General features: G+C 33.1%; 14 protein-coding genes across 26 annotated transcripts; 10 read left to right on the top strand and 4 right to left on the bottom strand.

The window, feature by feature from the left end:
• Positions 1–9,796: 9,796 nt before the first annotated feature.
• On the bottom strand, positions 9,797–15,511 carry LOC131661243 (uncharacterized). Of its 5 annotated transcripts, none has more exons than XM_058930703.1 (12): positions 14,106–15,511; positions 13,535–13,597; positions 13,034–13,130; positions 12,895–12,938; positions 12,460–12,510; positions 12,214–12,330; positions 11,918–12,134; positions 11,361–11,429; positions 11,047–11,138; positions 10,817–10,893; positions 10,634–10,702; positions 9,797–10,373 (listed from the first exon to the last, which is right to left on the bottom strand). In XM_058930703.1, exons 1-7 carry the CDS (start codon positions 14,154–14,156, stop codon positions 12,015–12,017), a joined length of 543 nt encoding a protein of 180 aa, XP_058786686.1. In that variant the 5' UTR covers positions 14,157–15,511; the 3' UTR covers positions 9,797–10,373; positions 10,634–10,702; positions 10,817–10,893; positions 11,047–11,138; positions 11,361–11,429; positions 11,918–12,014. The 5 variants fall into 5 exon arrangements, 2 of the variants coding, with proteins under 2 accessions (XP_058786686.1, XP_058786687.1); XM_058930704.1 differs by having other exon boundaries at positions 11,047–11,126; XR_009301158.1 differs by lacking the exons at positions 12,214–12,330; positions 12,460–12,510; positions 12,895–12,938; ... (1 more) ...; positions 13,535–13,597; positions 14,106–15,511 and adding exons at positions 11,239–11,262; positions 11,544–11,591 and having other exon boundaries at positions 11,918–12,007.
• A 25,088-nt stretch (positions 15,512–40,599) lies between these two features.
• Positions 40,600–43,683, top strand: LOC131661241 (transcription termination factor MTERF8, chloroplastic-like). Of its 2 annotated transcripts, XR_009301155.1 has the most exons (4): positions 40,600–40,928; positions 41,008–42,286; positions 43,005–43,084; positions 43,334–43,683. XR_009301155.1 is itself a non-coding variant. In XM_058930702.1 (3 exons), the coding sequence occupies exons 1-2, from the start codon at positions 40,706–40,708 to the stop codon at positions 42,282–42,284; spliced, it is 1,500 nt and encodes a 499-aa protein (XP_058786685.1). In that variant the 5' UTR covers positions 40,600–40,705; the 3' UTR covers positions 42,285–42,286; positions 43,005–43,201. The 2 variants fall into 2 exon arrangements, 1 of the variants encoding a protein (XP_058786685.1); XM_058930702.1 differs by lacking the exon at positions 43,334–43,683 and having other exon boundaries at positions 43,005–43,201.
• Positions 43,684–47,214: 3,531 nt separating this feature from the next.
• LOC131657980 (glutathione S-transferase T3-like) lies at positions 47,215–48,342 on the top strand. The gene is made up of 2 exons (XM_058927321.1): positions 47,215–47,536; positions 47,654–48,342. Exons 1-2 carry the CDS (start codon positions 47,215–47,217, stop codon positions 48,340–48,342), a joined length of 1,011 nt encoding a protein of 336 aa, XP_058783304.1.
• A 1,061-nt stretch (positions 48,343–49,403) lies between these two features.
• LOC131655592 (uncharacterized) lies at positions 49,404–50,495 on the top strand. Its single transcript, XM_058925433.1, has one exon. The coding sequence runs from the start codon at positions 49,478–49,480 to the stop codon at positions 50,408–50,410; it is 933 nt and encodes a 310-aa protein (XP_058781416.1). The 5' UTR covers positions 49,404–49,477; the 3' UTR covers positions 50,411–50,495.
• Positions 50,496–54,566: 4,071 nt separating this feature from the next.
• LOC131661239 (transcription termination factor MTERF8, chloroplastic-like) lies at positions 54,567–56,412 on the top strand. The gene is made up of 2 exons (XM_058930700.1): positions 54,567–54,921; positions 55,001–56,412. The coding sequence occupies exons 1-2, from the start codon at positions 54,699–54,701 to the stop codon at positions 56,194–56,196; spliced, it is 1,419 nt and encodes a 472-aa protein (XP_058786683.1). The 5' UTR covers positions 54,567–54,698; the 3' UTR covers positions 56,197–56,412.
• A 634-nt stretch (positions 56,413–57,046) lies between these two features.
• On the bottom strand, positions 57,047–57,737 carry LOC131657979 (secreted RxLR effector protein 161-like). Its single transcript, XM_058927320.1, has 2 exons — positions 57,693–57,737; positions 57,047–57,604 (listed from the first exon to the last, which is right to left on the bottom strand). Exons 1-2 carry the CDS (start codon positions 57,735–57,737, stop codon positions 57,047–57,049), a joined length of 603 nt encoding a protein of 200 aa, XP_058783303.1.
• Positions 57,738–61,859: 4,122 nt separating this feature from the next.
• Positions 61,860–68,319, top strand: LOC131661238 (transcription termination factor MTERF8, chloroplastic-like). 7 transcript variants are annotated; one of them, XR_009301152.1, is made up of 6 exons: positions 61,860–62,229; positions 62,309–63,464; positions 64,894–65,026; positions 65,494–65,612; positions 65,779–67,584; positions 67,680–68,318. XR_009301152.1 is itself a non-coding variant. In XM_058930699.1 (3 exons), exons 1-3 carry the CDS (start codon positions 62,013–62,015, stop codon positions 64,913–64,915), a joined length of 1,395 nt encoding a protein of 464 aa, XP_058786682.1. In that variant the 5' UTR covers positions 61,860–62,012; the 3' UTR covers positions 64,916–65,474. The 7 variants fall into 7 exon arrangements, 2 of the variants coding, with proteins under 2 accessions (XP_058786682.1, XP_058786681.1); XR_009301151.1 differs by having other exon boundaries at positions 64,894–65,000; positions 65,494–67,584; positions 67,680–68,319; XR_009301150.1 differs by having other exon boundaries at positions 65,494–67,584; positions 67,680–68,319.
• A 75-nt stretch (positions 68,320–68,394) lies between these two features.
• Positions 68,395–69,425, top strand: LOC131661240 (transcription termination factor MTERF8, chloroplastic-like). Its single transcript, XM_058930701.1, has one exon. It carries the CDS (start codon positions 68,790–68,792, stop codon positions 69,222–69,224), a length of 435 nt encoding a protein of 144 aa, XP_058786684.1. The 5' UTR covers positions 68,395–68,789; the 3' UTR covers positions 69,225–69,425.
• Positions 69,426–75,981: 6,556 nt separating this feature from the next.
• Positions 75,982–78,135, bottom strand: LOC131661237 (ribosome-binding factor PSRP1, chloroplastic). Its single transcript, XM_058930696.1, has 5 exons — positions 77,695–78,135; positions 77,257–77,403; positions 76,913–77,176; positions 76,526–76,634; positions 75,982–76,415 (listed from the first exon to the last, which is right to left on the bottom strand). Exons 1-5 carry the CDS (start codon positions 77,968–77,970, stop codon positions 76,285–76,287), a joined length of 927 nt encoding a protein of 308 aa, XP_058786679.1. The 5' UTR covers positions 77,971–78,135; the 3' UTR covers positions 75,982–76,284.
• Positions 78,136–92,138: 14,003 nt separating this feature from the next.
• Positions 92,139–92,720, top strand: LOC131657978 (uncharacterized). The gene has a single exon (XM_058927319.1). The coding sequence runs from the start codon at positions 92,139–92,141 to the stop codon at positions 92,718–92,720; it is 582 nt and encodes a 193-aa protein (XP_058783302.1).
• A 2,064-nt stretch (positions 92,721–94,784) lies between these two features.
• LOC131657977 (uncharacterized) lies at positions 94,785–97,045 on the top strand. The gene is made up of 2 exons (XM_058927316.1): positions 94,785–95,601; positions 97,020–97,045. Exons 1-2 carry the CDS (start codon positions 94,785–94,787, stop codon positions 97,043–97,045), a joined length of 843 nt encoding a protein of 280 aa, XP_058783299.1.
• Positions 96,657–101,314, top strand: LOC131661236 (transcription elongation factor SPT4 homolog 1-like). The gene is made up of 6 exons (XM_058930695.1): positions 96,657–96,885; positions 97,140–97,245; positions 97,352–97,443; positions 97,532–97,587; positions 99,887–99,948; positions 101,082–101,314. Exons 2-6 carry the CDS (start codon positions 97,156–97,158, stop codon positions 101,130–101,132), a joined length of 351 nt encoding a protein of 116 aa, XP_058786678.1. The 5' UTR covers positions 96,657–96,885; positions 97,140–97,155; the 3' UTR covers positions 101,133–101,314.
• A 4,313-nt stretch (positions 101,315–105,627) lies between these two features.
• On the bottom strand, positions 105,628–106,439 carry LOC131657976 (uncharacterized). The gene is made up of 2 exons (XM_058927315.1): positions 106,377–106,439; positions 105,628–106,335 (listed from the first exon to the last, which is right to left on the bottom strand). Exons 1-2 carry the CDS (start codon positions 106,437–106,439, stop codon positions 105,628–105,630), a joined length of 771 nt encoding a protein of 256 aa, XP_058783298.1.
• Positions 106,440–116,760: 10,321 nt separating this feature from the next.
• LOC131661235 (two-component response regulator-like APRR9) lies at positions 116,761–120,299 on the top strand. Of its 2 annotated transcripts, none has more exons than XM_058930694.1 (8): positions 116,761–117,087; positions 117,534–117,695; positions 117,794–117,924; positions 118,037–118,198; positions 118,351–118,516; positions 118,603–118,942; positions 119,093–119,837; positions 119,951–120,299. In XM_058930694.1, exons 1-8 carry the CDS (start codon positions 116,880–116,882, stop codon positions 120,056–120,058), a joined length of 2,022 nt encoding a protein of 673 aa, XP_058786677.1. In that variant the 5' UTR covers positions 116,761–116,879; the 3' UTR covers positions 120,059–120,299. The 2 variants fall into 2 exon arrangements, with proteins under 2 accessions (XP_058786677.1, XP_058786676.1); XM_058930693.1 differs by having other exon boundaries at positions 116,762–117,087; positions 118,034–118,198.
• The last annotated feature ends 23,880 nt before the right edge of the window (positions 120,300–144,179 follow it).

Here is a 144,179-nt window from a genome sequence, read left to right as displayed (position 1 = left end):
TTTCAGCTTTGGTGGATAAAACTGATTCATCTTGTGTGCTTCAACGGTTTGCAATGGATCTAGGTTTTTTTGTTCAGACACTTTATGGTTTGAGGAGAGGGAAGAGAGAAGAGGCAGTGATAATTTGAATCGTGAAGAGAAAGCATTCTTAGATTGGAGGAAAAAATTATAAATTAATTTGGTCCAATCAAATTGAAACAGATGTCTATGAAATAGCTAGTTTGTAAGGGTTAATTTGTTAATTACCTTGTCGTCCATTTGTAGTGTAAAAGTTTTTTGAAGGGAAGGGTTTTTTGGGTAGTTTGGCCAATTGATTAGTAAAGGGTAGATAGTTGATAGTTGAAGTTGATAGTTGATAGTTGATTTGTAAGGGTTAATTTGTTAATTACCTTGTTGTCCATTTGTAGTGTAAAAGTTTTTTGAAGGGAAGGGTTTTTTGGGTAGTTTGGCCAATTGATTAGTAAAGGGTAGATAGTTGATAGTTGATTGATTGAATATATATATATATATATATATATATATATATATATATATATATATATATATATATATATATATATATATATATATATATATATATATATATATATATATATATATATATATATATATATATATAGAGAGAGAGAGAGAGAGAGGAGGGTTATATTTACTCCAGGAGTAAGTTATTATAACTTACTCCAAATCTAGACCATTGATTTTTCTGAATCTAATGGTTAAAAATAATAAGTAATAGTTTTCTCATATATATATATATATATATATATATATATATATATATATATATATATATATATATATATATATATATATATATATATATATATATATATATATATAGGGGACGACTCAAGTGAGAACACTTGGTTATTATGAGAAATGAGAACAATGAATCACGACCATTAAATTTCGATTTTGTTGATTTTAATGGACTGGATTGGTTTCTCTTTCTATAATCCTTGATATTTAATTTAATTAAAACATAGAAAGAGAAACCAATCCAGTCCATTAAAATCAACAAAATCGAAATTTAATGGTCGTGATTCATTGTTCTCATTTCTCATAATAACCAAGTGTTCTCACTTGAGTCGTCCCCTATATATATATATATATATATACTAGTACTTAGACCCGTGCGAGGCACGGGTTAAATATTTTCTAAGTAAAAAATTTCATTTTAAAAACACTTATAATTTACAAATTTTACTTATAGTTAGATTACTATTGTATAGATAAAATGTCATTGTTATTAATAATATACATAAAAAATTGACTTAACTAATTTTTTTTTGTAAATTATAAAATAATTTGGCCATCTATAATTTATTAATAATTTGTGTAAGTTTAAAAAAAAATTAACTCGTTAAATAATTGAATTAAAAGTTGACTTTTTTCCATTTATAAAAATATTTACAACTTAGTTCCGTTTATAAAAATAATTGTATCATCAGTTGACTTTTTCCCGTTTATAAAAATATTTATAACTAAAAATACAATTTATAATAATAATTGTATCATCAGTAACCTTTTTATGTTTATAACAATATTTGTAACTTATTCCCGTTTATATAATTGAATTAATTAATTAATATTTTAAATGTCTCCCATAAAATTAAATATGAGTATTATCAATTAAATAATAATTAAAACTATATTATAAATCTTTAAATTACATAATAGAGTTTAATAAATATGTATTGATATTGGGAAAACTTGCAGAAAAAAGAAATCAAAAAATAAAAAAACATCAAATCTATTTGGAGAATGGCGGGTCGCACAATGTTATTATAAATAGTAAATAATTATGTTAAAGTAATGATTAAAAAATATACTATTAAAAATAATAAATAAAAAATATGTCAATTCTTGCTTGTGATCCAAATACGAATTGATTGTATATTGCAGAATTATTTTATAAATATTTTAAGGTAGATTGTGTTAATCATTAAAATTAGATATACAAATTAAATAGTCTCGGCCATATATATTGTCTATTTTAGTAGGAAAAATAAATTAAATAATAAAAAATTAAGTAGTCTCGGTCCTTAGGGCATGTCTATTTTAAATATTCTTAACCCGTATAAAATGTATAAAGTAGATACTTTATTTAATATATAATAAAATAAATTAAATAAAAAGAATGAAAAATTTGTATTTTTCATAAGAAAGTTGTGTTTTTCTTACATCATAATTGTTTCATATCTAAAATAAATATTTATAGCAATTTCAATGTACATATTTCTAATATTAAATTTAAATATATCATAAATATTAAGTTGTATTTTAGTTATAAACTAAAACCCGTTTTAATATGAATCTATTCAATAATAATAATATATAATAATATATGTTTTATGTAATAAAATTATATCATCTCATTCACTAAAACAAAAACAAAAATGTCAAACTACATTAGCCTTTAAAATAATTTACTAACACAAACTAAATAATGACTCTTATGATATTTGAAGATAAAAATTTGAATATAATGAAATATATATTAAATATAGTAAGAGAATATAAATTGTCCAAATATTAATGTATCAAATTTTATAGTAATAAATTTGTGTATTAATCTAATACTTTTAAAAAATTTAGAATAAATATTAACATCTTATTTTTAAAAATAAAAACTTTTTTAATAAACTAATATTTTAATATAATTTATTACACTTTAATAGTGTTTGTAATTATAGTTAATATATTACATATATTTTTTATAAAAAAATATCACAAATAAATAAAGTTTATAGATACAAAATATTATATATTATTTTAGTAAGATAAAATTTACTTTTGATGCAAAGTAAACTTCATGTTAAACAAATTTCAAAATCTCAATATAATATTAAATTTAATTAATTATTTAATTATTGCTCTAAATGTATATCTTGGTTTTAGGTTTAATAGAATAAATATGTCAGTCAAACTAAGTTTTTATGTAATGCTCAATAGAAAAAAAAAAATAAAAAACTTTGAATATAAAGAAAAGGATAATGTTGTAATAAACAAAGTAAAAAGATATGACACAAAAGATCTATTTCGATTTAATACAAAGTAAATATTTTTTTACCATGGTTATGATACACAAAAAAATGATTATTGGAACATAATAAAACTAAAAATATATAATAATAATAATAATAAACATTAATAATTATTATAATTATTATTAATAATTATTATTATAATTGATAATAATAATAATTAATAATAATAATATGTAATGAGAAGGATGTATATCTACATGATAACGCCAATAAAGCTATGGATGGATTATTGTGGATTTTAAATATAAGAGTAATAATGAAATAAATTAATGGAATATGTATTAAAAAATAAAATAAAAATTTCGTTTTTATTTTTTAATTGGAATACATGTATTAAGAAAAAAAGAACAACCTTCATCTTCAAGTCTCAGAGGTAATGTTATGGCTCCTCTCAGCTTTTCACGGTTCACACACAAAATCAAACATTTTCAAATCTAGAAATTTTAACAGATAAAAAAGTATTCCTTCCGAAAAAATTAAACATTTTCAAATCTAAAAAAACAACCAAATGACGTGTAACCTGAGAAACATAAAATACTTATAACAACAATATCTACTAAAAATTGACCAACCAAACGTCCAACCAAAACCTTTTCAATTTCATCCCATTGCAAAACCACCTAACCACGGCAACACCGACACCACAAACTCGGGTAAACAAAGAAGACAGCACAACAAACTATGGTCAACAAAGAAGACACAATTAATCTATCAGTTCCACAAGAAAACAAACCGACAAATAGTGTTGTAGCGGCGGCGACGAATTCCACAACATAACCCTACAACAAATCTGAAACAAAGAGAAAAATGTTAAAAAACTTTAAAAGTTTATGAACTTCACAAAAAAACCAATCTGGATTATGGAAATGACTCTAAATGGGACAAGGACTCTCTAGAGTTTATATAGGAATACGTTGCAATCTAAAAAATTTGTATTTTAATATATATGAGGAAAATCCAAAAGGCCATAAATATTTGAATCATTAAATATGTGGAAAGGAAATATCAAAAGGCATGAAAATTGTTGGAAAATATAGGGAGCGTATCCGGTGAGAACTGATAACTATTGTGAGAAATGAGAACTAACGATATCAATCGTCTGATTTTATTAACGCTTAGGATTTATTTATTCTATATAGAGATCACTTTATTGAATTTTTTTCTTTTATGCTTAAGATTTACAAATTCTATAATAAGACAATCTTACCATAAATAATTATTCTAATTTTTAGAATAAATTAAAGACTATTTTTTTCTAATTTTTTTTATTTGACAAAATTAAACAAATAACAAGATTAAAAAATTTAATTTCCCAACATCCAATATGCATCTCAACCATAATTTTAAATCAATAATGTGTTTTTATTTTAAAATAGTCACAATAGTAGAACATTCAAAAATAAAAAATTGATTTTATTTATCATAAATTAAAGAACTATATTAATTTTAAAGTATAAAAAATATTATAAATAAAATCAACTTTTTTATTTTAAATATTTTAGTATTGTGATTATTTTCAATAAAAATAAATTAATTATTTAGTACTTGTATTTTAATTTTATTAAAACATTCGATAATGTGAAATTATTATTATTATCAATAGTTTAGTTTGATTTATTTATTTATTTATTTGAAAGTTAGGATATTATTCATTTTTGTAAATTCTATAATTCAGACAATTTAAAATAAATTCTACCATTTTAACAATATTATAATAGTTGAGGTGCATATTGGATGTTGGAAAATTAAAATTTTAAATCTTGTTATTTGTTTAATTTTGTCAAATAAAAAAATAGAAAAAAATAGTCTTTAATTTATTCTAAATGTTAGAATATAAGAAATAGAAAATTATTTATGGTAAGATTGCCTTACTATAGAATTTGTAAATCTTAAACATAAAAGAAAAAATTCAATAAGGTGATCTCTATATAAAATAAATAAATCCTAAGCGTTAATAAAATCAAACGATTGATATCGTTAGTTCTCATTTCTCACAATAGTTATCAGTTCTCACCGGATACGCTCCCTATATATATATATATATATATATATATATATATATATATATATATATATATATATATATATATATATATATATATATATATATATATATATATATATATATATATATATATATATATATATATGGGGACGACTCAGGTGAGAACACTTGGTTATTATGAGAAATAAGAACAATGAATCACGACCGTTAAATTTTGATTTTTTGATTTTAATGGACTAGATTCATTTCTCTTTCTAAAATCTTTAATATTTATTTTAAATCAATATAGAAAGAGAAACCAATCCAGTTCATTAAAATCAAAAAATCAAAATTTAACGGTTATGATTCATTGTTCTCATTTCTCATAATAACCAAGTGTTCTCACCTGAGTCGTCCCCATATATATATATATATATATATATATATATATATATATATATATATATATATATATATTTATAATAATAATAATTATTAATATAAACAATAATAATAAGGCTAAATTACAGTTTTGGTCCCTCTATTTTGGTATTTTCACGATTTTGGTCCTCCTATTTTCTTTTTAAACAGTTTTGGTCCCATCCCAATTTTAAACCAATTGTTCATGTACTGTTCATGTACGGATCATGCACTGTCTCATGAATTAAAATATTTATTGTATTAAATTTAATAATTTATATTTTGTATTATTCTTATTCTAAACTGATAATTAACTATGAAACGTATTCATTTAGGTAATTTATACAAATTCTTGATTTTCATTCAATATGTAATTAATAAAAAATGAGTTAGGTGAATTTCTTATATATACCTTATTATATATATACTCTTCTCTTCACATTTCACACGGGCGTGAAATTCAAGCAATATTGCAACATTGTGTTAAAGGAATAATAGAATTTTTTTCAATTTTTCTAGAATCAAAATTGTATTATATGGTGTAATTATTATTTTATATATTGTATTTTTTGTATAGATTATTCAGTTTTCAATGTAATGTAAATAGAGTGGTTGATCGCAAAATACAAAGAATGTGAGGTGAAAATATATTGAATAGAAAAAAAAGAAGTTGCGAATGGAGGCAATCAAGTGCACATTTAAATTGGAGGTGACAAACATGAAAATAAGAATGACTTATTTAGTGAGATTTTTGATAAATTAATTGTAATTGTTTAATGTTACCATCAATTATATATATATATATATATATATATATATATATATATATATATATATATATATATATATATATATATATGATGAAATCTTGAAGATTAAGTATGTATATATGAATTTTGAATGATGATGGTTTTCATGTCTTAACTTCTTATGATTTGTAGAATTTCAGGAAAAACATTATATTGTTAACCTTATTGTGTTTATAATTGCAACACGTATCTATTAAGTTATGTTTACAACATCTTAAATTATAAGAATGATATAATGTTATTATTTTTTTCATTTAACCTTAAATAATTTTTAGATCTTTTAATTTCAACATACATTTTCATTTTTTAATTAATATTTTATTATTATACGAATAGTCAACCTTTTTCGAGAAAAATATATATTATGGGTATCTATTATATTTATTGAACATAACCACTTTAATTGTTTATTGTCGTAAATAAATTCATAATATTTACTATTTATATTATATTATTATTATTGTTGTTATTATATTATTATAATTTTTTTTACAAATTATTTTATGTTATATATTATAGAACTTTTATAATTGCAATTTATGTTTGTTTGATGCATTAAACAATATTGCAAATATGTTATTTTCTTCATTGTTATAATTATTCGTTATAACAATATCAATTTATGAATAATGATTAAATGTCGTACATCTGAATTATATATGACACTCTCTCAAGCTTATTTTTTCTTATATTATTGTTTTTTAATATGAAGATAATATGAATCAATTTTTTTTACAATAATTAAATATTACACATTTGAATTAAATGTTACATCATTTTTATTGCATACTTAATTTTTGTGCAATTTTTAAAATTCTATAAAATTAATGATCATATATTTTTATTAGTATAACGCCCGATTACATTAAATACGGATACAGATTTGGTTTATCGGTTGCGTTTTTTGTGTAATACTGTAAAGGCTTCTTTATGCTTTTATCTCTAATCTTTTTCTCTTTCTCATTCCCATCATTATATGTTTATTTAAAATATAAATTAATTGTCTACAAAGACTTATACCAAGATTTTCAACAACAAAAATTCTATGTGTAATAAGACTTATTACACATTTTTTTATTTAAAATTCAAATAAGGCAATATAATTCTACAAAATTTTAAATATTTGCAATATTTTTTTATGTTGTTAACATAGTCTCTTAAAAGCTCAATCTAATACATATCAAATTTATTATTTTGGCATTTAATTTTTTTTGGAAATAATTATTGAAAATAAATTTTATTTTTCAATTAAAAAATGTTTTAGAAAATTTAAAATCACATCACACTTGAACCATATATAATATTTAAAATATGTTTAATCAAACCCGTGCAACGCACGGGCCATAAATCTAGTTTCAATAAATTTACTCATGAACTAAAAAACTTTAAAATTTCAAAAAAATTATATTTTATTATAAATATCAAGAAAGAAGAGAAAAACTATGTAGTAAAAACTCAACGAGATAATAAATAATAATAAAAAACATTTCGTTTTTGCGTATTATTTTATTTTATAAAATAAAAAAATATTTTTAACTTTTATAATTATAGATAGATTAATTAGTATCATAATTATTTATTCTTTTTATAAGTATGCATTTAAATGATTTTTTGTAGTAAAATGATTTATTTTTTAATTGTATTCACAAATATAAAATTGTTATTTTAAAGTAATATTTATTGGCTAATATAACTAATGCCATAAATATTTTTATGCAATAATTTGTTTTTAATAATATAATCACCGCTATATTTATAGGTATTTATAGGATATAAAGATCTAGAGTTATATGAAACTAAATTATCAATAACAAATAAATAATGTTATTTACAACTAGTGTCTTACCCGTGCGTTCGCACGGGTACCCGTCGTTTTCGCACATTGTGATTGAGGAAAATAAAAGATGATAGAGAAAATGTTATTTTGTTCAATATAGATATTATTGTAGAAGTAAGTGTCCTAAAAACAAATGTGTAAAATATAGAAATTTCTTTTCAATAGGTTGGGCCAAAGTTTGAGATATATTGATTAATAAACATTATTTTCCCCTTAATATTCAATATTTCGATCAGTAACTTCATGTTCCCGTTAATATTGAATATTTTGATCAGTAACTCATGTTCTCGTTAATATTGAATATTTTATTCAGTAACTTCATGTTCCCGTTAATAGTCAATTTTTTGATTAGTAACTTCATGTTCCCGCTAATATTCATTATTTTGATCAGTAACTCTGTATTCCCGTTAATATTTCCAATTTGTTCCCGTTAATATTTAATATTTTGATTAGTAACTTCATGTTCCAGTTAATATTCATTATTTTAATCAGTAAGTTCGTGTTCCCGTTAATATTAATTATTTTGATCAATAACTTCGTGTTCCCGTTAATATTTCAAATTTGTTCCCGTTAATATTCAAAAAATTTATCAGTAACTTAATGTTTCTGTTAATATTCAAAAAAATTATCAGTACTTCATTTTATCGTTAATATTTAATATTTTGTCAATAACTTCGTGTTCCCGTTAATATTTATTATTTTGATATTCAATATTTTAATGAATAATTTTGTGCTTCCATTAATATTCAATATTTTGAATATTAACGGGATACCTGTGCATTTGCACGTGTACCAATGTCGTATGCTCATTTATTTTAAATGATTTATTTTTACATAAAAAAATAAATAAGATAGTTAAATAAAAATTATATGAAAAAATAAATATGAAGATACGAAAAAAAATTGATACGCTCATTTGTTCAAAAAATAGAATTAAAAATATATAAATCTATTAAAGAAACCATGTGTAGGAATTTTGATAATATATTTATCTATACAACTGAATTTATGGTTAATTTTGTTTGAAATTAAAAGGTATTTATCTACTAATAATTAAAATATATTTAATATTTTTTTAACATTTATGATAGTGATATAATCATTGTAAAAGGCAAACAGTACAACTCATGATTAATTTCTTCTAGTTATATTAAATATTTATAAAATTTAATATATTTAATATTTATTTATAATTCTTTATAGTTATACAATCATATTAAAATCAAAGAGTCAAACACTACAAACGATGAGAATATGATATGAAATGCCACCTTACATGTGAATGAGTATCTTGAGAGTATTGAAAATAGCTTATTAATTCAGCCCATAAGGATACCATTGGAAAAGCAAGTACAGTTAGTATCTCTAACTTAATGATTTTAGATAAAGCAGCCAACTAAACTAAATTCCAAACATTAAATATTCATAAGGTGATTCAAATGAATGAAAAAGCAAAAACAGCAAGGAAAATGGGAAAGTAACAAACTGAAGAAGATTATAATAATCTTTATACAAACCTGCCCCCAACCTCTTACATTTTTATTTTATTTATATATGACGTCTCCAAAACTCCAACCAACTGACAAAATATTTATAAAGCGTGGGTGGGTGGTTATAGATTTCTATTACATATTAGTCTCAAAATAAATCAACTGGAAAAAAACACCAAAATCAAACACATTTGAAAGATTTAAAGTTGTAATAAGGGAAGTTTTTATATATTTGTCATTGATTTTATTCAAAGGTGGTTGAATATTAAAATTTATTGAGGGTTCTTGCATATCCTTGACAAAAGGAGGCACTGTCTGCCGAGCACTCAAGACACGGTTGTAATCCCCTTCCATAAAGGATTGCTCCAACTCCACGGCATGCTTAATACAAGGATTCTCTAGAGTAGTGGCTGAAACTCGGTATGGAATTCAGCAATCCTATTCTGCACAAGTAGTCTCAACAGGTTAAGACCAAGTCTACTAAGAATGACGCCTAGCAAATGGTACTCCCATAGCACTCATTCCCATCATTAGTAGCAACAAAATCCGCTTCGGCTTCCTTCAAGTACCGAAGCGACCGGATCCCACATCCACAAAGAGCATCAAGAACACGCAAGCTTCCACTAACCTTCTTCTGCAATGAAGCAGCAAGCACGCCGAGGTCTCTTCCAGTAAAACTCTCTTGCCGATAAAATGCTCCCCGATATCAAAAACTTAACCACGTTCAGTTTGAAAACCATTTCCAGGAAGAGAATTACCGCATTGACACCGAAAGCGGTATTGCTGAATTTGAGGAGAAAAATGCAAATAAAAAGCAATAGTTAACAACATTGCGGCGGAAAACGATGACTCATAATTGAATACTCTTTGAATAAAATGTTAATTCCACTCCCAGATTACAATCATAACAAAATTCAAACCAAAATCAAATGTCAGAGTAGTATTACACATATCTATTACCTATTGAAAAAGGCAATATCTCTACCATTATATAATATTCAAAGGCCTTTTATAACCACTACTTAAGAGCTATCACTATTTACCTTCTTTCCTTGAAAGAGCTTTTTCAATTCCACACTTGTTAATACAGACAAATCCTTGTCTTCTTCAATCTGTTCATATACACAAATACACAACTCGTAAATATCGTTGCAACTCCGAGAGCTAATCTTAATGTCAATGCAAAGCACACATTTAAACTTCTAAATAAGAGTTAAAATAGAGACCTTGGATAGCTAAACCTGATGTGTATTCAAGGCCTAGAGCCATAGGAACAGCCACTGCATTTCCATCTTGCATGTACCTGTATTTAAGAAAGAATAGTTGAGTTGCCAAGTTATACTTTGGGAAAGAGGTTATGCAGTAAGAAATTACATTAAGCAGTCCTTCTAAACATAGTGTCCCGTTTGCCAATATGGTCAACAGTTGAGGAACAAAGTGCTTTTCCTCTCCCTACCTTCAGTGCAAATCCACAGTCCTATGTGACCAGTGTTGGCGAGTATCTTCTTACTTTATCCCAACAATTCGAGCCCCTTGCTGAGGGAATATCTAGCAGTGAAGCCAATGATGAAGCACGATTCTTTGTAGATTAAGTAAAACAATTTGTTACAAAATCTCAAAAAAAGATTAAGACAAACATTGTATTCACCTTCCTTGAGTCAGAAAAACACACCTCATATTGTTTTTCCAAAATCACACTTCAGTCAGAAAATGAGATGAACATCTCTTAAAAAAAGTTTCCATCATTTGGTGAAACCTATCATTGTTTACCTTATTTCCTTGAAAGAGCTTTTTCAATTCCACACTTGTTAATATAGACAAATCCATGTCTTCTTCAGTCTGTGCATAAACGCAAATACGCAACTCATCAATATTGTTGCAACTCCAAGAGCTAATCTTAATGTCAATGCAAATTACACATTTAAACTTCTAAATAAAAGTTAAAATAAAGACCTCAAATAAATGCACTAATCGAAGGAGAATTGTCCCGTGATCAAGTTCCTGCAACGTTATAATAGCATGGTGATTCTGGTAACATGTAAGAAGAATCAAATACTGAAAATGTTGTGGATGCTGTAATAGGAGCCAGATCAGATAGTAATCGATAAGTTCCTCATCGATAGGTCTGAATCTGCTAATGCCCAGAAACTTTTAAAATAAGACTTGCTCCAAAATCTGCTCAGCGGTTTAAAGCTCCCTAATACTTACCATGTGTAACAGATTATATGAACCACAATAATTTACAACTGACTTCAACCAAAAACACAAATCATTGTTGTCGCTAACAATTGTCCAGGGTAGAAAAAGTAATACACATAAATTCCTACCTCAACTGATACCGACTCAGCCAAATCCGCAAACACCGAATCAGGTTGTCCCCATTCACTCGTCACGACTTTCAACTCACATCTCTTAAACAAAACATCACCACGTCCTTCCATCATCAATAGTAGAATTTAGTTTCATAAGTGAAACCACAACACCTATCATTCTTGGACGTCCTTTTGGATCTCCAATTTTGAAATCCTTTGCAAGATGTCCCATCTGCCAGTGCCAAAACAGGTAAAGCTCATATGAAGCAGAAATTAGAAACAAAAAATTGTAAGTGATTCATAATAAGTACCTTGTAGATTGAGTAAATTGAGTAGTTATCTCCTAGCCTTTGATATAGTAGCCTTCTTAGAACCTCTATAGAATCTCCCTGTTGATCAAAAACTTGATATTCACGTGTTCTAATTTCCTACAAAATATGATAGAAAAACATTTGTTTTTAATAAATTATAAATTCAAGTAGCATAAATTTAACCGAAATGAAAGAAAGTTAAACAGTTAAATCAACAAAGAGCCAAAATTGGGATATCATTCATACCCGTAAAGGAAGATCAATGGGACTAAGAATTGGCCGTGCAGCAACATGGACCTGTGAATGGTATACTAAATTCATTAGTAGCCAGGATTGTTGCGACATGTTGTTCGTTAGGTGCAGCGGAGTCAGGAACAATGTAACAGCCGGCTTAGGTGCACATGAATCAGGAACCATGGTCACAGCCGGCTGAGGTGCGACTGAATCAGGAACCGCGATAACAGGTGCACCAGTTTCATAAGCCAAGCATGTGCCATACAAATCAAAACATAAAGCCTGTTGCCAACAACCACATACAGATCGAGCACAAAAAAACCCTAAGCTAACAAATCTACATAACTCTACACATGTACCTTCACACCTACACAAAATCAAACTAACAGTAAACAACAAAAACTTCACAATTGTTCATTGAGATCACCTAGATTTAGAATTCATTACCTCATTATTACTACTCCTTTTTGGTTTTGCAATTTTTGGTGTCCCTATTAAAACAAAAGAACATTTCAGACACTAACAACAAAAAGTATAGTAACAAAATTCATTCAACAATTCAATTGTCCATCTTTTTGTTATATACCTTCAAAGCTCTTTTCAAGGCTTCCAATTCTCTTGAATAGTTGATCAAAGTGTGGGTTGCAGTAAAGAACTCCCTCAAAATAATTATAGTTGCTCAACTGTATATACGTTAATTCATCAGCAAAAATATCTTATGAAATCCTATGAAAGAAAAGAATATTTTCTATGAAAGTAGACGACATTATCACTGTCAGTTTCAACCAATAGATAGACGAATTCGTAGAGTGCTTCCATATGTTAACCGAGGAGAGTGTGTACGCATGACCCTTTAATGGAAAGACAATATGAGATAAAAAGACAAATATGAAGTGTGGATGAGTAGGGAAATTATAGATTAAGACTTGCTCAAAAATCTGCTCAGCGGTTTAAAGCTCCCTAATACTTACCATGTGTAACAGATAAATCAACAAATAAGAAGAAAATAAAAGAGTGCACATACATAAGAAAGAGAACAATTCTCAGGAAGCTCAGCAAATAAGAAGAAAGATCCTTGAGGTATAACCTGTATTTTAAAACCCACCCCTGCAAGCAACTTGATGATATAATCTCTTTTCGATTCGTAATCCTGCATAGATGGAAACACCATGAAAAAATGAATGTCTATTTAGATTGACTTATCCGAGCTTATTCATTGACATAAGTACTTGTGAGATTATTTCAAATCAGTATAAGTTACAATAAAACCATAAAAAAGAGACTTTGTTGATGAAGCCGTCACCTATTTTATTTAAGTGCACTAAAACTCAATGCACAAAGAACAAATTCAGTATTAAAAAACAAATTCAAGTTAAAGTTCTTTTAAATGTTAGTATTAAAGATTATAACATAACAAAAGAATCAACTTGGTCACTCCACCGCAAAGCAAGTTGTTTGTTGAAACTGGAATGCATAAGCACATCCAATAGTCTTATCTTTAGAGAGCACACAAACCAAACTATTTCCTCAACAGGGAGTGATGGATTAAAAAGAAGACATCAGGTTTGTTAATCCCTGAAAAACGTCAATTTTAAATATATTTCATTCAAGGAATCACACCTCAAAATAGAGTATATAAGCATTTCAAGGAATCATACCTCAAAATAGATTGCTTTATCAGTAAGAGTGAGTTTTCCATGCCATGCCATACTATTCTCCCATTTCAAAACATGCTGTTTATTGTGGGCACCAATGCAGAAGATTTTCTCCTCTGCAAATTGAGGACACTCTGGATTCTGATACGACCTAAGAGCATTTGAATTTGAGATTCCAAAATGCAGTAGTTCTCCTTCTCAATTTCTTTTGTGATCCTTAACAGTTCCATGTCTGTTCTGAGTTGAGGATTATCCTCATGACAAATAACATTGTAAACAGCTTATAACGAATAACACTTGGATTAAACATAAAATTCAAATCATTAAGACCTTCAACCGCTGTAACACACAACTCCTATAGATCCATATCCAACAACAAATACAAAGAACAAAGAAATACAGAAACTCACCAGGAAGATTAACAGCGTAGCTTAAAACACTATAATGAAATCAACCCATGATTGAAAAGACTGTATAGTGAAATGATGAAACTACAACATTGCTTATCATAATAACTCAAGAATTTAACAGAGGAGTTAGAAAGCATTACATCATAGAAGTAAAAGGAAGTGAGAATCGGAAGCGAAAATCAAGATTGAACGCTTACCTGAGTTTTTGTTTCCGGAGTTCTCATCGTTTCGTCTTGGATTTGTATCATAGTGTGAAATTATGCAGAACCTTAGATAGCATCGGAGCCCCTTCCAAACGAATAATTTCACCAATGAGATTATCACGACCAACACGCACCAATTCATACATAGCGACCTCATTCATACTATCTGCCACCACGACAGGTCCAGATACCTGTTCATTCCGCAAAATTCAACCGATCAAAAACACATCAGTAAGAAGATTTATCACATTCAAATCATCAATTAAATCAGCATCAACAAATCACAACAATAGCAATCAAATAAACCAATTGAACAGCAAAATAACTGAACAAATAAACAGCAGAAAAGGAGGAATAATTGATGAACAATTGTTAGTCCTAAACCAAAACACAAATTAAACGATGTAATTGATGACTCGAAGGAAAAATAAGAAAAATTCAGAATACATAAAACAGTGTGTAACGATCTATCGATCGATAATACATAAAGAGGAATAAGAAAGCTTCAAAGGAGTGCAGAATCGAATCTTTGGAAATGAATCGGAACAGAAAAAGTGAGCGGTTTTCCGGAGAAGGAGAGTGGAGGCGCCGTCGTTTTGGTTGGAGAGGGAGAAAGGAGACTCGTTCGGAAAGATGGAGAGACCCGGGTGTGAAAGAAAAAAATTATGTGGAAACCGTTTCGGAAGAAGAGGAGAAATCCTTTTGGAAGAGAAAGAGAATAGTTAGTAATGCAATGTGAGAAGTGTAGCCGCCAAAGCTGATGTGGATTTTTTAGGGAATAGATGCTGATGTGGATAGCCTAAGAATTTCTCAAATGGTAGACTTTTCTTATATTGATAGATAATAAGTTTATATTAAGAAATCTTGTTTCCATAACAATGTTCTACTGCTATCATACAGAAGGGTCAATCAAGAGGAGTGACTGAGTGAGTGGTGGATGGATTTTTTCATAAGCTACACAATAAAACGAAACAATGTCAGTGTGAACTTGTTAGCATCCTAAGTAGTAAAAATCATGTCAACAACAAAACTTAATCACTAAAAAGGCATGCATTCCTCAAATTATCTCTCTCTATCAAATAGCCAAGTTAACGCAAAATCCCTATTTATATTTGAAAATGTTGCATATACTATGAATATATTCAATGGAGAATTTGTTTAACACAGAACAAAGATAATAGATGCAAAAAAGCTTCATCACTCTCTATCAAAGGTGGACTGAATATGTAATATCGAAGAATCAATATGCAGTCCATAGCTCCATTAGGTGTTGCCACATGAAGGAGGGCCTCTTGAGTTTGTTGCAGCAGGGGAATAGTAAATACAGTGGTGTCCACACACCAAATCCAAACAATGAAATGTCTGATTATAGAAAGCATAATGCTGAATCTGTAAATTGATGATACTATAATAGAATGCAAAGAGTTTAGATAAGGCTTTTCATCCACCATGGATCTCTCAAAATATACCATGAAATATATTGAAAACCACCTTGAGAAAATACTCAAGTCCCCCTTGATCTGAATACATGAAAGAAAAACTTGTACACTAACAAAAATGAATAAAGTGATTCAATAAGTAGCGCCGACATAAACCAAATCGTGTTGTAGCTTCAATCGAGTTATAAGAGATTTATTTCCTTGTTGGAATAAATACAGTCTTCACTTGAAATATGAACAAATTGCGAATAAGAGATTTCCCTGTTGCTTCTACTCAAACCACAAGCCTGCCACATTCCTCAAACTTAGTAATTATTATGGATACATTCATCTGGCAAAAAGATGTTATAGATAGGAGAGAGAGAAAAAATATGCCACCTTAACTAACTTATCATTCCCACAAGTTACACTGCAAATTTGTTTGTTCGAATACGAAAATGTCAAATCATTAACAACATCGACATGAGCATCAATCATGCAAGACATGATTCTACATGGTAGTGACATGCATGTACATTGTAGTCTCATGAGATTACTAATTATCTTGGAGGATGAAAACTATATTGCCATACCTGTTCTGGTTGCTTGATAGACGTTCCCATTTGTCACTATTAATAAACAAAAGCATAAAAAAGAAAAAGACCTACAACATTAGAGTATGAAGATCAAACTAACTTGTGATGAGTATTGATGCAATGAATAAAAATAATGATAGGTTACGAACACACCATTAATGTCTCAACATACCATTTAAAATAGAACAATCTCATCCAACCTTGTTTATCACAATGGACTCGAAGAGGGAGATACTGATAAAGATGTGATCATTCTTGTGTGATCTCTGAATAAGGGGATTACAAATGATGTTAGTCAAATAAATACTACAAAAGTATATATATATCAGGTGGGTATTTTACCTTGGACTCCTTGTTGCACGTGAAGCTGCAATAACTGACTTTGTTGCATAGTCTCCATCAAGTGATGTTAACTTCTTCGATTGGAATGAAACTTTAAAACATGATGCAAAATAGACAAATAATTAGAAAGTGCAAACCAGCTCAGCAATATTCAGTATCATGCTCAATATCATGTACTCCTACATCTTCAATCGACCTAACCTCAAGACAGCGGGAAAAAAGACAACCTAGTGCTATAAAGTTGCCGATGTGTCCTGACAAGTTATCGTCATACTTTATAATGATTATTTATAACCATGAGTTGAAAGCAGTCTTTTAAAAACCGGGCCGGACATCAAACTGGTGAAGGTACTGGGTCACTGATTTATTGGTCGAACCACTGGGTCACTGGTCGAACCGCATGACTAAACCGGGTTAAACCGGATAACTCGGTTGAATAGACCGGTCGTTATAACAAAATTATATAGGTATAAAATCTGTCGAACCGGATGATTCAGTCTCTACAAATATTACTAGCACTTAAATTTTTTCAAAAATATAATATCACAAGTTCATAATTTAAATTCAAATTTTAAACATAGGTATCACACATAATAAAATAGTACAAAATTACCATGTTTAATTGCAAACAAAGTTTAATCGCAATATAATATAATTGAATAATTTATAGCAAAATAATTTCATTGTCTACTAAATTTAATTTCAAGAAAGGAAAAATTATTTTAATGTTGGGATCTCCTTCTTCAATAGCAAAATCATCGATAACAAAACCAACCGTATATGTAATATTTTTTTAAAATTTTTATTTTATTTATTTTATTTTTTATTTTTATTTTATTTTAATTATTTTAATTTTTCATTAAAATAATTAAAATGACGTCGTTTTAATTTTTTAAAATAAAAAAAATAGAAAAATAAAAAAATGTATTTAAACCGCCGGTTTTTCCGGTTTACACCGGTTTTGACCGGTTCGCACCGGTTCAATAACATTTCCGATCCAGCTATTGAACCAGACCGATTACCTGACCGGTTCCTGGTCCGACCGGCAGGTCCGGCCCGGTTTTTAAAACTATGGTTGTAAGTATGTATGCAAGTTTTAAAAGAAAATAAATAACGTCAAACACTTTACTGCTGCTCGGCTTCCATCAAACATGTAAGAGGAAAAATCTCTGGTTGCAGCTCATGTTGCTGATTGATCTCTAATGAAGGGGTGCTCTAGTAAATTATGGGATGTTGGGCGAGCTAATGGGTCCCGCTGTAAACATAACATAATGAAATTCTTCGCATCATTTGACAGATGCTTTGAAATTTCAGGCATATCTTTGTTGTTTCCAATTTTAAATATGGTAGCTACCTGTCAATAGAATATACAAACATTTTTAGTCCTTCATACTCATTATTAAACACGATCATACATATAAGGAGATAGCTGTTAAATATTCAATATCTTAACCATTCATACTCACTCCACAGAGGCTTCGACGCTGCCATTTCATTAAGTGTGCATCCTAAGCTCCATATATCAACTGGAAGGCTATAGCCATTTGTGTTCATGACAACCTAAGAAAGACAACATTGGAATAAAATACATATGGTGAGATAGAAGAAGAAGGAAGAATGTGCTTACTTCAAAAGAAAATTCATGAATAAAAAAGAGAAAAAATCTAACATATACAGAAAATCTAACATAAACAAATTTGCCACCTATGAATTTGGAGTAACAATAACTAAACAAATTCCAAAATAACTTGGTTTAAAATCATACTCAGAATTATGAAACTAACCAATTTGGAAGTGCACCATCGTCATAATATTTATGGGGATCCTCCAAAATCTAACATATAAGAAATTGGGAAAATGAGCATATTATGACGATATTAGTATAAATTAGAAAATTAAGGAACTAACTCAAGCATAGTTCAATGTAGTATCAATCATCTCAGAAAGCAGGTATGAACCTTAAGAATAAAATCAGTTTAAGAATTCTTAATTTTACTCCGTCACAACTTTGAAACCCCAAACTCTCAACTTGGCCATCTTTGAGTTCGTATCCAAGCTGAAACAACAGATACAACTGTAATACGGTTAGATAACTGACTTTTAGAAATATTGCGGATAGCAAGAGTCGCCACCAACTTTTATTTTATCCAATTTATAGAAAGGTTAAAAGAACAGAAAAAAACCTTTTTAAAATACTTTGAGTTCGGGGGGTAAGTTATACAAATGAAAGGTGTAAGCACCCTTTGTATCCATGGTTATCCATGGGCTCTTAATTGCTTAGCTCACTTTTGTTTGTTTGAATTGTTTGAAAGTAAGTGTAGTGTGTGAATAGTAAACTTTGTTAAGGACTTTAGCTTGTAAATAAGCGTAGCCTTGTTTGAAAGTATTTGAAAATTAGTGGGAAAAAGATAGTTCTGAATTTTGAAAGGAGCAAGCATTTAAGAGCACCTACCCTAAGTTTGAAAGAAAGGTTCTTTTAGCTTTTCAAGGTGAAAGGGCTATCCATACCATAAGTGGGTGGGAAGTCCTTTCATTAGATGTGGAAGGGGCATCGAAGATTATCGTTCGCCATAAAACTGTCCCTACCATGTGGAAGTAGGTAGTCTTTAGGGAAGGATAGAATAGTTATTTAATCTTTTAGGCAACATGCAAGGATACCTTAGCAATTGGGACAATCATCATGTTTTTCCGAGGCAGCATCGAGGGACTAGATCTTATGACGATTTCAAAGAATTAAGGCAACCTTTGCTTTAGGTATCCTCGGAATCGAGAGACTTGACTATTTTGAAATTCAAAAGGCAACAGGCAACAAGGCAACAAGAAGGGTTACCCCAAAGGTGTGTGGGTGCACAATCAAGTGATTCAATTCAGTTATATTTATCTTATAATTTAGGCAAACTAAATTTATTAGCAAGCTTGCACTCCCTAGATTACTAACCATGCAGTTAAAAAAATAGTTATATTGTACGGATATTTAAAGGCAGAAAATAAACCTACAACTATTACAAGGCAGGAAGAATGGAGCGCGAAAATAAAAACCTAACTATTACAAAAAAAAACCTTGCAAGCCTATACATATTTTCTAGAATTTAAATGGCAGAATTTAAATAAATTAAAATAAAGGGAATAACTTAAATAAATAAGTAACTAAATAAATGAGTAAAATAAAAAGGCATGCGACAATCAAGGGAATATGAGATGAGAATATCGCTGAAATTACAGTTAATAAAACTAGAGGTAAAAATATAAGCCTAAAAATGCTAGCCTAAAAAATGGACGAGAACACCAACCCTAATTCATGGGCAACAACCTTGTGGCTAAAAACCTAAGCCTACAGTTAATAGACAACACCTACCTTGAGTTATCTATGGTTTTTGAAGTTTGAAGGCTAAACCTAAAATTAATTATAAACCTAATTAATTAAAATTAGTAAATCTAATTAATTATCTAATTGTTAAATAAAACCTAATTAAATTATTAAACCTAATTAATCATCTAATTATTAAATAAAACCTAATTAAATTATTAAACCTAACTAATCATCTAATTATTAAATAAAACCTAATTAAATTAGTAAGTCTAAATTAATTAAGTAAACTAATCCTAAAAATAAATAGATAAACAAAAAAGGTTTTGTTGTGTTTTATTATTTTTTTGAAAAAAGAAATCAAAGAAAAGAAACTAAATAAATAAAAGCTAATAACAATAATAAAGAAATAAAGAACTTGGCGCAGTTATCCAGTGTGGTACGATCCTGAAGGTGTATGGTAGGGAAGCGCGTCCTAGGCCTTCGGATTTGATTACTGCATCGATCCATTGGCCAGTATTGCTGGTGCGTCACACGTGCACATGAGATGAAAGTACCGGATCTGCCAACCAAAATACATAAAAGAAAAAAAAATTGTGTAAAGAGCCATGGTTCGAACCCAGGCTTGTTAAGACTCTTGATTGCTTCAAGCCACCAATTATGCTGCGTTAATACGTTGTAAATTAAATGATCAGAAAAAGTTAAATAAAAATAAAAGTGAATGGAATTTATAACTCAGTCAACGCCTGGGCCCTGTGGATGTGTGACATCCAATAGAAGTGGAGAGAGAATTCAGTCAGAGTTGATCAGCCACACACATAACTCCACGCGTGATGGGAATAGGAGAGAGAAGGAGATTCGCTGACCAACCACCCAAATCATCACACGTGCCACGGTCAACGGTCCAAGTTTCCAGTCTTCATCTTCAACCTCCGCACCTGCGGATTTTCTTGCGGGCATAGCTGTGAATTTACCTGCGGATTTTTCCGCAGGTTTTTTTCTTCATTCTTGCAATTTGAAACCTGCCATGAAAATGTTAACCAATCCCAACACTTACCCATATCCACTATTTGGGATGTTCTGAATCCATTAAGGGCGTCGTACAAGGCTAAAACGACCTGGAACAAGGAGAACGAAGGTTTGCACCATCGGAGCCCTAACAATGGTGTCTTTGTATCCTTGCGTAGAAGCTTCGATCTAAAGGTATGGATCTGCTCTAAATCACGCCCAGAACTCACAAAAACCACCAAATTCCATTAATACATTAACATGCATACAAAACAAAAAATTAAGAAACATGTGAAAATATGAACAAGGAGATATGAGTACTACGTGATATGAGACTCGTGCATTAGTCCATACTTACTCTACTTTACCCCAGAAGGAGAAATATGGCTTTGGTTTGAATCAAAAGTGGTTGTTTTTTCCACAATCTCGTAGCCCTAGTTTGTGAAATTTTTGAGACTTTTGAGTGTGTTCTTGGAGGCTCGAATTCGTGTCCTAATGCTCTGATCATGTGGCATATATATAGTAGAGGATATTAGGTTAAACCATTTTGGAAAGAATCCATTCACAAATTATAAAAATATTGATTTAAAAATTTGCATTCAATCTTTATTTATTTGGTTCAATCTTTCTCCAATCAAATAAAACTCAATAATTCGTGGCAATTGGATTGGATGCCTTGGATAACTTGAGGAACAATATTAGAGCTTAAAAACTTGGGCCCATTTGCAAGAAAGTTCATTTTGAAGCTTATTTGCTTCACATTTTTCACCCAAAATTGTCCAACTTTAACAAGGCATATCTCCCTCAATTTTAAAGATATGGAAGTGTTCTAGGACTTATTGGAAATCCCAAGATGTCCTCTACAAGCCATTTTGGAACCTTTTTTGCATTTGAGGATTTTATCTTGATGATATGGCTTCTGAGAAAAAACTACTTTTTGCAAGCTCCTAGGAGGATTTGTAATGTATTGGCTCATATCTCTCAAATGATGCATTTTTGGCCTTGTCTTTAGAGACACAAAGTTGCAGATAATTCAATTTCCTTCAAAATAGGCTTTGGTTGGGAAATTTCTGATATTCCATGTGAAAGTTATGGCTGGTCAAAGTTCAGATGACTTTAGGTCAAAAACCCTAATTTAGAAACTTTTGAGTTTTGTTGATTTCAGAGCTTTTCTTGATGAATCATGATCAAAACTTTATCAAATGATGAATGTTACTTCAAAATGTTGATGTTGACCAAAAATCAGGAGTTTTGACTGTAATTTGACCATAGTTGACTTTTAGGTCAAAACGATCGACTGTTGACCATTTGAGCAGTTGACTGAGCAATCTTATGAATCAGAGCTTGAAAATGGCGTGAGGACCCTTTGAAGCATATGAGAGGCCATGGGATCCATTTGAGGTCTTAGAGCTCGATTTTACTTTAAGAGAATCAAAACCCTAGTTGTGGGTTGATTGTTTAAGAGATAAGTGAGTGTGCCCAATTCTTGCATATGCTTGAGTAACTGAAGATCATATGAGTCAAGATATATTGAAATATGATGGGAAAATTCTGGGGTATGACAGCTGCCCCTGTTCAATCTTCTCAAACCTGAAGATGTAGATTGGCTTATGTGTCTGTCGAAATCTGAAGGTGGAAGAGGATTGAACACTAGAATACCAAGAAATTTGCCCTTGCTGATGTAGGGACCTTTTCTGGAGATGGGCTTAAAGATGCCATCAGTTGATGTGTTGACGTGTGTTAGAATGAGTCGTACGTTAGACTGTATTTGTGGTGTCATAACTAAGTTGTTGGCTCGATTGCCCTGAGCGTCGGGATCATATAAGTGAATTGATTGAGAGGGTTTGAAAGATGCCATCTGGATGTTGGGAGTATGAAGTGGGCTTAAAGATGCCACCTGACTCGATAGGTTGAAATTCAGAATGAGTCGTACGTGAGACTGTATCTGAAAGGATATACTTAGGATGAGTCGTACGTTAGACTGAATCCACTGTATTGATGAATGTTAAAATAAGTCGTACGTTAGGCTGTACTTTAGGACGATTCATACGTTAGAATAGGTACAATTGCATCGATAGATGTCTTGAAAATCCGTACGTTAGGCTGTAGGATAGGTCGTGCGTTAGACCAGGTCTGATTGCATCGTAGATGTCTAGAGAGCCGTATGTTAGGCTGAAAGATGGGTCGTACGTTAGACCGGATCCAATTGCATTGATAGTTGTCGGAATACACCATACGTCAGGTTGTATCCTAGGATGAGTCGTACGTTAGAATGGATCCTTTGTATTGAGAAGTACCAGAATGAGCCGTACGTTAGGCTGTATTTGAGCTTAGATGTATTGAGAAGTGTTTGTTGGAGGTCGATCGTGTCAGCACCGTTCGTAGTAACTGAATTAGACCTTGGAAGGATGACCGTGTCTACACCGTTCGTGATGATAGAATTAGATCTTTGAATGTCTCTTGATTATCTCTGAACTATCTCTGGAGAATACCCGGAACTAAGTATCAGAACTAAATCATTGTCTTGATTATCTCTGAACTATCTCTAGAGAATACCCGGAACTAAATATTAGAACTAAATCTCTGTCTTGATTATCTCTGAACTATCTATAGAGAATACCCGGAACTAAGTATCAAAACTAAATAATTATCTTGATTATCTCTGAACTATCTCTTGAGAATAACATGGTTTATGCTATCTGAAGTATATTAGTGATTTTCTTGATTGAGAAAATAAATCTCTATATCATTAAGATTTTGATGTCTAATCTTGTTTTGAAGATGCTCAACAGAGGATTTATGATTTCTTCTTGGGGGTGAGAGCCATTTGGATGATTGATCCTTGATGCACCCTGACTTGGGATAGGAGATTTGAATAACCTCGTTTAGAAAAAACAGAAGTATCGGACAACCGACAGTGCTGAAGATGTAAACTCTGTTGGGGAACTAAGTATCTATCGGGAAGAGAACATTGGAGATATCTTCTTGAGGATAACTTTGTGGGGATATGATCCTTGTGAGCTTGGCACTGTAGGAAACCATGGATGCCTTGAATATTGCCCCCAGTGATTATAGCACTTGCCATTCCTGGACTCGTATTGATTGAGGCACCAATGAGTATTGGTCGAAGTGTCAACTGGACTTGCCTAGATTTGCCCCTACTAGTAGGGATTTTGGAAAGATTTGCCTCGCGAGGGCTTTTATGAGATGTGTACTATAGGTGACATGCCCCTAGTAATCATAGGCTTAGGACAATGCCCCATATTGGCTGGGAAGTAGCTTAAGACGCACCTGGGTGTATGCCCCTGATTGTTTGGCATCCTTGAGAGATTCTCGGAATCTTGACCTGATTGCCCCAGATCGATCGGATAAACCATGCCATGCCCCCTTGTATACGTAAGAGACGTTGCTTCTGAAGTGATATGTCTATCGGGACAACTTTTGGTCATTAGTTGTACCCTGTGTAAATTCTTCCTGATGCTAACATTTGAAATTATGTAGCAAGATATGTTTAATAATGAATTCATGAGATGCAATGCATATGTATGTCTTGTTTTTTTTATAAAAAAAAAAAACATAAAAAAGGAGATGTAAAAGCGTGATGTTTATAAAAACGTGATGTTTGTAAAAACAAGATATCAACTTAGCATTTATGGCAAACCTTAAGGAGTCAGGATACCTTTTTGGTGACCGTATGCTTTTCGAACTAACCATGCTTCATTTAGGACTTTCAAGGGTTGTAACGTGGCTTGGTTCACGGTTTAAGAAACAAAGGATAACGACTCAAAGTTTATTTGTACCCATCTCAATCTTCATGACGTTCTTCGATCCTATGCTTAGTTAACCTTGCGTTTAAGCCTTAGCAAAGCTGGAAGTTGTAACATTGATATTTGATGATGGTTAAAGTAACAGAAGTTTAATTTGGACCGGCAGTCATCCTTTTTGTAATATTTTTTTGTCGAGGATTTGTGGCAACCTCCTTTTTTGACTTTGTTATCCCTAACTTTTGTCTGAACTGTTTATTTTGAGATTACAGCCATCAGGATGTTTTTATTTTTGATAAGTCTCCTTCATAGGTTTTGACTTAACAGTTTTTTTTCTTCTTCTTTTCGGTGGATATTGACTGTCTGACTTAATGGTTGCGGGGACCCATCATTATTTGTGTAAATAACGGCTAGTATAATTGAGTTAACTGAGTAACTACCCTGCCCCAGGTTATGATTAAAGGGTTTAATCTGTACGTGAAAGAAACTTCTACTCCTTAGGCTCAAAGGGGTTGACGAGGGATTAACATCCTTATATCTCCACTATTTAGGAATTGAAACAATGCCAGTACATCGTCAGCATAGTCCGTTCAAAAGCATTACTGTATGAGGTTGTGGTATCATTTTCGTCATCCTCCCTTAAAAGGCATACAACTTTAGCAAGAGTTGTGTATCACAAAACATATGCAAAGTAAAGATGCAGTTTAAATGAGTGATAACAAGATAATTTATTCAAGACAAACATATGCAATGCACTGATGATGATGATTATTAAAACAGATGATGTCTATCATAAGTCGAATGTTTAAACAAACGGGATAGAATTTGCAAACGAAAGTAAAGTTAATGAACCAATAGTCCATCCTTCTAGACCTTAATCAGTCTTGTCATGATTAGGCATGGGAACAGTGATCACTACAAGAATCTTGAGCTCAATTTTGCCAGCATCGATCATGTCTTGGATCTTAATCTTTAATGCCCAACAGCTATTAGTGTCGCGCCCGGGACTATTGGAAGGGTATGCACACCTTGCACTAGGATTATATCGAGGAGAGGAAGTGTTGGGCTTCACAGGAGGATCCCTCGCGGTAATCAAGTTGCCTTTAGCAGATGTTACATTGCCTGATCTAGTGAATTGATGCTTAGGTGCATCTGGCTTGCGTCGTTGTTGTGGAACTGGTGTAGAGATCAAAACTGCCCCAACAGATTGGTTGCGTTCATTACGACCCTTTTGATTGTGCACAACATTAGCCATATGAGTTTCCTCAGGTGAATTGAAATCAATGATCTTGTCATCGATTAAGTCTTGTATCTTATGCTTCAATGGTCCACAATCCTTTGTATCATAACCAGGACTATTCGAATGATAAGCATATCTTGCATGATACTTGTACCCAGGAGCAGGATCGGTAGGAGATGAATATGGAGGCAATGGGGTTATCAAGTTCTGATTGAGCAGTTGTTGTAGAACTCGAGACAGCGACATGTGCAACGGAGTGAATGAACGCTTAAGTTTGAGATTCCAATTACCATGACCACCTTGCTGCCTATGTTGATCCCTCTCCTTCTTGATCAGAAGTTTCTTCAATTCTTCTTGCCCCTTGGACAAGTTAAGGATCATCTCTTGGAATTGGTTATTCTGAGTCTGAAGATTTTTGACTAATTGCTCGAGATTCATGATGCTGAAATAAACAGCGAGGAAGGATGAGAAACCCGTCATAGGAAACCTGTTACGCGATGTTATGAATGCAGATTCAATGTTTTCAAGGATCTTTAGTAAATTTAGTTTGCGACATTAGGAAATGATTGGTCACCGCTTCGTCTGAAGAATCTTGGTCTTTGTCTTTGAATGTCCTTCTTTGAGACTCAAGCTCACCATATCGAGTGGGTCATCGCCTCCGATTCGGGATACCTATTTTTCTGAATTTGAAGGCCCCCGGCTAGAGGAAAATAAATCCTCTTGTCCCTTGATAAGTATTGTGTCTCTGATTTGGAAGAAAAATGGCAAGAGGAAAGTAAATCCTCTTGCTCCTTGATTAGGAATTCAGTCCTTGATAAGAGCACCTGAAATTGTGCGCCCTAAATCCCTAAGATCCTTGAAAGAGTTAGTTAATATGTTATGTCATGATGTCATGATGTTATGCAAATGCAATCCATCAGGCAAAGAAAAAGACATTTAGGACAAGTAAGTCCCACGGTAACACCTGCATGGAAATCAAAAGGTTAGCAGCATACACAAGCAAGTCACACAAGTGTCCTTATGTTTAGAGGCTCGCATGAAGTTTGACTAGGTAACTACCCTTCCCCAATAGGTACTTATAAGGATAAGGATGAAATCACCAACAGGTTCTACAAAGTTACCCAGAATTGTCAGTCCTTCTAAAGCACCCTCGAACATGATACATACATACCATGCAATGATACTTTGAGAAAGAACCTATCTGAGTTGTAGTATCGGGTAGCGACTATGCCCTCAACATACATCGAGAATAGTCCCCCCACTACGTTCCTAAAGGCCAATATGGGTTAAAGGTAACTAAAGGTCCTTAAGCTCTAACTCACCCACAGATATCCACACGAACCTCCCTCATACAAGAGAAGCATGCAAACACCCATAGAGGCCTAACTTAAGCGTGAACTCTCATATTGACCAATCCTCCACATACATGAAGGAGGTCGCCATGATTATGCCACTTCCTATCTCAAGGTGCACTCGAATTCGGGTATAGGATTCATCTTCCATTCAATTTCCAAAACAACCCTGAAAAAGTAAAGCAAGCAAAACAAACATTAAGTGATCCTAAACTTTAAGGTAACCCCTCTTTTATAAATGTCCCCAGCAGAATCGTCAATTATGTAATACGGTGGGAGAACTGACTTTTAGAAATGTTGCGGATAGCAAAAGTCGCCACCGACTTTTATTTTATCCAATTTATAGAAAGGCTAGAAGAACAGAAAAAAACCTTTTAAAAGACTTTGAGTTCGGGGGGTAAGTTATACAAAGGGAAGGTGTAAGCACCCTTTGTATCCATGGTTCTCCATGGGCTCTTAATTGCTTAGCTCACTTTTGTTTGTTTGAATAGTAAACTTTGTTAAGGACTTTAGCTTGTAAATAAACGTAGCATTGTTTGAAAGTATTTGAAAATTAGTGGGAAAAGATAGTTTTAAATTTTGAAAGGAGCAAGCATTTAAGAGCACCTACCCTAAGTTTGAAAGAAAGGTTCTTTTAGCTTTTCAAGGTGAAGGGGCTATCCATACCATAAGTGGGTAGGAAGTCCTTTCATTGGATGTGGAAGGGTCATCGAAGATTATCGTTCGCCATAAAACTGTCCCTACCATGTGGAAGTAGGTAGTCTTTAGGGAAGGATAGAATAGTCATTTAATCTTTTAGGCAACAGGCAAGGATACCTTAGCAATTGGGACAATCATCATGTTTTTCCGAGGCAACATCGAGGGACTAGATCTTATGACGATTTCAAAGAATTAAGGCAACCTTTGCTTTAGGTATCCTCGGAATCGAGGGACTTGACTATTTTGAAATTCACAAGGCAACAGGCAACAAGGCAACAAGAAGGGTTACCCCAAAGGTATGTGGGTGCATAATCAAGTGATTCAATTCAGTTATATTTATCTTATAATTTAGGCAAACTAAACTTATTAGCAGGCTTGCACTCCCTAGATTACTAACCACGCAGTTAAAAAAATAGTTATATTATACGGAAATTTAAAGGCAGAAAATAAACCTACAACTATTACAAGGCAGGAAGAATGGAGCGCGAAAATAAAAACCTAACTATTACAAAAAAAACCTTGCAAGCCTATACATATTTTTTAGAATTTAAATGGCAGAATTTAAATAAATTAAAATAAAGGAAATAGCTTAAATAAACAAGTAAATAAATAAATGAGTAAAATAAAAAGGCATGCGACAATCAAGGGAATATGAGATGAGAATATCGTTGAAATTATAGTTAATAAAATTAGAGGAAAAAGTATAAGCCTAAAAATGCTAGCTTAAAAAATGGACGAGAACACCGACCTTGTGGCTAAAAACATAAGCCTACAGTTAATAGACAACACCTACCTTGAGTTATCTATGGCTTTCGAAGTTTGAAGGCTAAACCTAAAATTAATTATAAACCTAATTAATTAAAATTAGTAAATCTAATTAATTATCTAATTGTTAAATAAAACCTAATTAAATTATTAAACTTAATTAATCGTCTAATTATTAAATAAAACCTAATTAAATTATTAAACCTAACTAATCATCTAATTATTAAATAAAACCTAATTAAATTACTAAGTCTAAATTAATTAAATAAACTAATCCTAAAATTAAATAGATAAACAAAAAAGGTTTTGTTGTTTTTTATTATTTTTTGAAAAAAGAAATCAAAGAAAAGAAACTAAATAAATAAAAGCTAATAATAATAATAAAGAAATAAAGAACCTGGCGCAGTTATCCAGTGTGGTGCAATCCTGAAGGTGTATGGTAGGGAAGCGCGTCCTAGGCCTTCGGATTTGATTACTGCATCGATCCATTGGCCAGTATTGCTGGTGCGTCACACGTGCACATGAGATGAAAGTACCGGATCTGCCAACCAAAATACATAAAAGAAAAAAAATTGTGGAAAGAGCCATGGTTCGAACCCAGGCTTGTTAAGACTCTTGATTGCTTCAAGCCACCAATTATGCTGCGTTAATACATTGTAAATTAAATGATCAGAAAAAGTTAAATAAAAATAAAAGTGAATGGAATTTATAACTCAGTCAACGCGTGGGCCCTATGGATGTGTGACATCCAATAGAAGTGGAGAGAGAATTCAGTCAGAGTTGATCAGCCACACACATAACTCCACGCGTGATGGGAATAGGAGAGAGAAGGAGATTCGCTGACCAACCACCCAAATCATCACACGTGCCACGGTCAATGGTCCAAGTTTCCAGTCTTCATCATCAACCTCCGCACCTGCGGATTTTCTTGCGGGCATAGCTGTGAATTTACCTGCGGATTTTTCCGCAGGTTTTTTTTCTTCATTCTTGCAATTTGAAACCTGCCATGAAAATGTTAACCAATCCCAACACTTACCCAGATCCACTATTTGGGATGTTCTGAATCCATTAAGGGCGTCGTACAAGGCTGAAACGACCTGGAACAAGGAGAACGAAGGTTTTCACCATTGGAGCCCTAACAATGGTGTCTTTGTATCCTTGCGTAGAAGCTTCGATCTAAAGGTATGGATCTGCTCTAAATCACGCCCAAAACTCACAAAAACCACCAAATTCCATTAAAACATTAACATGCATACAAAACGAAAAATTAAGAAACATGTGAATGAACAAGGAGATATGAGTAATACGTGATATGAGACTCGTGCATTAGTCCATACTTACTCTACTTTACCCCAGAAGGAGAAATATGGCTTTGGTTTGAATCAAAAGTGGTTGTTTCTTCCACAATCTCGTAGCCCTAGTTTGTGAAATTTTTGAGACTTTTGAGTGTGTTCTTGGAGGCTCGAATTCGTGTCCTAATGCTCTGATCCTGTGGCATATATATAGTAGAGGATATTAGGTTAAACCATTTTGGAAAGAATCCATTCACAAATTATAAAAATATTGATTTAAAAATTTGCATTCAATCTTTCTTTATTTGGTTCAATCTTTCTCCAATCACACTTATATGACTTGATTGAGCTCCAATGTTGATTTACGATTGCAAGAATCCAATCCATGTGCCCTTGTGTAATGATTTGATAAGTGAGTGTGCCCAATTCTGGCATATGCTTTAGTAACTGAAGATCATATGAGTCAAAATATATTGAAATATGATTGACAAATTTTGGGGTATGACAGCAACTCATAAAACAAAAGAGTTTAAGACCTTTATACATAAAGAGATTAAGACCTTTATAGATAAAGATCTTCCAAAAAATCATCACATCATTCCAAAAACAAAAAGACCTTAAATTTAACAACACAGAGAATGAATTTGATTAAGATTTTGCAATTTTGGGGATTATTAACAAATGATAAATTTTTATAAGCCCAGATTTTCAAACAACCTTTCCTCAGTAATTGATAGCATAACGTAATGATAGATTCGTTGTCGGATTTGTCACCAACTCATTATGTTTTCAAACCACCTTTACTTGAAGAAGACAAAGAATAAATCCTTCTCCCCTTTCCTTAAATCGCACTACATAAACCAAATCTTCAACGTCAACGGGAAATTTAAAAGCATGACACTACAACTACATCTTTGAACAACATCACAATTAATCGATAATGATACCATTCATTTGCATCAGAGAAGAGATTTTGGTTGAGAGGTAGAATCAGATGCTTCCTTTATGATTTGAAAAGTTCCTTCTGGTTTGGAAGATTTGAAGCAGATGGCGATGGAGGTAGAATGAGAGATTAGTTTTTTTGGAGGAGAGAGAGAGAGAGGAAGGATGAAGATGAATGAAATGAGAAAATAATAGTTGTTGATTAGGAATTGGGAGAAGAGAAAATAGAAGTGAAGGGTTTGCATTGAGAATAGGAAATGAGCATTGAGAATAGAAAATGGAATTATTGGGGACAGTAAAATGTTGGAAGCGTGAAAGAAAACAATTGAAAACAATTATATGATGCATTTGATTATTTGTATCTGGTCATACTATTATTAATTGAGAGAAAAGAAAATAATAAAAAAATAGGAATAAAATATAATTAAGGAAAGTTGCCATTTATAGGAGTTAAAAATAGAAGAAGAGATGTGGGTTTGCCAAGTGGCAAATTTGCCCAAATTCTCATCTTATGTTTTGGTTCAAATTAATTTAACTTTTTAAAATTTTAAAGTTCTAGAATTGCATAAATGTAAGGTTGTGATGATGACAACCCTAACATTTTCTTATGTGTCATCTTCACATAGCATTTGCTTATGTGTCATCTTCACATAACCTCATGCTTATGTGTCATCCTCACAAAATCCTACCTCCCAAAATTCTACCAATTAAATATAATTATAATAATAATTAAATTTTTAATTTTTAATAGACAACAAATTAACAATATTTTATTATTTAATATTTTGTAACTCTAAAATATATTTCAATTATAAAGTATACAAATATATATATATATATATATATATATATATATATATATATATATATATATATATATATATATATATATATATATGTATGTATGTAACAAATTATATATGTAACTCTCAAATATATTATATGTATGTATTTTTATGTTTATATTTTAATAATATTTTATTATTTAATATTTTGTAACTCTTAAATATATTCTAATTATAAAGTATAAAAATACTTTATATGTATATATTTTTAACTTTTATATGTATGTATTTTGATATTTATATTTTTAATAATATTTTATTATTTAAATTTTACCAATTAAATATAATAATAATAATAATAATAAGAAGATTTATGTTTAATCATTAATGGACAAAAAATTAATTTTTACATTAACTCAAATTCTTACAAATTACTCCTCTAATGATATTAATAATATTTTATTATTTAATATTTTGTAACTCTCAAATATATTATAATTATAAAATATAAAAATATTAGATAAAAAAAGTTTTATACGTATGTATTTTTATGTTTATATTTTAATAATATTTTATTATTTAATATTTTGTAACTCTCAAATATATATAATTTGTTTTAATAACTAATTATGATAAAAAGAATTTTTCACTTAGTTTATTAACATCATAAGAAGATTTTATCTCTATTTTATTTAGTAACTAAGTCATATATTTAATTTTTTATAATTTAAATTTTAATTATGAAATATAACAAAAAAAATTATTTAATTAAGTTAGTACAATAGTTTTTAAAATTCATATTAAAAACTTTTTTTCAAAATAAATTTATCAAATAAATTTTTTCTATATCATAATAGATAATAAATAAATAGTAATAAATATATTTATTATTATTATTTCTATGTATCATAACTTAGTTATGAAAAATAATAGTAATTTCATAATCATATTTTTATTCCAATTTCATCTAATTCCAATTGTAAATTTAATAAATAAAACTTAGAAATATATTTACATTCCATTCCAATTATTAAGCGTATCTAATAAAATAAAAATAAAACCTATAAAAAATTAAAATTAATATATATTTTTGGAATATTTTTTTTCTTATTTATAAATGTATAGTGAATTAATTTTAAGTTTTTCACAATAAAAATAATGGACATTTAACATCATATAGTTACAAAATTGATTTCCCATCATTATATAATTATTCTTTAAACGTTAAACTTTGCATTTTATCATTATGAAATTAATTTTCTTAATAAATATTCAAAAAAAAATTTCTATCCATTTCATTTTCATAAATAAATTAATTAACCTTACTCTTTGATTAATAGTCAGTAAATTAATTAACGTTACTCTTTGCATAGTCATAAATAATGTCATAAAATTAATTTTCTTAATGATAATTATGGAAAGTTAATTGATAGAATTATTATAAATTGATAGACACAAATAAAAATCAATAATAGACTCTCTTTCTCTCTTTAAATCGACGTTATAGCCATTCTCATGCAAATACCAATAAAACTCAACAACAATCTCTCTTTTTTAACCAATGTTAGATGAATTATGCATTATCACACAAGATACTACATGATGTGTCTAGGAATTACAATTTAGAAGATAAGGTAATTTAATTTGATTTATTGCTTTCTATCTTATTGCACTCTTGAAATCCAAATTCTCCTCACAAATTCCATTAATTTATGTTGATTTTATTTTTTATTGATCAACTTATTTTTCTATGATTTTCTATGATTTATATTATTTTTAGTGTCTAAAAGAAACACGAATTTCCACTATGGTTTTAATTCTAAATAGGATTAACCATGTGTGAAGGATGAAAATATTGAAATATAGTTGAATTCAATAATTAAATCATTGTCATTGTGTTAGATGTATATGTTGGAAATGACTAAAAAAAACTTCATTGTTTAGTAAATAATAAAGTTAATATCATGTTCTATTTTTAATTTGTAAGCCTTACTTGAGTATATAATTGTGATTATCTATTGATATGTATTAATTGTTTCAATTGCAACTAGGTGCAAAAACAAAATGTTGGTGGGACTAAATAACACTGTTTAAGGACAATGAACCGCATTTATAAATTAGGCAGTATCATGAGACTAATGATTTTATTTTATGGATGTAATGGTATGATTTATCATGTACTTCCACTATGAAATGTATTTGAGCTATTAAGAAAAATAAAATAGTCTCATTTTAAAAACGAGTAGAGAGTAGACTATAAATTTTAATCTATCATATAAGAAAAGTCTACCATTTCCTCATCTCTTAGCTATGCCACATCAGCATCTCTTCTCACAAAATTCCACATCATTCATTTCCCATTGTAGGATTAAACTTTAAACCTCCAACCTCTCATGATCTCGCATTTACAAATTATTTACTTTCTCTGGCCATTCACATTCACAACTGCTTACAGCACTAATGACCTCATATAATGCTTCTGCCTTCCAACCCCTTCTGCCTTCCAAGCCCTCCACCTTCCACGTTCCAAAACACTTTTATCATTACTATATATAACCATCATACTTTCACAGTATCTATCATATTCATCAACCCTAATCGTGGAAAATTTTGGTTTATACTATTTTTGCAATTACAGCCATTCCCACGACTATTCATGTGGAAAATTTTGGTTTATACTATTTTTGCAATTACAGCCATTCCCACGACTATTCATGGACAAACCGGAATTTAACATTTTTTTCTTTCTTTTCTTGATAGAAAATATCTTTCATGTTATTTGCAGGTTGAATTTGTAGTGTATCATTCTGAAGTACTAATTGGCGTTTCATGTTATTTGCAGGTTGAATTTGTAATGTATCATTTTGAAGTACCAATTGGCGTCACTCCATAGTATATGGTTTGTTTTTTACATGGGTTGTTTCCAATCCCTATTTTCTATTTTTTAGTAACAAATTAAATATTGTCCTAATATGTGTTTTGGATTTTTTTCTGGTGCAGACAGTAGAAAACATCGTCTATACGATTCGTTTGAACTAAATATTCTTCTTTGACTGTCCCGAAAGTTTGAGCTGTAGAAGTAGAAATCAAGTTGGCTGGTGTCAATATACAATAGAGAACCTGCTTGAAATTACTGAGTTATGCTTGCGCAAGTTTTGTCAAAAATGTAGATATTATACTATGTAAATAACATGATATTTTATATTAATTCATAGAATGAACTTTAATTTTTTATATTTTAAGTGCAAATATTAATAAATAAATCTTAATTGATTGATTTTATGTTTGAGTGATATTTATATTAAATCTTAGTAATTATAGAAATTGTAGATATTATAATATGTAAATAAGATAATATTTTATATTAATTCATAGAACTAAAGAATATTTTAGTTAGGTCAAATTAAGAAATTAAGGTTATCAATATATACAAAGTTAGTTTTATAAAATATTATTGATATTTATTTATTATAAGGTCGAACAAAACAAAAAATAAAGATAAAATATTACAAATTAAAAATGTATACATAATTTTGAAATTTATAAGAAAATAGAATCAAAGAGTAAAGAAAAAACATTATATTTGTTTAGGTAAATAAAGAGTTTTGAAATGAAAAGACATAAATCATTTACCTATAAAAAAATTAAATATCATAATCATTTTACTTGATTGCAACTTTAATTTTTGATTTAATCTGATTGCAACTTTTGATTTATTATTTTTAATTTTTTGATTTAATGATTACAATTTTTAATTTCTTATCCATAATAATCCAAGCATTATGGTCGATTTGAACGTGATTTTAAAGAATGGTTTGTTGAAATAATGAAGCAGCACACATATGTTCTTGATATGGAAATAATTGGTATATTATTGCAAATTTTAATAAATAAATTTCATTGATTAATTGATTTTATCTTTGAGTGATATTTATATTAAATCTTAGTAGCTATAAAAATTATAGATATTATAATATATAAATAACATAATATTGTATATTAATTCATATAACTAAAGAATATTTTAGTTAGGTCAAATTAAAAAAATTAAGTTTATCAATATATATATATATATATATATATAATTTATAAAGTTAGTTTTATAAAATATTATTGATATTTATTTATTCTAAGGTCGAACAAAAAAAACTATAGAATATAATAAAATATTACAAATTCAAAACATATACATAATTTTGAAATGTATAAGAAAATAGAATCAAAGAATAAAGAAAAAAACAGTATATTTTTTTAGGTAAATAAAGAGTTTAGAATGAAAAGACATAAATCATTTACTTATAAAAAAGTTAAATATCATAATTATCTTTAGTAATCATTGATCGATTGATTGCAACTTTTAATTTATGATTTAATGCATGTGATTGCAACTTTTGATTTCTTATTCTTTTAGTACTTACCATATGGATATTTAAATTATTAGATTTGAGAAAATATTGTACTTTTATATCTTACAAAATTATATTGTTTTTACAATATTGTATGATTTACCTAAAAATAATATAATTTTGAGTAAATATTGTTCTTTTGTATGATTTACCTAAAATTAACTTTGTAAGATATAAAAGCCTTTTTAACGACCCATACCTTAAAATCAGTATGTTGGGAATAATTTAATTGATATATAATCAATACATTAAAATCATATCAATTATATACCAATATCTTAATTGGTATAAAATAAATACGTTACAAATATATTTAGTACTCCAATTATATTGATGTTGTATCACAAAAAATTGAGTGAATCATACTATCATTAAAAATTAATAAATATAATTTATCTCACTTGATTTCCTTCAAAATTATTTAATAGAAACTTTCCAAAATAATGAATTTATCAACATAATTTTGAAACCAAATTTCATATTGTTAGAAGATTTTTAACCTCTCATTTAACAAAAGGATAAATATTATTAGATACATATTTTAATAAAATGTTTTAGGCATATCATTGCTTTTATATATTGTATGGAGTTTTTTGATAAAAAATTCATAGATATTATTATAAAAATAAAGTAGATTTTCAAAATATTTAAAATACAACATGTGCCATCGTCATTCTCTGTATAGAAAAACTAACTACTATTTTCTATTTTCACTTTAATAAGATTTCTTACTAATACTACTAAATTATTTAAAATATAAAATATGAAAGTTATATATATATATATATATATATATATATATATATATATATATATATATATATATATATATATATATATATATATATAAATGAAATTTTTTAGAGATTATTAAATAAAATAAATATATTAGATCTATTGACTTTTTTAAAAAAAAATATTTAAAAATAACTATGGGTGTTAATAAGCATAAGTAATCGAATGAAACATAAGTATTGTATGAATAAATAGTAATAGAATGAAACATAAGTAATGTATGAATAAGTAGTAATAAAATAAAACATAAGTAATATATGAATAAATAATATCAAAATTGTATGATATTTTTTATTAATCATACAATTTGTTTGTCATTTATAAAATTTAAAATTTAATTGAGCAAGTTCATCAATAATCAATATATATATATATATATATATATATATATATATATATATATATATATATTTATATATATATATATATATATATATATATATATATATTTATCTATATACAATATAATATAATTGAAATATTACCATTAAAACTTTAATGGGTCAATTCTATCCAAATACAAAATAATATATTACGGATACACACGGGTAATTATATGGTACGCACATATGGTACTGATATTAACACATTTAATTAAATGTAATAACGAGAATAAGTTTACAATTGATTTAAATAGTTTTATAAATAATTCCAAAACAAAAATATTTATATATAGGAATAATTAACTATTGATTCAAATATTTTATATATGGAATAATATATTTGATTTGTAAATTGAGTTTAATCAATTATATCAAATATTTATTATTAATTGTATCATATAATTTGATAGAATATTTCTTCATTATAATTTGTCAATTTAAGATTTTTGTTATTATAAAAAAATTTAATTATCATCAAATAATTTTAAACAATGTTAAAATTAATTTATTTTTGTTTCAAAAATATCATCAAAATATTGAATATTAATAGAAACATGAAGTTACTGATAAAAAAAAATTGAATATTAACGGGAACATGTAGTTATTAATCAAAATATTGAATATTAATAGAATTTTTTTTAATATTAATGGGTACATGAAGTTACTAATCAAAATATTGAATATTAAAGATAATATTAAATTACTGATCAAAATATTAAATGTATTGATTATTAACGGAAACATGAAGTTACTGATAAAAAATGGCATGTTAACGAGAGCATAAAGTTACGGCATGTTAACGAGAGCATAAAGTTACTGATCAAAATATTGAATATTAACGAGAACACGAAGTTATTGATCAAACTATTGAATATTAACGGGAAAACAAAGTTATTGATCAAACTATATTGAATATTAACGGGAACATGAAGTTATTAATCAAAATATTGAATATTAACGAGAACATGAAGTTAGTAATCAAAATATTGAATATTAACGTGAGTATTAAATTACAGAGCAAAGTATATCATATTAACGGGAACATGGAGTTACTGCTAAAAATATTGAATAATAACGGAAACATGGCGTTATTAATCAAACTATTGAATATTAACAGGAACAAATTTGAAACATTAACAGAAACACGAAGTTAGTGATCAAAATAATGAATATTAATGGGAACTTGAAGTTATTGATCAAAATATTGAATTTTAACGGGAACATGAAGTTACTGAACAATATTGAATATCAACGAGAACACGAAGTTACTGATCAAAATATTAAATATTAAGGGGAACATGAAGTTACTGGTCAAAATATTGAATATTAATGGGAAATGAAGTTTATTGATCAAAATATTGAATATTAGTGGGAACACGGAGTTACTGATCAAAATATTGAATATTAACGGGAGCACGGAGTTATTGATTAAAATATTAAATATTAATGGGAGCACAAAGTTAATGATCAAAATTTTGAATATTATCGAAAACATTAAGTTACTATCCAAATTTTAAAAATTAACAGGAACAAATTTTGAATATTAACGGGAACACAAAGTTACTAATCAAAATAATAAATAAATTTTGAATATTAACGGGAACATAAAGTTACTAATCAAAATAATAAATGTTGACGGGAACACGGAGTTATTGACAAAATATTGAATATTAACAGGAACATTAAGTTACTGATAATTTTTTTGAATATTAACGAAAACGAATTTGGAATATTAACGGGAACACGAACTTATTGATCAAAATAATAAATATTAACGGGAACAAGGAGTTACTGGTCAAAATAATGAATATTAACAAGAACATGAAGTTACTGATCAAAATTTTGAAAATTAACGGGAAGAAATTTGAAATATTAACGGGAATACAAAGTTACTTATCAAAATAATGAATATTAACGGGAACATGAAGTAACTGGTCAAAGTATTTTTCTATTAATTATGCATTTTGAATGAATCATTATTATAAATGGAGTTTGTAGTGGTTTCTCATTGGCCTACAAGACAGAGCTGATAGTTTGAGATTGGGCTGATAGTTTGTATCACTAATTGAATTATATAATTTGATTGAATATTTCTTCATTATAATTCGTGAATTTGCGATTTTAAAACTTTTCCTTCATTATAATTTGTTAAATAAAATATTACTATTTTTATAACTTTTTCAATTTTACCCAAAACTTAATCTTTTACTAATATCTTTTATTTTTCTCAATCACAATGCGCGAAAACGACGGGTACCCGTGCGAACGCACGGGTAAGACACTAGTGTTCAAAGAATAGTAACACTTTTTACTATTATTGACAAAATTAATTAAAATGATTATGAAATAAATTTCATTTTTGGATAAAATAATAAACTCCATGCATTGAACTTCAATGACAATGTAATCTAATAAAAATTTCAATTCAATGTAATCTAATAAAAATTTCAATTACTATTATTTAAAGACATTTCAAATCATTTTTAATTATTATCAATGTAAAAAAATTTAACGTAATAAAATATATTTTAACATATAAAAATTTTATGTTAAAAATTACATAAACATATAAATAATTTACTTATTCATAAAGTTTCAAAAATATTTAAAAACTTATTCTAAAATTTAAAATTTTATTAATAATTTAATTTTATTAAAAATTTATTAAATATATTTTATAAGTAAAGCCGCGCATCGCGCGGGCTTACATCTAGTTAATTTAACTTTTTAAAATTTTAAAGTTCTAGAATTGCATAGTCAATTTTACTTAGAAGAATAAATAGTGATGATTGTCGAGAGACTAAATTAAGTTTTAATGCAGTAGATAAGGACATTTTCTATTCATAGATGTGCGTGGAGACGCGGTCATCCCTTGTCGTGATTTCTGATTCGAGAAATGGCATTAGCAGCACTCCCTCTATTCTCAAATCCTCCATGCCGTTGCTCTTCTTCACATTCCCGTCAACCCTCAAACTTTTCCACTCATCTTCAAACTCAGCCCTTTATCTTTCCACTCACCAAATCACAACCACCAAACAACAACTATCTCCTTTTCCAATTTCGGCCCTCCATCCACTGCCGCTGCAGTTCCCACACTCCCAATCTCGACTTCCAATACGGTAAATAAATTTCTCACACGCATTTTCTCAAACACCTTATAAGCAATCTTCTTACTGTTATTTTTTGTTTCATTTGCAGTCAGACTTGTCACTTTGTTTCAAGATATCGGTATCAGCTTTGAGGAAGCCAATTTGCTCTTGAGCAATGCTTCCGAACTGACCTCGATACAACTAGATTTATTGCGGGATCGCATTCTTTCTTTAAAATCTCTTGGGTTAGGTCGTATGTCCATCAATCACATAGTTACAAAGCAATTAAATATGCTAACTTCAAATGAAATTGACCCATTGTTAAACTTTTTGAGATATGAATTGCAAGGACAGGTTAAGGAAGCTAAGGTGAAACGTCTTTTATCGGCTAAAGAGCCAAAAGAATTATCTGATTTTCCTCAGAAGGTTCAATTGCTTATTGACAGTGGAATTGGGGTTGATAAGATTGCACATGTGCTTAACAAAGTGTGTTTGTCAAAGGCAATTTGTCATAGGTCAATGGAAGAAATTGAAAGAGTAATTAGTTTCTTAAAACCATTCGGTGGTGTTGATTTGATTCTGAAGCACCCTGTGCTTCTCAACCATGATTTGGATAATAAGCTGAAACCGAGATTCAGGGTTCTTACTGAGTTAAGTGGCGGAGATGAGGATAGTGTTGGGAAAGTGGTGAATGTGTTCCCTCCGATCATGAATTTAAGGACAGAACGTCTTGAAGAACAAATAGAGTTCTTGAGGTCTTTTGCAGAACTTGATGATCAACAAATATTTAGGATAGTGTTGGTGTATCCATCTATTTTCAATAGTAATAGAGAGAGGAAACTGCGTCCTAGATTACAATTTCTCAAGGATTGTGGGTTAGACTCGGGCGATATCTTTAAATTCTTGATCAAAGAACCGACTTTTTTGGGCATTTCGTTCCGCAATAACCTTGAGTGTAAGCTTTTGTTTTTGGTCAAGATTGGGTATAAATATAGGACAAAAGAGTTGGCAATGGCGGTTGCGGCTTCTACTAGAACAAGCTGTGGGAATATGCAGAAGGCGGTGAGTTTATTCTTGAATTCTGGGTTGTCGTCCGAAGACATTTTTGCTATGTGTAAGAAGCGTCCACTGATACTCCAGTATAATCACGCCTCTCTAGAGAAGAAGATTAAGTATTTGACGGAGGAGATGGATCGTGACATTCAGGAGTTGTTGGATTTTCCTGCATTTCTTGGATACAAGTTTGATGAGAGAATTAAGTATAGGTATGAAATAAAGAAGGATTCATGCGGGGGACAAATATCTCTCAATCAACTTTTAACTGTTTCAAGTGAGAACTTCAGTGATAGGCCAAAAAAGACTTCTGTAAAATCTAAATTGGAATAAAGGTGAACAAATGAATTTGTTTTCTTTTTCCTTGTACAATAGTTTTGATGTCCTTATTTATTTTGTTGTATTCCTTATGACTCAAGGCCTTTCATCCCAAAATAAGTTTATGAAAAAGAGTCTATTTTGTTGATAGAAGAATAACAAAATGAAGTGACATCAAGACACATCCTTCAAGAGTTTTATTTCAATCTGCTTACTCTAACACAATTATACATGTGTGAATCTGTTATTGGTGGTCAGCTTGTTTTAATATTGGTGGTTAGCTTAACTGTTGCGGGAAAATGACAGTTCTTTTCGTAATTTCATTACAAATTCGTATCTGATTCCTTTCCATTGCTCTTATTCATAACATACTAAATATTTGATTTATAGCCAATTTGTGCGTCCAATTGGTGGCCAGCTTGTTTTAATATTACTACTCTACACTTCCCTCTCATTTCCCCTAAAACTTGTTAGGAAATTTTCATTCCATTTCATTATGTTTTTTTTAATGTAAATTTGGAAGCAAACCTTTGTGTTTTTCATGTTGTGAAGCAAACATGCATGCTCTCACCTTTGAAATAGCTAATATGTTGCAATAAACCAATTGATAAATTTATTTTATTTTATGGTTATTGCATGAAACTGGTATCGATATTTCTTGGATGTGGCATGCTTGTAGAATACATGATTATGCAGTACCAATAATTTTTATATTTCATGCGCTGCCTTGTTCAGGGATAATGTAGTCAAAATGGGAGGAGAGAAGCCTGTAAAGAAACTGAAGGTGTGATCTAATGCTTAATCCCAAAAAAGAGGCAAGTGGATTTACTTTGTTTTGAGCTGCTTGAGCAATTAACTCTATTTGGCGCTTTAATCAGGCTGTATATGTAGTAAGTATTTGATGAATGAGCAGCAGAATGAGGTTGATTTAACTAGACTACACTACAATATAGTCCAGATGGATTGATCTTCTTCCTATCATTTCTCCTCTTCAAATGCTATTCTGTTTTTTCTCTTATTGACTAGAAATATACCATGACACCTTGGTGCTTCCCCTTTTCCAGCGTTTACAAATCAAGAAAGGAAAACACATCTCCGATTTTTTAAATAAAAGCAGCAGCTTATCAATAAAACATAGGAACAAGAACATAGTTTAACAAACGCCAAGAGAACCAGACAATAATCCAGGTCTTTACAGGTCGTTTTACATGAGATACAATATTGGTTGCGGAAAGCAATGGTGCAGGCTTCACATTGGTACTATTTTATGGTGCCACTACTGGATTTCCATTGAAAACTAATCAAATAAAAAACTAATTTTTGCCGAGTGTTATTAACATGCATTTGCAGTGTTAATAAACTTAGCTTCGTAAATGTCTTCCATTTTTCATAACTTGAAACATTCTTTACACGATATATTTGCAGCTGTTGCTTTTATTTTGTCATTTGTTACTGGATCTATTCTCATTCTCATGTCATGTAGATGATCATATTTTCGGATAATTCCTGTTGGAAGTCGGTTCACGTTCAGTTGGGTTAGTGGCAAGGGGTTTACTAGACTTCCTAAGGCTACTTCAGTCTCATGGCTAACGGTTATTACGACTTGATAAACATGTACGGGGTGAGAATAGGTTGGGATGAATTAGCCTCTTCGTAAGTCTTAGTCTGACATACTAAAATAAATTGAGACCTAAACATGACTTGTAACTTGTCTCTTGGTAACTCTTAGTCTGACATACTAAAATAAATTGAGACCTAAGCATGACTTGTAACTTGTCGTATGTTTATTTTTGGCAATTGCTGTCTAAATCTCGTGTGCTTTCCTCTACCACGATAAAAAGTCACAACTGCCCCTAGAATTCAGAGATATATCTCCGGACAAATCCTTTTTACACAATCGTCAGTCCAAATTGGTGAGATGTCTTTGTTTTGTGAAAACTTAGCTCGAAGATATCTTTGTATATAACCATACTGGCGTAGACACCTCTCAGACAAGTGTCTAGCCACATGACTCTCCCGTTTGACATACCCTGAATATAAAATAGATACATCAAAAGGATGATGAGGGCGGTGAGTTGTATACAGTGTCCAGATGACATCATCCAAGGTCAGAGCATCCAGCCTCCGCCTGTACTCCATCAACCCTCCTGGAATTGCTTGTTTGGCTTTCCACCTCTTCGCATATGGATCAGTAGCCACAACACGCTGGATGTTTCGGTCACAAATGTGAGGGAAGTGCTCGTAGATCCAACACTGCATAAACAAAAACCATCAAATAAATACACACAAATGATTAAACACAAACCATCTAATAAATTATAATATACCTGTAACAAGCTCAGGTAACCAACAAGTTACCTGGTGTCAGGACGAGATGCAACATCAAGTGTCGTGTACAACATCGTCAATGCCGACACTCCCCAAGCCCAACATGGGGTGTCAAGGGCGCTGAATAGAGAAAGGTATCGAACATCTATATAAACTCCAGACTTGTCCGCAAAGAGAGTACATGTAGCTAGATGTAGCATGTACGCCCTAGCGGCAGCCTGATACCTCTCTGCATCCACAAGCACCTGCTAAGTAGTCCTCAACCAAGACATCATAAGATGAAAGCCCCGAGTCTCACCAAACTCACGTAACACATCCACCTCGTCAACCTCCTAAGCATCCATAACCATGCGCACTGTCGTCGCCTAGTCTCTATAAATTGGTGTGAAAAATGTACCAACAATTGAAATGTGAAAGAGGGCATCTACATCATCTAAAGTCAATGTCATCTCCCCAAATAGAAGATGGGAGGATGATGTCTCCGGGTGCCACCTCTAAAAAAAACTGATAACGGGGAGACTCTCAACATCGTCAAGGAGCATCCAGCAAAATCCATCAGATGGAAATCCTCAACTATCCTCCTCACCTGCTCAGGCACCCGACTCTTGATGAAGTTCTTCAACTTCGACTCGTGAGAAGTGACCTTCAACACTGGACGCTCCTATAGCAAAATAATACAATTAAAAAAAATTAGTAAACATCAAATCACGTAATAAACATAACAATTAAGCATTTAAACGAGACCATTATCACATACCTCACCCTGCCATATCCTATAAGCGACATGGTTAGCGTATCCTGTCAACACGAACCTGTCAGAAGGTCCTCCGTGAAAAATAGTTTTTTTCTGTATAAGAAAAATAGTTTTTTTTTTAAATAATTGAAATACCAGAAATTTCCAAATTTTCTGTATGATAATAGGCACAAGAAATTTCAAACTTAATAAACCCCGCACAACTAACCAAAAATAAATATGGGAATAGGTTGAAGTGAATTAGCCTTTGACAAATCTAAGTATGGCCTATTGAAAAAGTCAAGGCCAAGCATGGTTTGTAGATTGTCATAGTCTTATTTTTTACGCCTAAGTGTGATCTTTTCGAAGAATCGGTTGATTTGATAGCCTACATAAAGTCTATTTCATTTGAATATAAATAAATAACTAATTTAATAATTTTTTAAATATTTTTTTTTTTAAAAAAATCTATAATTTTTTTCAAGATAGCGTAAGAAACAACTTATACATATATAAAATTAATTTAAACTTATATTATTTTGGGTTAAATACATTTCACCCCTGCCAAATAAGCGAGATTCGGTTTTCCCCCTTATTAAAAAAAAATTTAGCCTTCGCCCCTTAGAAAACAAGATTTTGTTTCCAGGCACCCCCTATCCCTTGTTTGGCTGACTGGGTGTGGTGAGTTGGCGCAAAATCTGCTGTTTGCTTGCTTAGGTGGCGCATGACGTGGTTGTCTTTGGAAACTTTGAAAAAATTACAAATTAAACTTGGCAAAACTGGGGTTCGAACCTAACACAGGGCCGGCCCAACACATTTTGAGGCCTAAGGCGAAATTAAAAATCAAATATTTAAAAAATGTTGAAATTAATTATTATATTTATTTTAAATTTATTTTTTGACTTTATCGACAAATATAAAAATCAAACATTTCTTTTTTCTTAAATAAGTATGTGTTGTTGAAGTGTCCACTTATTTATACTCAAAATTATATTTTGCATTCAATAAATAAATTATTAAATTCAACTAACTTTTTTGTTTTTTGTTTTTAATTTTCTAACTTTTAAATTTAAATGTTGATAATACTCTAAAACAAAAATAAACATTTCACAATAGGTTCTCCTGAAATAAAAATTATACATATAAATATGATAAATATTTGAACAATAAAACTTAACTACCAATATGTTATTTTGTAAAAAAAATTATCCCGATGGAAATAAAATGTATATAAATAAAAGGATTTAATGGAAATACACCGACAGTGTCAAGGAAAATTCAAACCATTAAATTTTATAAAAATTTAATTTTTTCTTTAAATTAAATATAAAGTATTTAGTTTTAAGTGTATTATCTTTAAACTTTAAATAAAAACAAAAAATACCTTTTTTAAATGTAACTACTTTCATACTATAAATTTTTTTTATTGAATGTGCCGTTTATATTTTCCATTCTAGAACAGTTTAATTGCAATTAGACCATTTACAATGGGGGTGTTGAAAAAATTATTCAATAGTTGAATGTCTACAATGGTTTGTTGAATGAGGTGTTTAATGTGATGTGGATTAATTGGTGTTGAAAAGATTCAACATGTTGAATGAGAAAAAAGTGGGGCCACATGCAACACTTTACACAATTTTATTGGTTGTTGTGATTATTTAGATTTTATTTTCTTTTAATCATTTAAAATTAATTATTTCATAGTAAATAAATTTTTTATTTATTTTTATTTTTATCAAAATTCATTATTTTTTTCCTCTATAAATAGAGACTTGGTTCATTTGATTTGGACTCATAAAAAAAATTCACTTTTTTCTCTCAATTTTTTTTCTATTTAGCCTTAAAAAAATCATTGTTTGTAGCTCTAAACATCCTTGTAGTGAAATGGATCCCAACAATAACCGTTTTAACACCCAAAATTCTACTAATTATCCTTTCAACTACCCAAATTCCAACAACTATATATTTCAAAATCAATCTTCCAACAAACAAGGTCCCCAAAATATACCAAATTATGGATTTCCTCCGAATTTCATAATGTCGTCATCTAATCCAAGTTATCGCCCATATTATGGAATGATGCCATATTCATCTCAAACACCCCCTGATTATTCTTCTACTCCGATGAGAAATGAAAATATTTCGAATGTTGGAGTTGATGAATTTCCTGAGTTTTCTACACAAATGGATATTGGTGCCATGAGAGGTGGTCAAGGAGCCACTCCAAATGCAGATGATTCAACTCCTATACGCCGGAAAAGCCCCAAATAGACCACTGATCAAAATTTGGTTCTAATTAGTGGGTGGATTAAATATGGAACAGATAGTGTTGTTGGGAGAAACCAAAAAAGTGATTCATATTGGGGGGAAATTGCTGATTATTGTAATGAGCATTGCTCATTTGATCCTCCCCGTGATGGAGCTGCATGCAGAAATCATTACAACTACATGAGCAAAATACTCAATAAATGGATTGGCACTTATGATAATGCTAAGCGTATGCAACAAAGCGGGTGGTCGGAGAATGATGTATTGGCAAAAGCGCATGAATTATATTCAAGTGGTAAGAGTGGACATTTTCTTTTAATGTCAGAATGGCTTGCTGTCCGTGATCAACCACGTTACGGTAGTCAGGTAGGAGGAAATACTGGATCTGGAAGTAGTGGATCTAAGAGAGTCCATGAGAGTGATGCAAGTGATTCCAACTCTGTTGGATCAAGTGCTCGCCCAATGGGGAGGGATGCAGCTAAAAAAAAGGGTAAAAAAAAAAGCAAGGGCGCAACCTTGGAATCGGTCAATGAAGAGTGGAATGAATTCAAACAATTTAAGGAGAAAGAGTTGGAACGATTGGACAAAATAGCCATGAGGCAAGAGGAGGCTAACCAATTGTTGAAAGAAAATACTGAGGCTAAGAAGATGAAGATGTTTATGAAGCTAAGTTCAAAGGAGCATCTCGATGACCGAAGCAAAGAGTTGTTGGAAAAGTTAGGCCGCGATCTATTTGAAAATTAAGTGTTGTCAAGTCGTTATTTGTAGTTTGTATTTTGATTTCTATGTTGTCACAATATTTGGTCTTCCTATTTTGTCAAGTCGTTATTTGTAGTTTGTATTTTGATTTCTATGTTGTCACAATATTTGGTCTTCCTATTTTGTCAAGTCGTTATTTGTAGTTTGTATTTTGATTTCTATGTTGTCACAATATTTGGTCTTCCTATTTTGTCAAGTCGTTATTTGTAGTTTGTATTTTGATTTCTATGTTGTCACATTATTTGGTCTTCCTATTTTGTCAAGTCGTTATTTGTAGTTTGTATTTTGATTTCTATGTTGTCACAATATTTGGTCTTCCTATTTTGTCAAGTCGTTATTTGTAGTTTGTATTTTTATTTCTATGTTGTCACATTATTTGGTCTTCCTATTTTGTCAAGTCGTTATTTGTAGTTTGTATTTTGATTTCCATGTTGTCACATTATTTGATCTTCCTATTTTGTCACACTATTTGTTTGTAGTTTGTACTTTGATTCTTATTTTGTCACATTATTTAGTCACATCATTTGGAATATATACTCCCTAAATAATTACCTTGTCGATTTGGATGAGAATAAGACTTATCAATGCATGTGAGTCTCATTCTTATATTTAGAGAACTCCATTAAGATAAAAAAATAAATGAAGAACGAACCACCAATGCATGTGAGTTTACCATACATATATGACAAATGAACCATCAATGCATGTGAATTTACTATACATATATGACAAATGAACCATCAATGCATGTGAATTTACTATACATATATGACAAATGAACCATCAATGCATGTGAATTTACTATACATATATGACAAATGAACCATCAATGCATGTGAATTTACTATACATATATGACAAATGAACCATCAATGCATGTGAATTTCTATTTTGTCATATTATTTGGTCTTCTTATTTTGTCACATTATTTGGTCATATTATTTGGTCATATTATTTGGTCATATTATTTGTATTTTAATTTCTTATAAATGGGAGCTCATTCTTCTATTGATGTACCAAAAATATCAATGGATCCTACAGAATTTCCTTTTGATATTGAAGCTTACAAAAGGCAGTCTGAAAAGAAGGTATATCTCCATTAGCAAAATGTACCACAGCCATGCGAATGTTAGCATATGGTGTGGCGGCCGATGCGGTCGATGAATACATCAAAATAGGAGGTACTACAGCATCGGAGTGCTTACGTAGATTCTGTAAAGGAATCATACATTTGTATGAGCCAGTGTACCTCAGAGCCCCAACTCAAGATGACCTGCAAAGAATACTGCGTGTTAGTGAAATGCGGGGGTTCCCGGGGATGATTGGCAGTATTGATTGCATGCACTGGGAATGGAAAAATTGTCCTACAGCATGGGAAGGTCAATTTACCCGGGGAGATAAGGGAACCACCACTGTTATTCTTGAAGCAGTTGCAACTTATGATTTATGGATTTGGCATGCCTTTTTTGGATGTCCGGGCACATTGAACGATATAAATGTTTTAGATCGTTCACCTGTGTTCGATGATGTTGAACAGGGAAATACTCCAAAAGTGAACTTCTTTGTGAATCAACGACCGTATAATATGGCATACTATCTTGCTGATGGTATCTACCCTTCTTATCCAACTTTCGTCAAATCAATTAGACTTCCTCAAAGTGAACCAGATAAGTTATTTGCAAAATATCAGGAGGGATGTCGGAAGGACATCGAACGTGCATTTGGGGTGTTGCAGGCTCGATTTAAAATCATCCGCGAACCAGCCCGTTTGTGGGACATAAACGATTTGGCTCTCATCATGAGGTCATGTATCATATTAAATAATATGATTGTTGAGGATGAACGAGATATATATGCTCAAAATTGGACAGATTATGATCAATCTGAGGCAAGTGAGTCTAGTACACCGGAGTCATTCTCGACCGAGGTGCTACCTGCATTTGCGAATCACGTGCGTGCTAGATCTGTGATGCGTGATTCAAATGTACATCACGAATTGCAAGCAGATCTAGTCAAACACATATGGGAAAAGTTCGGAATATTTCATGATTAAATAAATTGTTTGTGAGCCGAGTCTATTGTACTAATTAAATTATGTGTGTTTCATTTTTTGTGTGTTTCTTTTTTAGTGTGTTGTGTGTTTAGTGTATTTATTGCATTTTTAAGTTTTTTTATAATTTTATTTTTTTAAAAAATAACTATTTTTACATCTCTTATTTATTACTTGCAAGAAAAAAAATTAAGAATAGAAAATTAGAAAAAATAAATAAATTATTAAATTTAAAAAAAAAAGTTTAAATATTAATTATTTTAATTTAATTTTAATTGATAATAGATATTAATATATAATCATAAAAACAAAACTTTAAAAGAAAATAAGAATATGATGTGGGGTAGGGTGTTGAATTTTATTAAACAAAACCATTGTAGTGAAAAAAAATTGAATAGGTGTTGAATTATTAGGTGGAAGAGAGAGAAGATGATGTGGAAGATAAAAAGAGAAAAAGTAGGGTGTTGAATAATGTAACCATTGTACATAGTCTTAGCACAAAGCACCATAAAAACTGTACACGAGGTTTTAATGACATAGTGTACATAGTAATTATTATCATAGCGGTACATATTAGGCCTTGTAAGTAAAGAAAAATTAGAGGCCCTAGGCAGGAGCCTTTCTCGCCTTGCCTTATGACCGGGCCTGACCTAACAGTTATTTTATGGTAGACATTTTCAACCACTGTGCCATACATGCTTCTTGGACTAAGTTACAGACGAAATATTTATGTATCATATTTTCTACCATTTTTCAAATATAATATAAATCATATATGTTTATTATTATTAATACATTATTTATTTATTAATATTTATTTATTAATAATTTATTTCAATTACAAATTTTAATTTTATTACATAACATTTATTATCCTATTTTTATTAATATATTACTTTATTTATTTGTTTTATTTATTTATTTATTTATTATATAGTTTTATTTATTAATAACTAAATTAAATATATTTATTTAATGGTACGTTTTTATTAATATTTATTTATTATTAATATTTATTTATTATTAATATTATTATAATAATATTAAACAAAAACATTAATAATAACTATTATTATTTACGTTATTAATATATAATAATTATTATTACTATTTACAATATTATTTAAATATTATATATAAATAAATTTATTACAAATGTAATTAAATAATATTTATTTAATTAATTTTATATAATTACGTTTATATATGTTTATAAATTTAAATTTTATATAAATATAAGTTTAAATGCAATGTGACAATTTGAACCCACAAATTATGACACAAGCAACCAAGAAAATTTCTACCAGTGGAGATGCTCTAACTAATACGATGAACAAGTTTCAAAACACAAATAGGCCCAAAAAAATTCCAAAGGCAAAACTACTTAACAAACCTTCCTAACAAAAGAATCAATTTATATTATACAAACCATTCATCCAAAAGCCATTCCTTAATCTCTAAAACGAACCAAGTTTTAATGGTTAAGTAACTATATCAACTAGCTGATCACGTGTGCTACAATGTCTGGGCTCAATTACTTCATCCTTAGTGAGGTCTCTAAGTAAGAGAAATCTAACATCAATATATTTGCGTCTCCAATGCATAATATGATTTTTTGATAGATTGATGGAGGAACTATTATCATAAAGAATGACTTAACCCTTCTTCTGATTTACCTTCAAATGACATAGAACATTTCTCAACCAAACTCCTTGATAAGCATAAGATGCAATAACAATAAATTTTGCATATATGGTGGACAAAGTGACAATGGATTGGTTCTTTGAGGACCATGAGATTGCTCTAGAGCCAAAGTTCAAGCCATGCACTTATGCTCACTTTCTTGCAACACTATCACCAGCATAACCTGAGTTTGTCTAGTCTTGCATTTGCAAATCACTTGCATCTTCACTCTTCTACGAAACGCCAAGGCTCAAGGTACCTTTCAAATATGTCAAGATTCTTTTACCGATGCATATCAGATATACTTTCCATATACCTAGCCACCAAGAATATTGATAATGCAATATCAAGTATTGTAGCTAGTATATACATTAAACACTTAACCATTTGTTTGTAAGAGGTAGCATTTGAAGCTTTTCCATTTTCAACTTTCACTAGTCTGCATGGAGGAGTAATTCGACGACGAACTTTGTTGCACCCTTCCATTGCAAATCTAGACAAAATCCTTGTTACATATGTTTTTTGATGTATGGAAATTCCATTCGTACTTTGATTTACCTCAATGCCCAAAAAGTGCATCATTATACCTGAATCAGTCACAAAAAACTCTCTTTTTATAGATTGTTTAAATTCATAACTCATTTGCAAATCATTATTAGTATATATAAGATAAACCACGTACAACAAGCTAATAATGAGAATTATGCTTAAATAACAATGTATGTTCATAAGGGCACTTCTAGCATGCGTAAGTAAGAAACTATCTTACTATGCAAAGCTCTTGGAGCTTGTATCAAACCATAGAGAAAATTTCTCAACTTATAAACCATACAAGTACGCCTTTATGATATTATAAGGTCCATCAATGTACACATTCTCAGCTAGCTTACTATGTAAGAAATCTCTTTTTACATCAAGTTGAAAAACACGTAAGATATTACTAGCTACAACTGTCAAGATAGTTCGTATGATATATCATCTAGCAATATGTGCAAACACCACATTTTAGTCAATACCATACTTTTGAGAATATACTTTTGCCACTAATTTGATCTTGTACTTCTCATTATATTTTATCTTATATATCTATTTAACTCTAATGATCTTTAAACATGCATGAAGGATAATGAGCTCTCATCGCAAGTGTCTTTCTATGGATTCTATATCAAGATCCATCGTTTTTCTTAAATACAATAACATAATTAATATTAATTTGATAAAATGTAAGAAAAGTGAATACTAATGCATCCAAATTGGAGACAATTACATATTTAAGTATTGTAAAATTATTACTTTTTAAATATGCAGTCAAAAATAATAAATTATTTTAAATTAATTTGCAACAATTTTTGCTCATACTATATTTTAATAATTTATAAAACAAAATTAGGGTTGTTTTTTTAAGTTTAATCTTTATTTTGACAAAAAATAAATAAATTAAGAATTAAATAATTGTCAAATTTTAGTTTTTGATTTTAAAATAAATTTCAATTTTTTAGAAGGAATTAAATTTCAAATTTCAAATTTATTCCCCAAAAATAGAGTTGAAATAATTTTTTAATTTAATTTCAAAATAGTTTTTCCATTAAAACTTAAAATTTTTTAAATGGTTTATAATTTATGTTTTTGTTTTATTGCTACAAATTCACCATCGACGGTCACAATCAATCATCACTATAACTACCACTTTACTTATCTATGATCTTCAATCTATCCACCATTTACTATTATGACTACCACCCGTGCCACATAAGGTCATCACTCCATCCACATCCACTAGCCATCAATGACCATCACATTGACCATCAACAATCAGTTTATCACCGACTACCACTACAACCATTACTATATATGACCTTAAGAAACAACCATAATGGCCACCGCCGACTATTGCTCGAACCATCATTTTGACTACCACCGACCACATCCAACCTCCACTTTATTATATAGGATTATGATAACCACTAATTATCATTATGACTATTGTTTTTACCAGTGTCAACCAAAATTCTTACCACATCTAGTCAATACTTAGACAATTACAAATTATAACTTCATTCACCTCTAATTACCACTCTAACTACTGTCAACAATTATGACTCTAACCATTGAACACTACTACTCTAACCACTACAAATGTTTTGGCCACTATTCGGACTACTAATTTAAACACTGTCAGTAACCGCCATAAAATATCCCTCTAGACTCTAACTACTAATAATTAAGACAACCATCACTATTATTAGGATTCTTCTAAGTAAACAAATTATATATTGTAAGGTTTCAATTATTTAACAAACTTAATAGTATAAATTATTTGAATTAAGATCTATTTACTATAAATATCTATTCTTATGTTTTCGTTCAAATTAATTTAACTTTTTAAAATTTTAAAGTTCAAGAATTGCATAGTCAATTTTACTTAGAAGAATATTAATAATGGAGTAGTGATGATTGTCGAGAGGCTAAATTAAGCTTTAATGCAATACATTTTCTATTCATAGATAGATAGGGCGGCACTTCGCAGTTTGCACCCACAATCCATATAAACCACACATGCCGTGCGTGGAGGCGCGGTCATCCCTTGTCGTAATTTCTGGTTAGAGAAATGGCATTAGCAGCACTCCCTCTATTCTCAAATCCTCCATGCCATTGCTCTTCTTCACATTCCCGTCAACCCTCAACCTTTTCCCCTCATCTTCAAACTCAGCCCTTTATCTTTCCACTCACCAAATCACAACCACCAAACAGCAACTATCTCCTTTTCCAATTTCGGCCCTCCATCCACTGCCGCTGCAGTTCCCACACTCCCAATCTCGACTTCCAATACGGTAAATAAATTTCTCACACGCATTTTCTCAAACACTTTATAAGCAATCTTCTTACTATTATTTTTTGTTTCATTTGCAGTCAGACTTGTCACTTTGTTTCAAGAAATCGGTATCAGCTTTGAGGAAGCCAATTTGCTCTTGAGCAATGCTTCCGAACTGACCTCGATACAACTAGATTTATTGCGGGATCGCATTCTTTCTTTAAAATCTCTTGGGTTAGGTCGTATGTCCATCAATCACATAGTTACAAAGCAATTAAATATGCTAACTTCAAATGAAATTGACCCATTGTTATACTTTTTGAGAAATGAATTGCAAGGACAGGTTAAGGAATCTAAGGTGAAACGTCTTTTATCGGCTAAAGAGCCAAAAGAATTATCTGATTTTCTTCAGAAGGTTCAATTGCTTATTGACAGTGGAATTGGGGTTGATAAGATTGGACATGTGCTTAACAAAGTGAGTTTGTCAAAGGCAATTTGTCATAGGTCAATGGAAGAAATTGAAAGTGTAATTAGTTTCTTAAAACGATTTGGTGGCGTTGATTTGATTGTGAAGCGCCCTTCAACTCTCAACTATGATTTGGATAGTCAGCTGAAACCGAGATTCAGGGTTCTTACTGAGTTAAGTGGCGGAGATGAGGATAGTGTTGGGAAAGTGGTGAATGTGTTCCCTCCGATCATGAATTTAAGGACAGAACGTCTTGAAGAACAAATAGAGTTCTTGAGGTCTTTTGCAGAACTTGATGATCAACAAATATTTAGGATAGTGTTGGTGTATCCATCTCTTTTCAATAGTAGTAGAGAGAGGAAACTGCGTCCTAAATTACAATTTCTCAAGGATTGTGGGTTAGACTCGGGCGATATGTTTAAATTCTTGATCAGAGCGCCAATGTTTTTGGGCATGTCGGTCAATAACCTTATGTTTATGCTTTCGTTTTTGGTCAAGATTGGGTATCGATATAGGACGAAAGAGTTGGCCGTGGTGATCAAGGCTTCTTCTAGAACAAACTGTGAGAATATGCAAAAGGTGGTGAGTTTGTTCTTGAATTTTGGGTTGTCGTCCAAAGAAATTTTTGCTATGTGTAAGAAGCATCCATCGACACTGCAGTATAATCACGCCTCTCTAGAGAAGAAGATGAAGTATTTCACAGAGGAGATGGATCGTGACATTAAGGAGTTGCTGGATTTTCCTGCAATTCTTGGATACAAGTTAGATGACAGATTTAAGCATAGGTATGAAATAAAGACGGACAAATGTCTATCAATCAGCTTTTAGTTGTTTCAAATAAGAACTTTGCTGCTAAGCCAAAAAAAAGGCTTGTGTAAAATCTAAATTTGTTTTCCTTTTCCTTGCACCTTAGTTTTGCTGTCCTTATTTATTTTGTTGTATTCCTTATGACTCAAGGCCTTTCATCCCAAAATAAGTTAATGAAAAAGAGCCTATTTTGCTGATAGAAGAGAAGAATAAAAAGATAAAGTGACATCAAGACAATAGTATGTTTTAGAAGTAGCCTATTTCTACTGTAAAATTATTTATTATTCACAAACAACTACTGCTAATATGTCCTGCTTTGCTGTGCATATACCAACCAATCCATACATGACTTTAGTGTATGTTTCTACTGCTAATATTTCCTGCTTTGCTGTGGATATATTAACCAATCCATATATAGAATCTTGTAAATTCTGAATGTCTTAAGCAAGATTACACTACTTGTATTTATAACAGTGTTACAATAATTACATTGAAGTTTAATGAATAAGCAATAACCTAGATAAGGAACAAGCACTATCCTAGGAAATTGTTTAGTCTAGGAATACTATCAATCACTAGAATATCTACAATCATAATTAATTCTAACACTCCTCAAACTAGAGCACACGTGTTATATACACCAAACTTGTTACAAATAGATTCAAGTCGAGGTCCTCTAAGGGATTTATTAAATATGTTAGGAAATTGATCATTTGAACCAATAAAATCAGTTACGATTTATTTTGAAAGAACCTTATCTCTTACAAAGTGTCAGTCGGTCTATGTGCTTAGTTCTTTCATGAAAAACCGGATTGGAGGCGATATGAAGTGTATTTTGGTTGTCACAAATTAGTTCCATTGCCCTGATGTCTCATAATTTGGGTTGTTGGAATAATTGTTTTAGCCGCGTGAGTTCACATGTTGTTGCTGCCATAGCATTATATTCTGCTTCTGCAATAGACCGTGCAACTATGTTCTGTTTCTTGCTCCGCCATGAGATCATATTTCCTCCAATGAGAATACAATACCCTAAAGTGGACCTTCTATCAGACAGTGATCCTGCCCAATCAACATTAGAATAACCCACGACTTGAGTGATACCCTTGTTTTCATAAATTAATCCTTTACCCGATGCACTCTTTATATACTTAAGAATGCGAATCACACCGTTCCAATGGTCATCACATAGAGCATTTAGAAATTGGCTAACCACATTGACAACAAATGTAATGTCTGGTCTGATTGCTGTGAGGTAGTTAAGTTTGCCAACTATACATCGATATCTTCCAGGATCTTTCAGTGGCTCCCCTTGACATGGTAGTAGTTTGACATTTAAATTCATAAGAGTGTCACTGGGTTGATAATCAAGCAAGCCAATTCCCTCAGGTATATCAAGAGCATATGTTCGTTGGGTAATAGCCACACGACTCTTGAATTGAGCAACTTAAATCCCCAAAAAAATATTTCAGTGGCCCCATATCTTTAGATTAGAATTGTAGAGACAAATGTTACTTTACCTCACTCAGTGCCATCCTTATCATTACCAGTGATGATGATGTCATTGACATAGACCAACAGGTAGAGTTAAGTGGTTCATTTTCTATCAGGTTAACATTTTCTTGTGTTCAAGAGTGAATTGGAGTTGGTCATTATTCTAATTAAAGTAAGCTTGAATTTGTTGTTTTGAATTTTGACTCGTTGTTTTGAATTCTGACTTGTTGTTTTGAATTTTGACTCGTTGTTTTGAATTCTGACTTGTTGTTTTGAAGGGTATTGGGAACTTTGAGCTTAAAAAACCTGATTTGGAGCCTATTGGTGGTATTGGTATTGAGATTTGGGCAATGCTTTGATAGCTAAAGATGATAAGATTGCAGCATTACACTGAGAGACTACATGGAAGCCCAAGCTTTTTGTTGAGAAAGAGAAACAGAAGGAAGAAGATTCGGCGACTGAATCAAATGGTCTTGCAAGCATCCAAGTAATGTCATCTTGCTGCTTTCTCTATCTCTCTCTTTAACTCCTACTATTTTAGCCTGATCTTTGTTTTCTAGCATTCCCTTCCTCAGGGCCTACAAGCCTAAAATACATGCAAATAAAAAGAATTTTTTTTGCAAATGATATGTTGGCGTATATCTGCTTCTCTTCTTGTATCAGTAATAATGTTTCACATGATGGAGTATGAACTGAATCCTATGTTGATTTTGCAGGATCTCAATGAAAAGGGTGAATCATAGCCAAATCTCACACTAATGAGTGCAACCTTATTTATCCTTTGTTTTCTTTATTACATTCTTCTAAGTGATATCAATACTTTTTCAAGCTATTATAAAAAAACTGATTTTTTTTGTTGTTGCAAGGTTTATTGTTAGATTTATGGAGCTCTTGAGTTATAAGTGGAATGACAGCTCTTGAGTTTGGGAAAACCCTGAATCAAAAAGGTGCTATGCTTGACTCAATTATTTAATAGCTCTTGATAACTGACACAATTATTTAATAGTTAATTCTATATTTTAGCTCATTTTATATACGCTCTAACTTTTTATTATGACTTTCTCTTGCTTGGCTCTACCTTGCACACATTGTTGGAAATGTTCAAATAACTTAACTGAAATTTAAATACGTAATATGCATGGTATGTTCAAAAAAATATATGAATGTGAGAGTTGTGTTGTTCTTGACGGCAGGTACCTTCCCCTTTGTACATTATATCCTTACAATTTATAATTTACAATGTTTGTACTAAGGTAATCCCTATCAAATTCAGCACTAATCACCACTGGACCAACTAACGATTGGTTCTCACTCTCATTTCAGGTTGAACTAGTTTTGCTGAGTTTCGAAGAGCAAAAGGGAGAGTTGATGAACTAGTATCAAGTTGTATGAAGATATTTCATCCCTTTACAACAATAGCAGTAACGTAGCTATATATTCGGCTGTTCTAATTCGATTAGTAGACAAGTTTTAATCCTATTGAGTACCGTCCACATTAGTTCGCAGGAACTACATTTGTTAGTTATGGTAGTTGAATGTGTAGGACATTGGATTTATGTTTGATTAAAGATCTTAAATTCAATATAAATCAAAATTACTAATAATTCGATTAAACTGTTTATATTAACCCGCAATCCATCTTACTCAGTCCGGCTAAATCGGTTAAGAAAATGGGCGGAAATGACCTTATATAGTTCAAGGGTAGCAAACACCATCTTTTATCAATTAAAAAAATTTTACATTAAATTATTTTCTGCATTTTATTTTGGATTGAAATCTTTATATTCTCTGCATATACATTGTTATCTTTTCATTTATCTTACTTTCTTAAAAGCAACTCTTATTAAAATATTATGTAAAACTAAAAAGTAACTAAAATTAATTAATTTGAATTAAAATATTGATTAAATATGACGTGACTGCCCAGTTCTATGTTATATTGAGATTTTCAAAAATGAAGGTGGACCATAAGAATATTAAGAGAAATAAAACTCAGGGACAAAAAAAATTTAAAATAGAAAAACTAAAAAATTAAAAAACAACAAAAAATTTAAGCTATAAAAATTTAAACTTAATGATTTTTGCATAGCTAATTTAAATAATTTCTCAATACACTCCATAGATCACTTACACACCACGCAAAATTTCAAATATGCTCCATGATTTCGTAGATGCACTTTCGGAAGCACAATTTTTTTCCGAAAAAGTTGATTTATTCCGTAGGTACATCAACGGAAGTATAATAAACTAGTGTATATGGGAAAAAAATACAAATAAATTAAATTCAGAGATTGCTCCGTAGGTGCATCTACGGAATGGCTTAGCGCCACATTATTCTGTAGATGCATATACGGAAGTATCTGATATAGTTTGAACGAGTTTGATCACTCCCCCATTGTTACATTTCTTCAAACTCTCCATATTACACACCCTAAAAACCCTACATACCTTATTTCACTCAATAACTCAAACTTTTTGGTGCAACAAATCAAAATGAGCAAGGGAAGTCTAGATTTCAAGTAAATATTCATCTTCAACCATTGCATTGCTCATATTATGCATCAATTTTTTGTGAAAAAGTTACGCTGTTTTCGTAGATTCTTCTAAGGAACGTGTTGAAGATGAACACTTTCGTAGGTGCATCTAGTGAACAATGTTTGTGTTATTTTTTTCTAGCAGTGTTGTAATTTTGTGTAATTTTGGAAATTGTTTGCAAATAGGTATGGTGCACCCCGATAATACCTCAAGAGAATTAGTTCCTTTAGTCGATGTTTCTACGAGTGTTTATGGGGTAGTCGCAAAGGCGGTAGATGTCGGCGGTGACTTTAATAGCAAGCAAGACTTTGATGATCGTGAAAGCATGCTAACATTGATTCGTAGGAATGCAACTGATATTGGTTTTGGTGTGGTAATAAGAAGATCGGATTATGGTACGGCAAGAAGAAACCCTTTTGTAACAATGTTATGCGAAAGAAGCGGGAAATACCATCCTCCTCTAAAGAATTTTAAAAGAGACGACACAGGTACTAGAAAATGCGAGTGTCCATTTAAAATCTGTTGTTACATGTTGGCTAGCAAGAAGTGGAGATTCTAGGTTATTTGTGGTTTGCATAACCATGATTTGTGCACAAAATTACAAGGACATCCTAGTGTATGTCGACTTAATTCGAAAGAGAAGACATGTATTAAGGACATGTCCTTGAATATTGTCCAACCAAAAAATATACTTGTCACATTAAAATGGAAGGAACCCGGCAACATATCGAATATAAGGCAAGTGTATAATCAACGGTACCGCAATAATAAGGCTAGTAGGGGAGATAGGAGTGAGATGCAACGTCTGTTGAAAATGTTGGATGAAAACAAATACGTGTCGCGGTACAGGACTTGTGATTGTTAGAGACTGCGATACTGCTTTGATGAATGCAGTTGCAAAGGTATTTCTTTCTTCTAATGCATTACGTTGTCGATATTCACCAGGGGCTTCTATAAAGTTGGGGTATCTAGGGTTGTATTACACACAAACATAAACACAAAAATGACTCAAATAAGGCCACCATCATGGCAGCGAACATCATCCAAGCGTCCCGATTCTGTACCGATTTTTCTCAAAAGGGATGGACATGTTGTTTTCTCTCCTCTCAAATCCCCGATGCCGATTAAATTTAGGAACATCCATTCATTCTACCAACTCAAGAGGACTCTGATGTCTTGGTTAGAGGGGGTACAAACTCGGCAAAGTCATCAGAAGGATCCAGAGGCTTAAAACAAGGACCTCGCTTGAGACTGGAGAAACAGAAGGTTGGTGGGATGAAGTGAAAAATACAATTAATCCTATTCAAATGATGCATAAATCAGATGATATATTTTTTACTGTTATAATTTCTTATATTTCTAGTTCTTAGGTTTCTTAATTTTCTGTTGGAAATTTCGATGTAATGCCGATTTTAATCAATGAATGGATCTTTTATAGTTACACATGTTGTTGTTTTGGTATTCTGAGATTTAGTTTATTCCATGGATGCATCTACAAAAATATTCCGTATGTACATATACGGAGCAAAACAATATTAAATAAAAAAAAATGCTTCCTGAAGACATCTATGAAAACAGAAGACATCTATGAAAACAGAAGGCATTTTAGCCAATTTGGTGGTGCGTGAGAGATGTATGGGACGGAATAATAAAATTTCTTAATTTAACCTTTAAGGCAATAGATAAGGACATTTTCTTTTCACATCCTTATTATTTTACCCATGACCGTGATTGGGCAGCACTTTGCAGTTAGCACCCACAATCCACCCATTCCGTCGAGGCGCTGTCATCCCTTGTCGTGATTTGCAGAAATGGCGCTAGCAGCACTTCCTCTATTCTCATATCCTCCATACCATTGCTCTTCTTCTATAATAAACCCTTCACATTCCCGTCATCTTCAAACTCAGTCCTTCATCTCCCCACTCACCAAATCACAACCACCAAACAACAACTATCTCCTTTTCCAATTTCGGCCCTCCATCCACTGCCGCTGCACTTCCCACACGCCCAATCTCGACTTCCAATACGGTAAATAAATTTCTCACACGCATTTTCTCAAACACCTTGTAAGCAATCTTCTTACTATTATTTTTTGTTTCATTTGCAGTCAGACTTGTCACTTTGTTTCAAGATATCGGTATCAGCTTTGAGGAAGCCAATTTGCTCTTGAGCAATGCTTCCGAACTGACCTCGATACAACTAGATTTATTGCGGGATCGCATTCTTTCTTTAAAATCTCTTGGGTTAGGTCGTATGTCCATCAATCACATAGTTACAAAGCAATTAAATATGCTAACTTCAAATGAAATTGACCCATTGTTAAACTTTTTGAGAAATGAATTGCAAGGACAGGTTAAGGAAGCTAAGGTGAAACGTCTTTTATCGGCTAATGAGCCGAAAGAATTATCTGATTTTCTTCAGAAGGTTCAATTGCTTATTGACAGTGGAATTGGGGTTGATAAGATTGGACATGTGCTTAACAAAGTGAGTTTGTCAAAGGCAATTTTTCATAGGTCAATGGAAGAAATTGAAAGTGTAATTAGTTTCTTAAAACGATTTGGTGGTGTTGATTTGATTGTGAAGCGCCCTGCAACTCTCAACTATGATTTGGATAGTCAGCTGAAGCCGAGATTCAGGGTTCTTACTGAGTTAAGTGGCGGAGATGAGGATAGTGTTGGGAAAATGGTGAATAGGTACCCTCCAATCTTAAATTTTAGGGCAGAACATCTTGAGGAACATATAGTGTTCTTGAGGTCTTTTGCAGAACTTGATGATCAACAAATATTTAGGATAGTGTTGGCGTGTCCATCTATTTTCAGTAGAAGTAGAGAGAGGAAACTGCGTCCTAGATTACAATTTCTCAAGGATTGTGGGTTAGACTCGGGCGATATGTTTAAATTATTGATCAGAGGTCCGATGTTTTTGGCCATTTCGTTCCGCAATAACCTTGAGTGTAAGCTTTCGTTTTTGGTCAAGATTGGGTATGAATATAGGACGAAAGAGTTGGCCGCGGCATTAACGGCTTCTTCTAGAATAAGCTGTGCGAATATGCAGAAGGTGGTGAGTGTATGCTTGAATTACGGGTTGTCGTCTGAAGACATTTTTGCTATGAGTAAGAAACAACCACGGATACTGCAGTGTAATCACGCCTCGTTGGAGAAGAAGATTAAGTATTTGATAGAGGAGATGGATCGTGACATTCAGGAGTTGTTGGATTTTCCTGCATTTCTTGGATACAATTTTGATGACAGAATTAAGTATAGGTATGAAATAAAGAAGGATTCATGCGGGGGACAAATATCTCTCAATCAACTTTTAACTGTTTCAAGTGAGAACTTCGCCGCTCGGCTGAAAAAGGCTTCTGTAAAATCTAAATTGGAATAAAGATGAACAAATGAATTTGTTTTCCTTTTCCTTGTACATTAGTTTTGCAGTCCTTATTTATTTTGTTGTATTCCTTATGACTCAACAAAATAAGTTAATGAAAAAGAGTCTATTTTGTTGATAGAAGTGAAGAATAAAAAAATATAATGTGACATCAAGACAATAATGTGTTTTAGAGGTAGCCTAGTTCTACTAACTGCTGCTAATATTTCCTGCTTTGCTGTGAATATACCAACCAATCCATACATGACTTTAGTGTATGTTTCTGCTGCTAATATTTCCTGCTTTGCTGTGGACATACTGTAATCATGTTATTTGAATCTTTGGGAGAAACATGGGAAGTTAGTGTGAAAATCTTATACTATAAATTTTGCAAGCAATAAAAAGTGTATCTGGACCACGGTTCTAGATTGAATGGATTATGGATGCCTCAAGATAGAGGGAAGAGACCTAAATGAAAAATTTGGTCAATTCCTCACACTCAGGGGCCCAAATATTGCCACTCCCCTATTCCAAAATGAAAATTTAGTTTGACTATTTTCTATAAATTTAGAAAATAAATAATATTTTTATTAAATTATTTTTATTTTTATCTTCACTCCCCTGTTCCCAAAATGTTATTTCCCTCCCCACTTCACATTTATCTTCATCTTCAACCTTTGTTCTTCAGAAAAAATCTAAGGTAATGAATATCATACTTCTGTTTTATGCTTATTATGGTTATTTCAAGATTATGGTTCTCTGTTTGCTGCGAAATCACCAATGTGTGTGTTATTATTGTTTTACATGTGTTCTGATTTTATTTTTCTATTTAAGCTTATTTTGGTTTCAGCTTTTTCTGGTGGTTTTAGAAGTTTCCAGTTAAAGCTTTTTCTGGTTTTTCCTTTGTGGTTTCAGTTTCTGATGTTATCTTTGTGGTTTAAGTTTTTGTTTTTCTGGTTTAAGCTTTTTTTGTTGTTATTTTGTTTTGTACAAGTTTGTGGTGAAATGAACTTAGAGTTGGAATGAATAGATAAGTCACTAGAAATAGATCCTTTGTTTCATTCTGATGCAGTATGTAGCTTTGTGCATTGGTAGCACTTTTGTACCGATTTCCTTGCTTAGAAAACCGTGTATCAAGTGCATTCGTTTATGATTCGTGTATATGTAAGAACATAATTTTGCAGTGTTCCTGCAAGTCTGGGAAAAATGTGTAGCAACATGGGTCCTGCCCATTGATTATGCATACACCTGGTATGATAAAATCTTACAATTTGTTGGGAAACATGTCATAATACTGTCTTTCAAATGTGTGTGTTGAAATTATAGGATGAAGTGGAAATTGAAATGAGGAGATTGAAGTCATGGTGTTGTTTGATCTGCCGTGATTGTAGTAGGAATTGGTCTGGAAAATGTAACTGAGTTTGGTTGTATTGGTTCGTTCTTGCCCAACACTTTTCAGGTTATTATGTATCAATTTTAATAGCTATTGTCATATAATTTAAATTGTTACATTGCTTCAATTATATTATGGTGCATGTGTTCTATCTTGCTGCTACTGCCATAACATGATGCCATAGCATATACTCTGTAAAGAATCACAGTGATATTATGGTTCATGTGTTCTATCTTGCTGTTCTATCATAATGAATCAATAATGAAGTACTGAAATGAAGAAAACAAATTATTTATCTTGGTTTGAAATGGAATCTCTTAAAATTAAAATTGATCCCTCATCAAAATAGAAAATGAGCTGGAAAGTGGCAATAAAAAATAGTCATGTTGGGCTCTTTTGGATGTCCAAAACAAGTATCACGACTTACTTATGGCATAACCTTTCAATAACACGTGTGATTATATTTTTACTAGAAATATGGCATTGCTATGGTTTGTTAGGAATGACCTTAGTCTGAAAACACATATTTGCAGGAACTTTCCTTGAGGGGTTTCTGGTTGCAGAATTGGTTGAGTACAGATAAAGCTGAGGAGGGCAGAAGAATGATTGACAAGCTTTTGGGTCTTGTACAAGATGGAAAGTTAAAATACAAGTATGTCCTAAAATTCAATTGCTCATAAATTCATGACCCTTTTTGATTCTCTCATTCAGTCTACATGTTAACCGGCTGGACAATGCTTGCAAATGCTTGCAAATGCTTGCTTATGATGTTCATGAGTCATCATGGAGTCCTTCTCACATCGGCGACGGTTCTTCAGGTTCTGCTATACAACCTGATGGCACTACATCGACTTCAAAGGGAACCGATTCTATAACCAGGCTAGCTTCAAATGATTCCTTTGATTTGAAATTGTATGTAGGAAATGCACTTCTTGTGGTAATCCACTTCTGCAGTCCAAACCATTATAAATATGTGAAATTATATGTCAACATTTAGAAACTGCTAAACATGTATTTATTTATTTAGAAACTTCTGAAGAGATAAGATTTTTTGTATTTATTGTTAACCTTTTATAGTTTTGTATGTATTTAGAAACTTCTGCAGAGCTATGAGGATGAATTCTGAATAGAAACTAATGCAGAGACATGTTATATCTTCTCACTTTCTAGGTAATGGAATTTGAGTTGAAGAAGTTGTATGATTCTGTTTCATCCATACACGATGCGATGTTTTATCTTCGCAAAAGGTGTAAATGTCATAACTTTTTTAACTACTCACTTGATATTCGTCATGTAACATGTTGGCCTATTTATAAGTTACAATTTCTATGGTACAACCACTTCTTCTATTTTCCTCCTCTTCATCTCTATTCAGATTATGAGCTATTTTTAAGTTAGAATTTCTATGATTTTGTTTATTTGTTACTAATGTTGAGAGAGAAAGCAATAACAGTGACATTTTGATAACTATATGGTAGAATTTTATAGAAGAATTTATGGAGGTCTCAATTTGTTAAGAACCTTGAATCTACAGACAATTGTATCGTTTTTTAGAGCAACCCATATTTTTCTTGGAAGTAAATGTCTGAATTTCTTGATTTTTTTTCTTCTACTAGATACTAGACTCACATGTTTTTTCCCAGAGACAGTTGTCTGGTGAGGATGATGAAGTAATTGATGAAACTGCTTCCTGCCAAATCATTGTCAAATTTCGCAGACATTATTTCTAGATGTGTGCAGGTAAACTACTCCGTCTAAAGATCAAAATTTCCTGCTGTAGACCCTAAACTACAATGTTTGCCAATGTTTGTATAGGTTCACGACCTGCTACAGGCCAGACATTTCCAGAGTTAATAACAAATATATTTCTGTTGCCATGCCGACACAAACGTGCTGCCATCGTATTGCTTGGTGAACCTTCAAACTCATGTTTGGACCTTTGTTGGCCATTGCTGGAAGTTATGGGAAGTGGAGGAAAGGAGGAATCTACCAGAGGTTTCATGCCTTAATTTCTCATTATTGACTTGTGTTTTGTCCTTAGAAATGATTTTTGTTTGTCTCTGTATGTGTTGTTTATGAGCAATGTTGCAGGAATGTCTAGAAGCCGCAGATGCTTTAAAAAAGCAAGAGTGGACTGAGGCACAACTTGATAAATGCAGTATTAAAGAGGATTATTTTGTAAAATGCAATCTTTCTCCAATTTGGGAAACAAGAGTGAACCAGCTGTTACATTTCCATCAGTAGCCATCAGTAGGGGGTAAAGAGTGCCCAGTGCATACTGTTGAAGTTGAAAATACTATAGGCACTTCACTCACTTCCTGTGACTAGCATGAACAAATAAATTCAATACAGGAAAATCAAAATTTTATTCCGAATTCATTAGAATCGAACTTGCAGAAGCAAGATTGTTAATTATTCTCTCCAGCAATCTATTTACGTTGCTGAAAAATCAAGGTCGAGTTTTAAATTATATATTGGTCAATTGGGGGAAGAAACTTTCATGCATAGATCATTGCCTCTTGGTTTGGATCGAAGACGAAACCGATACTGGCAGTTCATTGCTTCTGCTTCTCTAAGCGATCCAGGTTGTGGCTGGCTATTGGAAGCTGATTGATTCTGAAGAGGTATTGCTTCTAGGAGGCTGAACTAATCTTTAATGATCATTAATTTATAATATGATTTCCAAGTGTTATTATTGTCCATTTTCTTATTTGTACAGATTATTGCTTCTAGGAGGCTTAAACCCGACAAACCCCACAAAGTCATCAGAAGGATCCAGAGGCTTAAAATAAGGACCTCGCTTGAGACTGGAGAAACAAAAGGTTGGTGGAATGAAGTAAAAAATACAATTAATCTCATTCAAATGATGCATAAATCAGATGATATAGTTTTGACTGTTATAATTTCTTATATTTCTATTTCTTAGGTTTCTAAATTTTTTGTTGGAAATTTCGATGTAATGCCGATTTTAATCAATGAATGGATCATTTATGGTTACACATGTTGTTGTTTTGGTATTATGAGATTGAGTTTATTCCACGGATGCATCTACAGAAATGTTCCGTATGTACATATACGAAGCAAAACAACATTGAACAAAAAAAATGCTTCCCGAAGACTTCTATGGAAACTGAAGGCATTATTGCCAATTCGGTAGTGCGTAAGAGATGTATGGGGTGGGATAGGAAATTTTATTAATTTAACCTTTAAGACAATAGATAAGGACATTTTCTTTTCACATCCTTATTATTTTACCATGTCCGTGATTGGGCAGCACTTTGCAGTTAGAACCCACAATCCACACATTTCGTCGAGGCGCTGTCATCCCTTGTCGTGATTGTGATTTGCAGAAATGGCGCTAGCAGCACTTCCTCTATTCTCATATCGTCCATGCCATTGCTCTTCTTCTATAATAAACCCTTCACATTCTTGTCATCTTCAAACTCAGCCCTTAATCTCCCCATTCACCAAATCACAACCACCAAACAACAACTATCTCCTTTTCCAATTTTGGCCCTCCATCCACTGCAGCTGCATTTCCCACCGCCCAATATCGACTTCCAATATGGTAAATAAATTTCTCACACGCATTTTCTCAAACACCTTGTAAGCAATCTTCTTACTATTATTTTTTGTTTCATTTGCAGTCAGACTTGTCACTTTGTTTCAAGAAATCGATATCAGCTTTGAGGAAACCAATTTGCTCTTAAGCAATGCTTCCGAACTGACCTCGATACAACTAGATTTATTGTGGGATCGTATTCTTTATTTAAGATCTCTTGTATTAGGTCGTGTGTTCATCAATCACATAGTTACAAAGCAATTAAATATGCTAACTTCAAATGAAATTGACCCATTGTTAAATTTTTTGAGAAATGAATTTCAAGGACAGGTTGAGGAAGCCAAGGTGAAATTTCTTTTATCGGCTAATGAACCGAAAGAATTATCTGATTTTCCTAAGAAGGTTCAATTGCTTATTGATAGTGGAATTGGGGTTGATAAGATTGCACATGTGCTTAACAAAGTGAGTTTGTCAAAGGCAATTTGTCATAGGTTAATGGAAGAAATTGAAAGATTAATTAGTTTCTTAAAACCATTTGGTGGTGTTGATTTGATTCTGAAGCACCCTGCGATTCTCAACGATGACTTGGATAATAAGCTGAAACTAAGATTCATGGTTCTTACTGAGTTAGGTGGCGTAGATGAGGATAGTGTTGGGAAAGTGGTGACTGCGTTACCTATGATCTTGTGTTTAAGGACATAACATCTTTATAATATGGTGGGAGAACTGACTTTTTTAATGTTTCGCAAACAAAATGTTGCGGTGAGCAAGATTCGCCTCCGACTTTTATTTTATCCAATTTAGGAAAGGCAAAAAGAACATGAAAGACCTTTGAAAGAGGTTTGAGTTCGGGGGGTAGGTTATACAAAGAAAAGGTGAAAGCACCCTTTGTATCCATGGTTATCCATGGGCTCTTAATTGCTTATCTCACTTGTTTTTTTGATTTGTTTGAAAGTGTCGTGTGTGTTTAGAAAAATAGTTTACTTTTGAAAATGTCTGAAAAGACAATGTTAAAAAAACAGTGTGTGAAAAGCATTTGTTGAATTGTTGTGAGCAAGCACTTAAGAGTTACCTACCCTAAGTTGGTCTTTCTTGTTCTTTTCCTTTCGTTAAGGGAAAGAGACTATCAATACCAATTGTTTGGGTAGGTAGCTCTTTCATTGAATTTAAGCGGATCATCAAAGGGTCGTCGTATGGTCATCGAAGGCAACATGTAAGGATACCTTAGCAATCGAATGGAGAATCATCACTTTTCGTATGCAACACTCGAGGGATGACATCATATATTCGTAGGTAACATTGAGGGTCATCGAGGGACTATGATCTTTGTGATGATTTTTGAACCGAAGACAACATGTGCTAAGGTACCCTCACGTTCGAGGGACTTGACCATTTAATTCGAAAGGCAACGAAGAGGGATTACCCTAAAGGTGGGTGGGTGCAACAATCACGTGAATTGGAATCAGATATTTATCTTGCATTAGGTGAACTAGATTTAATTAATTATTGTCACTCCCTACTTTACTAACCACGCAGTTAATATCATACAGAAATTTAAAGCAGTTTATGGGTGCGGAAAGTAAAAAGAAGAAAAAATAAAGCCCTAATTACTATTACATCAAAAAATAGCTTGCAACATTCACAGAGTTTGAGGTGAGAAGAGAATCGAGAGCAATTTGAGTTTGAAGAAAATCAGTTTTAAAGAGATTAAGTGAAAACCTAAATTAATTTATTATTAAACTAAGTCTAAATTAACCTAATTCTAAATTAACTAAATTAATGCTAAAAAAACTAATTACTAATTAACCTAAAATTAACTCAAAGCTAAATTAATAAAACCTAATTACTAGGTTAATTAAAATTATTAAACTTAATTAAAACCTAAAATCTTTTTTTTTTTGTATTTTTAAAGGTTGAGTTTAATTAAAAAATTATTTAAATAAATTAAACAAAAAAGGAGATAAAAAAGAGAGAAAACAAAATAAAGGGGCCTGGGGTATGATCAGAAAGAGAGATGTATGGCCCAACAATTTCATTAAGCCCAATACTTGTGAATTGCAACCAGGGCGTGTAATCCAGTGAGGAGACTCTATGAAGGTCCATGGTGAGCATGCATCCTGCTCTCTCATATTTGGCTTTTGTGGGGATCCAACTGATGGGGTTGTAGGGCGTATGGTAAAGGTTGGCTGGCAGGGAGCGCAGGACCAGTGTTCAAACGAATGGAAAAATAAAATTGTACAACCTGGGGATCGAACCCAGGTTTCTTTGGCCACCATCACGTTCACGTTTCACCGCCTGTACAACGCTTGACAATTGATAAAAAAACAAAAGGAAAACATAATATACACAATTCGTTAGTTAATGGAATTTAAAAGCACGAAGTGACATGGATCCCACTACAGCCTGCATATCCAATCAAAATTAGAGAGAAGGGTGGACTTGGTTGACTGTCCAATTGGAGTAGGAGAGAGAAGTGGCTATCGTTGACGCACGAATAAGACAACGCCACGTAACGGTCAGCAATTCAACGAACATTGTTCATCGTCTTCTACGTTTGGCCCCTACGGATTTTGCTATGTAAATTGTTGCGACTTTACCTGTAGATTTTTTCGCAGGTTCTTCTTCTCCCATGGCGACGTTTCAAAACCTGCAAAATCTAACTCACACAAGAAACAAAAATGCCCATATCCACTAAATTTCATGCCACGAATTTAATGGAATGGTTAGTTTTGATTAATAACGCCCGTAACTGCAAGAACAAAGCTTCCTTCTTTGCATGCCCTAACAATGGCATCACGCCATTCCTACACCAAACCTTGTGAATTATGACTCTAAACGAATCTAAACATGGTTGTGAATATATATGTATGCATAGAACTTGTTTAAACAGCATGTATTAGGAAAAAATTTAAATTATAAGTGAGGTATGAATATCCATACGAAGGAGGATGGTTCTGGTGAGTTGCAAGCTTCAAGACCAATTGAGAATTGTTCCTTATGCCTTCAGGAGTGCAGTGGCATCATTGGAATTAGCTGAAAGTGCTTATGAGAAGAATTATTTTGTGCCCTAGTTTTATTTAAACTTTGAAATCCTTAAACCCTACTCCTTTACCCTCTTTCCTCGTCCCCTGATGCAGAAAGTGTTGTGCTTATATAAAGGAAAGAATTAGGTCAACAAATTTGAAAGAAAACATTTGCTTTGATTGAGAAAATATTTGATTTGAAAATTGCATAAAAACTTTCCTTTTTTGATCCAAATTTATTTTGTGCATATTTCCCTTTTAATCCTAACCATTAGATGATATTTAATCACATTTTGATCAATGAAGAAAATTGATTCATCAATCCCATAATTATCTTATGATTTTATTTGAATTTATTTGAATAAAATCAAATATAAATGAAATAAATTCATAAAATAAATAATATTTGACTAATGGACCCCTTTTGGGCTTAGTATCACGTGAGAAACTCAAAAATATAAGCCCATTACTCAAAAGTTGGGGATTTGCCAATTAGGGTTTTGCCTTTTTCTTGAAAATTGACCAACTTGTTCCAAGCATATCTCTCCCAATTTTTATGGTATGGATATGTTTTAAGACTTTTTGGAAAGCCCAAGATGTCCTCTACAAGCCACTTTGGAACCTTTTTTGCATTTGGAGATTTTATCTTGATGATATTAGTCCTGACAAAAAACAGCTTTTTGTGAACCTCTAGAAGGACTTGTAATGTCTTGGCTCTTATCTCTCAAATGATGCATTTCCTGGTCTTGGGCCCAACATCAAAGTTGTAGAGAATTGAATTTAATTAATAATGAGCCTTGATTGGACAATTTATGATGAACCATGTGAGAGTTATGCCCAGTCAAAGTTCAGTTGACTTTCTCCTTAAAACCCTAATTTATAAACTTTATCTTTTGATGATTTTTGGATCTTTTCCTGATGAATCATGATGATCAAATGATGAATGTAACTTAAAAATGTTTATATTGACCAAAAATCAGGAGTTTTGACTGTAGGTTGACCATAGTTGACTTTTAGGTCGAATTAGCCGACTGTTGACCAATTGAGCCATTGACAGAGCAATCTTGTGAATCAAGGCTTGAAAATTGATATGTGGATTCTTTGAAGCATATAGGAAGCCATGAGGTCCACTTGAGGTGTCAGAAGTTCATTTCCCTGAAAAGAAACAAAACCCTAGTTGGGGACCTATTGCTTAGGAGAAGGATGAGCATGCCCAGTTCCTGTGTAGCCTTGAGCATCTGATGATCATATATGTCTGAGGAAATTCCTTGGGCCAAGATACCTTGAAAAATGGTGGGAAATTTTTTGGGTATGACAGTCTTGAAGAACAAATAGAGTTCTTGAGGTCTTTTGCAGAACTTGATGATTAACAAATATTTAAGATAATGTTGGTGTATCCAGCTATTTTAAATAGTAGTGGAGAGAGGAAACTGCGTCCTAGATTACAATTTCTCAAGGATTATGGGTTAGACTCGGGCGATATGTTTAAATTCTTGATCAGAAATCTGATGTTTTTGGGCATTTTGTTCCGCAATAACCTTGAGTATAAGCTTTCATTTTTGGTCAAGATTGGGTATGAATATAGGACGAAAGAGTTGGCAACAGCAATCACAGCTTCTACTAGAACATGTTGTGCCAATATGCAGAAGGTGGTGAGTGTATTCTTGAACTACGGGCTGTCCTCTGAAGACATTTTTGCTACGAGTAAGAAGCATCCACTGACACTATAAGCCGATTTTGTAGGGTTGAGTTAGACCTAATCACATTTCTTAACAATTTGGTTATGCGGTGAAGAAATTTGATTATGAATGAATTGATTTTGTAGAATTAATTCTGATAAAAAGTGTGTTGGATATAAAGTGATTTATATTTGGATACATTTATGTAAAAGCGAGTTGAACAATAAATGTCAATGTAAAAATTACGTTGAAACTTAAAAGTTACAAATTGTAGTTTCAAGTGGAATTCTTGAGACATAATCAATTCTATTTTAGAAGAATCAAATATCTGAAAATCATTCGGAATCAATTCAACACCTTAGAATTGAATTTGACTCTTCAAAAAAGTAAATCAAAATAAACTAAATCATCTTTTTGTAGGCTCTATATAATCAATTTGATATAAAGAAGTTATGAGTTTGAGCAATTTTCTCCCTTAAAATTGTCCAACGATATTTTAGTCTTTTAAATAAAAAAACATAATATGAATGTATTTAATTAGGATTTGAAAATCTATATAAAAAAGGTAACTATAGCTTCTGTCCTAAGAGAAATATTAAAAAAATTATAATTGGAAATTTAATTTAAAAATTGTACATTGATTTAATTAAAAAAAATTAACACAAACATTTCCTTGATGATTTCTTAACATGTGTTTTTAGTGCATAAGTTAGCATCACCCTAAAAAAAATTTAGAGTGCAAATTAGATTGCCCAAAAAAATATGATGAAAAAATAATTAGATAATTCGATCAAATCATTTATTTAACGTGTGTGTTTGGATGCACATTTGGCAATTTATTTTTATTGGAGTATTGGTGAGTTTGGTTAAAAATGACTTTGAGTGAATTTATCTGTAAAATTGATTCTTAATAAAAGTGACTTGAAGGTAAAGTGATTTATGTTTGAATAAATTTTACAAAAATATGTTCAACAATAAATCTATAATCTATAATATAAGAAAAGAAAGCGTTGTGAAAATCTCTCTATTGCCCTGATCAGTTATTATGCCACCTAATAAAATTGAGAGTAATTTGTGTCCAAAATTTACTTTTTCCAACTAGTGATGTCACATTGTTCTATTTCAACTACATGCTATTTCAATTTTGCCTTTGTTTGCTAAGTGTGGTTCAAGTGATGATGTCATATGATTTAATTTCCATTGATTTTTCTTACCTTTCTCTTCTTTTTGCATTATTCTTTCTCTCTCTTCTATCAAACATCTTCATATTCTTTTCATTTTTTCTCTCTCACTTTCTCTTCTCCTTATGCTTCTTTTTCCTCTTCTTCCTTCTTCATCTCTTACTTTGTTTTTTGTTCAACTTCTTTCTTCTTCCTCTTCACTTTTGTTCTCTTTCTGCTTTTGGGGAAGTGATATAGATGTGAAAGATAAGAAGAATCATATATGATTTCACTTGCTCATTTGACTCAAACCATGTATTGTTCTTGATTCGAATCTAACAAACTTTTATCACTCATTTTTTGTTTAATCTCAAGCACATAAAAAAAAAATCAACACTTTTCATGTAACGAATTTCATAATCATTTGTGAAATTAACTCTCATTTTGACAAAAGTTCAAAACACTTCTCTCATCTTCAACCTCGGTTTTGTTTTTCAAATTTTGATAATAAGATATTTGTGATTGATTAGGAAGACATTGTCTTGAAACTAATTTTTCTTGAAGATTGGGTAAAGATTTTCTTGTTGTTGCAAGATTGAGGAGTTTTCATTGGTGCTGACAAATTCCACTGTGAAAAGAAGGAGGTTCTTCTCTTCATATTTCCTTAGTAGTGATTGTGTGGAATGTTACGGATAAGGCGAAGTTTTTCTCAGATCTTCGGAAAATTCAATGCTCAAAGAATCGATAGGATCCACGCTGGCAAAATTTAGGGTACGACATACCCGTCGTCCCGACCTGACTGCCACTGTCGGCGGCCATCTTTTGGCTGGTCACCATCACATTGCATACCACTGACGTTGCCTCCACGGCTCCTCCGTTGTTGCCAACAACAGTCAGAGCACCGCCACCACCCTCCACGGCTCCTCCGTTGTTGCCAACAACAGTCAGACCACCGCCACCACCATCCCGCGTCCTTCACCGATCTTTTTACAATTTTGATTTTTGGCTCTCTGACTCAAAAAACAATTTTCGTCTCTTCATCACTTAAAATAATATTGGTTTTGTTTTTATTCTCTAGGATGCAATGTTGTTGACTGCTCAAGTAATTAAGACAATAGAATTTGAATAATTATACGAATTTGTGGCTTTGCATAAAGATATTTATTGTTGAAAATACCTAGCCTTACATTTTCCTATTTGTTTGGTCATATTTAGCCTTCTTGTTGATCTAAAGATCAACCTACCGTATTTCATCAAGAACAACTAAAATCATCCTACATTCCATCCATTAGTAACTCATCAAGCATAATTAGAACTATAACAAAATCAGTCCACTCATATTGATCATCCACTTTGGCATCATTATAAGCAGCACAACCACATACATTAGTTTTCAGGTCTACATTTAAGGCCCAAAGCTATAGCAGTAAAACCATATACATTAAAGACAAATCCCATAAACTTCAACAACACTTTTAATTAGAAAACCCTTGCTTGATTTTATACCTATCATTTGTACTTTTCTTGGCAGCCAATATTCACCTAATCAAATCTACCGAACACAGAATAAAATTTGCTACACAGACAAAGGAAGAAGTGAAAAATGATTTAAAATTTTACTATATATTATGGAAAAGCAATAAACACACTACACAGAGCTGATAACATAGTTAGAGGAAAATATGTATTGTGTAAGTTATGTGCAGCACACTCAATGGTGCGTCCCTTTCATTTTACAATCACAGGGTCATACTTTAAAACTTGTTTTGAACTCGAAACACCAGAGTCTCTATTTAAACTTCCTATGCAACTTCTGTCTCCAAAGAAATTGCGATTATCATCCGTTAATCATGTACAAGCTCTTGTGTTCTTACAAAACGAATTTCTCGTGGAAGGCCTTTCATTCTTGCACAGAGGGTTCTTTAGCTGGTTCAAGCACTATAGGCTCCAATTTATCTGCTTCGCCGTCTCCTTTGGGTATAATGAGCCCATAACCTCCTTCTTTTCTTTTGTATACAATATTAATCTCCCCTGAAACAAATTTAGTTCCCAATACAGCATCAACAAAAAATAGAGGAGGGACAAGAAAAAGGTGTGAGAAACAAGGCCGGACGAAAGATAAACCAGTAGTATTTACTCACCAGTTTCTTCATTTCGAAAAGCATAGAAGTCATGATGAACATTTTCCAACTGGTCAATTGCTTCAAACACGGTTAAGGGAGGCATGTCAAAGTATTTTGTTCTTACAACCTGTATAAAACAGCCTCACAACTAGAGTTAGTGCAATGTAAGGAAAATATATTAACTAACAAAAGAACAGCAGAATTCTCCTGATAAGTATTGATACATCAATCAACAGATAGCACCGGAGCAAATCTTCTTCCAACCAGAAATTGAAGTTTTTCTATTCAGCTTGCAGAATGATTTTCAGTACTATTTCTAGAATCTATCACAGCCTAATATTTCAATAATTACAGGAAAAGCAGGCTAAATTAATAGTAGAGAGTATCAAATACTAAGGTACCAACCTCTTCAATAAGTTGCTCTTCCTCCTCCTTCTGTGGCGAAATTTCAATTTCATCCTCTTCATCATCTGACGGTAATGGCAATACGGGCTCCCTGACTTTCAACCTATCGGATCCCTTCATGTGGCGACCATGATCGGTTTCTTTTTCCTTGATCTTTCTCAACTTTCTCTGAATGATCGAGGACACCAAATCTATACTCCCATAGGTAGTTTCAGCGTGCTCCTCGGCCCGCACAACCCCATGCCTCTTAGTAAATAAAGTCACCTATAGAAATCAACTAATTAATTCAAGACCCAGAATCATTCCTAGGTTACAAGTTACAACAACACAAGCAAGTGATCTACCTCACATCTGCGCGTTCTGGGGCCTCGGCCAAATTCTCCTCCTCCGCGAGTAGATAGCCTGACATCAACTTCCCTAACAATGTAGCTGTGCTTCTGAACTGCTCTCCCAACTTTGTCCTCCACGTGCTGCTTCACCGCATCACTAAGCTGAACTCACTCACAGTAGTACCAACACATATAACATTATTAGACTTCCCTAACAATGTTAGTTATACATTACACTAGTTAGTTACTTTCCTCATAGCCATAATTACACCTGTTCTTCTCAATAGTCTTGTGTATCTTAACGGAATCAATTTCTAGTTATCTGTAACACCGACAGTGTATTCATTTCTAAAATTATTACTAGTATCAACGTGTCAGTGTTCGATAATATAATAGGTTCTATGAACGATAGTAATAATAATTAGCAGTGATTATGAACGGGTACACATATACCTCCATGTTTTTACCCTGGATGATTAATTTGACGGAAGAGAGTGGACCGTCCCACGACATGCGAATGACGCGGTGTTTAGTTGTTGTAGTTGTTGCAGCATAGTTGAATTTGAGCAATTGCTTTGTGCTTTCTCCTTTCAAGAATGTTGAGGAGGGTAGTATCTTGGTCTTGGAGGAGATTCGAGGAGATAGAGCGAGTACAGAAAGGCGGCGAGTGGGAGGACGGGAAGATGGGAGAAAGTTAGTTTGGAAGTTGAAGTGAGTCGCCATTGCCATTTGAATGAGGATTGTTGTACTACTGGAGTGTCAATAAATGGAGGAAGGAAGAGGGAGTGGTGATGGTGGTGGTGGTGGTGGTGGGGGTGGTGGACGGTGACAGGGTTTGATAACTGTTGTCTTTTTCCTTTTTGGATGACGATGAATATTACACGCGGGCCATTCTATCCATAACTAAATTTCTGATACTTATTTATGCATAATTTATAAAAAAAAATTCAATTTTTAAAGATTTAACTAATAAGACCATTTACAATGGGGTGTTGAAAAAATTATTCAATAGTTGAATGTCTACAATGGTTTGTTGAATGAGGTGTTTAATGTGATATGGATTAATTGGTGTTGAAAAGATTCAACATGTTGAACGAGAAAAAAGTGGGGCCACATGCAACACTTTACACAATTTTATTGGTTGTTGTGATTATTTAGATTTTATTTTCTTTTAATCATTTAAAATTAATTATTTCATAGTAAATAAATTTTTTATTTATTTTTATTTTTATCAAAATTCATTATTTTTTTCCTCTATAAATAGAGACTTGGTTCATTTGATTTGGACTCATAAAAAAAATTCACTTTTAATTGATAATAGATATTAATATATAATCATAAAAGCAAAACTTTAAAAGAAAATAAGAATATGATGTGGGGTAGGGTCCACTCTCATATTCTATATGATTAATAACTATAAATATTTATAAATATCCGACTCATATTTATAAATATTTAAATATAACGCGGTGTTTACTTTATAGTTAATAAGTAACGACGTGTCAAATCCTATATGATTAATAACTATAAATATTTATAAATATTTTGTTGATTAAAATTTAAAATAAAATATTATAGTGATAGTAACCCGTGAAAATAGTGAGTTTAAGTGATGAAATTCATAAAAATTGATAAAATTTATAAATATCCGACTCATTAATTTATAAATATCCGACTCATTATTTCCTTAGAATACAACCAATGTTAGTCCTTGAAATACAATTTAGTGCAGTCAAGGAGATAGTGCATTCACATTTCACACTGTGAAGGCTTTTTTACTGTTGGATTAAAATAAGATGGTATATATTTAAAGTTTATTGTTTGTGATTATTTGAGAAATATATAACTTATCCAATTTTGTAATGAAACTAACCAATAGAAATATATAAGTTAATAAAGCAAGTTTTTTTCTTAAAAAATATTAAATAAATATAAGTGCATGATTGTTTTTCTTTTTGGTGTAGTACACATAAACAACACACACTCAACTGAAAAAGCATATAACAAAGCACTCTATGAGTCGATGTATATGATATATAAAAATATAAACTGAACACAAGTCTAAACAAAGATCCACTTAATATTATGTTATTTCGTCTCATTCAAACACTTAGATAATGAAAATACTTTCTTCATATTTAAATGTGGTTATTTTTCATATAATTTAACGTTGATTTTGAAAAATAGGACAATATGCACTTTTCATATAATTAATTGTAAACTTAATTTGTTGGTAATGTAGAAATGAATATATCACAAATTTAAATAAAATGTACACAATACTGTAAAGTAAGAATCAACACTAAATGAAAATGACACCTATTCTCGTAGTAGTAGCTATTGGTTGTTCATTTTTGAGGATACCTATCAATTCTATTAGTTTTTTTCCTTCCTTTTTGTAGTTCTTATTTTAAAGTTGATTATGTCCCCCACCGAACTTGGTTTTGATGCCGATCTTGAACATAAGTAAGAAGTCGCCATTTTGTGGATCATCTCATATGGCACCGAGACGAAGAATAACCGTTTTATATGGATTACCTCATATGGATCAATGTTGATAACAACCCCCCTTAACAAAGGAAACAAAGAGTCTTCCAGTTACATCGCAACACCTGCAATATTGATCTTGCTGTAAACACATTGGCCAAATGTTTCCACAAGAGATCAACACAAAAAACAGACTCTAAAGCCAATATACAATAAAATTTATGTGAGATATTGGATCGAACTCTAGTATGACCGAAGGGTAGTTTCTTGGTTCGACAGGGTTAAGCATGAAGTCGAAGGTTGTTCACATGCTTGTGTCGAAGATGCTAGGGTTGTTAGCATGTTAAATTAGGTTTTAGTGTTTAAACCCTAATTTGTTAAGTTAGCTTGTTTATTAAGTTGGCTTGTGTAATGGGCCTTGTGGCAAAAGCCCATTAGTTAGTATGTTAGGTTTTTATTATAAATAGCATACTAGTCTCTCATCATTGTTAAGCTGCAAATCCTAATTTAGGGTGAGAGAGGTTATTTGTTATTCTTGTAAACTTGTAATCTTGTTTTAAGAGAAAGTAAAAGAATAGCAGTTATAACCAATATTTGTGTTCTCCTCTTCTTCCTTGTCCTTTATTCATCCCTTATTTTATACTTTGTTTGTGGCATTGAATTCACAACAAATTGGTGCGATGAGCGTGGAGAAGATGCCTTCAACAAAGTATGAGATTGAAAAGTTCACCGGAGTGAATGATTTCGGTCTGTGGCGCTTGAAGATGAAAGCCCTACTGGTTCAGCAGGGTTGTTTGGAAGCGTTGAAGGGAGAGACAGCCATGAATGCAGAATTGACGGCAGCGGAGAAGACGAATATGATCGAGAAAGCACACAGCGCAATTTTGTTGAGCCTTGGTGATAAGGTTCTCCGGCAGGTATCAAAGGAGACGACGGCATCAGGGTTATGGGTGAAACTTGAAAGTTTGTATATGACCAAATCGCTGGTAAATCGACTCTACCTGAAGCAAGCTTTGTATTCATTCAAGATGATTGAAGACAAAGTATTGGCTGAGCAGTTGGATATGTTCAACAAGCTGATTCTTGATCTTGAAAATATTGATGTGATGATCGATGATGAAGATCAAGCGCTGTTACTATTGTGTTCTTTGCCTCGATCACATGCTCACTTCAAAGGAACTCTCTTCTATGGAAGGGAGTCCCTGACGTTTGAAGAAGTTCAATCAGCCTTGTACTCTAAGGACTTGAATGAACGAAAGGAGCATAAACCTTCGACTGTTGGCGAAGGTTTGGCCGTTAAAGGAAAACTCTTACGAAAGGATGGTAAGTTCGACAAGAAGAAAGGCAAAATCCAGTCGAAGTCTTACAGTGGCGAAGCATCTGACATTCGATGCTACCATTGTAAGAAGGAGGGTCACACAAGAAAGGTGTGCCCTGAACGCCTGAAATATCATGGAGGTAAGGATAATGGCAACGCTGCCATTATCCAAGATGATTTCGAATCATCTGATGTTCTTGTGGTTTCAAGCAGTGACTCTAAGAAGGAGTGGATTATGGATTCAGGTTGCACTTGGCACATGACTCCAAACAAAGACTTGTTCGAGGAATTATGTGATCAAGATGGTGGATCAGTATTGCTGGGAAACAACAAGGCTTGCAAGATTGCAGGTGTTGGATCTGTGAGATTCAAGCTCCATGATGAGTCAATAAGGTTGTTGACTGAAGTCAGGTATGTTCCTGATTTGAAGAGAAATATGCTTTCTCTTGGTGAATTCGACAAGAAAGGATATGTTTTCCAAGGAGAGAAAAGTATCCTAAGAGTCATGAAGGGTTCGAAGGAAGTCTTGAGAGGCGTGAAGAAACAAGGCTTGTATACCCTTAAGGCTGAAGTTGTAAGTGGTTCGACAAATGTTGCATCCACGAAACCTTTGTCGAAAACAGAAATCTGGCACATGAGATTGGGCCATGTCAGTGAAAGGGGTCTGGTCGAATTAGGGAAACAAAATCTGCTTGGTGGAGACAAAGTCGAAAAGCTGAAGTTTTGTGAACCCTGTGTACTTGGAAAATCTTGCAGAGTGAAGTTCAACAAAGGCAAACAAAGAACACATGGATCCCTTGATTACATCCATGCTGATCTTTGGGGCCTGCAAGGTGTCCATCACATTCAGGAGCAAGGTATTTTCTATCCATAGTAGATGATTATTCCAGAAAATTATAGGTATTCATCCAGAAGACTAAGGATGAAACTTTTGAGAATTTCAAAAGTTGGAAGACTCTGGTTGAAAATCAGACTGGAAGAAAGGTCAAGAGGTTGAGAACCGACAATGGCCTGGAATTTTGCAATGAGGCATTCGACATTTTTTGTGCTGCCTCTGGTATTGCAAGGCATAGAACTACTGCAGGTACTCCACAGCAAAATGGTTTGGCTGAAAGGTTTAATCGAACTATTTTGGAGAGAGTCAGATGCATGTTGACTAGTGCGGGGTTAACGAAGGTGTTCTGGGCTGAGGCTGTTTCGACAGCAACATATCTGATAAACAGATGTCCTTCGACAGCGTTAGATATGAAGACACCTGAAGAAGTTTGGTCGGGACATCCACCAGATCTCGACAAACTGAGAGTATTTGGTTGCGTAGCCTATGCTCATATTAGGCAAGACAAAGTCGAACCTAGAGCTCTGAAATGCATGTTCATGGGATACCTAGAAGGAGTCAAAGCTTATAGGCTATGGTGCCTAGAGCCAGGTCACAGGAGGTGTATCACCAGTCGAGATGTAGTTTTCAATGAAGCTGAAATGGCTTTTAAGAAAACTGATGATGTTGGTCGAAGTACAGAAACATCTAACGAAGAGCTGGAACAGGTAGAGATTCCTGTTGAGGTGGAGCATGTTGATGCTGAATTGCATATCCCTAATGAAGTCGAAGAAGAAGCAGAAAATGCTGAGGAAGTTAAGGAAACTGACGATGACTACCTATTGGCGAGAGATAGGTCGAGAAGAGTCATAAAGGCACCTCAGAGGCTTGGGTATGCAGATCTTATAGATTATGCCTTAATCTCTGCAAGTGAGGTTTTAGACGAAGAACCTAGAGACTACAAGAAAGTTATGAGGAGTCGAAATAAGACTGAATGGCTGAAGGCCATGGATGATGAGATAAAATCTCTTCATGATAATCATACTTGGGAACTGATCAAGAAACCTGTTGGGGCAAGGTTAGTCAGTTATAAATGGATTTTCAAAGTTAAGGAAGGAATTGAAGGAGTGACGTCGAAAAGATACAAGACAAGGTTAGTTGCAAGGGGTTTCACTCAGAAAGAAGGTGTCGACTTCAATGATGTGTTTTCTCCTGTTGTGAAGCATAGGTCCATTCGAATGTTACTTGCCATGGTAGCACAGTTTGATCTTGAACTGGAACAGATGGATGTGAAAACTGCGTTCTTGTATGGTGATCTAGATGAAACGATCCTGATGAGGCAACCTGAAGGGTATGTCGAAAAGGGGAAAGAAGGTTATGTGTGCAAGTTAAAGAGATCTTTGTATGGGCTGAAACAATCTCCTCGACAGTGGAATAGGAGATTTGACAAGTTTATGGCACGCATAAGTTTCATTAGAAGTCAGTTCGACCACTGCGTTTACTTCAGATTTCGACCTGGTAATTCATTTGTTATTTTGTTGCTTTATGTTGATGATATTCTCATAGCAAGCAACAATGTTGAAGATGTGACGAGGGTGAAAGCTGAACTCAATAAGGAGTTCGATATGAAGGATCTGGGAGCTGCTTCCAGGATTCTTGGAATTGACATTCGAAGAGATAGAAAGAAGTCGAAGTTATGCTTATCTCAAGAGGCATATCTACGAAAGATTCTCGAAAAATTTGGTATGTCGAATTCGAAGCCAGTTGTGACTCCAACAAACCCTCAATTCAAGCTGAGTATTGATCAGTGTCCCAGTACTGATGTTGAAAGAGCCTATATGAATAGCATCCCATATGCTAATATAGTTGGTTCTTTGATGTATGCTATGGTCTGTACTAGACCCGACATAGCATATGCAGTAAGTCTTGTAAGCAGGTACATGGCGAACCCTGGAAAGGCTCACTGGCAAGCATTGAAGTGGATTTTAAGGTACATAAATGGGTCTTTGAATAGAGTCCTAATTTATGGTGGAGACTTGGGTGAAGATAGTAAAGCAGTAATAGAAGGATATGTCGACTCTGATTATGCAAGTTGTATGGATTACAGAAAATCTATTTTTGGATATGTTTTCACTATGTTTGGCACTGCAATTAGTTGGAAAGTGATAAGTGCCAAAATGTACTTATTTTGTGTATGTAAATAGTGGCACTTGTCGATACTTTTGTTAATACCGTTTGAGTAATTCTTCGTTTTGTGTATAAATACGTATACTTTGTGAATAGTTGTATTTTCATATACTTTTATACCATTTGATAGTTTTTCCTTTGTTTTTATAGGTATTCATGCTTATTGGAACCTTGAGGAATAAAGTGTCAAAGGCACGACTTCGATTTCGCAGTTTTGGTGCAAGCCCGCTTAGCCACCATCAAGCGGACTCCCAAAGACTCAAAATAAGGATGATCAAAATCATCAATTTGGTCTCCATTCATTCATTATTGGATAGAGCATTGAATAAGCTTTCCAACGCTTCGAATCGGGCGCAATTCGGAGTTACGGTTCTCAACTTATGGCGAAAACAAGATTTCACTTTTGCTGTCAGCCGCTAAGCGGGAGTACCTCCGCTGAGCGACCATGACAGATAGCAGCTCGTTAAATAGGGGTAAAAATCACTTTTTTAGGTTATGTTTTGGGGTAGTTGTTCCCAAACCATCAACTTCATTCTCAGAGTAGAATTGGCTTAGAAAACAACTTCGGAGGTTGCATACGGATGATCGGGGTGGATTGAGCGTCGAACGGAGCTGACAAACCGGGAGATTTTCGGTTCATTTCTCTTCTTCTTTGTGTATTTCTCTTTGGTTGGGTTTGTTTGTATATTTACTTGAATCTTATGTATATTTACCGATTATAATGTTATGTTTAACTTGCTTTACAAATCTATGTTGATATTATCCTGGATTTTTGCTCTATGTTGGGGATTTGGGTTGCTTTAGAGATAAACTTCTTGAAGCCTTATCTAGGATGATTATCTGTTGGTTCTGAACTCTAGAGATAGATTTAGAGCTAGCATTCACTGTGGGTATCTGTACTTAATGCTTTCGTATTTGAGCGGCGCGCGAGAGATCACCGACGCGAGAATACGGATGTTCTCGCGACTTCGCGTTAGAGATAACCTTAGTTGTGAGATGATCTCGTTTGTGCTCCAGAGATGGACGCTTATGTGAGAGATACGTGATGACATAGATGAGTATCGTAGGTTGAGTATAACGGGTTGGTAAGTGTATGTTTGTGAAGAGTGCATATATTTACATTCCTGATAAGTTATTTCTCTTCTAAGAATGTGTTTATTCTTTTATTTTCTATATCTTTGTTTACTTTTTGCTCATTCAATCCCGAGCTCGAAACCTTAGAAACTATTGAATGACATCTCTCCATCTCTGTGGACGATAATTCCCGGATCAATATTTCCAAATCTTTTTTGTCGCTTGCCCTATACTGCATTCAACAAAATGGCGCCGTTGCCGAGGATGGTTGTGATTGCATCGCAATAGTTTTCGTGATTTTGAGCTTTGTATATATCGTATATATTGTATAGTTTCACTTGTATATATACTTACTTGTACATGTTTACTTGTTTATGTCCACCATATAGTTTTACTTGTATATGTTACATACAAGTATACTTTTATTGGTGAATGTTGGTGAAACATGTTGATCTCGGATTAGCTCTTTACTTACAAATCTTCACTTTTCAACTCGTGCATCCAACATTCACCAACTTTCTCTTTGTGTATGTTAATAGTTATATGTGTTTCATGTTTGTATATATGTGTTTGTTCATGTACATATTTGTATACTTGTATTTTCCTTTATGTTCGTTTAATCGTTGTATATATTTGTACCCGTAACGTTTGTTGAGTGGTTGGTTAGGACACTTTCTTTAGGCTTGTGCGGTGAGACGTCACCATGGCATGATTGGAGGAAGCTACTTTCCAAACACCGAAACAATAAAGACGTCGAGCTAACGACGTAAAACAAGCGCTTGTTGGGAGGCACCCCAACGGTTGTAAAGTTTTGTTTATTTTTATGTTTAAGAGGAATTTAGGTGAAGTGGTGTGTGATTGGAACAGCTGGTGCAATTCTGATTTTTCTGAGTTCTGATGTGCCCGCTAAGCGAGCTCAGCTCCGCTAAGCGAGCATAGCAGAATTTTGTTTTTCTGCTCTGTACCAGTGGGGTTCCCATTCCACTTGGTTCACTCATTTTTTCCACTTTCACCAAGGTTATTTAGTAGTAGATACTAGTTTTATTTTTCTAATTCTTTTATTGGTTGTTTGTACTCGAATTTTGTCGGTAATTCGAAGATTTTTTTAGGTGATTTTCCAAAGCTTAAGTGTTTCAACTTGCAGATGTATGGTAGGATATTGTTTTTGAAGTGTATCATTCAAGGTACTCATTTGTCACTTTCTATAGCATAACATGTTTAGGAAACTTTTCATTTGTACAATTACCATACCACTCATTCTTTTGCATTACTTGCTTGTTGATTGAATCACTTTAGTTCCCAAACCATAAATGCGAGGAAGCTTTCCATTGTTCATATATGATGGAGGCCACAATCTTTGTTTTAACTGGATTTTATTATGCTTAATCTTTTGTTTATGTTGATTTTATGAAAGCATGAAAAGGATCAAGGCATTTTGTTTCATTTTGAGCACAACCACCAAAACCAAATAGTCAATTCACCTTGTGAGTGTGTGATCATTTGTTAACCCTTTTGAGCCTTTTTGTCAATGTCCATGTTGTTTTTGCTAAATGCTTATCTTTGAGTGTTTAGTTCTCATTTTTGCATGGATGATTGATTTTTTGTTTTCTTGAACCCTCAACCATGATTTTTGGTATGAATTTTTACCTTGTCTTAGAAAGTAGGGAGTATTCAAATGATGATGTGGTTGAATTCAAGTTGGGGAGATAAATGGTTGTGTACTTATTTGGTTGTTGCTATGAGGTTGAAAATAAAGAAAAAGAAAAAAAATAGTGAAAAGAAAAGAAAAAGAAAGAAAAAATGTGAAAAAGTTTTGAAAAACAAAAAGAAAAGAAAAGTGAATAATTGTGCTAATAAGTATTGTGATTGGTTTGAGAAACTTGTGATTATGGAAGAAGTTTAATCGAGATTTTGTTGTTTGAATCTTTGGTGGATTGATCACTCCCTTAGGTTTAGGCAAGTTTTTGTTTCGATTAGCCTTAGGACTTATCCCTTGTTTGTTAACCAAGCCACATTACAACCTTGAAAAGTCCTTGTGATTCTTGCTTTTGTATCTTCAATTTGATTTTTGGATGAATGCATAATTTAATCTTTTGTTTGCAAGATTGTTGGATGAGTGTTAAAAGTCCCTCACCTTTGTGTGTTCTTCATCCATTGATGAATTTTTGCTAGGTGTGATTCATGATGTGAGCATGTATTGTTTTAGAATGTTTTGCATGATTTTTGTACTTAGGATTCGTTTCGTTTACATGTTGTCGTTGTAGGATAGTGGTAAGTATTTACTTTGATTATACGTTTTTGTATTGAACCATACATTTGTTTGGTTTTCAAAACTTGTTGATTCACAATTCTTTGGTTTATTACTTTTAATTCTTTCATTTATTTGACATTGTTTGAGGACAAACAAAGTTTCAATTTGGGGAGAGTTTGGTAAGTGCCAAAATGTACTTATTTTGTGTATGTAAATAGTGGCACTTATCGATACTTTTGTTAATACCGTTTGAGTAATTCTTCGTTTTGTGTATAAATACGTATACTTTGTGAATAGTTGTATTTTCATATACTTTTATACCATTTGATAGTTTTTCCTTTGTTTTTATAGGTATTCATGCTTATTGGAACCTTGAGGAATAAAGTGTCAAAGGCACGACTTCGATTTCGCAATTTTGGTGCAAGCCCGCTTAGCCACCATCAAGCGGACTCCCAAAGACTCAAAATAAGGATGATCAAAATCATCAATTTGGTCTCCATTCATTCATTATTGGATAGAGCATTGAATAAGCTTTCCAACGCTTCGAACCGGGCGCAATTCGGAGTTACGGTTCTCAACTTATGGCGAAAACAAGATTTCACTTTTGCTGTCAGCCGCTAAGCGGGAGTACCTCCGCTGAGCGACCATGACAGATAGCAGCTCGTTAAATAGGGGTAAAAATCACTTTTTTAGGTTATGTTTTGGGGTAATTGTTCCCAAACCATCAACTTCATTCTTAGAGTAGAATTGGCTTAGAAAACAACTTCGGAGGTTGCATACGGATGATCGGGGGTGGATTGAGCGTCGAACGGAGCTGACAAACCGGGAGATTTTCGGTTCATTTCTCTTCTTCTTTGTGTATTTCTCTTTGGTTGGGTTTATTTGTATATTTACTTGAATCTTATGTATATTTACCGATTATAATGTTATGTTTAACTTGCTTTACAAATCTGTGTTGATATTATCCTGGATTTTTGCTCTATGCTGGGGATTTGGGTTGCTTTAGAGATAAACTTCTTGAATCCTTATCTAGGATGATTATCTGTTGGTTCTGAACTCTAGAGATAGATTTAGAGCTAGCATTCACTGTGGGTATCTGTACTTAATGCTTTCGTATTTGAGCGGCGCGCGAGAGATCGCCGACGCGAGAATACGGATGTTCTCGCGACTTCGCGTTAGAGATAACCTTAGTTGTGAGATGATCTCGTTTGTGCTCCAGAGATGGACGCTTATGTGAGAGATACGTGATGACATAGATGAGTATCGTAGGTTGAGTATAACGGGTTGGTAAGTGTATGTTTGTGAAGAGTGAATATATTTACATTCCTGATAAGTTATTTCTCTTCTAAGAATGTGTTTATTCTTTTATTGTCTATATCTTTGTTTACTTTTTGCTCATTCAATCCCGAGCTCGAAACCTTAGAAACTATTGAATGGCATCTTTCCATCTCTGTGGACGATAATTCCCGGATCAATATTTCTAAATCTTTTTTGTCGCTTGCCCTATACTGCATTCAACAGAAAATAACACTTCAGAAGGTTGTTGCTCTATCAACCACTGAAGCGGAGTATATTGCCCTAACTGAAGCTGTGAAAGAAGCATTGTGGCTTGAAGGTTTTGCGAAGGAGCTGAAACTTCAAGGTCGAGGTATCACTGTTAAATGTGATAGTCAAAGTGCAATACACCTGTCGAAGAATTCAGCCTATCATGAGCGAACTAAGCACATTGATGTGAGGCTGCATTTCGTCAGAGGAGTAATCGAGCGTGGAGAAGTCCAAGTGCTGAAGGTTTCGACTGAAGACAATGCTGCTGATATGATCACTAAGACATTGCCGAGTTGCAAGTTTTTCCACTGTATGCAGTTGATAAAGCTGCACGAAGAAAGCTAGTTTGTTTCCTTGATGTTGTAGAGTTAGATCCCAGGTGGAGATTTGTGAGATATTGGATCGAACTCTAGTATGACCGAAGGGTAGCTTCTTGGTTCGACAGGGTTAAGCATGAAGTCTAAGGTTGTTCACATGCTTGTGTCAAAGATGCTAGGGTTGTTAGCATGTTAAATTAGGTTTTAGTGTTTAAACCCTAATTTGTTAAGTTAGCTTGTTTATTAAGTTGACTTGTGTAATGGGCCTTGTGGCAAAAGCCCATTAGTTAGTATGTTAGGTTTTTATTATAAATAGCATATTAGTCTCTCATCATTTATAAAAAATAAATGATATAATAAGTAAAACCAAAACCCATAAAACTATATCCCTATTAGTACCGTTTCCATCAATTTCTTATCATTTTGTAAATCACCATCTACATGAACATTTTGAGAATTTGTATGTATCAGATTCACAACTTTATCTGACCGGGAAGCAATATGAATGTCCACAACTGCTTGACTGCCCTCTTTGTAACATACTTGACCTATGTTTCATCTTTTATCAAATTATTATCAACATTGTTGGTTCTCTCATCATCTATATTATCAAACCACAAATTGAAGTAATTTACCTTTAGAATAACCAAACTAGTTATATTATTCATGAACGAAAATGTGTTTTAACACTGTAATTCACTGACAAAAATTTCAACGTTTATGGGTGAAATCCGTAAAATAGTGAGATCGTTGCATTACAAACTTCAAACATCGTTGCAAACACTAGCCGCCGCCGCTTGCTTCCATTAGCAATCAGAGCTGTATATCGACTTGTTTCCGCCGAATCTCGTTGATGACGCTTTCACCGACACCAGCATCTAAAATGTACCTTTGAATTGAAAAGATGCAGTGGATTAATGTGGTGAAAGATAAGGTTCTTAGGATTTTAGATTAGTAACACGGTGGAAGGGGAGGTTGTTATGGATTTCTGATTGGTAACATGGTGGAAGGGGGAAGAAATTAACGCATTTGATTTTCAATCAATACAAAATAGAAAATATAGAAAATATGTAACTCTGTTTTTTATTTTTTAATTAAAATTTAAAATAGATAAAGTGTAATAATATTAAATATCAAAAATAATTATATATATAAGTTAAATATTCAATAAAATAATAATAATAATTATTTTAAAAAAATACAAATGACATAATCTTATTTGTCCATGTAAAAATGAGTAATTTAGAAATGTAAAGATGGGTAATTTAGAAGTGAATATTTGTTTATTTTTTCTATTATGAAGTGTAAATTCAAACTTTTATATAATTGATTAAAAACAAGTAAAGGTCATGGAGGATAAGTGCCGGGTGTCTTATTCGGTTAAGTCAGAAGTTACACAGAGATTTAATAAAGCATACGTGGGCAGAGTGATTGTTTTAGGATCAACTTACAATATGCAAACCAAGTTCGAGATGGAGGGGTACTTCAACGTTAACGTCACGCCGTTGGGTGAATCTCTTTGTCTTTTGGAAGAATCAGAGTTGGGCATTATTGATAATTTCATTGAGGAAGGTGAAATTTGGTGGAAGAATTGCTTTGAGAAGGTTTTCAAATGGGAGGAGGGAGTGGTAGATTCGTTCAGACCTGTGTGGATTAGAATTAGAGGTGTTCCGGCTCACGCTTGGAATACGGAGTTCTTCGTTTTGGTGGCTAACTCTCTTGGGAGATTTTTAGCTTTAGATGAGCATACTGGCAGTGGGCTTTTCTTTGACTATGCCAGGGTGAGGGTCTTGGTTTCGTTGGACTTTCTCTTGCCAGATAGGATTCCGGTTTTGATCGATGGTAAGCAATTCTGTGTTAGTCTTTCAGAGGACTCTATTAGAGTGTTATCCTGTTCTGAAAACTCTGATCATGAACACTCTGTCTCGGTCTCCTCCGAATCGGAATCTATTTTATCTTGCTTTGCTGAAGTTTCGGAGGAAGATATTGAAGAATTTTCCAGCTCTGGTGGTTTGGCTGTTGATGATGTGGTCGAAGACGGTATTGAGGTGGTCTCGGTGGGCAGTAAGTTGTTGTCTGATGGGGAACCCATGCTGGCCACTTCTAAGGTTAATAATTTACAGACTTACGTGAGGGACAGTAGAGGGGAACCGGCTGGTGACTCTTCTGTTCCGGAGAGCATATTCTCGAGGACAGACTCGCTGGAGTTAGGTGGGGCTGTCAATAAATTTGTTGGAGCAGCTGGTGGTTCTCCTAAGTTATGCGATTTTGTGCAGCAACAAGGCTCGGCAAATTATAGGCCTTGTACTGTCAGCGGCCAGTTTCCAAATTCTGGGCAGGCTGCTGCTGTTGGTGTGTGTTTGGAGGATATTAATTTTCCTAAAGTTGGAGCGGTAGGTGTTTTTGATGAAGCGGTGAACGGGGTTAAATTAAGAAAGAAGAGTCGTTATAAGAAGGTGGTCTTTAAGAATCTATCGGAGTGTGGAGGTTCCCTTCATAGGAGAACCATGAAGAATATGTCCAGGGGGAAAGGAATGGAAGTGGCTCAGGTTTTTGCAGGTGGGAAGAAACACATGAGTGCATCTTCCTGTGGGGGCAGCAGAGTTCTTTCTTCTTGTAAATCTAGAGCAAGTTCCTCTTGTAAGCTTCCAAAGGATGCTGCGGTGTCTCAAACAGGGGATGTTTGCCATGGAAATTTCAGTGGAGGTAGTGACATTAACAGGAATAATGGTAGACAGTGGGGTTTTTTAGACATGGAAGCCGGAACTAAAATTTGGAAAGCAATTGAAGGGTTGGGGGTGGTGTCAAAGGGAGGAGATGATATAGTTATTAAAAAATAGAAGCTTTGGAGCATGAAGCGGTCTTGAAAAAAGCCGGTTCGAAGGAGTCAAAAAATGTGGGGTCATGATTATTGGATCTCTTAACATTAGAGGGGGTGGCAATGCTCTTAAGAGGAGAAGAATTAGTTCTTTGGTGATTAAGAGTAAAGATGACATTTTTTTCATTCAAGAGACTAAATTAACTAGCATGCATGACTTTATGGCGAAGAGTTTTTGGAATGCCAAAGATATAGGATTTTCTTTCTCTAATTCTACGGGTAGATCGGGAGGTCTTTTAACCTTGTGGAATGGGGATGCGGTTGATGTTTTATTGAGTTTTAAAGGGGAGGGGTATCTTGGAGTGAAGGTGTGTAAGAACAATAACTTCTTTTACTTGATTAATGTGTACTCTTCTTGCAAGCTTGTCAAAAAGAGAATGTTGTGGCGTAAGTTGTTGGAGTTGAAAGATGTTTTTAATGATGGCGAATGGATTATAGGAGGCGATTTTAATACTATTAAAGTGCGGGAGGAAAGGAAGGGTAGAGGTGCCATTTCTAATATTTATGAAGTTATTGAATTTGCGGAGTTTATTGAGAAAAGCTTGTTGGTGGATGTTCCTTGTAAGGGAAAAAATTTACTTGGTATAGCGGTGATGGTAAATCGATGAGTAGGATCGATAGAATTCTTGCGCCGGAAAAGGTGTTGAATGATTGGGGGGTGATAGGGCAAATGGTGGGGGAGAGAGATGTTTCCGACCATTGCCCCATTTGGTTAGAAATCGATAAGAACGATTGGGGGCCTAAACCATTTAAGTTCAATAATGAATGGTTTTCTCATGACTCTTTTATCTCTTTTGTGGAGGATGAGTGGAAAAGTTTCAAAGTGGAAGGTAGAGGGGATTATGTTTTGAAACCAAAATTATTTCTTCTTAAAGGTCGGCTAAAATGGTGGAATAAGGAGGTTTTTGGAAGAATCGACTTGGAAATTCAAGAGGAGGTTAGAGAAATTAATCGCGGGGATGATTTGCTTGAGTTAGAGGGCGAGGACTTTCTATCGGATACTTTGTTTAGAAGGAAGGAAGCTACTAGCCGGTTTTGGATGAAATTGAGAATAAAGGAGAATATGTTAGTGCAAAAAGCTAATTTGAAATGGTTAAAAGAAGGAGATTCTAATAGCGGTTACTTTCACAAAGTCATGAAGGAGAAAAGAAGACATAATCATTTAGGGCCCATCAACACTTTGGATGGAAGGTTGGATAAGGTAAAGGATATTAAAGATTTTGTTGTTAGCCATTTCTCAAAAAAATTTGATAAGGAGGAAGGGATGGTGTCGTCTTTGGAAGGAATATTTTTTGACCGCATTAGTGAGGAAGATAAAGTGTGGCTTGAAAGACCATTTCAAGAAGATGAGATTTTTGAAGCGTTAAAAAGTTGTGGTGGTTCTAAAAGTCCGGGTCCGGAAGGATTTTCTTTTTTTTTTTTTATTAAAAGATGTTGGTGTTTTATAAAAGGTGATTTCTTGAGATTTTTTGAACACTTTTTCGAAGGAAAAGAATTATCAAAGGCGGTTACTTCTTCTTTTTTGGCGTTGATTCTGAAGACCGCGAACCCACTCTCATTGGCGAAAATGTTGGCGGGTCGTTTGAAGTCGGTGTTGAACTCTATCATTTCGCCGTGTCTGAGCGCCTTTGTTCCGGATTGGCAATTACTCGATGGGGTGTTGGTGGCTAATGAAGTGGTGGATTTTGCTCAAAAAGAAGGTAAATCTTGTCTTTTTTTTAAAGTTGATTTCGAGAAAGCTTATGACAAAGTTTCTTGAAACTTTTTGAGACAATTGTTATTAAAAATGGGCTTTGGTGGAAAGTGGAGAAGATGGATGGAATTATTGGTTTTTAGGAGCGACATGTCGGTGTTGGTAAATGGGAGTCCTACTAGTGAATTTTTGGTGAAGAGGAGATTAAGACAAGGTGATCCTCTTTCGCCTTTTCTCTTTGTCATTGTGGCGGAGGCTCTTACGAGGTTGGTTCGGAAATCCATAGATATTGGAGAATATGAGGATTTTTCGATTAATCGGAAGTGTAGTGTTGATATTCTACAATTTGCGGATGATACTTTGTTAGTGGGTGATGGATCTTGGAAACACGTGAAAGCGGTCAAGATTGTGTTGAGAGCTTTCGAGTTGGTTTCGGGTCTTGGAATCAATTTTCACAAAAGCAAATTGATTGGGATCAATGTTTTAACGAACTTTTTGGAAGCGGCTTCTTTGTATCTTTCTTGCAAATTAGAAATTGGCAACTTCTATTTTCTTGGCATTTCAATTGGTTTCAATCCGAGGAAGGAGTGCACTTAGAATCCGCTTTTAGAAAAGATGAAGATTCGCTTGATGGGTTGGAAAAATCGTTTTTTGAATCTTGGCGGAAGAATAACTCTTTTGAAGTCTATTTTGAGTTCTCTAGCTATCTTCACCATGTCTTTTTACAAGATGCCGGCTAAAGTGGTAAGTGAATTTTCTAAGTTGCAAAGTAACTTCTTATGGGGAGGGGTGACCGATAAACGGAGAATTCATTGGGTTAGTTGGAAGGGTGTAACTTTGCCTTATTTAAAGGGCGGTTTAAACATCAAGGATTTAAATGATTTTAACTTAGCCCTTTTAAATAAGTGGAGGTGGAGAATTGCTAATAGGGGGGTTATTGTGGATAGAGGTTTTGAAGGCGCGTCATGGAGATATAAATATGCATCTTTTTGGTGGCGGGGTTCATAATAAAAATTCATCTTCTTCTTTTTGGTGGCGTGACATGCTAAAGGTTGGTAATTCTTCTTTTTTACATAAAGACCATTTTCTTGAAAATAGTTGTTTTATTGTTGGTAATGGCTTTAGCAATCCGTTTTGGGAAGTTTGTTGGTTGAATGATGTTTGTTTGTCGGAAGCTTTTCCGAAACTTTATGATATATCTTTGTTGAAAAATGTGTCTGTAGCGGTGATGGGAGGGTGGAGGGATGGGGTATGGAAATGGGGGTATTTGGGCATTTCGTTGGTAGATGCGGGTGAGGCGGGTTTATTATCCGAATTTGTGTCTTTAAGGAACTTTTTGGAAACTTTTGCGGGTTGTAATTTGGAAAAGGATACCGTGAGATGGAATATTGAAACGGATAAGATATTTACGGTATCATCATGTTATCGTCGGTATGCTTTCCGGCGAATTCCTTTTGGCCCTATTAATAAGAATGATGAAGTGTTGGAAAAGATATGGAAGATGGAGATTCCTTATAAAATTAAAGCGTTTGCTTGGAGACTTTTTGTGAATAGGCTACCAACCAAAGATCTTTTGAAAGTTAGAGGTATTGCTTTTCCTACTTCTAATTTAAATTGTGTATTTTGTGGGTTACACTTGGAGGATAGAGACCATATTTTCTTCAAATGTAATGTAATTAAACTTGTTTGGAAAGATATTGGTGAGTGGGTGAAGTTTTCGGGTTGGAAGGAGGAGGATTGCATCCCGCTTTTTATGGAATGGTTTGCAATGAGCCGTTCGAAGAGAATTAAAGAAGGTAAATTAGGGGTGTTTTGGTTGGCCACTTGTTGGATTATTTGGTTGACAAGGAATGACGTTTGCTTAAAAAATGAAGCTTGGAATATAAATGATATAGTGTGGAAAATCAAATTTTTGATGTGGAGGTGGTCCTCCTTTGGTGATATTACATACTCCAAATGTAACTTTTACGATTTTTGTAAAGACCCGTTGTCTTTTTTATTGTGATTGTATTTGGTTTGTAATTTCGCTTTTTTGTCGGTTTTATGTCGGTCTTGTGTAACAAGGTTGGAGAACCTTTAGTTCTCCCGTTAATATATTTCTTGCTTACACAAAAAAAAAAGTAATTTTTTATATATACTGCTTTTTATTAATTTTCAATAAAAATATTGTGTTAAATTCCTCTACACAATACCTACTTGTTCTTTACCCGTAGGGGTGGGAATAGGCCAGGCCGGCCTACAGGGGCCTATAGCCTAGCCTACTTAAGGCCAGACCAGCCCAGACTTATTTGATAAAAAGGTCAGGCTTGGGCTTTTTTAAAAGCCTATTTAATAAAATAGGCCAGGCCTAGGCTATTAAAAAAGCCTATAAAGTCTTGTACGCCGGCCTATATTTTCATATATATTAAAATTAGTTTAAATAGGTTGGTCTTTATATGCATATATATTAGAAAATGTGTTAAATAGATTGGTCTATATATGCATATATATTAGAAAATAATGCTAAATAGGTCAGTCTAAATGATCATATATATGCGACCTATAAGGCTTCTTAAGTAATATGAATTAATTGAAAATATTAATAAGAAATAGGCTTTTAAATAGGCTTTCAGGCCAGGTCAGACTTTTAAAAAGGCCAGGCCAGGCTGAAAAAATGAGCCTATAGTAGGCCATAGACCAGGCTCAGACCTTGTAAGTTTATCGTAGGCCAGGCCCAGGCCTTATAAAGCCTAGCCTAGCCTATTCCCACCCCTATTTACCCGTCTGAAAAAAACCACTTAAAAAAAATCCTTTTCAAAATAATTTACAAGATACAAATTATACTTTATTTTTTCTTTTATAAATAAAAATCAAACGATGTCGTTGCAGTTGGGGAAGTCTCTGAAAAACCAAGTCTACCGATCAGTATAACTCACCAGCTCCCGTTGTAGCCCTAACCCGTTCCTGAGCTCCATCACGCATCTTCGCCGGAGGGCCGTCGTCGCCACCCCATCGGAGCAGGCTTTCGTCATAAATCAAGCAACTCTTGCGAACCCTAGCGCCGTGCCTCTCATCTTCTCCATCTTCACACTTCAATTCAGGTATTCTTCTACGTTCCTCTCATCTTTTTGATAATGACGGGATTTGGCTAATGATGAAGGTTTTTTTTTGTGTGCATGTGGTTGTAATGTAAGGATCTGTTTATGCTTGCTTAAGTTTCTGATGATATTTTTAGGGTTATTGATTGTGGCTTTTGCTTGAACCATACAATTCCTTAAAGATAATTAAGACTTTTTTGAAGTTTGCTCCCTGTAATAGTTTTAGCTATTTCGTATCTAACTATCAGTTCAAACAGTGTGTGCTGAAAAACAATGGCAAATGCACCTGCCCAAATTCCCACAAACTTTGGACATGAGTTGAGGGCTTGTCTTCGTTGCCGCCTTGTCAAAACCTACGATCAGGTCTTATAAATATCAACAACTACTTTCTTTTATCTCATCATTCTTTTTTATTTTTGCTATGTTATTTTTTGTGATTATAAAACAATCACTGTTTTTTGATTCACAGTTTAGAGAGTCAGGTTGTGAAAATTGCCCATTTTTAGAGATGGAAGAAGATCCTGACCGTGCGGTTGAATGCACTACCCCCAATTTTAATGGGTATGTCTCTGTCATAGATTTTTACATCAAAACCCTAATCACCTTTTCTTATTGTCATTTTGTTTTTCTTCTTCAATTTGATTTTCAGAATCATTTCAGTAATGGATCCAACTCGAAGTTGGGCTGCCCGATGGTTGCGCATTGGTATATTCATTTATCTTCTGTCACACACTTATTATAATTGCGTCTTGCCTTGCCTTTCAGTTTTCCTTCTCTTTACAATATTGCGATGATAAGTGATAACATTACTTTGTAATATATAACTAGTCACATGCCTGTGCAAATGGATGTGTGACAGTCGATGAATATTAGCTTGAGTACTAACAATAAAAAAACAATTGTTAAAAACTACTTGAACAAATCCAAACATATGCCTGATTATATAACATCAAACAGCAATATAATAATCGAAACAAAATTAGGATTCATTATTTTGCAGTATAGAAAAATTGTGACAACAATAGGTAAATAAAAAGATATTGTAAAACACTATTTGATCTGTATATGATAGAGTATTTTTTGCAAGAGATTTACTAAACTTACATGGATATGTGGTTAATCTCTACAATAACTTGATATAAAGAAGAATAGCATGATCAAACTTGGCACGTAATTTGCTCTGTACAATGCGCAAGGTGATACAATTTCTTGTAAGTTATTTTCATATGCGTGAGGGCTTTATGATTATTTTTATTACCGTCTCAATTGTTAATTTTCTACCCAACTGTTATAGAGTGCATGTCTAAATATTTTATTTTGCAAATCTATCTTCTCTTTGAATTCAAGGCAAATTTTGAATTCACATATATGGACTCAAATAGTTGAGAATTCAGAGTGTCAAAGAAAAACGAAAAGAATATGAAACTGAATTACATCTTAGTAATACATAACTCTATGTATTTCTATTTCAAAACCCAAAGTGCTTAGAAAAAATGAAAGACAACGTAAATCATTTGCCATTCACTAAAATCTTTTAGAAGTACTCAATATACACCCAAAAAGTTGAGAATTCAGAGTGTCAAAGAAAAATGAAAAGAATACATCACTCTGTATTTCAAAACCCAAAGTGCTTTAGAAAAAAAGGAAGACAACGTCAAGCATTCGCCATTCATTAAAATCTTTTAGAAGTACTCAATATATACCCAGAAAATGGCCAGGGAAGCATTCAATATCTTGACGCTAGATATATAAGAAATTATAGTAAAAGCAATATCTAGTAAAGTCCCAAGATCTAAAACTGCTGTTGAAGAACGTTCTCATTTTTCCTAAGCTGGGACCAAAGGCTTTCAGCATATATTATGCAGCATTAGGGGTGCTCTATCCAAATATATTGCCTAAGCATCCCAAAAAGAGAGGATATAATAATACAAATTTCTGATTCTCTTGAGTTTGGGTTCCTATCAATTGGTCTACCCTGCGGATTCTCAACGGAGAGTTAGTGTTGAGATGAATCTCCAATATGTTCACAAATTTAAGGCTGCCGGAATTTGTAGGGGAAGGAAGACTACATAAGATGGATGGAGACTGGGAAATAATGTGCTAGTACATATCAAATGAAATCACAGCCAAAGGTTTTGGCAATAATATCCAATAAGTAAGATTATATCCCTTGTCAAATCCTAGCTTGAAAATTTCTAATACGATGGAAAGCACTCACCGGGTGAAGATGTAAATTGGGGGGGTTGAGGTCTATTTAGAAAATCAATTTCCTAAGTCTAGACATGAGGACAAGTCTGTATTTCAATGGGGAGGCAATGTTGGGGCCCTGAATGAAAATTTGGGTCCAAATAGACAATATGCTAATCAGTATCCGATGAACTTCTTACACCAGTATATACAATCAAAGAAAAAAACAGAACAATGAAATTAGAACTTTTAAAAGCACTTTGCTGTCTACATTTTCCGTCCATTTCCTCTTACGAGACATTTTCACAAATACTTTTTGAGTGCACAGATTGACAATCAAATCAAATTCAAAATAAATGAACTGACCTACTAACTGTTCCTTTTTTCACGAGTACAAAATCCATCAACCACTAAATATACAGTCTTCACAAGGGCTGCTAAGGTGATGTTCCAGAAAAAGATGGTCACAGGAAGAGATCCGGCCTTTATTCAAAATGTGTATATATACTATATACCTCTTTGAGTTAAAACCTGGTGATGTAATTTAGTGAGTAGCTATTGTACGATTGATACTCGGAAATAATTTCCATTGGCGTGAGCTTGATGCGTATATTATCAAGAAGAGAATAGAGATAAAGATAAATATCAATGTTTTTTTTTTTTTTTGAAGTTTATCTTGTTTGTTCTTTCATTTTTCTCTTTCAACTGCAAGGTGGCAGTTAGTTTTTTTTTTTTTTTGAATTTTATCTAGATTGAAGTTTGAAATCTTGTACTCAGGTGATGTGTTGAAATTTTGGGTTTTCGTAATATGTTACAGGAAAATTTGTTCCTGGTGTTTACACTCTTGCTGTCTCAGAAGCTCTTCCAGAAGAGATGCAGGTTTGTATTTTTCTTTTTGTGTAATATAGATTTAGCATATATTTGCTATTTTTTTTAAGGAGAGATTTAGTTTGTTAATACATAGTTGTCTCTTTTCTAGTATAGGATTGACAAATAATCATTCGGTCAGTGTATCCAGCGACATTATTTGATTCAGCATTATAGTTTCCTTCCCTATTAATAGTTTTGTAGGTTTTTTCTGCTAATTATAAAACCACAGATAAGATAATGGGTTATCCATTTTCCACTCTTTCCCCAGCCTACCGAGATAGTAAATTGATTTGATGAAAAGTTGGTTTAGTTTTAGTTGCACTATCCATTGGAATAAGTGTTTTCTCTCCCCAACTATGAATGATTTTAAATGTCTTCCAAAGGGTAACTTAAACTCCATGAAACACTATTTTGCTGAAACTAATTGGGTTATGTGTCTGCTGTCTAGAATGGTTTTGGTTTATTAGGTTGGGGGCAAATACACATTTCTGATTATCTCTTTAGGATTGGCATTGAATAGTTCATATAACTTATCTTTGGTGTTCAACTCTTACTTTTTTAAGGATTGGAAAGTGTTTTTATCTAGACACCGCCTTTGGTATTCAGGACCTAATATACCTAGTGTCACCATTAGAAGACTGTTAACCAGATTGAGTTTTATAGCAGCAAAAACTGTAGACTTGAGTTTCTATGGCATCTATTGACTTCGGTTTTGTCTACTTGTGGTTTGCTTGCTATTATCCCACTCTTTTACGAACTCCTGCAACTCCCAAAAACCATAATTTAATGTCAGTTTTTCTTTTGGATTTCCGTCTAAGTTGCACCTTTATCAATTAGTTTAGCTGGTTGGATAATAAATATCTGGAAGTTTGTTCTGTCTTTCGCAAAGGTGCTAAAAACTTAATTTTAAAATCCAAATTAATGTTAGGGAAGCTCTAAACCCACCGGCTGAGTTATGTGTAACACCGTTGCCTTGTGAATGGGTACTTTCAATAATTGCATTAGTGGTTATTAATTTTCAGCAACTAAAGTAAGGTTACTTATGCATTGAACTGTTGTGTCATCCAGTTGTACAGTATACACTGAATTACTGTTGTATTTGAACTTTGTTCACATATTTTTTTGCTTATGCTCATTTGCAGGCTATTTGTGCTGATAAGCATGTGCAATATATGCCTCCAAGACGTCAGTAGAACAAGTAAATATTGGCTTTGTGGCATCTCTAACATGGTTGGAACCGAGTATGTATTGATGGGGATTTTATTGCTAGTTTTGTTCAAATGCCTTGTTAAAATTCTCTAAACAGAAATTAATTAGTGTATGTACATGAGAAAAGCTCATGAAACTAACATAATATAGCTTCTTTTGACTGATAGTTGTTGGCCGAAACAGTTTATCAAACTACTATCATGCATTCGAGTTCCCAAATCGCTTTCTTTCGTCCTATTTGGGATATACATAGTTAGCACCGTTTAGTTTTATTTATTTAGTTGCAATACTAACAACCAGGTTTGAACTATTAACAATTGTTAATGTTTCTCACGTATTAGTGTCAATGGTGCAAATGTCGTCACATGCTTGCGCTCTAATTTTCGCGCTTGCAAGTAAATGTTTTTTATGTGGTGTTTTTAAGTGAGAAAATTGATTATGTAAAATTGATTCTAATTAAAAGTGAGATGAAACTAAAATGAAATATGTTTGAATAAAGTTTTGCAAAAGTGAGTTGAATAGTAAATTTCAGTGAAATTTTTTTATTTATATTTAAAAATTATAAATTCTAGTTTTAAGTATAATCGAATATATCAATTATTTCAAAAGCAATTATACACATTTATAAGTGCTTTAGACTCTTCTAAAAGTTAAACCTAACATGTACTTTATGCTTTGTCCAAACACTGTTCTTGTCTCTTATCACATTTTGATTATACTAATGGTTTTTGCTTAGGCTAAATTTACAGTGAGAAATAAATTTTAAGTATTTTGCTTTTAACTTGAAGTCAATATTGAAATTGAAGTGGGTTGGTTGGTAGAGAAAAATTCCGAACAAAGATGTGAGACATGGCATTGTATCAATTGAAAAAAATGTAGCTACATTATATTACCGGATAACATAAGGTAATCATAATATCTTGTAGGTGAATAACAATTCGGTTTGACTGGTGGCGGATCAAAAATAGGAAATTGTAGATTAGTCTCCGGTAAGAACTTTCAAGTGATTTTGTCCATCAGTGTAATCGGTTAGATCAATTGTCGGCTTAGGCAAATTAGTGTAATTTGTTAGATCGGTTGTCAGCTTATGCAGATTATCTGTTATGTCGGTGAATTCTGTGAATTATTTGTCGAGTGGGTGGATTGAAAAGGTTTGACTGTTGCCGTAGGAGATTGAATAGATTAGGCGGAGTTAAACTTAGACAAGCTAGAGCTTGACCTACTAAAAAAAATTTAAAATCAAAGTTCGATCTATTGCCTATTATAGGTTTTTTTAGGCAGGAGTTAGATTTTTTTGAAGGTTTGGTTAAATTATTAGCCTACTCAGAAGTTTATTATTTTGAATAATTATAAATAAACAATTTAATTAATGTTTAAATGGAATATCGTTTAAATGGACTAACAGATTAATAAATCAATGTGACTAAATATTTGTTTGCATTTACTTATTTGAATTTATCTAGGAATATAAATTTTGTGATACTATTTGTTTGAGAGAATTTATAACAACATCTTATGACAATGTTGATATAGTTTTTCACATTATTTTTATATGTTTTCAAAATAAATAAATTTTATTTCGATATTTTAATTCGAAGCATAAAATACAATTAATAATAATAATAATAATAATAATAAATTTAATTATTTTTATTTGAATAGATTGATCGGATAGATTTAAAAAACAATTTATATGGCATGTGGTCCAACGGTTTTGGAAAACCCATGAACCAACAGTTTTGGAAAATCGAGCGAATAAAATGCATGCTTTTCTTTCTCGGAAACAACGATGTTGTTTTTGTAATTTAAAAAAAATAAAATTATATAATTAAACTTTATTCAAAACTTATTTGGAATAAAATTTTCTTTGTTTGCAATTAGTCCTGGTTTAAAATTTATTTAAATTTGTATTTTGTATTATTTTGTTGTGAGTGATGATTTAATTTAGAATTTAAGTTTAAAGAATGAACAAGTGAAATTATAATATTTTGAAATTTTGTAGGTGACGTGATATTTTTTAAGACATAGTCATCCGATTTAACCTATTTAACAAATATATATTTTTGTTATAGAGACCAATTTATTCAACTAAGTTATTCGATTTAGTTATGTGGTTCGACCAGTAATCCAATTGTTCGACCAATAAAACAGTGACCTAGTGCCCTCATCGGCAGGGCCGGTCCTTTGAATTTTGGTGCCCTGGGCGAATTAAAAGAGTGGTGTCATAAAAAAAAATTTAATAATAAATACATAAGGATAAAAGAAATAATTGGATAAAAACACATTTTCATTTGAGATTGTGCAAAATAAATACAAGTATGGATCTTTGAATCAATGTTTATACTACATCAAAACATAAATCACTATAAAGAGACTTATTATTCTTCTTTTTGATCCGATCTTTTTTTCTATAAAAAAGTTTACCCAACCTTTAAAATTATTTAAATATCGTCCTCTTAGTATTTTTTATTACAAAATCATTAATAATTTGCTCATACTCAAGGTTCTTCAAAAAATTATTTTCAATTGAAATCAACGCAAGACTATTTAATCTATCTTGTGACATAGTAGATCACAAATAAGATTTTAATAATTTTAATTCAGAAAAACTTATTTCAACAGATGTAACACTGATAGGAATAGTCAATATTATTCTATAAGTTATGCGTGCATTAGGAAAACAATTAAAAGTATTTAAAGAACTCAATATCATATAGCTTGATTTTGATTCAATTGTTAAAACTTTTCTAATAACTTTAAATTCTTCAAACAAAATTCCACCATCAAGATCAAGAGAATCGTCATGTTTTAAACAAGTTTCACGATGTTTACAACATGCTTTCAAGTCCCTACCAGATAATGATATAAGCCTTTCAATACTAAACAAAAATTCAAAAATATTTTCATATGTGCTATACTGCTCAAATCTTCTATCAAGTGAATCAATTGTTTGATCTACAATATATAAGAAATAGTTATTTCGGAAAGACTCTTCAGCAAACTCAAGATTCAGTTGCGTGAGTTGAGACGGATTTTCATCATAGTGTTGTTTTTAGGGGATTTTCATCATAATATTAATTTATTTTATTTTAGGGGAATTAATTGATTTTATTCTGCTTTATATTTTATTTATGGGAAATTACATTCTTTTATTAATTTTGACATGGTAGTGCCCCTATAATTTTGTTATTCAGTATTTTTCATATATAAAATTCTAGCAAGTATTTTTATATTAGGGGTAAAAAAAATTTTGGTGCCCCTAAAATTATGGGGCCCTGGGCTCCCGCCCCACGAGCCCGTGCTCAGGGCCACCCCTGCTCATCGGTTTGATGTTCGGTCCGATTTTTAAAACATTGCTTAAGAGTATGTTTAGTTCAACGGAGGGGAGACATTTTAATAAAGTGGAGGGGAAGAGACGAGAGGTATCTTAATTAAATGTATGTTTGGTTCAAAATAGGGAGAGAGAAGGGGAGAATTTTTAATCAAAAATATGTTTGGTTCACAAGCTGAGGAGAGAAATTTTAAAATTAATTTACTTTTTAATGGAGGGAAGCCGTAAGACTGTCAATGAACCGAGTCAACTCGAAAATAATTCGGAACCCGGTTCGACAATTAAATTGTTGTACTAATATCATGAACCAAATGAGTTGAATATGAGTTAAAAATTAAGTTCGTTAACTAAATGAGTTGAACTTGAACTATACATAGTTTGATTCGTTAGGTTCATGAGTCAACTCAATTATATCTTATATGAATTATATTGTTTTTAAGAGTAGGTTTACAAATTTGCTTTAAATCTTAACCCTATATTTTCTTTTAATCTAACAATTTTAATTGATAATTTATATTCTCAAGTGAGCAAAATATTTCTAAAAATAATTATACAAATGAAATCAACGTCGTATAAATTCCAATTTTATAATTTTTTTTATTTTTCTATTTTTTATTTAAAATAAATAAATTTAAAATGTAAAATATTTTAAAAAATAGACTTTAAAAAATGACTTTTAAGTCTGTGAAGCAAACATGTTGAACCTAAAGAGATGAACTTAACGAGTTGAACCGAGTTGTTCGTGAACTTTTAACGAGTCGAGTTTGAGCTGGAAAAAAATTCGTGACAAACTCGAAGCGATATTTGAGCTGAACCAATTCTTAACGAATCGAGTGGAACTTATGCGAGTTCGACTCGGCTCATTTCCAGCCCTAAGGAAAGGTATGTTTGGTTCACGAGAGAAGGGAGGAATTTTGTAATAATTTACTTTTTTTTATCCTTATGATTTTAATGATTTTATATTCAAGAGTGAAAATTTTATAAATATTTTTTTAAAAATAAAATTTGTAATATTGAGTGATTAAAAAGTCATAACTTATCAAATAACGTTAAAAAAATTGAGTACACTTAATTCATATTATATTTCTCAACACAAAATAAATCATGTGTTGATAACAACTTTTTTTTTTTTTTTGACGGTAACAAATTCAACTGCTTTCATTAATCAAATGGAAAGTAATACAAGGAGGAACTACATCAAACAAACAGCGTCGAGACCAAGAATTGGCCGCCTTGGCTAAAGTATGGGCAACCATATTCGCTTGACGCTTTATGAACTTAACCTCAAAGTTGGGAAAATCTAGAAGTAACGACTTAATAGAATTAATAATAGTGATAAACTCCGAACTACCCTTCGAATTGGAACCAAGAGCTTTAACCACCTGTTGGGAATCACTCTCGAAAATCAACGGAGCATTGTGAAACGAAGAACTAGCTAGGATTGCTTCCTTAAGAGCTAAGGCCTCCGCCTCTAGCACCGAGAAATTACACATATCCCACGCAGTACCTGCGGCAATAAAGTTACCATGATCATTGCGAATACACCAACCACGGTTCGTAGATCCGACACGCTGATTAAACGCTGCATCAACATTACATTTAAAACAACCAGAAGAAGGCGGATTCCACTGAACCAGATCTCTGTTATCTGACTGCGGTTCCCGAAATTTTTGGGCCAAGAACCACTCTTGCCACTTATGAAAAGCTAGCCAACCAAGTTTAGACGCATCTTCCTTCTCATTATGCCAAACGAAATCATTCCTATTCTTCCACAAACCTTCCAACATAACCGCAACTCTTCCTGCGGTTTTCCTATCCTCCTTTTCACAAATATCAAGGATAAGAGACCTGATATCCTGAAAAATAATAAGACGAGGAGTTATAACATCAGTAAGACCTGCAGATTGCCAACAAGATAAAGTTTCCGAACACCCAAAGAAAATATGCCAATCATCCTCATAGTTATTACCACAAAGCTGACAGGTAGTATTACACGGCACATGGTGTTGAACCAGACGGACCTTAGATGGGAGGCAATCACTGCAAATTCTCCACAAAAGATGTTTCACTCGTGCCGGAGCTATTATTTTCCAAAGACTACTCCAGTTAAGTCCCTCCCTAGATAACAACTTTTAAATACATAAATTAATTTATTATTAAATATTATACGTTTACAATATAAGAAAAATATTTTAAAAAATATAATAGAATATAACAAAATTAGAAAAAACTAACATAAATAAACATAAAAAACAGTGATTATAATATGTATTAAATAAAAATAACAAAATAATTTGAAAGTAAGAAATAAAGAATAACTATAATAAATTGATAGAAGCAATAGAAAAAAAATTATATAAAGGAGAAAAAAAATATGACATAAAATAATAGTTTTGAAATATTAAAATAAAACTGAGAATATGTTAGTAAACATATTAATTTATTAAATATTAAAACTCATTTTTCTCCTCCCTTTCAAATTCTTTCGGTTTGGAGGAGACAAAACGTATGATTTGGAGGGATTTCGCTCCCATCGCTTTCCTTCCTCTCTTATAAATTGAACTAAATACATTTTATTAAAAATATTCTCCTTCATCCCCTTCATTAAACCAAGCATACTCATATAATACAAGATATCACAGTCATAATCCATAAATTACAAATCACAATTTAATCACGAGAAATCACCCATTTGTCCCCACCTTACCCCATCCTAATTAACATATTGATTAATTAATTTATTTACAGTCCCAAAAGTCACCACGGATTGCACTGTATTGCAAAATCGGGAAAGTATCGCAAAACTGTAAAACTACACACAACAGGCCAATACGCATATTACCCTGTCCCATACACGTATTCCCTTTGCTCGCAGTTACCCATACGCGTATCACTAGAAGGCCATCTTCCCTCAAAATTTCCACCCAGGTCCATACGCGTATCACTCCCCATACGCATACGCCCCCACCATACGCGTATCGTACGCGTACCACCAGAAGGGAATTTTCCCTCAAGACTTCTAGACCAGGCCCATATGCGTATCATACGCGTATCACCAGAACTTGTTCTCAACTACTAATCTTAAGGGATCCCCATACACGTATGTCCAGACGAAACTGTTAAAAACCCAATTTTGTGCACCAGTACGAATTCTCCTCCAATGATTCACTTCTACACTCCCTAATTCTGTTCCAGATTAGTTCTACTTCATCTCCAGCAACTTATAATTACACTACATGATTTGTCTATCAACAACAACAACAAATAACACTTCTATTCTCAAGATTCAAGGAATTTCACAGATCTGTTCATAGTTTCAAGTACACAAGGGTTTTCATCACAGATTGCATATATTCTGGAATTTATTATCAACAATACATACCCACACAACACAATTACGAATTTCATCACAAATCATACAAACACATAAAGATTTAGATCAATTCATGGAGGAAAATCAAAAGTTCTAAGAGGAGAAGGAACCCTCACTGCCCTCTCATGTTCAATCACTCTTAATTGAATTCATTCTCTCTTACCTTAATTCCAAGCTTGATCTCTTTTGACAATGGTGAAACTAGTTGTTTTCCTCCATTTTCCCTAGCTCTTCTCCTTCTCTTTTTACGTGAAAAGTATTTTCTAACTTCCTTGTTTTCTCCCTATATTCCCTAATTCCTATTATTCCAATTATTATTTAATTAATCCAATAATATTAATAATTAAAATAATAATAATAATAATATGAGTAATATTAATATTATTATTAATAATAATAACCTATATTATTTATTATCAATATTCTACTACTATTATTATTATTATTATTATATTATGCTAATTATGATCCCATCAACCGTTAACTTAACTTTACCTCCACACTCATACTCTTAACTCAACTATCACCAAACACTTATTTTGGAGTTGACGACGCATAGGGAACTGTACACACGACTATATGGGAAAAAGGAATAATTAGATAAAACTCACAATGCGTTTGTTTCATATGTTAGCGGTCCCGTACTAGTTGCAAAGTGGACATGCTTCCCTGAAATGGACTATCTTATAGCAATTGCATATGACAGGGTGTGTATCGATATGACAATATATGATTTTTCAGAGACATTTTTCCCACTTCAGAGTTGTCCACCTCAAGACTCACCCGGCCACATCATTTGTATTGGGTATCTTAGATCGCTCCATTTTATTCAGGTTTATTTGAAACTGGGGTGTCCTATTCCGGCTACATCAGTGAAGTGGACGAAACATTTCGCAAAAGAGGAGGAAACTTGGGCGGATCACTTTTTGGAAAGGATGGAAGAGTTCACAAAATTGTCGGGCTTGAGAGAGAAACAAATAGGGAGAAGTCGAAAAAAGAATCGATTTTTAGATTTGAGTAGTGACAATTCATTCAGTGCATTTTAGAATGTAATTGAACCATTTTTTGAATGTATTATCGTGCACAATATAAATTTTTTACGATTTGTTACTTATATAATATATCTATTCTACATTTTACCGCTGTCTACTTTTACCGTTTTATTTTTTTCATGTTTCTATGGTACTAATTGTGCTTCAGATTAAGCATAATTTGGATATAAATATCCGAAATAACCTTCATTTAAAAAAACAACATGGATTACTTCTAGACATGGCAACGGGGCTGGTCAGGGACGGTTTTTACCTCCCCCAAACCCAAACGCGAATCTCCAAACCATCCCCGTTCCCCGCCCCAAACCCAAACGGGGATGGGGAATTAAAACCCAAACCCGTCCCTAACAGGTTAGGGTTGGGTTCGGGTATCCCTGCCCTGCCACCATCTATTTAGTATAATCAATTTTTTTAATAAAAATATTTCTTTTTTCAAAAATCAAATTATATTATTAATAATAAAATAAAACAATTTCAAAAAATTTCATACATACATTTCAAATATTTTAAATAATAAATATAAATCAAATTATCCAAACATTTGCCACATATTTAATAATATAAATAATAATGTACATAATAAAAATAAACGGGGCAGGTTCGGGGACGGGTTCGGGGAGGGTACTAGTGTCCCCATTAGCCAACCCGTCCCCATATTTTATAATCGGGGAAAACCCAAACCCGAACCCAAATCCAGTCAAAGCGGGTTTTCCCCGTCAACTTCGGGGCGGGTTTGGGTGGGTACCCATGGGTATGGATTTTGTTGCCATGTCTAATTATTTCAGCTATACATATTTGAAACCCCTTATTTTGTAAAAATGGTGAATTCAAAGATCAATATCCAAAACTTGCTCTGGTGGAAGGATAAAAATTCTAGGGTCCAAATTGCTCCAAATCTTCTATAAATAGGGTTTCCAAACCATTTCTTCAACATCACACACGACTAAAAGAAATAGCCAAACATATCCCCACCTTGCTTTTGTCTACTTTTGTGGTGAGATGTCGCCAGGTTAATTTGGTTCTCCGAGGACACGCCTCTCGCCGAGCTGATTACCATCATGAATTCTCTCATGTAATATCCAGAAAATTGAAAGGTAGTCAAGCTCGAGTATCATTCATCCTCACTTGACACTGAAGAAAAATAAAATTCACCCAGTGATCAGTGGTTTTCACACATATTTTTATCGTTGTTTTTAAGTATGTTTAAGTTTTGCTATTGAGTGTTTTATGTCTTTATTCGTCATTTTATGCTTTGGTTGTATGTTTTAATGTTTTCAGGTTCATATGGAGAAACCGGAGTAAATCAGTGCGAAACTCGGAAGTTTTGAGGAAGTTCAGAAAACATGCTACAGGAGGCCTGACACGGGTGGCCGTGTTGCCCAACACGGGCCGTGTCAGGAAGAGAGTTGGGAGCGAAGTTTGAGAGAGAGGAAAAACAGTGAAGCAACACGGGTGCCCGTGTTGCACAACACGGCCCGTGTTGCACATCCTCGGACCAACTGGATTGATTTATGACTGACAATTAGGATTGACCTCCATTGTTAGGGTTTTTATACCATTATATTATAGTAGATATCACCTAGGACTAGGGATACCCTATAGTAACCGGATTGTTCTTGATTATAATAATATTTGATTTGATCACTAATTTCGAAGGACTTTGGGATTAGGATTTCAATGTTCAAAAGTTTGCCCACTAAGGACTTAGGAGCAAATACCCTTAAGAACCGGTAATTGATAAGTTGAATTTTGTTAATGAGATAAGGGTTCAGAATTGTTACATGTTAATGCACACACCTACCCTGGCATGTTACTCATATTTGGCCAATTCAACCTTTTTAAGTTTATTTGCAATTTAATTTGTAATCACAAAAACCAAAACCCCAAGGCTTTTTGTTTAATTGAAGTGTGACTAACTCTATAATCTCACGCAGTCCTTGAGATCGATATTCGGGAAATTTTCCCTTTATTACTACAGAGGCAAAATAGTACACTTGCTATTTTACCGATCAAGTTTTTGGCGCCGTTGCCGGGGACTGCCGAAAATTGTAGAGTTTTTAGTTTTATTTCAATTAGAATTTTGTTGCTCTGCGACTAAAATTTTATTTTCAAAAAAAAAAAAAAGAAAAATATTTTTATATTATTTTTGTTCCTCATTCTAATAATTGTCTAATCCGTTTATGCGAGGCAAGGCCTCAGCAGAATTTCCTTTTGACGCAGAAATTGAAAGGACTTTTCACGCAAGGCGCAGACAAGCTCATCAAGCTAAGCTGGAATCTGAGGAAGAAGTTGTGACAGTTCATTCAGGTTCTGAAAGTGAAGAAGAAGTTATGGGCGAGAATCCACCCCCACCTGAGAGACTCCTCGGAGACTATGGAGTTGCAAATACACCGGGGGGAAGACAAACAATTATCAACCAACCGGTGAATGTTCCTAATTTTCAATTGCACCCAAGCACCATCACTCAGCTCGAAAGAAAGCCTTTCACCGGAAAGGTTAATGAAGATGCAAACAAGCACTTACAGAGGTTTCTGACCATGAGTACAACTTTGAAAATCGAAGGTCATACAGAAGAGGCCAAGAAGTTGAGAATGTTCCCATTCACCTTGGCAGAAGAAGCAGAAGAGTGGTTTTATTCCCTTCCAGCGGGCAACATTACATCATGGGGAGAGATGGAAAAAGCTTTCTTAAATGAGTATTTTCCCGCCGCGGTATTTATAAGGAAGAGGTATGACATTCTGAATTTCAAGCAGAAGGAGGGTGAGCCCTTAGGAGATGCATACAAAAGATTCAAAAGAATTCTAGTAGCATGTCCCACTCACAATATGGACAAGACTGAACAGATGCAAGTATTTGTCAATGGGCTCAGAATGAAAACAAAACAGTTAATTGATACAGCAGCTGGAGGCTCTACAAATTTCACAACAGCTTCAGGCATCATCAAAATCATTGAAGCAATAGCTGCAAATGAGCATTTGGAATTGTATGACAGGTGTGCTAGCAAACCGGAAGGAATCATTGATCTCAAGCTGGAGACTTCTAAAACTCGGGTTGAAGATGCGATAGCCGCAGAAGTTGAAAAGAAATTGAGGGCTATGAATATAGGTAAACAACAGGTGGCTCAAGTTCAACAAGCTCAACCTGTCAGCTGTGAAATCTGTAATGGCCCACACCAGACGGTGTACTGTTTTGCTACTCCCAAGCAGATTGAAGAAATCAAATTCCTAAGGCAAAACAACCCGTATTCTAACACCTATAATCCAGGGTGGAAGAATCATCAAAATTTTGCTTGGAAAGATCAACAACAACAAGGTACACAGAAGGCAGAGTGGGAGGTGGCAATTGAAAGATTAGCTGGGCAGTGTTCTCAGTTCCAAGAAGAAACAAGAAACAACCACAGAAACACTTCGGCCTCAATTAAAAATCTGGAAGTCCAAGTGGGGCAGATAGCACAACATCTCACTCTACAGGCACAAGGTACCCTTCCAAGCTCAACTGTGAAAAATCCGAAAGACCAGGAGAAGATTAATGCTGTTACTACAAGAAGTAGGAGAGCGGCAGAATCTGAAAAAGAAAAAGAAAAAGAGGAAATAGATGACCCCATGGTAATAGAGGTGGATTTGGAAATAAGAGAGAATCCAAAAGAGCCAGAAGTTGTGGTACCGCCGGGTAAACCAATTGAAGAAAAAAATAAGAAAGACACTGAACCGGTGATAAAACTACCTTTCCCCTCCAGAGTGACAAAGAAGGTTTCAAGAGAGAAAGACTTTGAAAAGTTTACAAAATTGTTCAAAAAGCTAGAGGTAAATCTACCATTCTTTGAAGCACTTGAACACATGCCCTTGTACAAAAAATTTATGAAGGAGGTGTTGGCGAAAAAGAGATCACTAGAAGGAGAGCCAAAAATTGCAACCGAGAAGTGTGGTATAGTCTCGACAGCAAGGAAGATCCCAATAAAGAGGAAAGACCCTGGGGCAGTGGCGATACCATGCACTATCAAGAATATAGCATTTAAAAAGGTACTCCTCGATTCTGGGTCTAGTGTGAGTTTAATGCCTTTGTCCATTTTCAAAAAGCTTGAATTGGAAAAGATTAGTGAGAGTAAGACCCAGTTAAGGTTCGCCGATCACACCGTTAAAAAATCATATGGGGTAGCTGAAGATGTACTAGTGGAAGTTGATAAATTTGTATTCCCTGTTGACTTCCACATCATGGACATTCCGGAAGACGAAGAAACTCCTATCCTTCTTGGGAGGCCATTTTTGTCGACAGGCCGCTGCAACCTCGACATTGAAAAAGGAACGCTGACGCTGAAATCTTTTGATGAAGAAGTAACATTGAAGATGTTAGGAGTCAAGAGACAGAGGGCGGTTGTGAATGATCAAACTTCTGATGGTATGACAGAAAGTGAGGAAAAGAACAAGAAGTCTAAACAACTCCAAGAAAAAGTGTCAAGCATAGCCTCCCGGGTGGAACCATCTTATGTAGTTGTCAAAAATCTTAAGAAAGCTAAGGAAGGCAAGAAGAAGGTGGATGAGAAAGAGCAAGGAAAGAAGAAGAATGTGGGAAGTAAATTAAAGAGAAAAGCGGTGAATGCTTTTCGTCTTCATGAGTTAGTGATTGTGAAAGTGACAAGCAACAAGGTTTGGAAAAGGAAATACCCTCCATAATAGAGGGTAATGGACCGTCGAGCCATGCGACGTTAAACGAAGCGCTTCGTGGGAGGCAACCCATGATTTTAATAGCTAATTTCTCTGTTTGGTTATTTTATTTTCAGGAAATAAAAGAGGAAGTCTCTGGTGAAAGCTTGGAAGTGATCATTAGAGTGCACTACCCTCTGTGAGTCGCCTCTCTCAGGCTCGTTCTGAAACATTGAGGCCAATGTTTAGTTCAAGTTTGGGGGAGGCTCTTCTCTTTGCATTTTATTTTTATGTTATTTTTATGTTATTGGTATGATGTGAAACCATGAAGTGAATTCTGCCCAAATTTTTACCGAAATTTTAAATTTTTGTTGAAGAAGTTTTGATCCTAAAGAGCGATCGGGAATAGTATATAGAGATGAAGCGAGGATTGTTTGAGGACAGGAAGTGCGGAATAATGTGACAAGAGGTTTGTTTAAGCACCCCTGGTTCCCTGAAAGAGATACGAGTCTAACGTGTAGATTTGCACCATAGTACTTGTCTCCTGAGAAGTACTTCTCGAGTAGTTTATTGATACAGTCTGGCATAATTCGGATTCACTTGCATGATGGCTGGTTGAGAAAAAAAAAGAGATATAAAGTTGGTACCAAATGATGAAAAGGCGGTAAAAGGCAATCAGCTCGCTAAGTTGGGTAATCCTCACCCGGTTATTCAGCCCAAAGGAGATTGATCCCCAAACGTCGTCCAAAAGGACAATATATAACTGCAAGGTTTGAAAATTTCATCGGTAATAAAAAGTAGCCAATGCTGCTAGTTTGGTGCCAGAAAAAATAATAAGAAGCCTTGATCCGTCTCATGCAGGTGATGGTTATTATAAGAAATGCAGTGCCTTAATATGATTGTCCGAATGAAAGAGGAGGAAAATCGGAAAGAGACTTAAGTGCAAAGCATAGTTGGAGAGGTACCCGAAACGGGAGCTTGAGGATTAATGTGGTAACAAAACTCGTCGCGTCATGTGAATGCCAAATCACTGTTTCTTGATCAATGCAGACAGATATCTCACGTATGAACACCGTGTGCTTTGAAGGTCATTAACTTTTGTAATTGTCGCTTGAGGTCAAGCAACGGTTTAAGTTTGGGGGAATTTGATCAGTGGTTTTCACACATATTTTTATCGTTGTTTTTAAGTATGTTTAAGTTTTGCTATTGAGTGTTTTATGTCTTTATTCGTCATTTTATGCTTTGGTTGTATGTTTTAATGTTTTCAGGTTCATATGGAGAAACCGGAGTAAATCAGTGCGAAACTCGGAAGTTTTGAGGAAGTTCAGAAAACATGCTACAGGAGGCCTGACACGGGTGGCCGTGTTGCCCAACACGGGCCGTGTCAGGAAGAGAGTTGGGAGCGAAGTTTGAGAGAGAGGAAAAACAGTGAAGCAACACGGGTGCCCGTGTTGCACATCCTCGGACCAACTGGATTGATTTATGACTGACAATTAGGATTGACCTCCATTGTTAGGGTTTTTATACCATTATATTATAGTAGATATCACCTAGGACTAGGGATACCCTATAGTAACCGGATTGTTCTTGATTATAATAATATTTGATTTGATCACTAATTTCGAAGGACTTTGAGATTAGGATTTCAATGTTCAAAAGTTTGCCCACTAAGGACTTAGGAGCAAATACCCTTAAGAACCGGTAATTGATAAGTTGAATTTTGTTAATGAGATAAGGGTTCAGAATTGTTACATGTTAATGCACACACCTACCCTGGCATGTTACTCATATTTGGCCAATTCAACCTTTTTAAGTTTATTTGCAATTTAATTTGTAATCACAAAAACCAAAACCCCAAGGCTTTTTGTTTAATTGAAGTGTGACTAACTCTATAATCTCACGCAGTCCTTGAGATCGATATTCGGGAAATTTTCCCTTTATTACTACAGAGGCAAAATAGTACACTTGCTATTTTACCGATCACCCAGTTTGCACTGAAGACGGATGATGATTTTTAGGTTATGTTGTGTACTTTTCACTAATACTCTACTAAGGGTCCGAAGTCGATACAAAGCTTCAACGATCGAGAGAAAATGTTATCAAAATGTTGCAACGTCCTCAGCTACCTGTTTATAACAAAAATGAAATGTTTAATTTCTGTTCCACTATCGATGTAATTTTGACTATCTATGTTAAGTTACTTTGGTTTTAATAGTCAGTGTTTAATTCAGATATGTGTGTCCGAATGCTACTATTTAGTGCATTCGAATATACATATCTGAATTAAAGGAGCATTAATAAAATTTCACCAAAGACCACTAAAAATTCATAACAATGCATTAAGAAATTTTCTTACAATAATTAATTAAAAAAATTCAATTTTATACCATTAATTTTGCTATTTTTTTTTATAAAATACAATTAAATTTATATAATAAGAAAAACTCATCCAACTATCTATATTAAATGAGTGACATCTATTAAAAATAATAATATTAAACAATTTAAAGCACAATTAATTTCTGTTTATAATAATGGCCATATAAAAAAAGGAGCACTAGTCTCTTTTTATAGTTGATTATTTTGCAAGTCAAATTTGATAAAAACACCGACCAATAAATGAGCGAGTAATCAACATCCACCCACAGCGCGTGAAGTAATCCTCCAATCGATAGCCTTCAACGACTTCAAAACCACAAAACAAGACATCCTCAACAAAGTTGCCACGTGTCGTTTCCTCATCCATGGATTGCTGGGCAACCTCAAAGCACTCAAAAATATCTTCAATTTTTAGATTAGAAAAATTAATATCTCTTTTTAAATGGACCCCACACCATTGCCATTGTCCCTCACAAAAAATATCCCCTTGATATTTTCCATTTGGACGCAACTTGAATTCAACAAAAAGTTATAACCAAACAAAAAATAATTAAAAATAATCAAAAAAATAATTAAAAAAATAAAAAATTAAAAAAATGAAAATAATATCCACCACTAATAGAGCACCAAGTTGGGTTATTTTTCTTTAGATCTAGTTGATGACGTGGAATGTGCGGGCCAGTGTCTCCATGGATCTAGATATTTTGTGCTAAAAGAATAAATTTTCTGAACCGTTGGATTCGAACCTGGTTAACTTTGGTGTCGATATCCCTACCGTTGGATTAACTTTATTACCTTAAAAAATCTCGTCAAATATCCTTATAATTCCTTTATCTTTTTTTCTCTTCTCATTTTCTTTCTATATTCTTGTTCACTGTCTGACTTCTGATATTTGTGTTTTGTGCTGAGATTCTGATGCTATTTGGTGATTCTTGTTTTGGGATTTAGGTTGAAAAATGGGTGAAATTGTGACTAGTGGTGAGAGATTGGTGAGAGTTGAAGAAGAGGAAGAGAGTGGTGAGAGTAGAAGAGGTGGTGAAATGAAAGGGCTTTTGAGATGGGAGAGGTTTTTGCCGAAGATGGTTTTGAGAGTGCTTTTGGTTGAAGCTGATGATTGTACTAGGCAGATTATAACAGCGCTTCTTAGGAAATGCAATTATAAAGGTACGGTTTTTATTTGGTTTCATGGTTTTTGGTTTCTAATTTTGTTTTACTATTTTGTATTTTTGTAATCATGCTCAATTTTTAATTTTATGTGTTTAATTTTTAATTGCTTCCTTTTATATGAGTATGTTGCTTTGATTTTTCTTCTATTTTTGTTTAGTAATTAGTTATAGATTTTGAGGATTTAATGAAAAAAATTAATAATCAAGGGATGGAAAACAAAATTGGTATGCTGAAAGTATTGGAAATTGATGGCATATAGAGTCTTAGAAGTATGGAAATTATTAACTTAAGCTATAAATTGGGTTCAATTATTTGCCATGAAGATTTTACATTATTGACTTTCTCATCTTGGTTGGATATTGTAATTTGAAAAACTAAATTTAGTACTTGAAGTAAATGTAAGATTTAGAATTTCGAAATAACTTTGATATGTTTTTGAGCAGTTGCTGCTGTTGCTGATGGATTGAAGGCGTGGGAGATACTTAAGGGAAGACCGCACAATTTCGATCTTATACTTACAGAAGTCGATTTGCCGTCTGTATCTGGCTATGCGCTTCTCTCGTTAATTATGGAGCATGATTCTTGCAAAAGCATCCCTGTTATAAGTATGTTATCGAACAGAAATCTTGTACTTTCTTGTCAGATTTTCGACTTTATAAGTACTTGAATTAATTGTTATGCATTTTTTTCATGCTTTTTCCAGTGATGTCGTCGCAAGATTCAGTTAGTACAGTATACAAATGCATGTGTAGAGGTGCAGCTGATTATCTTGTTAAGCCGATTCGGATAAATGAATTAAGGAATTTGTGGCAGCATGTTTGGAGAAGACAATCGGTAAGACTTATGATCTTTTATGTTTCAGTTTGCTTTTTTTCTCTTGAACACTCAGATTTTGATGAAACAGATGGTTGAACTTATGCTTATTATCTGTTTACTCTATCAGCAGTCTACCGCAACCGCTGGCATAAATGGTCCCCAAGATGAAAGTGATGCACAGCAGAAGGTTGAAGCGACTGCTGAAAACAACGCTGCTAGTAATCGTTCTAGTGGCGACGCTGCTTGCATTCAAAGAAATAAGGACTTGATTGAGAAAGGAAGTGATGCACAGGTTAGCTTTCCAGATCTAGAAATCATTATTTTCAAATATCATCACTGTTATATAAATATAGTTGCGAGCAAAGTGTGTAGACTTGGCCTGTGGTTAGATTTATCCATCTTCATAAGTCTCTCATGGTTAAAAAAAATTGGTTTCTGTTGCAGAGCTCTTGTACAAAGCCAAACATGGAAACTGAGAGTGGCTTGGTTGATAACATGCAAGAATTTACTCAGCAGAAATGTGCTGAAGCACGTCCAAGTGAAAAAAAGACACAAGAATTTGACATTCGTTTAGGCCAGACATTGATTACGCAGGACAGTCACGTTGGAGGTAAATATCGGTCTTTCACTGCAATAATATTTTGTTCGACTCAAAAGGAAGAACTACCTTAAATTCGAACTAACTTTTATTTTTAGGATTAAGCGTGGCTAACTGCAAAAATGGAGAGACAAGCACAAATAATGGCAAGGACGTTGATGATCAAGAGCATTTTAGGATTGCTAGCACCAGTGGTGAGGTTCATGACAATCACTATGTTCAAATTAACTCTACTAAGGAAGCTATTGACTTGATTGGAGCATTTCGTACGCATCCGAATTGCAGTCTCGAAAATTCATCAATTGATTGGACAAACAAGCTTGACAATTCTCCACAATTGGATCTTTCTCTTAGAAGCTCTCATCCAAGTAACATTGAGAAGGAACTTACTGAAGAAAGGAACACCCTTATGCATTCTAATGCTTCCGCTTTCAAACGGTAATTGCTAAAATTCTCTTTTATTCTTAATCTTTCTCCTTTCAGTGATACTAAAAATTGGTCCATGTTGAGTGATGAGTTTGAGGAACTTCAAAAGATTATATAGTACTTTGAAATGTTTATCACTGAAATGGTGTTCCATGCTTGCAGGTATACTAACAGACAATTGCAAGCGTCACCGGCAGTAGTAGTTAACTTCTCTGATCAACAAAGAGAACAAAAAACAAATAATGATAACCATAACTCAGATAGTTCAGTACCAAGTATGAAAAAATGTAATATATCTCCGGCTACAGCCCAATCAAAAGAATCGGAACTCGCAACCTCACATTCCCAGCAAGGGCATTCTCTCCCAATTCCCGTAAAAAGCGTAAGGTTCAATGATCTTTGTATGGCCTATGGCTCAACACTCCCACAAGGGTTTTGTACACAATCAGGTCCACCATCAATGCCAGGTTCAGTTGTGTTTCTCGAACAGAATTTTCAAGCAGATGCGTTTTATCAGCCAAATAAAGAAAATAATTCAGAACAAGTTTACGAACCCCGTTGTCCGAATGGAAATAGCACCCAAAACCAAATTGTGCACACACAGGAACACAGGTCAGAACACGCAGAGGATCAAAGACTAATCTCCCCAACAACTGATCAAAGTGTATCCAGTAGTTTATGTAATAATGGAAATGCAAGCCATCTTAACAGTATTGGTTATGGAAGTAATTGTGGAAGTAGCAGCAATATTGAAAATGTCGCCGCTTTCAGGACATCAGCAGTTTCCGATGGTAAGAATGAAGACCTCACAAACGGTGGATACTCACTTTCACATCGATCTATGCTAAGAGAAGCAGCTCTAAACAAGTTCCGCTTGAAACGAAAAGAGAGATGTTATGAAAAGAAGGTATATCAATATCATATCAATATCAATATAAGCTTATATTTGTACCAGCATGATCAATGATCATCATAGTTTTCGAATTATACTAACTTATTCTATGTTTTAATTTTTAATAGGTTCGATATGAGAGCAGGAAGAAACTAGCAGAGCAGCGTCCTCGAGTTAAAGGACAATTCGTTCGCCAAGTGAATCCTGATTCTCTTTCTGGAGATAAAGATTGCTGAGAATACTGATTATTATTACCTTAGCAGATATGTGACTCAGGGGAGAGGATAGTGTGCTTTGTTAGTATTAGTTAGTTCAAAATTTTTGAGTTCTCGACAACTTAAATAGCAGAACCACTTGATCTGTATATGTTTTCTAAAACCATTTTTTTTCCTTTTGCCTTTCCTCTAGATCTTGATATATATATTTATCTAGTAATAACCTGGTATACATATGTGATTTTATACAGTTTTTTAATGACTTTTGTGTCTCATTGTTTAATTTTTTTTTAAAGAATTTGCTTACTACCTAGGACTCACAGATTAATTAGTCATGTAATGTTGGAGCTTCATGTACAATATCATATTAGTATGAATTTTATTTTTGCTTGTGACACAGCAAACAGTTAATTGTATTTTATTTATTTTAAAAATGTGTAGCTATTAAAAGCTATTCTTGGCCTGTCAAAACGTTTTGCAGGTTTTTCAATCACATTTAAGTACATTTTAAAAGAGGGGAAATGCTTTTTCAACCCTTATGATTTCTCTTAGACCATCATAAAAAGATTAAAATGTCTCCTGAATCTTCGAACGGATCTTTTTTACACACATTTTAGCATAAATTACTAAGTCACATTTATTTTGCAAAAAAATCGGTGTGTCGGAGATGTATTTTCGAATAATTTTTTTAACAATATAGAATGAATCTCATAGTAACGTATTTTGGAGTAATTTTAAGTATGTCTAAAAATGTATCTTCTAACAACTTTCTTAGTAATATGTGATGAATCTCATAATAATATATTCTAATGTAATTTTGAGTGTTTCTCAAGATACATCTCCGGACAAGGTCTTTTCTCTACGGATAACATTCCTATACGGATAACATTCCTATATTTCCTTCCCCTTCATTTTGGAGTCAGACAAATATTTATATTCCTAAAATCTATTTAATTTTCTACTATAAGTATAGTTCTTAGTTTTGTTTTTATTTAAATACTGTTAAGTTGTTTTTGTCTATAATCATTTCCTCTTGAAATTGTATATATATGTATTATTTTCTTTCCTTTACCAATGGATACACAGCAGCAAGTTTAGCAGATTCTTCACCAGCATCATTACTATTACCGTTACGTGTTGAGCCAGAGCCAAAGCCAAAGAGCGGGATTAGGTTGATCTTCTTCAGCAACAAGCAACAACTTACCTTGTTTGTTTTCTGGCTTCAATGTTATTCAAGGTGTCTATAGTTTTTTTTTTTTTTGCATTACAGGCGACAACATCTGTTGAAAAAATCGAGTGTGTCAGGAAATGTATTTCTGAAAATGCATTTTTGAATAAATATTTTAACAATATGGGATGAATGTTAGAATAACACATTTTAGTTGTGTGATTTTAAGTGCGTTTAAAGATACATCTTTCAAAGTATAAAAGATATTTTTGAATTTTTAAGAGTGTGAGATGCACACATAAGATTGAAAAGAGAATATACTATCTATAACAATTCAATTGTATGAACTCCCTAAATTGTCCTTCTACTATTTTTTTTCTTTTCATTCTCATCTCTTATTAAAACATGACATTATAACATTTATTTTTCAACTTTAACTAATTAAATTACAATTAAATATCTTTATTATATAAAATGGAGTAAGAAATGCAACTCCTAATCTAACCCTAATTCCCTCCCATTTTCTCATTCATTTAATGGATAAATGATTTTGATTTATTTAATTAAAATAGCCAATAATAGATCCCTAATTCCCTTATGTTTTTCTATGCATTTAATTAATGGATGATTTTGATTTATCTTTATTACTCCCTCCGTCCCAAAATAAATGTCGCATTTGATAAAATTATTTATCCTAAAATAAGTGTCGCCGATTTTCTTGCATCAAAGTCTATATATCCAAAACAAACATCCAAGAGGGAGTGTTATAAATAATTGGATGATTGTCTCCCAAGCATCTTATTCCTTATTTATAATATTGTGTATTTATTACATTGTCTGTATGTTGTCCTATAAATAGGACCAACCTCATTGTAAAATATACACGTAAAACATACACAGATAAAATAATACAAAATCATTCTATCTTTCTCTCTTCCCTTTTATCCTATTCGAGATGAAACACTTGGGAAAGAAAAAGTTCTTACTAAATAAACATTTAGAAAATGAAACTTTTATATACCAAGAAGGTTATATATAAAAAAATTAAAAAAAATTAAAAAAAATTTATATGAGAAAATCTCGTATATAGAAAAATGTTAAAATGTTTTTATATGATAGACAAATCTCGTGTGTTGTTTACCTCTATGATGTTAGATCATGAAATTTGCAGACGATTTTTTTAGACCTCGAGAAGAGGATGAAAAAGTAATTGGTCCTGAAGTACCATATCCTAGTGTAATTTAAGCACTGATTTATCTTGCTATCAATCTATTAGCAAGACACAATTCTTCACCTACACGAAAACATTGAAACAAAATCAAACATATGCTTCATTATCTTATAGGTAAAATAGACATTGGTCTATTTTATACCAAAATATCCAAATTCGAATTAACAGGTTATGCAGATGCAAGTTACTTGTCAGATCCGCATAATGGTAGATCACAAACAGGTTATTTGTTTATTTACATGTGGTGGTACAACTATTTCATGAAGATCGGTGAAACATACAATATCAACAAGTTCATCTAATCATGCAAAAACTTTTAGCACTACATAAGACTTTTCAGTGCAAAAGGATTGGTCTTTATCGTTGAAGAAATAAACATTCAGCTGAGGGGGAGAAATAAGTTTATTTTAAAAGGATATTGTACTCTTTTTCCTTCATTAGATTTTTTTCCACTGGGTTTTTTCTAGCAAGTTTTTAACGAGGCATATCCAAAACAAACATGGGAGTGTTATGAATAATTGGATGATTGTCTCCCAAGCATCTTATTCCTTATTTATAATATTGTGTATTTATTACATTGTTTGTATGTTGTCCTATAAATAGGACCAACCTCATTGTAAAATATACACCGATAAAATAATACAAAATCATTCTATCTTTCTTTCTTCCCTTGTATATTGATGGGGGAAATTATTTTATCATATGAAAAGGTTTCAGTCACTATGCTTTGACCAAAAGTCTAATTTTTGTAGAATTAGGTCAAAACTCTAATTGTGTCAAAACCCTAATTAGGTCAAAACCCTAATTGTATACCTATTGAAATTGAAAGTTGTTGAGCTTGATTTGAACCACACTGGGCTATATTGATGCAAGATAAAGAGAAAATCGGTATGTAATATATAGTCTTTGATGCAAGATATTAAACAAGAAAATCAAATAGTTTGGTGGTAAGTTGTTCTATTATCAACCAAATGATCAACTATGACAAATATGTTGAGATGGAGGGAGTAGTAAAACTCAGCTCCAAACCCTATTTCCCTCCAAATGCTTTCCCTCTTATCTCTTCGTATTCTGCAACATTTGAATTTTGAAATGGCATGCTGTAACCATTGCTTCTCTGTCTTCATTGCTCTTTAATTGACATAATTATTGTTGATTAGTTGGCAAGAAAATGCTTAATTCACGTTGCTCCTTCATTACTCCTTAATTCACTCCAAAAGCTATCCTTCATGTCTCTTTGTATTCTGCAATGTTTGCTTCCCGAATTTGAAATTACTAAGGACTCACTGCTCCTTAATTGGTCAAATTCGTGTTCAATAGTTGGAAAGAAATTAAATGCACCCTCTTGAGACTAGGGATGTCAAAATGGACTATCTGACCCTAAATGAGCGGCATTGGCGGACACTAGGCTTTCGGGTGCGAGTTTCACACTACCAAAACCCGCACCCGAAATATCGGGTGGCACCCAAACTCAAACCCAGTTAACTCGAGTTTTCACTCGTTGACTCGGGTTCGGGTGCGAGTCTGCTTGCCATCCCTACTTCGGACTACCCGACCTTAAACGAGCTTTTTTGTTTAAAAAAATTAAAATTAAAATTTCATAATATTTATTATAAATAAAATTAAGAATTATATTATTTTAAACATAATAAATTTTTCAATACTATATTATCTCTTATAAATATTATAATGTGTTTCTAAATACAATATATGTCTAAGGTGTATAAAATAATACTTGAATATTTAACATAAAAGAAAAACTAATATAATACGATTAAAGAATTTTGATTATATTAATGTATAATATTTAAAAGAGAAAGATTGAATAGATTAGAGATAAATTTAGTGAGGTGAGAAAAATCAATGTATTATTTTGGAGTAAGACAATATAAATATAAATATTTATTTTTTAAAATTTAGAATTATGCGGGCCTAATGGGCTACCCACAACCCATATGGGCTAGTCCTAATGGATAGCGGACTTAAAACACCCTAAAAAATATGAGCTCTAATTTTAAGATCCAAACTCTATAATTTTTCGGGCCTGACGAATCGATTCTTGTGGGCTAATCCATTTTAACAGCTCTACAAACCTCTATAAAAGAAAATATTGGATGCTCATTTAACTATGATTGTAAAACAACAATTATACTTACAGTGATCTACTATATTAGCAATTTGAAATTAAACTTTAACACCTTCATTCAATGGCATCCAATAACAAATACTAACACAATTCTAAATACTTGAATCTAAAAAGTTTTTAGTTGTTCACTTATTATTATTATAACGTTTTTTTCATTCTTTCTTCAACATCTCTTTTAACCTGAGTTATTTATATGTTTTTTATTGTGTAACAATTGCAGAAATGCGACACATCTGAGACGAATTACCTTGCAGAGCTACAAACTTATTATCTTGAGTTTGATGTCAATAATGTATGTGCTATTTTATTTCTTGAAACAGTTTGTACTTCAGTTTATAATAGAAACCATATGTGATTTTTCATTTTTTAGATTCAACAATTTGTTTGCAATAACAGAAATTAGATGCGATTTATTACATCATTCTATAAGCATAGTACATGTAGTTTAACTTAAAAAGTTATTTTATTTAATACTCCATAAGCATAGTGCATGGAGTATTTATTTGGAAGTTTTTATATACTAAATTAATTTATATTCGTAACGTCTAAAATACTCGTGCATCGCATGGGTCAAAGACTAGTCACACATACTTATTTTGTCTCTCGATTAAAATTTTAAATCTCTTTCACTTTTTTTCCCGCACTTTCTTACTTTCATTTTAATTTTTTTATCTATTTATTTATTATCACTAAAAATACTAATTATCTATTTTTTAATTTTAATAAAATTATAAATTTATTTCTCTCACATGTCACTATCAACACAATATCTATTTTATTTTAATCAACTATTATCTTAATTTAAGAGATAAAATCCTTATTTTAATGCTGCCCTGTTGAAGGAGATTCATGGAGTGCAGGTTGCTAGGAAGGCTCTCAATATTTCTCATTTGTTCTTTGCTGACGACAGTATGATTTTTCCGTGCGTAAACGTGGCTGAAGTTGATAAAATTCACATTCTTGCAAAGTATCAACGTGCTTCTGGTCAGGTGGTGAATTTTGACTAGTCGGAAGTTTTGTTTAGTAGCAATCTTCCCTTGACTTCCAAAGAGTCCATTCGCAGCAGACTGGGGTTCAGAGCGGTGGCTAGTCACTCCAAGTACTTCGGACTTCCGATTTTTTTGGTAGATAAAAAAAGATGTTTTCTCTCTGGTTATCAATAGGGTGTGAAAGAAAGTGAAAGGATGGAAAGAAAGCTTCTTATCTAGGGTGGGCAAGGAAGTTCTTATTAAGGCGGTGACACAATCAATACCTACATACATTATGAGTTGTTACATTATCCTTAATAGTGTTTACAAAGAGATTGAGTCGATGTTGTCAAAGTTTTGGTGGGGTTTAAAGAATGGTGAGCAGAAGATCCACTAGATGAGTTGGGAGAGAATGTCAAAAGCTAAAGGTGGTGGGGGTATGGGGTTTAGAGGAATCAAATATTTCAACAGCAGTTTACTTGGCAAGCAATATTGGAGGTTGATGAAAGGTGATGGTTCTTTATTTGAGAGGTTTTTCAAGGGTAGATACTACCCAAGGTGCCATATTTTCGAAGCGGGGTTGGGTTTTAAACCTAGCTATGTGTGGCGCAGTATTTGTAGTGCCAAAGATGTGGTCTCCAAAGGAGCAAGATGGAGAATAGGGAATGGAGAGAAGGTTCGAATTGTTAGTGATAACTGGATTCCTACAGTCCCGAGGTTTAAGCCGTTCACAACCAACAACTCCTTGGCGCCAGATGCAAGAGTTTCCAACCTTATAGATAGAGATCATGGCAAGTGGAATGTGGAGATTCTCAGGATGACTTTTGCTCCATATGAAGTGGAGCATATTGCAAGCATCCCTATTTCGAATAGGCTCCTAGAAGATAACTTATTTGGCATTTTGAAAAAGATGGGAATACTTAGTGAAATCGGCTTATCATCTTTTGAGAAAGATTCTACAATATTCAAAGGCCGGAACTTCTTCCAATTCGGAGGGTGATTTATGGAAACATCTTTGGAGGGCTCCTTTGCATGAGAGAACGAAAAAACTTCATCTTGAGGCTGCTTAATAACATTCTCCCGACCAATTGTAACCTGGAGAAAAAAGGTATTAAGCTTGACAATTCTTGCCCATTTTGTCACATGTTCCCTAAAACTACTAGCCTTGTTTTTCTGCATTGTGATTTCTCAAAGAGGGTTTTCTTCTCTTCCCCTCTTGGTGTGTGTTTCCTTTATCAGAAGGTGTGTATGATTGGTTGTCTAGGGATTTCAAAAAGAAAGACTGTCAACTTGCTCAGGTGGTTTGCATTGGTTTTTGGAAAATTTGGAATGCTAGAAATGCAATTGTGTTTAAACTGGAAGTCCCAAACCCGCAGGTACTACTCAGAATACTTTGGATGCTATCATGGAACTCAATGAATCCAGGAATTTTGTGAAGTTGCAGGCTCACGTGAACCAACTAAATGTTAAGCCAAAAGGCCATTAGACAGTCCAATCTGATGATGGTTGTTTTGATGATGGTGTGGTGTCTTTGTGATGTGTTGTTAAGGATCCAAATGCAGATATTGCTCTAGCAGCATGCAAAAAGTTCTCTAGCCATGCTAATCCTGCTACTCTACTGCAGAATTACTTGGTATCCAGTGGACAATGCAAATGGCCATGGACCTTAACCTTGAGAGAGTTCATTACTTTTCCGGTACTTTAAGGATGGTTGATTGTGTGAATGGAAACGATTTTAATGCCGCTCTTGATCCTATTATTAAGGATTGTAATAATCTTCTAGGTAGTTTTAAGGCTGCATCTCTCTTGTATTTAAATATTGCTTTTAATTCCAATATCTATCGGATGATGGAAGAAGAGAAGTCTTTTAGATCTTGAGTAGGTCACATATCCATTCCCGAGGATATTGTAAGTTTGACTTACTAGTAACAAACCGTAAATAATTGGTAATCATTGATATTTATAGATATGTTTTTTTATTGTGTTTGGATTTACGATTTATTGACAAAATTATGGTGAGGAACCACGATTTTAACAAAAATCACATTTAAAAATTTCTATAAAATTGTGATAAAAAAAAAAAATTTCTATAAAATAAAAGCGCTACTATGGTTTCACTAAATTTACCACTCATTTAAGGGAATATATAATAAAATCACACACCTCTGATATACTTTTATTTATAAAATAAACCAAAAGCCTTGATGAACGCAATTTAATTTGAATATGTTTTTTTTTCAAAGTTAGAATATATTCCTGTGTGAGTTTTAAAAATTATTGAGCCACCCCCTTTATATATAAAAAGTGCTATGCTAATATAAAAAAAATTAGGAGATAAAAAACAATTTATTTTCCATAAAATTAAATAAATAAAAATCCTATTCACTTGCTAATATCTTGAATGATCTTATCCCCTGATTTTGAATTGCGTATTTGAAAATTATGGACTCAATCTCACGTTCAAAATTGGTACGCTTTAAGTTTGTGGATAAAATATGAAAGAAAAAAACATACGAATACATACTTTAAAAAAATGGACAAACGAAACCAGCCAAATACTACATACACTCAATGAGTGGGAAAAAACAGTGCCAAAAGCTGTCCCTTTTTCATTACTTGTACTTCTCAAAAACCATATTGCAAGTTTTATTTACTTTGCTTGTGTTTCCACAATACACTTAATCTATTTTATTATGTTTGATTACTAGGGAACTTAACCTAATTTACATATTCAAAGAACCAACATACATATGAAGAAATTTTAAACTTTTACTTTATCTCCCAATTAAACAAAACAATATAATTTAAACAAGTTGAGTTGAGAGAGTGTTAAGATAACAAAAATGAGAAGAGGAGAAACCAAAAAGTTATGGGGTCTGAAAAAATATAAAAGGAACTTTTAATATGAAACGTCTCTACTATAAGTGCTATTTGAGGTTAACTGCTCACAACAAGGGTCCAAAATTTGGCAAAATGGCAAAAAACATTAAAGTGACCAAATGGTCCACCATCACCTTGTATTGATGATATATGCATGATGAATATCATATGCCATGTTAATCATCTTCTTAATTAATGGTTTATTTGGTTAATCAACTTTCTAATGACTTTGAGGATTAATTATATGGATTAAACTATGGAAACTGAGTGTGGCCCTCAACTGGAAAATCATGTCGAAAGTGGGACATTATTTCAACTCAAAAAGATAAACTAAAACACATTTAAGGCCAAGAAATCATCTATGTCAAAAAAAGGTCAGGTGATCATGAGATAACAATAAATTTCTAGTGTTTCTAAAAAGTCATTTCAATGTTTTTGACTCATTAAAAAGTAATTTCATAGATTCTACTTGTTTTATTATGAGGATGTTGCAAAGACTAGTCTAAGAGTGTCTTAATTTGCATTGGTTAAAGAAGGTTTATAGTACAAACTTTTATTTTTGTCACTGTAATTCCTGGTTGTTATTAATATTATTATAAATAAATAAAACCTAATTTCACATTGTTTAAACAATTAATAATTGGTTTGGTGTGATTAAAATTTAAAATTTTAGGTAAAATACAAATTAATTTTATTAAAATATTCTTGTTGATATTCAATTATTAACTATCACAATAAATATTTTCAAATTAAATGAATATTATATTAGAAATATAATATTAAATAATTTAAAAGGTAAATTTTAAATAAAAATAATCTAAAAGTTATTAATTTTTATTTATATTAGTGGCTAAAATTTAAATCTATATTTTATTTATAATAATAATTAAATAAAGTATTAAATAAATGAGGATGGATCCCATTTTGCAAGTTTTGATTGGATTTCTCTTCTTAATTAATCTAAAACATTAAACTTTTCATGTTTATTCTATTAAACCTTCTGATATTTCTAATTATAATTGTGATTTAATGAATGATAATGTATTTAGAATTAAAATTCAAAATAAATATAGTATTTTTTAATATAAAAATCCCTTTTTTAGTTGCTTAACCAATATTCTTGATGACTTAATATCACTTAGATGGCATTATATATGTGTGTCCTTGATTTGCTGAAAAAATAAGAGACATGATAGCATAATTGTCATTATCATACGTTTAATTTAACAACCATTCACTAGAGTATATAAAAATCGAAATAAGAGACTAGACAAATATTAAAATATTTATCTCTCTTTTTGTTATTGTGATATAATCTAACTTAAGTAATTCAAGTCTTAATTAGGTTTTGTTTGTTATTTATTATACAAGTGTTGTATATAAATAGATATATTGTAAATTAGTTTTTATTCAATTTAATAATAGCAATTCTTATTTTTTTTTATTCTTTCTCTCTTTACTGAAAGTGTTTTACGCACTAACAAATTGGTATCAGAGTCTTTGATTTCAAGTGAAGTGACCGATTTACTTGTATCGAAAGTATCCTCACATGGTGATGGTCGATGGGTAGAGTGTCTCGTTGAAAAAGTGTCAGCAGTGATACATGTGTATGTGGAAGAAAGAGCTTGCACTTGAGGGGGAGCATTGTAGATAGACTCACACTTGAGGGAGAATGTTAAAAAAGAATTACAAGTGTCGGGAAGTCCCACATTGGTTAGGAGTGTGGAGACTTAAATATTTATAAGTGAAGAACCCACTCACTTATCACCTTAAAGTTTGGGTGAATATGTGATGTGTCTCTCACAAAGGTGCGTTGCTCCTAAAGCTAGTCTCCAAGTAGAAAAATGCTCCTCGCTTGACACCCACCGATTGTTGCGTCAACAAATTGAGGAAATAAAATTCCATAGTTTGTTGATCTTTTTAAGTATCTCAGGATTCTTCTTGTAGGCTTCATGTTACACCATTGGTTCACTCATGTATCTGCTAACTAATCTGACTGCAAAATTTATATTTGGTCGATATTTAACTTAGATGTGAAATCAACATTTTTGAATGGTCTTTTAGATGAAGAGGTGTATGTCACTTAACCTCCTGGGTTTATGATTCAGGAGAAAGCAAGGAAAGTATACAAGTTGCACAAAGCGCTCTATGGCCTCAATCAGACACTTAGAGCATGAAACAAGAAGATCGACTCATACTTAATTAAATTGGAATTTATCAGATGCTAATATGAGTATGGTGTCTATGTTCAGGTTGTGGCGCAAGATATAACAATCATATACTTATATGTTGATGACTTCCTGGTAACTAAATTTTTTGGAGAACTTGTCGAAGTTCAAAGAGGTGATGATGAGGGAATTTGAAATGTCGAATATGGGGAACTTGTCTTATTTTCTAGGCATGGAATTTCAAATGTCGAAGCAAGGTGTGATGCTACATCAAAGGAAGAATGTCAAAGAGGTACTCAAGAGATTTAGAATGGATGATTCGAATCCTGCATCCTAACCTGTCGAACCAAACTTGAAACCGGAGAAACATGGAGAGGAGGACAGAGTTAATGCTACTTTGTTCAAACAAATTATGGGATCTCTGATATATGTGTGCAATAATAGATCAGATATAGGTTTTGCAGTCAGACATGAAGGCTGCAAGAAGAATCCTTAGATACTTAAAAGGATCGATAAACTACAGAATTCTATTTTGACGAGACTCTGAAGGCAAAGAAGTTGTGATTAATTTTTATTCAGATGCTATTTAGTGTGGAGATAAGGAAGATTGAAGAAGCACAACTGGTTATTTCTTTCAAGTTTTTGGTGCCACAATCTTATGGTTTTCGAGAAAGCAACTTGTGGTGGCATTTTCATCGTGTGAGACTGGTGATATAGCAGGATCCAATGCTGTGTGTGAAGAAATTTAGATTAGATATGTGCTAGAAGAGATCGAGGTTGAAGGGAAGTAACCACTAGTGTTGCAGATCAATAACAAGCTAACCATTAATCTTGCAAAGAATCTAATTCTGCATGGAAGAAGTAAGCACATCGAAATTAGATTTCAATTTTTTAAGGAGAAGGTAAATCGAGATGAACTTGAAGTAAGATATTTCTTAAGTGAAGCACAGTTGGCTGACATTTTTATCTTAGGATTGAAGATCGACCCTAAATTTGATAAAGAAATTAAAAATAATTTAAATCAACTATAATTAGCGTATGTTCGACAACTTTATTTTATTTTATTTTTATTATTTTATTGTGCATTAAACATAATACTTGACAAATAGTTCTCATGTCGTATCCAATACTTATCTTTTTGAATCAAACGCATCCTAAAATTCTATTGCAGATTTATCAAAGAACTCAGTCAAATTCAGTTCTAGAAAATTGGTTGTGTTAAATTTTTGAAAAATGAGTTTTCTACTCAATGTGGTGCTCTGCACTAGAAAAATTGAATTATGCACTTGTGCATAGATACTCAATTGACTAAAAAAAAAAAACTAATACCTTGCACTCATTATTATTTTCCTTATTGTAATTACTATTATAAAATAAAATTTCACAATCAAAATTTCAAAACTAACAAATATATGTTTTTGTAATTTTCTGAAGAAAAAAGAAGAAGACAATATATGACTGGGCATGCATTCCATGCCATGCCACTAGGCCATTTTCAGTCCAATTCCAATCATGAAGAAAGGCTATTTACGTTACCTCTTCTAACCCTCTTTTTAAAAGCGTTACTTTTGCTTTTCTTTCCTAATCACACTTTATTATTGTTTGTTACTATAATACCTTAAAGAGTTATCACTTCATCTTCTTCCTACAATATTAATCGTGTCAGTATCATATTGTATAAATATACTACTAGTCATCTTAGGTATATCACACGACACTGACATTGTTTTGTTGGAAAACTAGGGTAGGGCCCACTTATTATAGTAGAACCTTCTTGTGTCATATGTATCACCACCACTACCTTGGTAGTGCTACACTACTTATATATGAAATGAATTACAAGTAGATTAAGGTTCAAATTTGGCTTAAAATCTTCTAACAAAGTTTTGTCCAAACTAGATTTTGTTTTACATTTTGAGAAAGCTTTAGCGCACCCATATGTGCACCAAAAAGAAAAAGTTGAATTGGACCCAATTTTGGTTGCTTGTGCTATATAATTATGAAAGTCCCAATCACATAATTAACCAAACACATTTGATTGAAAACGACCAAAGATGTTTTTGGCCTAAAGAAAACAACAGTTAATATCTCTAACATTATTAACATAGCTAACTTATAATCTAGACACTTTCTATGGTTCTTCTTTGGGAACTTTTTGCATGCCAATTTGTTTTTAGGTCAAGAGTTCAAATCTTTGTCCCACTAAAACTTTGATCCGTAATTACTTGTAAAAGGAGAAAACAATGTGTGTTATTAAAGTGTGTAGGGTCACTTAGTTTAGGTGCACACAATTAAGTGTAAACTAAATTATATATGTATTAAAAAAATAGGTCATTATGTGTCTAATTATTATTGTGCATGGATCTTTAAAGGGCTTTTTTTCTTTTATAGACTTTATTTTTTTTATATTATAATTTTACACCAAATTTACACTTTTCTTGGTTGGTAAAAGTTAGAAAATAAAGAAATGTACTTAAATGTGACTTTCTTGTTTTTTATCCTTCTAAATATAGTATAATGCAAAGTATGTTAAAATTGTACTTTACCTTTTTTTATATATATTTAATTTTTTTAGTGCAAGAAGAGAGCTTAATGGAAAGAAATTACTCAGTTAAATGATCATTCCTAAGCATACAAGTTTTGGGGACATCTTTAAACATGAGAGTGCTCTTAGTTGTCTAGGGAGACGTGAAAGATTTCAAAAACAATAGAATCATTTGAGACATATTGGAAGACTCAAAATCAAAATCTATATGATTAAAAACTCTGATCATACACGATTGTGTGTCTGTGTCTCTCAATGAACAATTATTTTTCATATGTGAAATTGTGTGTCGTGTATTATCCTTGCAATTAAAAAAATATGAAACTTGGCAAGTTACAAGAAATTTTTATTTAAATAATTTATTTTTCAAATAAATATTTTAACTAACTCTTTCAAATAAAAAATTTCAACATAAGTGATGCGTCAGTCCAATTAATGATCGACAGTGTACAACATAGAAAAGACACCAATTCAATTAAAGACAATGTACAATCATATAGGAGAGAGATATTTGCACATTATCGTCAATTGGATTTGCGTTTTCTTTTTTATGTCGTACACTGTCGTCAATTAGATTGACGTCTCATTTATGTTGGAAATTTTTTGTTTAAAAGTGAATTAGTTTGAGAAATATATAGAAAAGTAGGTTAACTTAGATATTTATTTGAAAAGATGGATTATTTAGATAAAATTTGAACAATTTATTTTTCATTTTTTTAATTTAAATCTTTTTTATCTTTTTTTAATGCATTAGTTAAATTTGGAAGTACAATCTTGTAAGAAAGATTTATTTGGTGCATTTGTATAAACCGCATCTAGATTATCAAAGTATTTTGAAGCAGATTCACTAATAATTCCATTATCAAAGTATTAGAAAATGTTTGGCAAAAAAGTATTAAAATCGATAAATATTTTATTCTACAACTTATTATTGTAATTAGCTTATATTTACTATTTATGTAATTTTATATATCCATCTCTCAATTAATAAATGATTTTACTTTTTTATATAAATAACACGGGGTCCGTTTTCTTTCTCAAATTCTTATATAAATTTGTAATGTTTTTCCTTTTTTTTCTCCCTCCATTGATCTTATTTGAGTTTTTTTATCTTTCAATTTATAGTACTTATTAATGACTTCCACTGCTTCCACAATCTCTGATTCTTTTTTCAGAGGTATCCTCTAGTATTCCTTTTATTCAAGATTTTTTGATTTTTTATTTTGTTTGTTCAATATATTCCTCTCGTCCCATATTATATTAGATATATTAATTATTAAATGAATTTTAAAAAAATAAAATTTATTTATAATATATGAGGGAGGGAGTATTAAATATGAGCCCAACTCTCCCGACTCTCCACAGTACTACATATTATGCATATCAATACTAATCATATTTCACCCCATACATGCATGATATGTGCACACAATTCTTGATGAAAATCTTTTGAAGGCTTTGATGGGATTTTGGAGATTTTTATTGAATGGTTTTTTCTTTATCCACCTCCCTATGGGGTCACTCCCAGCGTAAACCCCAGTTTACCCCTGCTTCGGAAATGAACTTCCGAAGTATTTTTTTTTTTAAATTTTCTCAGACTTCGGAAGTTCATCTCCGAAAACACCAAATGGGGGGTGTTTTCGGAGATGAACTTCCGAAAACACCTTTTTTCAGATTTTGGGGGGTTTCGAAAATGAACTTCCGAATTATGCAGAAACTGTGTTTTTTTTTATGATTTTGGAAACAGCCTCGTAATTTTAATTAAAGAAAGACGGCAAATAAAATAAGCGATATATAAACAGAAAATACTAATATACTAATATGATAAGAATAGTGATATATACAAACCGATCCGATCCAAATCCAAATAATAATAGTGTACGAAAGATACAATCCGAAAACAAAAAAAAATAAACCCGACCACTACTGGGTATGCCTAACCCTCTCACCCTGGGCCCTCCTCTGCCGCCTGTATGCCGCTGCACGGCCCGCATCAGTGACGATCATCTCCATCACGGCGACTGCCTCTGGACCGCCCTGATGAACGACACCTCGATCCAACGCGTCCCGCCCAAGCATCTCTATCCGCTGGCAGATCGGCAGGAGATCAATGGCGTGGTCATCCTCGGCTTGCTGGTTCTCCAGGATCTCCTCGTGTGCTGGCCTAGGAGCGCCGGGAGCGTCGGGTGTCAGCAGAGGATGTGACACCCGATAGAACCATGTGACGTACCCCTCCACACTGTGCCAGTCCTGGGTGACCCGCATGCGACGGTACTCCTCCGGTACCACATGATGCTCCCAATCCTCAAACATGGCAGTGAGCTGTACTTTGGTCACTGTGTCGCGAGCAGCCTCAAAGGGTGACCTGGGTATCATCTGCACAAATCCGAACTGCCGCATGCACCGCTCAGGGAGATACCGGACCATGATGGTAGTCCCGCATGCCAACCAGCCAGAATGTAGAGATATGCCGTCAAAGGGGACAATCTGAGTGTAGTCGCTGAACGGCCTCCAGGTGACGTCATTGTGCATCGTACGGTCCAAGTACCCACGGTATGGTCCCACCGCATTGTTCCCCCTATCGAGAACGTATCTGGCGGCCCTGGGCATGGCGTCAACGTACGCAGGATCGATGTGGAAGCCGTGGATGCGGGAGAAGTAGGAGATGATCCAGCTCTGAAACATAAATAAATACGAAACATAAGTAAATACGAAACACAAATACGAAACATAAATAAATACGGAACAATTAAAATGAAACGTACCGTGAGTAGTGTGCAGGATCCGGTCAACTGCCTCGTCCTCCAGTTGGAGGCCTCATTCAGCTTCTGGTATAGGTATGCCAGAGTAGCTGCCCCCCAGTTCCACTAGTGAACGGTGGTCAAGTCCATGAAGTAGCGGAGGTAGGTCACGTCGACGTACCTCGCACTCTTGCTGGCGGGAAGAAGATACCCGAGCCAGACGACTCCTCGATCCAGATGTAGAGGTACCCTCGTCCATCTCCACGGGAACTCGCACACGTCGTCCCCGGCCCTGCCCCCGTTCCCGTGTCGACGCCAGCTGCGCCGCCCGCTCGCGTCTAGCCGACGCAGTCTGGGTCTCTCTACCCTGTCTGATGCGTGCTAGGTTGTCTGACATGTTCCTGAAAACAATTGAAATCGATTAATATGCGATACAACATAAAGAACTAAAAAAAATTACACTTCTGATACAATTCGGAAGTTCATTTCCGAAACTGGGAATGGAGGTGTTTTCGGAAATGAACTTCCGAAACACCCCTGCGAAGAACTTCTCTGCAACCTCCAATGGCAGACCCCAAAATCCTAAAACATAACTAATTTTATTCATTCTAAACAACCTAAATAGCAGTTTAGAGTTTGACTAATGGATCTAAACAACCTAAACAACCCTAATAGAGATATAATAATGGATCTAAAAATTGAAAAAAATGCACTAAACTTACCACTAATAGAGTTTGGGATGATTTAGATTGAGATTGGAAGAAGATGTTGCCAATCTCTGATACTTCACACTTGCTTTTTGCAGAAATTTTGAAGAGAGGTTGAGTTTATAATAGGATTAGGGTTAAATGAATGGGGGAGCGGGCTGTTTTGCTTAATCTGCAAAACGCCCAGTATTTCGGAAATGAACTTCCGAAATAAGACAAATTTTGAAAAAAAAAAGGCGCTTTCGGAGATGCATCTCCGAAAATACCTTTTTCTTGCATTTCGGAAATGCATTTCCGAAGTCAGGGGTAGTTTGAGTTTTTCACCAGAGGTGGGCTAGAAGGTTGGGAGGTCTATAAAGAAATTTTCTTATTGAATAGAATTCTCACTAAGATGAATTTAGCTAGGAGGAAGATTTTGGTGGATCCGGTTCTTTTATTATGTCCGTTTTGTGGTTTAGAAGACGAGAATGCGGAACATCTTTTTGCTTCGTGTCCGGTTTCTCTCCTTTGGTGGACAAAGTTTTGTGAATGGCTCCGCATTGACGTCACTTCTTTATCGGGTAATCTTTTTAAATCGTCTTTGTTGCTTGGAATCCACTTGTAGATTAAAGTTTAAAACCCACACTAGGTGGCTTTTCGGTATGGCCTTTTATTGGAGAATTTGGATTTGTAGAAACGCGGTTACTTTTGTGGGAATGATATCTTACTTCTTATAATGTGAGAGATGCCACTAGTTGGGATGAGTGGTGTACAAACCCGATGCTTTGTTTTTTATTGTAGATTGGGCGAGTGTTTTTGATTCCGGTTTTTTTTTTTCTTTTGTTGTTGGCTCCTAGAGTGGCCTAGGCCTCTCTCTTTTGTAATCGTGGGTTAGCACCCCTTGTGCTTTTTTAATATACCTTCTTTGCTTATAAAAAAAAAATTAAGCGTAAATTAAATAATATATTTTTAAATAAATAGGTCATTATGTGTGTAACTATTGTGCATGGATCCTAAAGGGCTTTTTTTTTTCTTTATAGACTTTATTATTTTTATATAATAATTGCACACCAAATTTACACTTTTATTGATTGATAAAAGTTAGAAAATAAAGAAATGTATTTAAATGTGCCTTTCTTGTTTTTATCTTCTAAATATGGTATAATGCAAAGTATGTTAAAACAGCCTTGCTATTTGTACACTGCTTTGTAGATACACCTTATCTACACCGTAGGTCACAACTCACAGCAAATGATTGCACAAAAACTAAAGTCATAATAAATTATTAAAATAATTAAAAGAGTATATTTTACCCATACCAATACGGTGTAGGTGTCAAAAACCGGTGTAAAAATATCTTTTCTCATGTTAAAATTGTACTTTACTTAGTGTAAGAAAGAGAGCTTAGTGTAAAAAAATTACTCTTAGCTGTCTAGGGAGACGTGAAAGATTTCAAAAACAATAAAATCATTTGAGACATTGAGACATATTGGAAGACTCAAAATCAAAATCAAACTCTCAAACAACAATTATTTTTGATATGTGAAATTATGAAGCAATTTTGCAGCTGCCCATCTCTCCTGTGGGATTCTTAACTATTAAATTAAATTTAACGGTTTGATTTGTTTAATTATTTAATACAAACTTTTTCTTAAATAAATCAAAAGTTAAGGGCAAGTTTGTTTTATTTTTAAAAAAATTATTTTTTTTAAAATAGGTTTTATAAAATTGTTTTTTAAAATATAACAATTTCTTTTTTCATTTTTTCTAAAATAAAACATTAACTTTGACATCTTATAACATAAACATACATTATTGAAAGACCATATTCTAGTCAAAATTACAATTTTTTAAAAATTATACTTAAAAAATAATTTTTATAAAAAATCTATTTGAAATAGATTTAAAATTAAGTAATTTTTTTGAAATTTTAATATCCAAAACAAATTTTAATAAAAAGATGAAATACCTAAAATAATATTTTAAGAATAACTATACAAACCAAATTTTTATTTGAAGTTCTTAAGAAAAAATTCTTTATAAATATTTTTTACACAAAATTATATAACATTATAAAAATGATTTTTAAAAAACTTATAAACAAACGGGTCATAAAACTAAGGTAAAAGGGCACAAGAATAAAAATAATAGAAGAGAATCCTAATCCGTGAAATTAAGATTTGGATTTTTTTATGTGAAATTGTGTGTTATATTATAAATACATGATCAATGCACATAAATAAAAATACGAAATTTGAGTTACAAGACAATTTTTTTTTAATGCATTAATGAAGTGTAGAATTACAATTTTTCAAATCTCTGTTAAAAGATATATTTGTTGCATTCTTCCTCCATTGATCTTCTTTGAGTTTTTTTATCTTTTGATTTATACTTATCAATGACTAGTCATATTTGACCCATGCATGCATGATGTGTGTAATCTTAGATTAGGTTATTCATCTATATTTATGTAGGGGTGATAAAATAGGTTCGGCCCGTTGGACATGTCTGTTTATCCTTACTTTAGTATGTGGCGGACTAAGGTTTTAGGCTTTCACCCTTTAATGTGACCGTCTCACTCTGTTATATTTTCTATGCAGATTTTTGGAAGCACGTGCATTAACATAATTTTTGAAAATTTCTTTAGCCACCTCCTATCCTTCTTGGTCACCTCTGGCGAATTTACGAAAATACCCCTTGTTTCGGAAGTTCATTTCCGAAAACGTACTTTTATTGGAAAAAAAAGTGTTTTCGGAAATGAATCTCCGAAAAGTTGAATATTTTAATGAAAAATATTGACTTCGGAGATGCATCTCCGAAATAAGGTTAATTTTCAGAAAATTGGTGAATTCGGAAGTTCATCTCCGAATTCACCCCCCTTGGAGGAATTCGGAAATGAACTTCCGAAATAAGGTCTGGACAGAAGAAAAATAACAAACAAGAACGATTCGCTTTATTTAATCGGATGAAGATTACATCGATCACATTACATAAGATTAAAGTTACATATTGTTAAACACGGGTAGGTGAGCATGAGTCAACATTTTGATAACATCGGCCCCCGATCTTTGAAGTTTCGCGTCCAACTCGATCGGACCCTTCGAAGAAAATCGGTCGAACGTTGTCCACAAAACCGCTAAATCTTCGTCGTTCTTGATCTCAAAAGGTGTGAATTCAATGCCTCCCTCGTCGTTAAGCGATGGCGAGCGGTACTCGAGCTTGACAACCTTTCGATTTTTGGGATATTGCAATAGCGTGTGGAGCGACGTTATCAACTCCGCAAACAGCGTGTCGCGCGATAAGCGAAATTGGAACGGCATCGGGTAACCGGTGGTGAAGTAGACGAATGCTAGGTGGGGGTAGGTTTGTGTCATTTGTGTTTCTAGGTGTGAAGAGGATGAAGAAGAGTGTGTTGTATTTATAGACTTATTGGAGTAATAATGGCCCAACAAACCTTATCTTGCACTCAGTGGATGTTTCGGAAATGAACTTCCGAAAATTGGAGGCAGACTAGTATATTTCGGAAGTTCATTTCCGAATTATGCAGAAACAGACATAAATTTTGGATTTTATTGATTGCTTAGTGTTTTGTGTATAAATTGCAAAAGGAATCAAAATAGACATAAATTAGACAATGATGACATAAAACATACTTATATTATATATGTAGTGAATCGGTCCGATTTTATATGATAAACAACAATACATACAAAAATGGTCATTACAAACAAAAACCGATCCGGAACAAACTAAAATTCACCGAACCAATCGGTGGATCCTAAGTCCAAAATAGGTACGTTCTTCGACCGCTCTCTATTTTGCTCGCGCTCTTGGCTCATCATTTCTTCAAACTCCGCCATTCTCGAAACGAACGGATCCGGCCAAGTCTCCGCCTCATTTGAACGATGTGCCGTCCATTGACAAGAAGTAGCCGGTATAGGACACCCCGGTTTCAAAAAAACTTGGACGAAGTGCCGCGATCGTAAATACCCGATGCATATGATACGGCTCGACGCGTCCAACGGCGGTCGGCTATGAAGTGGAAAGAAAGTCTCACTTAGTCCAAACCTCGTCAAATCGACACACCATATCATATGCACTTGCTATTAGATGATCCATCTCGGGGAATGACATCCACTTCGAAACTGGAGCGATACCGGTAAGTGATGGAACAAGTGCATCATGAATTTTCGCAAACTTTTCTTGATTTTCATATAGTCGGCCGTATATGTCCCGATACGAAGTCAACTCCGCAATGAGTTCCCGTCGGACTAAAGTGTGATTATTTTCCCCTTTACCAAGCAAACCCACAACGGCCCGATATCCACAATTGCCGTCGCCTCCAACATCAACGATGTTATCGATATATTTGTGCATAAAAAGTGGCATCTCATCAATGTAGACAATCGGTGATTTTTTTATCGGCGGTGTGCGAGGTGGCTACGAAATACGGGCTCCTTTGTTACCATCCCCGACACAAATCTCCCTTGCTATCACCCAACCACCTCTTGAAGACCGCATGTGCGGATTCAACTCGGTTAGTCGTGGTGCAACCAAGATGTCTAACTCGATTTGTCCAAGCGCACACGACTTTTTCTCTTACTTTGTCAAGAATGGTGGATTCGACGTAATGACAAAAAGTCTTAATGGAACCACACAAAGACCTAAAGTGTACCAATTTCTCGGTATACACCTCTTCGGAGTATGCATCTAAAATTTCCCTCCATGTCGCCATTATCCTCTCAACCACAACACCAGCTTTGATAACTTTACCGTTTTCATCCGGCCTATCTTTTGTCCCAACCGCGGGTTTCAACTTACTTCTCACGTTGCAAGTTATGTGATACCGACAAAGTAACGCGGTCGATGTCGGGAAGACGGTATCAACCGCATTCATCAAAGCATTGTCCCGGTCGGTCACAATGACTTTAGGCATAACATTTTGATCAACCAACAAAGACTTGCATATTCCCAAAGCCCATGTAAAGTTTTCTTCTTTTTCACACTCCAAAAAAGCAAACCCGACCGAATAAGTCTTGTCCGTCGAGGTGACACCGACGATCTCTAGAAGAGGAAGCCTATACTTATTTGTCTTGTACGTCGAATCCATGACAAGAACGGTTGGAAATGTGTTGAACAATTTGATACTTTCGGGATGAGTCCAAAAAATATCACGCACCGTACTTTGTTCTCGGACGTTCGGAAGCTTGACACATATTTGTTATCGCCTAATAGTTTCAAAAGTTGTTGCATTTCCGACCGAGGGCCCATTTTCAAAACTTTGAGATTGTGTCGTTCATTGTAAACTTGCTTGATTATCGTTAGTATGTTGCGAGGCGCCACTTTGACTATCGTTAAATCCGAAATCACATTCTTCTCTTCGCGGGACAAACGACACGCCATTGGATATCCGTGTAACTTGGAATCCAAGGCATGATTATGAATTCCACAAATCACGGTTAGACGCCACAAATCATCAACCCTCCGAGTCGCCCGCAACTTAAATGGACACCCGCACTTTCTCGATCCCGTGTCTTCGTGTTTTAGCACCCGATTTGATTGTGCATAACTCCCACCCCGTTCGCAATTCAAAACAACGAAAGATTTCCGCCTACTATTTCCATTGTCGGACCTTAAAATTACAATTCCAAATCCAACTTTACTAGCTTCGTTCCGAACCCAATCAATCAAATGCTCGCGACTACGAAGCTCCGATCATTGGTAAATTGTTGCCGAACATCAACCGCATTGATCATAGCTCGATCGTTGATAACCGAATCGTTTTTAACATTGACAACTTCCGGAACTACTGCGTCATCGTCTTGCACAATGTTGTCCGGATGCACCATACCTAACATATGCAAAAATTAGCAAAATTGGCCAAAACTGTTTTTTTTAACTGCCAGGGCATATTTCGGAAGTTCATTTCCGAAATTTGTTAGGTAATATATTTCGGAAATGAACTTCCGAACTATCGCAGGTTTCAGCAGAAAATTCATCAATCAATGTAGTGAAATAGGGGATGAAATGGGAGATGTTTACCTCAAATTGTAGCTTTCTATGCTCCCTTTAACGTGATCAACGGTTTGAAACTTGATTTTGAGACGAAAAATGAATGGAGATTGATTGAGTTTTGGGGAGGGTTTGGAGAAGTTTTGGAGAAAAAATGATGAAATAGTGAAGGAGGGAAAATTGTATATGCAGGAATATTTTCGGAAATGAACTTCCGAAATATTCACGGTTTTGAATTTTTTTTGACTTCGGAAATGCATCTCCGAAAACACCACTTTTTTGGTGTTTTCGGAGATTCATTTCCGAAAAGTATGAAAATTCAAAAAAAAAAAATTAACTTCGGAGATGCATCTTCGAAGCTGGGGTAATTGGGGGATTTCGCTGGGGCTGACCCCCATAGGGAGGTGGGTAAAGAAAAATTCTAATTTTTTGTATTTTTAAACTTAAAAACTGCAGTGCCCGTGAGATTAGTCTTCCCCGCTCTCACTTTTTTACTGAACAGGTCAAATTTTATGTTTGCACTCTCAACTATATCCGCTCCGTCCGTCCTATTTTTTTTTAGTTTTGCAAAACAAACTTTAACAGAAAAGAAAAGGGCATGCCCATTTATCATCCTACAAATATTACAAAGAATTGCTACAACACATTCATTGTAATATCCCTTTATACATCAATAAACCTCGTGACGTTTGTAAAATTTTTAAAACATAAGTATTTGTCTTTTAATTCTTAATATATGTTGACATTCAAGGGACTTTATGTCACTTTTATTTAAATCTATAAGTATATTCTTGCAATTGTTGATGAGAAATTTATGTTTACATGACTTAAACTCTTGAAATACTCCCTCCGTTCCTTTTTAAGTGTCGTTTTAGCAAAAAGCTCTTCAACCAATATAGTGGATTATTAAAGTTACTTTTCCTAATATACCCTTATTTATTTTTCTTTTTCCAAATAAATTCAATCATAAACTCTTTTTTTTCAATAACTATTTGAAAATTTTGAGGTGAAGTTAATGAGAAAATAAGGGTATAAATGACAAATTATAACATTAAATTATAAAACGACACTTAAATAGGAACATAAAAATTCTTCTAAAATGACACTTAAAAAGGAACGGAGGGAGTATTAAATATAGCTGAATACTTTGATACTCTTGAATTTAATTGAATATCGATACTTTTAATCAATCAAACATTATAATTTATTGTCATGTCATGTTTTTAGTTTATTTTATTTTAAATTAAATTTTAAATATAATTTACACTAAAGATACAGATAGTCAACTTAACTTTGTGTGTACCAAAAAATTTACCTTTAATTAAATTTAAAAAAAGACAATTACTTGCTTATTTTATTGCTTTAAGGAATATTAATGGTCTTTAGTTTTCCATCATTTATTTTTAAATTTAAGGAAATTATTCACCAAAAGGCACTTCAACAAAATGTCCGGGTTGACTGAAGGTATTAACATATTTTAAGCATAGCTAAATCATTAATATTGCAATCTCATCTACCATGTGCTTCATATTTTTGCATTACACATGTTTTCTATCTTCTCAGTTATTATTCCCACACAAGTCCTAAACAACTGAGT

Source organism: Vicia villosa, linkage group LG3 (genome assembly GCF_029867415.1).
Source record: "Vicia villosa cultivar HV-30 ecotype Madison, WI linkage group LG3, Vvil1.0, whole genome shotgun sequence".
NCBI lineage: Eukaryota > Viridiplantae > Streptophyta > Magnoliopsida > Fabales > Fabaceae > Vicia > Vicia villosa.
The sequence above is the reverse complement of the archived record's forward strand: the minus strand, read 5'-3'. Positions and strand labels throughout refer to the sequence as shown.

Coding starts and splice junctions, on each gene's coding strand:
- LOC131661243 (XM_058930703.1), bottom strand. CDS start 14,156: ATGGCATGGCATGGAAAACTCACTCTTACTGATAAAGCAATCTATTTT. Junction 13,131..13,534: donor GGGTGGGTTTTAAAATACAG/GTTATACCTCAA, acceptor ACGTATATACAG/TTGAGCAACTATAATTATTT. Junction 12,939..13,033: donor CCTTGAAAAGAGCTTTGAAG/GTATATAACAAA, acceptor TTGTTTTAATAG/GGACACCAAAAATTGCAAAA.
- LOC131661241 (XM_058930702.1), top strand. CDS start 40,706: ATGGCATTAGCAGCACTCCCTCTATTCTCAAATCCTCCATGCCGTTGC. Junction 40,929..41,007: donor CAATCTCGACTTCCAATACG/GTAAATAAATTT, acceptor TTTCATTTGCAG/TCAGACTTGTCACTTTGTTT.
- LOC131657980 (XM_058927321.1), top strand. CDS start 47,215: ATGGATCCCAACAATAACCGTTTTAACACCCAAAATTCTACTAATTAT. Junction 47,537..47,653: donor GGATATTGGTGCCATGAGAG/GTGGTCAAGGAG, acceptor AATATGGAACAG/ATAGTGTTGTTGGGAGAAAC.
- LOC131655592 (XM_058925433.1), top strand. CDS start 49,478: ATGCGAATGTTAGCATATGGTGTGGCGGCCGATGCGGTCGATGAATAC.
- LOC131661239 (XM_058930700.1), top strand. CDS start 54,699: ATGGCATTAGCAGCACTCCCTCTATTCTCAAATCCTCCATGCCATTGC. Junction 54,922..55,000: donor CAATCTCGACTTCCAATACG/GTAAATAAATTT, acceptor TTTCATTTGCAG/TCAGACTTGTCACTTTGTTT.
- LOC131657979 (XM_058927320.1), bottom strand. CDS start 57,737: ATGACATCATCATCACTGGTAATGATAAGGATGGCACTGAGTGAG. Junction 57,605..57,692: donor TAAGGATGGCACTGAGTGAG/GTAAAGTAACAT, acceptor GCTCAATTCAAG/AGTCGTGTGGCTATTACCCA.
- LOC131661238 (XM_058930698.1), top strand. CDS start 62,013: ATGGCGCTAGCAGCACTTCCTCTATTCTCATATCCTCCATACCATTGC. Junction 62,230..62,308: donor CAATCTCGACTTCCAATACG/GTAAATAAATTT, acceptor TTTCATTTGCAG/TCAGACTTGTCACTTTGTTT.
- LOC131661240 (XM_058930701.1), top strand. CDS start 68,790: ATGCTAACTTCAAATGAAATTGACCCATTGTTAAATTTTTTGAGAAAT.
- LOC131661237 (XM_058930696.1), bottom strand. CDS start 77,970: ATGGCAATGGCGACTCACTTCAACTTCCAAACTAACTTTCTCCCATCT. Junction 77,404..77,694: donor TCCAGGGTAAAAACATGGAG/GTATATGTGTAC, acceptor GAGTGAGTTCAG/CTTAGTGATGCGGTGAAGCA. Junction 76,416..76,525: donor TTTTCGAAATGAAGAAACTG/GTGAGTAAATAC, acceptor AATTTGTTTCAG/GGGAGATTAATATTGTATAC.
- LOC131657978 (XM_058927319.1), top strand. CDS start 92,139: ATGATTATTGGATCTCTTAACATTAGAGGGGGTGGCAATGCTCTTAAG.
- LOC131657977 (XM_058927316.1), top strand. CDS start 94,785: ATGCATCTTTTTGGTGGCGGGGTTCATAATAAAAATTCATCTTCTTCT. Junction 95,602..97,019: donor TTCGAAGAGAATTAAAGAAG/GTAAATTAGGGG, acceptor TGATATTTTTAG/GGTTATTGATTGTGGCTTTT.
- LOC131661236 (XM_058930695.1), top strand. CDS start 97,156: ATGGCAAATGCACCTGCCCAAATTCCCACAAACTTTGGACATGAGTTG. Junction 97,444..97,531: donor ACTACCCCCAATTTTAATGG/GTATGTCTCTGT, acceptor TTTGATTTTCAG/AATCATTTCAGTAATGGATC. Junction 99,949..101,081: donor CTCTTCCAGAAGAGATGCAG/GTTTGTATTTTT, acceptor GCTCATTTGCAG/GCTATTTGTGCTGATAAGCA.
- LOC131657976 (XM_058927315.1), bottom strand. CDS start 106,439: ATGAGGATGATTGGCATATTTTCTTTGGGTGTTCGGAAACTTTATCTT. Junction 106,336..106,376: donor ATCTTGTTGGCAATCTGCAG/GTCTTACTGATG, acceptor ATTATTTTTCAG/GATATCAGGTCTCTTATCCT.
- LOC131661235 (XM_058930693.1), top strand. CDS start 116,880: ATGGGTGAAATTGTGACTAGTGGTGAGAGATTGGTGAGAGTTGAAGAA. Junction 117,088..117,533: donor TAGGAAATGCAATTATAAAG/GTACGGTTTTTA, acceptor GTTTTTGAGCAG/TTGCTGCTGTTGCTGATGGA. Junction 118,517..118,602: donor GCAGGACAGTCACGTTGGAG/GTAAATATCGGT, acceptor TTTTATTTTTAG/GATTAAGCGTGGCTAACTGC.